Below are 122,243 nucleotides of genomic sequence, written 5' to 3'. Positions count from 1 at the left end.
CAGATACATACACCAAGCGTCTTATTTTCCGGCCTGAACGACATTGAAGGTGGCAGTGGGTGAGTGGGCCGACCCCCCCCGGCCCATACAATGTAAAGCGCATTGAGCTGTGTGAATCATTAATCATTACATACTGTGTCCCAAATGGCATCCTATTCCGTATGTAGTGCACTACTTTTGACCGGAGGCCCACGGGCCCTTGTCAAAAGTAGCGCGCTATATCAGAAATAGAGTACCATTTGGGACTCGGGGATAATTTAACGACCCCATTCTGTGCCTACAGGGCAAACTCTCCTCAAGACCGGGTCGCTGGATGGTGTCACCTTCAGATGTGGATAGCCTCTTCAGTGTGTCATCCGCTGTAGATCACACCCACAACATCATGTCACGTTGTGACTGTGTTGACTTTGGGACCCAGGGACAGAAATAGGTCCCCTTGTTCATATAATGTTAGGCATCATGATCTAAAAGGCATCAAATACTCAGAGACTATTTGTGAATACCAACCCTGAATGTTCTCGGCTGTCATTGTGGCTCCGAACCTTGCGCCAGTTAGTTTAATGGTATTCAACAAGGTCTCAGTACATGTCGTGCTGACATGAGTAGGTACACATCGTAATGGGTATGAATATTAACATATACAGTGCATTCGGAAAGTATTCAGACCCCTTGACTTCTTCCTCATTTTGTTACGTTACAGCCTTATTCTAAAATGGATTAAATGTTATATTTTCCTCACCAATCTACACACAATAACTCAAAATGACAAAGCAAAAACTTTTTATTTTATTTTTACAAATTGAAAAAAAATGAAAAAATGAAATATTACATTTACATAAGTATTCAAACACTTTACTCAGTACTTTGTTGAAGCACCTTTGGCAGCAACTACAGCCTCAAGTCTTCTTGGGTATGACACTACAAGCTTGACACACATGTATTTGGGGAGTTTCTCCCATTCTTCTCTGCAGATCCTCTCAACCTCTGTCAGGTTGGATGGGGAGCTTCGCTGCATAGATATTTTCAGGTCACTCCAGAGATGTTCGATCGGGTTTAAGTCCGGGCTCTGGCTGGGCCGCTCAAGGACATTCAGAGACTTGTCCCGAAGCTACTCCTGCGTTGTCTTGGCTGTGTGCTTACGGTCGCTGTCCTGTTGAAAGATAAACCTTCGCCCCAGTCTGAGGTCCTGAGCGCTCTGGAGCAGGTTTTCATCAAGGATCTCTATTTACTTTGCTTTGTTCATCTTTCCCTTGATCCTGATTAGTCTCCCTGTCCCTGCTGCTGAAAAACATCCCCGCAGCATGATCCTGCCACCATCGTGCTCCACCCTAGGGATTGTGCCAGGTTTCCTCTAGACATGACGCTTGGCATTCAGGCCAAAGAGTTCAATCTTGGTTTCATCAGACCTCTTTTATTTTATGACTTGGCTGTCCTCTGTCCCTTCTCCTCCATGACATCTAAAAGACATCCAAAGTACACGTACACGTACACATTCTCTCTACACTCACACACACACACTCCCATGGTCAGAGTTCTTTAGGTGCCTCTTGGCAAACTCTAAGCGGGCTGTCATGTGTCTTTTACTGAGGAATGGCTTCGGTCTGGCCACTACCACAAAGGCCTGATTGGTGGAGTGCTGCAGAGATGGTTGTCCTTCTGGAAGGTTCCCCCATCTCCACAGAGGAACTCTGGAGCTCTGTCAGAGCGACCATTGGGTTCTTCCTGACCAAGGCCCTTCTCACCCGATTGCTCAGTTTGGCCGGGCGGCCAGTTCTAGTAAGAGTCTTAGTGGTTCCAAACTTCTTCCACTTAAGAATGATGGAGGCCACTGTGTTCTTGGGGACCTTCAATGCTACAGACATGTTTTGGTACCCTTCCCCAGATCTGTGCCTCGACACAATCCCTGTCTCGGAGCTTTACGGATAATTCCTTCGAGCTCATGGTTTGGATTTTGCTTTGACATGCACTGTCAACTGTGGAACCTTATATAGACAGGTGTGTGTCTTTCCAAATCATGTCCAATCAATTGAATTTACCACAGGTGAACTCCAATCAAGTTCTGGAAACATCTCAAGGATGACCAATGGAAACAGGATGCACCTAAGCTCAATTTCGAGTCTCATAGCAAAGGGTCTGAAAACTTACAGTACCAGTCAAAAGTTTGGACACACCTACTCATTCCAGGGTTTTTCTTTATTTTTACTATTTTCTACATTGTAGAATAATAAAATAATGAAATAACACATATGGAATCATGTAGTAAGCAAACAAGTGTTAAACAAATCCAAATATATTTTATATTTGAGATTCTTCAAAGTAGCCACCCTTTGCCTTGATGACAGCTTTGCAAACTCTTGGCATTCTCTCAACCAGCTTCACCTGGAATGCTTTTCCAACAGTCTTGAAGGAGTTCCCACATATGCTGAGCACTGCTTTCCCTTCACTCGGTGGTCCAACTCATCCCAAACCATCTCAATTGGGTTGAGGCCAGGTCATCTGATGCAGCACTCCATCACTCTCCTTCTTGGTCAAATAGCCCTTACATAGCCTGGAGCTGTGTTTGGGTCATTGTCCTGTTGAAAAACAAATGATGGTCCCACTAAGCACAGACCAGATGGGATGGCGTATTGCTGCAGAGTGCTGTGGTAGCCATGCTGGTTAAGTGTGCCTTGAATTAGAAATAAATCACAGACAGTGTCACCAGCAAAGCACCCCACACCTCCTCCTCCATGCTTCACGGTGGGAACCACACATGCAGAGATCATCCATTCACCTACTCTGCATCTCACAAAGACACGGTGGTTGGAGCCAAAAATCTCAAATTTGGACTCATCACACCAAAGGACAGATTTCCACCGGTCTAATGTCCATTGCTCGTTTCTTGGCCCAAGCCAATCTCTTCTTCTTATTGGTGTACTTTAGTAGTGGTTTCATTGCAGAACTTCGACCATAAAGGCCTGATTCACTCAGTCTCCTCTGAAAGGTTGATGTTGAGTTGTCTGTTACTTTAACTCTGTGAAGCATTTACTTGGGCTGCAATTTCTGAGGCTGGTAACTCTGATTATCTTATCCTCTACAGCAGAGGTAACTCTGGTTCTTCCTTTGAGACCAGTTTCATCATAGCACTTGATGGTTTTTGAGACTGCACTTGAAGATACTTTCAAAGTTCTTAAAATGTTCCGGATTGACTGACCTTCATGTCTTAAAGTAATGTACCTGATTGGCTCAAACGCATTAAGAAGGAAAGAAGTTCCACAAATTAACTTTTAACAAGGCACACCTGTTAATTGAAATGCATTCCATGTAAATACCTCATGGAGCTGGTTGAGAGAATGCCAAGAGTGTGCAAAGCTGTCATCAAGGCAAAGGCTGGCTACTTTGAAGAATCTCAAATATAAAATCTATTATGATTTGTTTAACACTTTTTTGGTTACTAAATGATTCCATATGTGTTATTTCATAGTTGATGTCAATGTAGAAAATAGTAAAATAAAAACTTGAATGAGTAGGTGTGTCCAAAGTTTTGACTGGTACTGTATGTAGATAAGATATTTCTGTTTTTCATTTTTCATAAATTAAATTAAATACATTTAAACAACTGTTTTCGCTTTGTCATTATGGGGTATTGTGTGTAGATAGATCTGGATTTTTTGTGTTTAATCAATTTTAAAATAAGGCTGTAACGTAACAAAATGTGGAAAAAGTCATGGGGTCTGAATACTTTCCGAAGGCACTGTATGAAAACAATATAAGTAAGGTCACTGATTGAATATGACCATTTTCTTTCATGTCTCCCCGCCCACCGTCATGAACATGTACCTTCCATCCTCTACCGGTAAGACTGTATCAAAGTCTGACCTTGTCTTTACCTCTTAGTTAATGGGTTTAATGGCTAAAGGCTATGAGCTTCCAGTTTAAAGTGGGCATGAACCGGCTACACACACGTGCACACGTGCACACCACACACACATACACACAAACACACCGAACACACGGCTCTCTAAAATCAGGTCCCGGGGCTATTATTCACTTAGATCTGTGTATCCTCCTCACTGACTGTGTCTACTGCTGCAGTACGTCTCCATCTCTCTATCCCCTTCATCCCTCTCTTCTCTACCTCCCATGCTCTCTCCTTCCTGCCACTGCCTCCATCTGTTTGCGCTCCTCCGTTTCTCTTTCCTCTTCCATCCGAGTGTCTTTCCTGTCTCTATTTAAGTCCTCCCTTTTCCTCCCTCCTCCTCTCCGCTCCCTCCTCCTCTCCGCTCCCTCCTCTCCGCTCCCTCCTCCTCTCCGCTCCCTCCTCCTCTCCGCTCCCTCCTCCTCTCCGCTCCCTCCTCCTCTCCTCTCTTGAGCTCTTTCTCAAGGGCCCTGTTCTAATTCGGTCCTCTTCCTCCAACCTAGTTTTCTATTTTCTAATCCCGTTTTACACTTTAACTGCTTGTAGGACATAAGATAGCAGGGACCCTCTCCCCTCCTCTGCCTAACCGGTTCAAAGGCATTACTGGCTGGAGGGCGGTAAAAGGCTTTTGCCAAAACTTTTATAAAAGCAACACATTTTCAGAGAGGAATTATAGAGACAGACGTTTATCCCTCCACCCCCGACACCTTCCAGTCCCTTCCTTCTGCGTCTGCTGGCAAACAACCCCACTCAGTCTGTCTGCCTGTCTGTCAGTGCCCACTCTGACACAGAGACAGGGCTCCATCTCTCTCGGACACACACTCAGACAAACACACTCAGACATGCTCAAACACTAACACATTCAGACACACACACACACACACAGTCAGACACACACACACTCGAACCACTTAAACACTCAGTCATGTGTCTGATGGCCTGGCAGGTTCTGTCACTCTTCCTCGACAGCCCCCCGTCCCCTGACGGTGCCAACCAGCCATGGAGTGTGTGTGAGAGGCAGTTCAGGCATGCATTGTATCCAGCTGAACACGCACGCACACACACACACACACACACACACACACACACACACACACACACACACACACACACACACACACACACACACACACACACACACACACACACACACACACACACACACACACACACACACACACACACACACACACACACACACACACACACACACACACACACACACACAGCTATGCGAACAAACATAGCCCACAGAAAATAAATAGGCACATCATGTACCCAGCTACCTGCAACTACAGGCACTGACTGAAAAACAGACACGCACGCACACACGCACGCACACACACACACACACACACACACACACACACACACACACACACACACACACACACACACACTCTTTGTGCCAGGGACGCAGGTGGCCTGACCCTTTGGGTCTCACACACACAGCTTAAATACAGTCTTCCATGGAAACAGCACACTGATCTACAGCGCAATCACAAACCAATATAATGTTCTGAGAATAGCCACATCCTACATGCTACATTGGGTAGTGAGCCATGCATAGGATAGTATTCTAGTCAGACAGAGCAGACTCACTAAGTGTTGTCAGTAGAGATAGTCACTGTTTCACTCATGCTCAATAATGTTCTATGAAGAGCCACTATATGCTACAGTAGTGTAGCTGGTTTGCAAACCAGCAATGACATTCTTGACAGAGCCGTATTATTAAGTGTTGTCAGTAGTAATACATCCTGTTTCACTCCTGCTCAATTGTCACTGCTCTATCTTTGCATAGCAATGCCCTGTGGCTCTATCATGTACCCCCATCCCAACATCCCAACATCCCAACAGGTCGTTGTTAAGTAGAATGTGACATGATGTCCTCCGTCTCATCTCCCCATGTCTGACTGATCTGAGACAGAACCATACGCAACCTGGCCCCAGCAGAGCGCAGCTTAAGAGCCAGCCTGCCAGGTCCGGTGTGGTTTTAAAGCAGCAAGCTGGAGAGGAGAGGAGAGGATCCAGTGATTAAAGAAGTGCCATTGTAATGAGAAGGTTGCCCTTCCAAATCCCTATGGTTGTGGTGGTGGAGGGAAGCCATAATGTGAATGGCCTCAGTGATTACCCAGCCTGCCTCAGCCTGTCAGACAAATGGATGGAGAGCAGAGCTATATAACATAACTTGGCTGCCAGAATACATTCTTTTTTTAAAAGAAGTTACAGAGGATACAGCCAAGGATATCTGCAAGGCGATATTGTTAGAAGTAACTTGTATTCATTAATTTCTCTGTCTTCATTTGATTTGCCGCAGGCTAGGCTAGACTAGGCTAGCCTGGTCCCAGATCCGACTGTGTTGTTTTACCAACTCCTATGGTCATTGTTACAGCGTCACAAACAGATCTGAACACTAAAGGAATGCTCCAGACGGTGACATGGGGATGTGGGAGGGGAATATGCTGCTGGACAGCAGCCTGTCCAGATCCAGATCAGACCAGAAGAGAACAGAGTCCCATTCAAGCCTCTTAATCACACTAGGAAAGACAACAGCATGGACACAGGAAGTCATTCGAATTTGCATCGAGATTGGTTAGACCTCTCCTGCACTCCCCTCCTCTGCTCTGTCTGTCTGTCCAACTGGGCGGGCGCTGGACATTGTGAGTGGACACAGCAGATGTTTCTGGAGGCGGAGTTAGGAGAGGGGGGAAGAAGGGGAGAGGATAAGAGGGTTTTAGCATTTAGTATCCCACAGGGGGCATAGAAGACAGCTGTGCATTGTCTATCCACGCCAACCATTGTCTGGGTTAAAACACAGAGGGAGCGGGATGGAGAGAGGCTGAGAGAGAGAGAAAGAGAGAGAGAGGGAGAGAAATGGAGCGGAGAAAGACAAGGACAGATGGGGCTAGACAGCTCAGAAAAGAGGGCAACTCCGGGATGATATGAGGGATGAGGAGTGGTGGCTGGCGGGATTGTGTCGGTGAGGACAATGGTGCAACTGGTGCTGGGTTTCACCCTCTGGAAACCCCCTCTTCTACCCTGTAGTCCCCCTCCCCCCAGACTCCCCCCTCCCCCCCGGAGCCCTCCGTGGCAAGTGTAAAAACAGGAGAACGGCTGGTCATATCGATGCAGTAGAAGTCAAGTTCAGTGGATCACCAGAGCGCATATGAAAACCCATACAGCATGTACTACACACACACCCAAATGTACAGTGAGAAAGATTCACTTTGCATGCTCCTCTCCCCTATCATGTCTTCCTGTGTCTGTCTGCCGGGCGGTGTCAAGCGCCAAGTCACTTTGTGTCTGAACTCTAAACCCACTGTCACATCCTGACCATAGAGAGCCTTTATTTTCTATGGTGGAGTAGGTCAGGGCGTGACTGAGGGTTAGTCTAGTTTATATTTTCTATGTGGGGTTCTAGGTTGTTTTTTCTATGTTGGGGTTTTTGTAGGATTCACAATTAGAGGCAGCTGGCTATCGTTGTCTCTAATTGGGGATCATACTTAAGTAGCATTTTTTTCACCTGTGGGTTATGGGATATTGTTTTGTTTTGAGTTAGTGTTGACGTCACGGTTCGTTGTTTGTTAGTTTATTGTTTATTGTTTTGTCTTTGGCTAAAGTTTCACTTCTTTATTAAACATGTGGAACTCTACGCACGCTGCGCCTCTACGAACGATCGTGACACCCACTTTTTATCCCACATCTACAGTGTCATTGAGAGAGGGAACTCAAGCGGGTAATTCACCGACTATACATAAAAAGAGAGGTCATTATTTTGAAGCAGTCACTTGAAATTAAACGGTTGTGAAACATGTGTCAGTGTGTCCACTATTAGTTCCTACCACCACTCCACTACAGTGAGGTAGAGGTTATCGTTTGCTCCAATCAAAATGTGTTGCTGCTGCATGTTGCTTCAGACTGAGTTGGTTGGAGTAGTTAGATAGGCACACGTACACACATGCAGGCAACACGCATACGGACACACACAGCACACGCATATCCACACACACCAACACACATGCAGGCAACACGCATACGGACACACACAGCACACGCATATCCACACACACCAACACACATGCAGGAAAACACAGACACACACACGAACACGAATACACGCACACTCTCTCTCTCTCTCTTGCTCTCTGTCTCTCTTTATATATCTCTCTCTCAAGGTAGATACTGTACATGTGGGGAAATAAGCCTCTGGCTATTATCATAGTCAATGGCTAACATCCTCTCTCCACTCTCGTGTATCCTCAGGTGCAGAGCCTGTGGAGGACAAGAAGGTAGCTCTCCCTGTCTGCCATATATATTATCCACACACACGTACGCGCACGCACGTACGCGCACGCACGCACACGCACGCACGCACGCACGCACGCACGCACGCACGCACGCACGCACGCACACACACACACACACACACACACACACACACACACACACACAGATCCTCTTTGAGAAATACATGTCCTCTCATGTCACTCTATATGACATACAGTGTCTTCTGAAAGTAATCATACCCCTTGACTTATTCCACATTTTGTTGATTTACAGCCTGAACTCAAAATTGTATTGCAATTATATTTTTCTCACCCATCTACACACATTACACCGTAATGACAAAGTGAAAAACGTATTTTTTTTTGGGGGGGGGGGGCAAATTTATTGAAATCTAAATACAGAAATATCTCATTCATATACACTACAGTTCAAATGTTTTGAGTCACTTAGAAATGTCCTTGTTTTTTGTCCATTAAATTAACATCAAATTGATCAGAAATACAGTGTAGACATTGTTAATGTTGTAAATGACTATTGTAGCTGAAAACGGCTGATTTTTTATGGAATATCTATAGAGGCAGAGTTGCAAAGAAAAATCCATATCTCAGACTGGCTAATAAAAATAAAAGATTAAGATGGGCAAAAGAACACAGACACTGGACAGAGAAACTCTGCCTAGAAGGCCAGCATCCCGGAGTCGCCTCTTCACTGTTGATGTTGAGACTGGTGTTTTGCATCTACTATTTAATGAAGCTGCCAGTTGAGGACTTGTGAGGCGTCTGTTTCTCAAACTAGACACTCTAATGTACTTGTCTTCTTGCTCATTTGTGCACCGGGGCATCCCACTCCTCGTTCTATTCTGAAGGAAGTAGTACACAGCGTTGTACGAGATCTTCAGTTTCTTGGCAATTTCTCGCATGGAATAGCCTTCATTTCTCAGAACCAGAATAGACTGACGAGTTTCAGAAGAAAGTGCTTTGTTTCTGGGCATTTTGAACCTGTAATCGAATCCACAAATGCTGATGCTCCAGATACTCAACTAGTCTAAAGAAGGCCAGTTTTATTGCTTCTTTAATCAGGACAACAGTTTTCAGCTGTGCTAACATAATTGCCAAAGGGTTTTCTAATGATCAATTAGCCTTTTAAAATGATAAACTTGGATTAGCTAACACAGCGTACCATTGGAACACAGGAGTGATGGTTGCTGATAATGGGCCTCTGGACACCTGTAGATCTCCCATTAAAAATCATCAGTTACCAGCTACAATAGTAATTTACAACATTTGATGTTATTTTAACGGACCAAAAATTTGCCTTTCTTTCAAAAATAAGGACATTTCTAAGTGACCCCAAACTTTTGAACGGTAGTGTTAATATTCACACCTCAATACTTTGTAGAAGCACCTTTGGCAGCGATTGCAGCTGTGAGTTTTTCTCGGTAAGTCTCTAAGAGCTTTCCACACCTGGATTGTGCAAAATGTACCCATTATTCTTTTCAAAATTCTTCAAGCTTTGTCAAATTGGTTGTTAATCATTGCTAGACAACCCTTTTAGGTTTCAAGTAGATTTAAGTCAAAATTGTAATTCGGCCACTCAGGAACATTCACTGTCTTCTTGGTAAGCAACTCCAGCATAGATTTGGCCTTGTGTTTTAGGTTATTGTCCTGCTGAAAGGTGAATTCATCTCTCAGTGTTTATCAGGGATCAAGATAAGACCCAGATGGAGACTGTCGAAGTAACAATGTTTATTGTAGCAACCGGGCAAGCAAAGACAGTACCCCCCCCCCATCCCCCCCTCTCTAGGGACGCCACTTGGCGTTCCACCTGGGCGGATACCTGGTTGACTGGGGTGCCAGTCCTAGATATCTTTAGCGGGAACCTAGTCAACCAGGTACTGGAAACCCCTGCCCTGTGGTCGAACCCTCAGAAGGCGTCTCAACGTGTACGCTGGCTGGCCATCGATGACACAGGGGGAGGGATGGGCCTAGAAACAGAAGACAAGGGACAGTCAGACATGGTTTTGACTCTAGACACAGAAAAGATAGGAAAAATACAGAGGGTACAGAGCAACAGAGGACGAACAGCAGAGGGGCTAATGATCTTGGAGCGGGGGGGACAGGTCTCGGCTTCTGGGGGTGTAGCCGCAGCCCTATAGCAACGTGTCAGTGCCTCAGACTTGACCTTCTTGGATACCGGTCGGTGCTGCAGAAGCGAAGTGGTCCGGGCCTTACTGCACCCCTCCCTGAGGTCCTGGTACTCTGCGGAGCTGGCGGAGTGGTCCGGGGCAATTTCCAAGCCCCTAGGAAGACGTCCCGGGGCTGGCAGAGCTGACTTCAGGCAATGAGTGTGGCAGGACGGGCTCCAGCCCACGATTGCACCAGTAGCCCAGTCAATGGAGGGATTGTGTCGCTGGAGCCAAGATAATCCCAATACCATGGGAACCTGCGGAGACTCAACCAGCAGCAATTGGATCATCTCCCTGTGGTTCCCCGACACTCGTAGGTTGACGGGGGTGGTCTGGTGGGTGACACAGCCTATAGAGCGCCCGTCCAGCCCTCTAACACCCATGCGAATGGAGAGGGGTTGAGTGGGGATGCCCAGCTTGGACGCCAGGGTAACGTCCATGAGACTCACATCAGCCCCCGAGTGGAGAGACTTGGACTGGTCGCCCCACAGCAGGGTGGCATGGAGAGAGGGGCTGAGGGAACTGAGACTGAGGGAATCAGGCCTTCATGGTCTAATTGCTGCAAAGAAACCACTACTAAAGGACACCAATATGAATAAGAGACTTGCTTGGGCCAAGAAACTCGAGCGATGGACATTAGACCGGTGGGAATCTGTCCTTTGGTCTGATGAGTCCAAATTTGAGATTTTTGGTTGCAACCGCCGTGTCTTTGTGAAACGCAGAGTTGGTGAACGGATAATCTCTGCATGTGTGGTTCCTACCGTGAAGCATGGAGGAGGAGGTGTGAATGTGTGGGGGGGCTCTGCTGGTGACACTGTCTGTGATTTATTTTTAATTCAAGGCACGCTTAACCAGCATGGCTACCACAGCATTAGGCAGCGATACGCCATCCGATCTGGTTTGCGCTTAGTGGGACCATCATTTGTTTTTCAACAGGACAATGACTCAAAACTCACCTCCAGGCTGTGTAAGGTCTATTTGACCAATAAGGAGAACGATTGAGTGCTGCATCAGATGACCTGGCCTCCACAATCATCTGACCTCAACCCAATTGAGATGGTTTGGGATGAGTTGGACCGCAGAGTGAAGGGAAAGCAGTGCTCAGCATATGTGGGAACTCCTTCAAGACTGTTGGAAAAGCATTCCTTATGAAGCTGGTTGAGAGAATGCCAAGAGTGTACAAAGCTGTCATCAAGTCAAAGGGTGGCTAATTTGAAGAACATAAAATATAATATATCTTTTGATTTAACTTTTTTTGTTACTACACGATTCATAGTTTTCATGTCTTCACTATTATTCTACAATGTAGAAAATAGTACAAATAAAGAAAAACTCTGGAATGAGCAGGTGTGTCCAAATGTTTGACTGGTACTCTATGTACATATTTTTTTACCCATCTACCAATAGGTGCCATTCTTTATGAGGCATTGGAAAACATCCCTCTTTGCTGTGGTTGAATCTGTGCTTGAAATTCACTGCTCGACTGAGAGACCTTACAGATAATTGTATGTGTGGGGTATAGAGATGTGGTAGTCATTCAAAAATCCTGTTAAACACTATTATGGCACACAGAGTGAGTCCCTGCAACGTATTATGTGATTTGTTAAGCACATTTTTACTCCTGAACTTATTAAGGCTTGCCATAACAAAAGGGTTGAATGCTTACTGACTCAAGACATTTCAGATTTACATTTTTTATTCATTTGTAAAAAAAAAAATTAAAAAAAAAGATTTCCACTTTGACATGAGCTATTGTATGTTGGCCATTGACAGAAAATCTCAATTGAATCCATTTTAAATTCAGGCTGTAACACAACAAAATGTGGAAATAGTCAAGGGGTGGGAATACTTTCTGAAGGTACTGTAACTATACTGTACAGTGTAATATATCAGAGATGGGACCAAGTTACGATTATTAGAGTCACAAGCAAGTCTCAAGTCACAAGGTTCAAGTCTCAAGTCGAGTTCCAAGTCGAACGGGTCGAGTCTCGAGTCAAGACCAAGTCACGCATTCTAAGAGCAAGTCACGTCGAGTCACAAGTTTTTCCAAGACAAGTCTCAAGTCAAGTAAAAAAAAAAAAATATTCATGCAAATCTTAAGGTAAATGATGTCACATCGTTGTTCAGTGACGACGGTAATTTGTCTAATGATCATAATACATTTCTTAATTTTGGTAAAATAGTGTTATTTTATCCTTTATGTATTCATATAGCTGGTATTCTTAAAAACTGAACATGTCTAATTCACAAGTGTCAGATAGACTGGTCCCAGATTGACATTCAGAGCCGTAAGGTTCTATCTAAAACAATATATATATATATAAATGTGTCAGCATTTTGATACTCTGTACTTAAGGTACCTTTTAAGGTGAGGACCTTAATGGATTATGACAAAATAATTCACTACAAAACAATTCTGAGATCTGGGATGTGAAAACTGATGCTCAATATCGCAGAACTATGCTTATTGCAGATAGAACCTTATAGTCCTAATGTCACAAAATCTGTGTCTATTTATTGAGGCTACCAGACAGCCCTTTCCATTATGTTATCAACAACCCATTTTGATTATGTAAAGCTTCATAACTCAAATATACATTTCAAGCAATTTTGACATACCAAAAGACCAGTAGGCCTATCCTAGTAATTGTTGCTTGACACCCCATTGCTGGTGAGCCTGCAAAATAAACAGTTCATATTCTTGATCACCCACATTTTTTGGGAGCTGGATATTGATACAAAAATGAACTGCATTTTATTCCTTTTCAGCTGAAAGTCATTAATGTTCAAAGTCAATATCAACCACGAATATCATGTCACATTTGAACTTCTCTGGAGTTCAGAGCAAGGAGGGTCACACAGCCTACCTGTACGCAGCGGAAGATGCAGGATCGGATAGAAAGCATGATCTGTCTGTAACCTTTTTCTTCCTCACAAATATCGTAATTAATTCGCCGGAATATGTTACATCGTCATCCCATAAGTATAGAAGGTAGTGAGATGTCACAGCTATCTTTGGACGTGTAGCCAGTACCACCACTGAGCACAGGAGGTTGGTGGCACCTTAATTGGGGAGGACAGGCTCGTGGTAATGACTGGAGCGGAATCAGAGGAAGGGTATCAAATACATAAAACACAAGGTTTCCTCTCCTCCATTTGCTCCATTCCAGACATTTTTAGAAGCCGTCCTCCCCTCAGCAGCCTCCACTGCCACTGAGGTATATAATTATGACCCACCCAAACTAGGCCTATCCTAGTTTGGGTGGGAAACAGTAAAATGATCAATGAAATCACCAGCTTATTGTTCTGGCAAAGATGAGTCCGTAGCCAATTGCTGAACTGAATTTTAATTTGATAATATACGCTACTCTGTTTTTGCCAGGGAAAACCGGAGAAATTAAACAATTGCTTTCTGGTCACTAATCTGGATATGTGTGCCTGCCTTTGCGAGTCAATGCTGATGACTGGTTATTGGTCAACAGTCACGAAGCGCAACTTTTTGGTTCTGAAGCACAGATTACAAGAATTTGGTGCAATGCCGTAGGCCTATGTTAGTAACCAAATGGAATAAACAAAGGTATAAATATAAAATACAAATGGTAGGCTATATTTGACAGTTTGCTGGTCCAATCAGAGGGCGCAGTGTACGTTTCATTAGACAATTTGCCCTTTTTTTTGCAAGTGTGATGCTGTCTCTGGCTGCGTGGAAAATAGCCTAATCCACGGAGACTCTGTGCCACAAAACGAGTGACGAAACGTTACAAAATCTGGCCAGATACTTTCAAGTCGTCAGTCTCAAGTCTAAATTGAGTCCCGAGCCTTGAGTCCTCATGTCGAAGTCAGGTCTCAAGTTGTTTTATTTTCTATCCAGTCAAGTCTCAAGTCATCACCTCCGTAATGTATGGTTTTGATGCCAGGGGGAAATCATTAGAACTGTTGCTACAATGCAATAGCTTTTCTGTTCACATCATTAAAGCAGCAATTTCAACCGATTTTTCTCAATTACCCTCTTCGCCATCATAATTGATAAATGTATAGTACATCGCTCTTTTTCGCTCTCTCTCTCTCCCTCTGTTTTACACACACACACACACACACACACACACACACACACACACACACACACACACACACACACACACACACACACACACACACACACACACACACACACACACACACACACACACACACACACACACGCACACACACGTACGTTCCCTCTCTCGCATTGTTGAGTACGGTTGGAGTCAGATAGTTGAATATATTAGTGCCTCCCTATATTCTTAGAATTAGTGGTGACTCGAGGAACCCTGAAGATTCTCAAGGAATCCCTGGAGTTCCTCAAGGAGCTATTTGTAGCTTTAGTTAGTTGAGGGGTTCTTTGAGGAACCTTTAATGTTTCAATGTAGCAAAGGGTTCCCGGAGAAACTCTGGACTGGAGGCGTGGCTTTCAGATAGATATTTTTAGGCCTCCCAGGGGTGTAAATGTCATTCCTGTTCATCTGTTCTGTTGTGTTGTCATCCCATGTTAAGGTTGAAAACTGACAGTTTGTAGCTTTAATGAGGCTTACAGAGGTGAATGAGTTCCTCTACAGCACAGCCTACGCAAATCCCAAAGTTGGAATTGTTACCGCTTTATTACCATATGTAATCAGCAATATTAATGCTATTCATATTAGATGATGTAATATGCATTTAAAAAATTATGTACTTGCTGTGTATAAACAGGAATTACATTTACTCTAACGGGTGGCCAAAAGGAACTAGCTGAAAGCCACACCTCCATTAAGCCACGCCTCCAATCTTCTGATAGGCTGCCACCTCTACAATATATTATTAAAAAGGTTCACAAAAAGGTTATAGTTTGAACCTTTGCACAAGGGTTTCTCAAAGAACGTTTTCAAAGGGGTTCCTCGAAGGTACCCTTTTGAACTGGCAATTTTTTGAATTCCAAAATGTTCTTCCAGGCTCCTTTACTTCTAAGAGTGTAGGCAATTCAATACCTAGCAGATGAGTGGAATTCTAGTAGCTGGCATGCATTACACAGATATATGCAGCAGAGAAGGCCTCAGTGGACCAGTGGTCCTTATATTCCACACCAGGGAAGCAGGCAAGGATGTGCTCAAACTACTTAAACAGAACAGGCCTGGCTCCATGCACCACGTTACTGTTACAAGTCACGCTGTTACTCACCACGTTACCATTACAAGTCACATTGCAGCGTATCACCTCTCACTAGTCAGCAGTGAGTACACATGATCCTCGGTCCTCAGCTCAACAAAACAACTCTATGGAGAAGAGGAGAGAGAGGTTGCATCCCAAATAGCATCCTATACCCTATATAGTTCACTACTTTTTACCAGGGCCCTATATATGGGATAGGGTGCCATTTAGGAGGCAACCAGAGAGAAGTCAGGACACTTCTAAGAACATAACATCCGAAATAGGCTGACAAACAACAGGGCCTGGTGTTCTCTGTGTGTTCTTGGTTTATTCAGTAGAAAGCAGCAGCACACAGGGGTGGTGATTCAGAAAGGCCTCATGTTTCAAAGGGAACGTTTTCTCCGAATGGGAGCGGTATAAATAAAAACCCAGGAGTGCCTCTGGTGAGGAGTTAGTTTGGGACTCTGCGTGAGCTTTGGTTCACAATGGGCCGTGTGTGTGTGTGTGAGTGGCTACACAGAGTGTACAAAACATTAGGAACACCTTCCTAATATTGAGTTGCACCCCTTTTTGCCCTCAGAACAGCCTCAATTCATCAAGCAATGGACACAACAAGGTGTGAAAAGCGTTCCACAGGGGTGCGTTCCACCTGCGTTCCACTGGCCCAACTGTTTCCACAGTTGTGTCAAGTTAGCTGGATGTCCTTTGGGTGGTGGACCATTTTTGATACACAAGGGAAACTGTTGAGCATGAAAAACCAGCAGCTTTGCAGTTCTTTACACGCTCAAACCGGTGCGCCTGGCACCTAGTACCATACCCCGTTCAAAGGCACTTAAATCTTCTGTCTTGCCCATTCACCCTTTGAATGGCACACACACACAATCCGTGTCGAAATTGTCTCAAGGCTTAAATCCACTTCATTCGGAAGGACTTTTAACAGGTGACATCAGTAAGGGATCATAGCTTTCAACTGCGTTCACCTAGTCAGTCTGTCATGGAAAGAGCAGGTGTTCCTAATGTTTTGTTCACTCAGAGTATATGTATGTGTGTGTGTCTGTATGTGTGAGAGAGTGAAATAGTCACATGGGCCTGTTATGTTACACGTCCACACACATGATCCATCCCATATGTGCTGCGTTGAGCCATGTTCACTCTGCTCTGTACTCCGTGGGGACCAGGACCAGGGCCAGGGCTAACTCAAGCATTTCACTTTTAAAAGCACAATGCATGTGTCACGTGGGACCCTCTGCATGGGTCGTCACTAGTTACCACAGCCACAAAGTCATAATTATGGCTAAACGCTGCCTATTTCTAAAATGTATCTTCTTAAAATCTGATTTAAACGTACATTTTAACCAACATTAACCGCACTGCTAACCTTATGCCTAACCCAAACCTTAAATGAAAACCAAAAAGCGAATTTCTGTTTTCATAAATTTTTATGTTCTAGCAAATTTTTACTTTGTGGCTGTGGTAACTAGTGACAACCCTCTGCCTGGGCCAGAGTGGGAGATACTCCCCCTGGGAGTGGGGGTGTATAGAATAAATCAAATAGGAAGTGGTTCATTTACAGAGTAGGCTAAAAAGTATCCTTCTCAACCCCTCCCTTTAAGGTAATATGCTAGCTTAATAACATCTGTGTGAGCCTGAATCTGAACCTGCATCTCTCTAGCGCAGCACAGCTGGAGAGACTAAAGCCTAGCCGCCTGCCTGGCCACCGTGCCTCAGCCTGCTTCCCAAATGGCAACCTCTTCCTTATGTGCCATAGGGCTTTGGTCACAAGTAGTGTGCTATGTATTGGATAGGGTGCTATTTGGTATGCAGCCCAGCTTCCAGCTCCTATCCCCTAGCTCCCCTGCCCACCCCATCCCGGCCTGTTAATGGTACAGGTCGGGCTTAGTGAGGGTAATTACTACAGTGGTACTGTGCTCTGAGCCTGAATCTGAACCTGCATCTCTCTAGCGCAGCACAGCTGGAGAGACTAAAGCCTAGCCGCCTGCCTGGCCACCGTGCCTCAGCCTGCTTCCCAAATGGCAACCTCTTCCTTATGTGCCATAGGGCTTTGGTCACAAGTAGTGTGCTATGTATTGGATAGGGTGCTATTTGGTATGCAGCCCAGCTTCCAGCTCCTATCCCCTAGCTCCCCTGCCCACCCCATCCCGGCCTGTTAATGGTACAGGTCGGGCTTAGTGAGGGTAATTACTACAGTGGTACTGTGCTCTGCCTGGACCCCCCCCCCCCCATGGCCATACTGAGACTGTTTGAGCAGTTGTGTTTTCTTTGTGCGGCCAGGCCTGCTATCACATTACTGCACACATGCTGATGCAGCATCAACCCACCAAACCCCCTCCCCTACCCACCTACCCAGCCCCAGCGCCAGCACCAACCCCTCCCCCGGTTCTGATCTGCTCCCTCAGGACCCCTACTTTTCACCAGGCAAGGAACCAGGCCCTCCCCACATCTACATCTTTATCCACCTCAGTGCCGGCCCTCTCTCTCTTTCTGCCTCTCTCTCTCTCTCTCTCTCTCTCTCTCTCTCTCTCTCTCTCTCTCTCTCTCTCTCTCTCTCTCTCTCTCTCTCTCTCTCTCTCTCTCTCTCTCTCTCTCTCATCTCTGCTGATCTACAGTTGAGGATTATTCACAGAGCTATCGCTACGAACAGATATGTGTCACACCTTGATCCATCAGTGGGGAGTGGTGTCTTTTCTGTGGGGAGGAGGAGACTAGTTTTTTCAGCTAAAACTGGAGCATGTTTATCGGGGGATGGTGAACCGTCTGTGGGACTTTGTAGTGGTGTGGGGCGTCAGGGGGGTTCTATGTGCGGTGGACAGTGTGTGGACGGGGGTTTGGATTTAACTTTCTAGTCTGTTAAAATGAAGTAAAGTTAGTTTGGGCCAAATATTTTTTATTATTCGCTCTCTTTCTCTTTTTGCCTCTCCCTTTCTCTCTTTCTCTCCTTTTCTCTGTCTGTTCTCCATCTGCTCTCCCTGGCTGAATTGGCGTGGTTACAAACCTCAGCTGCCAGCATGGCTAAAATCACATCAGCTTGAGTTTGTGATGGTGGCTCCAAACGTCCAGGACCTGGGATGTACAGTATATTGCACTAGGCAGGAAAGGTCTGGGAAGAAATACACCTGAAGATGACCTCCACATGAACAAGGAAAGACTCACACAACACAAAGAAAAGAGTCTCAGTGGAGGTAGTATAGTGGGGGGCATGGCTAGCTAGCTGACTCGAGACTGTTGCAGAGAAAAAGGGATTGGTCAGTGTGTTTATTTTTCCCTGCCTGCAGAAAGGGGTTAATTGATGGTTTTGGATATGCTTACCTAGAAGGAGGAATAGGGGTTTTCTCTCTCTCTCTCTCTCTCTCTCTCTCTCTCTCTCTCTCTCTCTCTCTCTCTCTCTCTCTCTCTCTCTCTCTCTCTCTCTCTCTCTCTCTCTCTCTCTCTCTCTCTCTCTCTCTCTCTCTCTCTCTCTCTCTCTCTCTCTCTCTCTCTCTCTCTCTCTCTCTCTGAGCTCCAGTGAGCTTGTAAAGTCAGCAGCCATACATTATGGTATAATAATAATCCTGGTTTTATTGGGATTGCAGAGGGGGGAGGGGGGGGGGGTTAAGTGGTTATGAAGCACAATTCATGCTCTGCACAAAAGAGGACTGTACTGCTATATACATATACTGTACCGGCTGTTCCTCCACATACTCACAGACAGAGACCTTATTGGAAGTGTGGTTTTCATTGGTACGTAGATAGAGCACAATGCTCCGTGTGTTTGTGAGTGTGTGTGTGTATGTGTATGTGTGTGACCACTATGTGTGAATCAGTGTTGGTGGTATTAACGACATGCTGGTATTTAAACAACTCCTATAACAATGGGGCTTAAGTCTATCATTGTGCCCACACTCTGCGTGTTACAGAGCCAATGGTACCCGTCTGCTTAATTAACCAGCATGATGCAGTCACTCCATTGACATGACAAGTGTACAGGAAATACGTCATTACCACATACGGCCTTATATCAATACATTTCCCCATCAACATTCCTACGACAGTTCAAAAGCGTCCGATAGAGATTTCTTACCACAAGATTAAATTAAATATTGGCAGGTCAAAAGTGTCCAATATTAGATTTCTAGAACATGACCAGGCCTTTGCATAAGGAGCTAGATGTGTCAGGATAAGCTCTGAAAACCGTTCCGTCTAGGTGGGTTTAGGTAAAGGTCAGTGAATAAATGTCGGAGGGAGTTCAAACATCATCCAAGGCTCCTGCCAGAGATCGAACTTCAGCAAGCAGCTCCTCAAAGAGACCTGAAGCACTCTAAAGGGCTTTAAAGGACAGAAAATGTACAAATTACTTGGCCTGGCCTTCTATATAATATATCTTGCTTTTCCCTATATATCACAAAGCCCTCTACGCTGGTGTTTGTAACCAGGTAGAAGCATGAAGGATTGCTGGTTGTGATGATGGGCATTTATAGGAAGTGGTGTTTAGTATTTACTGTGTTTTTCACAGATGACTGATTTGCCCTTTAGGAGTCTGAAGATGGCTGTGTTCTGCTGTAACATTCTTATGGCCAAACTGTGGGGAATGTTGACACTGTGCCAGCCTGGAAGCCAGCCTTCATGGCCTTGGCACAGAGAGAGAGAAGACCTACTGTCTCCCTCAATACATAGAGGGGCTGGGGGGACCGGGGGTCATGCCAGCGGAAAATGCCCCTGGTAGGATGGGCACGGGGTGTGGAGCAACGGCTGTCTCCCGAAAACAACTCCTGGCAGGCCTTGATATCTCCTTTATTGAGACCTAACAAGATGGACTGGTAAAATTAGCCCTCTTAAATTGGACACTTGTTACATGGAGTGAGGGAGTGTTGTGTCTCGGGTAAATGGCTTGAATTGAATCACAGAGAATGCATCTCAGTAACTCCTAACAACCGGAATTAGATTACTTATAATGTAGTGTTCATGGTGGAGTCAGGGGTGATGGGTAAAATCAGACGAGGGCAGATGTGGGCAGAATATGTTGATGTGAGATGGCACACATGTTCAAAACGTGTGTGTGTGGTAGTTGCACGCTCACACCCCTGGCACAAGGTTGGTTGACGAGTGCATTACCTCCCCACCCTAGCCAATAGAAATGCATCACAATCTGCACCATGTTCAACAACATTCCGTTTTTATGCTCACATTATATGTCTGTTCCCCGTCAACTGGTTCAGCTGGTTGAGGCTTTCAACGTGAAATTCAACAGCCAGTCACAAAAACAACATTCCTCTCTAGGCAGAGGCAGAGGGTGAGTCCCAAACGGCAACGTATTCCCTATATAGTCCACTACTTTTGACCAGGGCCCCAGGTCAAACGTAGTGCACTATATGGGGAATAGGGTGCCATTTGGGACGCATGAAGCCCTTGTACACAAGATCAGCTGGTGGAGGCAAGGAGCCGTGCTCAGGATTCTTGGCAGCTCCTTCAGTGGACAGGACCGTTTACTGGGTTGCTATATCACCACATAGCCTCCGGCAGAAGACGGCTTTTACAGTGAAGTTAATATGGCTACGTCAAACCAAAACATTTCACTTGAAACTTTTAGTCTTATCTGAGAAAGACAGGTCTTCTTGGAAAATCTAGTTACTGTACTAAATGAATGGCAACACATGAACATAACTCATTATACAACCCTCCCATCTTCCCTCATGTACAGTAGCTCTCTGTTTCAACCAAACAATTATATATGGTCTCTCATCTACTTGCACATCATCATCTGCTCATCTATCATTCCAGTGTTAATTTGCTGAATTGTAACTACTCCCCTACTATGGCCTATTTAATGCCTTACCTCCTCACGCCACTTTCTTTTTCTCTATTGTGTTATTGACTGTACGCTTGTTTATTCCATGTGTAACTCTGTGTTGTGGTTTGTGTCGCACTGCTTTGCTTTATATTCGCCAGGTCGCAGTTGTAAATGAGAACTTGTTCTCAACTAGCCTACCTGGTTAAATAAAGGTGAAATAAAAATTAATTAATTAATAAAAATCTAGTCGTATACTGTACCCGTAGGCTATATACAGTGGGGAGAACAAGTATTTGATACACTGCCGATTTTGCAGGTTTTCCTACTTACAAAGCATGTAGAGGTCTGTAATTTTTATCATAGGTACACTTCAACTGTGAGAGACGGAATCTAAAACAAAAATACAGAAAATCACATTGTATGATTTTTAAGTAATTAATTTGCATTTTATTGCATGACATAAGTATTTGATACATCAGAAAAGCAGAACTTAATATTTGGTACAGAAACCTTTGTTTGCACTTACAGAGATCATACGTTTCCTGTAGTTCTTGACCAGGTTTGCACACACTGCAGCAGGAATTTTGGCCCACTCCTCCATACAGACCTTCTCCAGATCCTTCAGGTTTCGGGGCTGTCGCTGGGCAATACGGACTTTCAGCTCCCTCCAAAGATTTTCTATTGGGTTCAGGTCTGGAGACTGGCTAGGCCACTCCAGGACCTTGAGATGCTTCTTACGGAGCCACTCCTTAGTTGCCCTGGCTGTGTGTTTCGGGTCGTTGTCATGCTGGAAGACCCAGCCACGACCCATCTTCAATGCTCTTACTGAGGGAAGGAGGTTGTTGGCCAAGATCTCGCGATCCATGGCCCCATCCATCCTCCCCTCAATACGGTGCAGTCGTTCTGTCCCCTTTGCAGAAAAGCATCCCCAAAGAATGATGTTTCCACCTCCATGCTTCACGGTTGGGATGGTGTTCTTGGGGTTGTACTCATCCTTCTTCTTCCTCCAAACACGGCGAGTGGAGTTTAGACCAAAAAGCTCTATTTTTGTCTCATCAGACCACATGACCTTCTCCCATTCCTCCTCTGGATCATCCAAATGGTCATTGGCAAACTTCAGACGGGCCTGGACATGCGCTGGCTTGAGCAGGGGGACCTTGCGTGTGCTGCAGGATTTTAATCCATGACGGCGTAGTGTGGTACTAATGGTTTTCTTTGAGACTGTGGTCCCAGCTCTCTTCAGGTCATTGACCAGGTCCTGCCGTGTAGTTCTGGGCTGATCCCTCACCTTCCCCATGATCATTGATGCCCCACGAGGTGAGATCTTGCATGGAGCCCCAGACCGAGGGTGATTGACCGTCATCTTCAACTTCTTCCATTTTCTAATAATTGCGCCAACAGTTGTTGCCTTCTCACCAAGCTGCTTGCCTATTGTCCTGTAGCCCATCCCAGCCTTGTTCAGGTCTACAATTTTATCCCTGATGTCCTTACACAGCTCTCTGGTCTTGGCCATTGTGGAGAGGTTGGAGTCTGTTTGATTGAGTGTGTGGACAGGTGTCTTTTATACAGGTAACGAGTTCAAACAGGTGCAGTTAATACAGGTAATGAGTGGAGAACAGGAGGGCTTCTTAAAGAAAAACTAACAGGTCTGTGAGAGCCGGAATTCTTACTGGTTGGTAGGTGATCAAATACTTATGTCATGCAATAAAATGCAAATTAATTACTTAAAAATCATACAATGTGATTTTCTGGATTTTTGTTTTAGATTCCGTCTCTCACAGTTGAAGTGTACCTATGATAAAAAGTACAGACCTCTACATGCTTTGTAAGTAGGAAAACCTGCAAAATCGGCAGTGTATCAAATACTTGTTCTCCCCACTGTATAAATTCCCATGTATGTGCTGTTCGCTTATGTATTATAAAGTGAGGTCTCAAGCAAGCAGGCAGTAAGGCAGGCAGTGTAGCATGCATACCATAGGGAGAAGAGGGTAGAGGGAGGAGAGGGAGCTGTGGGTTGGGAGGCTGGTGGTGCTGCTCATTATGGTGACTCAATGGCCAGGGGGGGGACAGAGTGACTGAGAGGTGTGGGGTCCCCTGGGTCCCAGCTCTGCCTTCCTCAGCAACTTTACCCCAGCTCACAGACTGACTGAACACGCACAGGAACAACGCAGCCAGACGCCTGGGGACCCAAGCCGCAGCAGCCGCGGAGCCCAGATTCACTTTTAACAGTTTCCAACAGAATTAAACAGACCCCAAACTTTTCTCTTTACATAAGACAAGAACATTTGCATATTGTTATATGCCATAAGAGACATAAGAGACAAAGCCTGGCAAAGCGGGGTATTGTGTGCCAGACTTTAAAAAGCACTTAAGCAGATTTATAGAAGTAGGAACTTACTGAAATTAAGTGGAGGAGAGTTTGTGCTTAGAGAATGTTTATTTCTCAATCTCTGATAGCTAATTTTCTTAAAAGTAAAAAAAAAACTAAGGGAGTATTTAAAGAGTGAGACGGCGGGGATGTTCGTTACAGATGGATCTGTTCGGCTTTGATGAAGAAATTGTTCCATTTGAGACTTCTAATAACTCAATGTGTTTCGAGGTGATTCTAAAAAGCATATTTCTCTTCGTAGGTTAGATGAAAAAGATCTATGATTCTTGTGAGTTACGTTAATGAAGGGCATTCGTAAAATGTTCATTTTCAGTCTAGGAAGTGCTAGGATTAAAAAACGCTTGTGTCAAATCCGATCGTCCTTTAATGAATATGCTACTCAAATAAAATCATGTGGTGCTGTGCTGTAATTTCCTGGCTCAGCCAGAATAGAGCGGTGCAACTTATCATATCGGACATGTTTTAACTCTCATCTCAATATAAATTATTTTCTGCAGTAGATGCCACAGCAGTGAAATATTGGAGAGAAGAAAAATCAAAATGAAATGTTGCCATTTCTCTGTTTCTCTCCTCAAATGTTTACTCGTGAAATTGCAATGTAATGAAATGAAATGTGACAGGTCAGCATTTGAGGAGAATGGTGGCTGTCAAAAAGCTAATGTTGCAAAAAGGCCTATGAAGCGATGTATGACAGATCCCTTAATCAGTGTTCAGAATCAAAACGTCAATACTGTATGTTACTTTCTTGCTTTCCTATTTGTCTTGATTAAACAATCTGCCTTATTAGCTAGTCATTACGAATCACGATGAAGTAAGCATAAATAATAATGATGCATTCAGTTACAGTAGCTTGTGTTCTACAGGTTGGTTTTAGGCCACAATTACCTGGTAGAATACAACAAATACATAATACTGCAAATATGTATTACGTAAGCTTTGTCCGGTTTTAGCTGTGGCCTCTGGTGCGCATTTCAATACTTGCAATGAACCAGTACAGTAGCTAAAAGGCCTAACATGCTAAGAAATAGGGTACTGTGTTAAATAAAGCAGAATAGTTACCTTATTATTTTAAACGCCATAAACCTTCCCTCATAAACCGTAGCCTCTATAAACCAGAGCCTAGCTTGTCGTAATGGAAATTTCAAGTGGAGCAAAAACCAGGTAGTGAGGATGCGTCTCAAATGGCACCTTTTCCACTTTTTAGTGCACTACTTTTGACCAGAGCCCTATTGGCCCTGGTCAAAATGGTCAAAAGTAGTGCACCACTTAGGAAATACGGTGTCATTTGAGACACAGCCTGAGTGATTGCAGCCACCACAGCAAAGGCTCATGGGAGTTGACCCCTGACCTTTGTCATAATGAACCTGTACCCCACTTCTCATGCTGTTCTGGCCTGTTTTCTACAGCTGTTTTTCTCACCATGTGCTCAATACTGTTCTAATACTGTTTCTACTGCAGCTCATGATTCATTCAAACTGGGTTGTATTCACAGCCTTGTCACACGTGATACAAGTCAGTAGTCCACGTCCGTCCCTGTCTGAGGACGTGGGGAGATGAGGTTGAAACCGGCAACAGTGAGCACTGTTAACTTCAAGTAGGTTTTGGTTTTGCTGGGGCGATGATGGTGGGGATGGCAGAAGGGTGAAAGCATCTGCCTTTAGTGCCGAAGGTTGCATGTTTGAATCCAGCGATAGTTGTTTTGGAGATTTTTGTTTTAAGCCTATCCCAGAACATACCCCTTACCTTAATCATTTAGAGTTAATGACTAACCTTAAGATTTCAGAGTTAATGCATAAACTTAACGCTAACCTTAAACATTTGGAGTTCATGCCTAAACGTAACCTTAAACACTTTGAAATTTGACTTTTGGAGCAACTTTGAGATTTGACGTTTGAGGAACATGAATGAATGGCTAATTCTGATGTGAGACTGTGAGAGCTTGTTGCAGCATTCAACCTTGGTAAGACAAGCTTGCTCTACTCTGGGACCAAAATAAGCAGAATTGAACAAAACAATGATTTAGCATTTCAAGTGTGGTGCTATCTCGCTTATAATACGTCTGGGGATATTTTCTCCCCTTGAAGCTGGAGCTCCACAGGGTTTAACTCCCATCAATATAACAGCCCAAGTCTCTCTCTTGTTACCGGGAGGATTGACCTGATTTGTGAATCCCCCCTTTGGTAATCTCTGCTACGTTTATAATGTGCAACCCAAGCCCTACATTACCTTCACAGAGCAGGCCTCGCGCGGATCATCCTTCAATCTTTTCACATTGGATTTATTTAGCGACAGTTAGAGGTTTCATGTGTCTGTTTATTATTTGATTGACTGCATGGCACAATGTTTTTACATGTTTTTTTAACACACTGCCACATTACGGATTCAGCTCAGATCAGCTTGCATCATATGTGTTTGAGACCAATTCACCACCACATGAAATCTCTCTCTCTCTCTCTCTCACTCTCGTTTATCTATGGTATCTCAGGCCTTGAATCTCTTTCCAGCAGACAACATAACCCTGCTAGCTTATAGATTCCCATTCATTACATTTAATTTACAGCATGATCATGCCAAGGCATTTAGGTCTATGATGGCTTATCAAACCAGTGATTACAACAACAACAAAAAAAGACATTGTAAGTCAGAGGATCTATCCAAGCAAATCTGCATATTTTATCCCTTTAAATTAACTTTTGGAATGAACAAAACTGTCTGTAGCCTACTTTCTGTAAGTATTTAACTTGACTTGTTCTTGTTTTTCCTGACTGTTCCATCACTCTAACAACATATTGGGTAAGTGTTACACAACATGCTGAGTGGTGTATTTGGGCTATCTACAGAGCATTGGGAAACTATTCAGATCCCTTGACTTTATCCACATTTTGTTACGTTACAGACTTATTATAAAATATATTAATTTGTTTTCCCCCCTTATCAATCTACACACAATATCCCATAATGACAAAGCAAAAACAGGTTGTTAGACATTTTTGCAAAAAGAACAAAAAAACGGTAATAATACTTTTACATAAGTATTCAGACCCTTTACTCAGTATTTTGTTGAAGCACCTTTGGCAGCGATTACAGCCTCGAGTCTTCTTGGGTATGACTCTACAAGCTTGGCACACATGTATTTGGTTGTATCAGGATAAAGGTAAGACCCAGATGCAGATCGTGTCGAAGTAACAATGTTTACTACAGCAACAGGGGCGTGCGTTCCACCCACACAAGCTGCTGGCTCCAGGTGGTGGGGTTGGTGGAGACCAGGCAGCGCAGAGTTGTCTCAAGGTCCTGGTTGGCTCGCTCCGACTGGCCATTGGACTGGAACCCAGAGGACAGCCTGGCCGACAACCCAATGAGGGTGAAGACCGCCTTCCAGAACTGGGACGAGAACTGAGGACCCCAGTCGGAGACCATGTCCACGGGCAGTCCATGGATCCGGAAGACGTGCTGCACCATGAGCTGGGCCGTCTCCTTGGCCGAGGGTAGTTTGGGGAGAGGAATGAAGTTGGCGGCCTTGGAAAACCGGTCGACCACAGTCAGGATGGCAGTGTTGCCCTCAGACGGGGGGAGACTCGTGACGAAATCCAAGGATATGTGGGACCGGGGATGGCGAGGGACAGGTAGAGGTTGCAGAAGGCCAGCCGGAGCTTGCCGAGGAGTCTAGGTCTGAGCACACACTGTGCAAGTGGTGACGAACGCGGAGACGTCAGGGACCAAAAGCTTCGTTGCACAAATGCCAAGGTCCAGCAGGAACCCGGGTGGCAGGCCAGTCTGGAGGAGTGGGCCCACTCCAGGACCGCAGAGCGGACAGCGTCAGGCGCAAACATCCGCCCCCCCCCTGGGGGAACGCTGTGCCTCCCGGACCTGTTTCCCTATACCCCAACTGAGTGCTCTGGGGTAATAGCCATGGGGCTATAATGGCGAGACAGTGCCTCCGGCTTGACATTCTTGGATCCCGGCCGATATGAGAGGGAGAAGTTGAACCATATGAACAACAGGGCCCATCTAGCTTGCCTAGAGTTGAGGCGTTTGGCGGTGCGGAGATACCGCCGGTTTTTGTGGTCGGTGCAATGGTTTGAACGGATGATCATCCCCTTCCAGCCTGTGCCTCCATTCCTCCAATGCCATATTCACTGCGAGAAGCTCACGATTTCCCACATCGTAGTTTTTCTCTGTGGCGTTGAGGCGATGGGAGAAGAAGGCGGATGGTGGAGCGATGGAACTCGCACTTCTCTGCCTTGACAAACAGCTGGTTCTCCAGGAGGCGTTGAAGAACCTGTCGGATGTGTAGCACATGTTCCTGGGGGGAGTGGGAGAAGATGAGAATGTCATCAATGTAGACAAAGATGAACCGGTTCAACATGTCACGGAGAACATCATTTGCCAGAGCCTGGAACACGGCAAGGTTGTTGGTGAGGCCAAATGGCATGACCAGATACTCGTAGTGGCCGCTGGCCGTGTTGAAGGCGGTCTTCCACTCCACCCCTCCCGTATCCGCACCAGGTGGTAGGCGTTCCGTATATCCAGCTGAGAAAACACGGTGACCCCCTGGAGCAGCTTGAAGGGCGAGGAGATGAGTGGTAGCGGGTAGCGTTTCTTCACAGTTATGTCATTGAGTCCCCGGTAGTCGATTCCAGGGCACAGGGTCTTGTCCTTCTCCACAAAGAAGAACCCTGCGCCGGCGGGAGAGGACGAAGGATGTATAAATCCTGCAGCTAGGAAGTCCCCAATGTAGGTGAGAATGGCGGAGAGGTCCCGGGCACCATCCGAGCAAGCAGAAAGATGTCCCGGGGCAGGTTGTGCTGACTTCAGATACTGAGCGTGGCAGAATGGACTCCAGCCCATGATGGCACCAGTAGACCAGTTGATGAGGGGATTGTGTTGCTGGAGCCAGGAGAATCCCAATACCATGGGAATCTGAGGAGACTTGATGAGTAGGAATTGAATAGTCTCACTGTGATTCCCTGACACCTGTAGGTTGATGGGAGTGGTAATATGAGTGACACAGGCCTGTAGAGCACCCTACCATCCATGGAAGTGGAGGGGGGCTGAGTGGGGATGTTCAGCTCGGAAGACAGGGTAGCATCCAAAAAAACTCTCATCGGCCCCAGAGTCAATGAGGACCTGGAGAGATTTAGACTGGCTTCCCCACAGCAGAATGGCATGAACAGGAGTGCGAGCAAGGGAAGCAGGAAAGTTCTCCATATGACCCGGCAGAGAACTCGCTCCAGTGAGCCTGATCTCTTTAGAGGACAAGAGGATTCAAAATAACCAAGAGTCCCACAATACAGACAACTCTTCGTGTTGATCCTGTATTGCCGTTCCGCTGGCGTTAGCCCAGCTCTAGATAGTTGCATATACTCGTGAAGCGGTTACTCAGCAGTCTCCGGCGACTCTCGTGAAAGGTCGGGAGGCCTCGGGTTCTCTCTGCAACGGGATTATCGGGGACTTCCATGATGACTCGGGGGCAAGCTGGAATCCCTGGACGTGCGAGCGAAGTCGAATTTCCTCTCCCTCTGTCGTTCCCGTAGTCACCCATCGATTCGGATGGTCAAAGCTATGAGGGAATCGAGATCCGTAGGTAACTCCCGAGCAGCAAGCTTGTCCTTGACCTCCTCCGGGACGCCGTGCAGGAACATATTGAACAGTGCTTCCTGGTTCCAAGCACTCTCCACTGCCAACGTGCCGGAATTCCACTGCATAGTCAGCCACACTGCAGGAGTCCTGCCGAAGCTGGATTATCTCCCGGGCAGCTTCTCTCCCGGAGAATGGGGCGTAAAAAACCTTCTTCACCTCTCCCACGAACCCCTCCAGACTAACGCATATGGCTGGCTGTTCCCATACAGCAGTAGCCCAGGTGAGAGCCCTCCCGGACATCAGCGTGATGAGGTAGGCCATCTTGGAGCGATCCGAGGGGAAGGAGGAGGGCTGAAGCTCAAAAATGAGGGCACACTGAGCTAGAAACCACCGACATGTGCTTGACTCTCCATTGAAGCGTTCCGGGGGGGGTGGTAAGCCAGAGACGGGGCAAAGGTACAGGACAGCAGGCAGGCTCAGGGTCAGGGGCAGGAAGAGTGGCCAGGCGGACAGGCAAGGGTCAAAACCAGGAGGACGAGAAAAGAGAGACTGGAGAAAAGCAGGAGCTGATACAAAAAAACGCAGGTTGACTTGACAAACAAGAAGAACTGGCAACAGACAAACAGAGAACTCCATTAAAAATACACAGGGGATAATGGAGAAAATGGGCAACACCTGGAGGGTCCTGAGCACACGGAGCAGGTTTTCATCAAGGATCTCTCTGTACTTTGCTCCGTACATCTTTCCCTCGATCCTGACTAGTCCCCCAGTCCCTCCAGACGTGACGCTTGGCATTCAGGCCAAAGAGTTCAATCTTGGTTTCATCAGACCAGAGAATCTTGAGTCATTTAGGTGCCTTTTGGCAAACTCCAAGTGGGCTGTCATGTGCCTTTTACTGAGGGTTTTCCGTCTGGCCACTCTACCATAAAGACCTAATTGGTGGAGTGCTGCAGAGATGGTTGTCCCTGGAAGGGTCTCCCATCTCCACAGAGGAACTCTGGAGCTTTGTCAGAGTGACCATCAGGTTCTTGTTCACCTCCTTGACCAAGGCCCTTCTCCCCCGATTGCTCAGTTTGGCCGGGCGGCCAGCTCTAGGAAGAGTTGGTGGTTCCAAACTTCTTCCGTTTATGAATGATGGAGGCCACTGTGTTCTTGGGGACCTTCAATAATGCAGACATTTTTTGGTACCCTTCCCCAGATCTGTGCCTCGATACAATCCTGTCTCCGAGCTGTACAGACAATTCCTTCGACCTCATGGCTTGGTTTTTTGCTCTGACATTCACTGTCAACTGTGGGACCTTATATAGGCAGGTGTGTGCCTTTCCAAATCATGTCCAATCAATTGAATTTACCACAGGTGGACTCCATTCAATTTATAGAAACATCTCAAGGATGGTCAATAGAAACAGAATGCACCTGAGCTCAATTTACAGTCTCATAGCAAAGGGCCTGAATACTTATGTACATTTCTATAAGAAAAAATCGCTTTGTCATTATGGGGTATTGTGTGTAGATTGATTAAGGAAAAACATTTATTTCATCAATTTTAGAATAAGGGTGTAACGTAACAAAACGTGGAAAAGAGGAAGGGGTCTGAATACTATCCGAATGCACTGTGTCTTGCCCTCTTTGTCAGCAGCTCTAATTTATGCTTTTAGGGTTGTTTCAAGGCTTCATGTGCAAACTGCAAAGGCCTCTACATTAAATCTGACAGGAATGAATGATGCCACTTGAACTAAAACAAATGTAGCTCCCCCCTCTAGCTCACAGATGTCTATTTCAGCAAAAACACGCAATGGATTGGAGTGCTTATACCCACCTGTTTACCGTTCCTATTGGTAGGCATAGTACATCAACATTACACAAGTAAAGTAACAGAAGTAACACAATTGACTTAGGGATTGAAGTTGAATGGGCCTCTTCATTATTTCACCTTTTACATACCTTCTATCTATGCCATAAACACTTGGAGCCACACATCTCCACTGTCTGGAGATTTATGTCTGAGACTTAGTCAATTCACTTTGATATTTCTGTAACTGCTATGGGCCAATTTTCAAACACGAGCCAACTATTTCCTCTGAGTCTGTCAGAAACGCAACACATTATTACAATATCTAACCCACTGTGATAGCATAGGCTACTGGATTTATAGTCTTAATGCAAATGACTTCTTCAGAGTTTATTAGAATAACAACCCATAATATTGACATATTATAATGCCTATAGCTTACTGTGGTAACAGTTTACTGTTGTCACGCCCTGGCCTTAGTTATCTTTGTTTTCTTTCTTATTTTGGTTAGGTCAGGGTGTGACATGGGGGATTTATGTGTTTTCTCTAGTCTAGGGGTTTTGTATGTTTATGGGGTGTTTCTAGTCTATGTGTTTGTATGTCTATGGTTGCCTAGATTGGTTCTCAATTAGAGGCAGCTGTTTATCATTGTCTCTGATTGGGAACCATATTTAGGCAGCCATATTCTTTAGGGATTTCGTGGGTTATTGTCTATATGTAAGTTGCCTGTGTCTGCACTTGTTTATTATATAGCTTCACGTTCGTTTGTTGTTTTGCATAGTTTGTTTAAGTGTTCTTCGTTTCGTTAAATAAATAGAAGAATGTATTCTTATCACGCTGCGCCTTGGTCCTCCTCTCTTCATCCAAACGACGAACGTGACAACTGTACATATAATACACATGCATTCACACAGGACTATTAATCATACATTCCCATACCAAGAGACAAAGAAGAAACTTTTGTATAAATCTATTAGTATGAAATCTCTTGGGTATTTGAGATGATCAGATTCTTTACTATACTATACCTCCTAATCCCACCACCTAATCTGCCAATCATAATCCCATGTTTTGTATGTTTCCTCTTTCAGATCTGTTGTTTTCTTCCCCTCCATAATACAGTTGTAGGATCTTAATTTAATCACCCTGTTGCAGGGAATTTCCTGCACAGCAGGAAATGCTAACCTGTGGTGTATTCGAGGTTTAAAAATAATTCAAAAGTTTGTAATTTAAAAAATATCCGTCTTGATTGCCCCTAACTAAATATGTATCAACCCCTACAAAAATGTCCATTCATTATAATCCACGCAATAATTCACATTTCCTGTTGCTGCAGGATTATTTTCCTGCTTTGAGAAACTGGTCAAATTAAGACCCGACACCTGTACAATATAATCATACAATATTTTACTTTCTCGTCGTCACTAGACAGACAGATAGACATATATTTTATTCCTCACAAAAGTCCACTTCCTAAAACAAAACACAAAAATGGTCTAGAAATCTACTCTTCGTGTTCCTAATCAAACTCATATTCATATCTATATATATAGTGTGTTATATATGCCTAAATTACCATAACTCATCAAAAGGGCTATTCCTCTGTAACCTGACTTTTGGGACTATCAAGTAGCACAGTCCTAGGAATTGCACAGGGGGAATGGGCGGGGACCTGTTTGTGCCTTTGTGTCATCTTTGGTCCCCACTGTGATACGTAATGCAGAAGTATGGCACACGCTGCAGCGTAACGGGGTATAGGCACACTTTACCGGTATTCCACTGGAATATCTGCTCCTTAACGCAACGACCAACCGATGTCCCTCTCTATCTATCTACTGACTGTTTTTCATTTCTGCAGAAACTTCTTCATATCGAGAGTTGTGCAGTTCTCCGCCGGAGAGCGCCGAGGAGAGGTTTTATATGCTTTGGAAGTGGATCTTATTTGCGTATTGTTTCTTTCTTGGTTTCCTATTACAGACCCTGGCGATTGAGGGAGTGAGCGGAGCAGAGAGCGAGTTCCGCTATGTAAACTGACAGCATCATATGTCTTGAATTCCAGATGCTTCGCAAGAAATCTAAAGGAAAAAACGCTAACAAATACAAGTGACATTTGTTGGGATGTGGAATAATTTATAACTAACTGAATCGTCCAAAAACAAAGCCGAGATAACGGAAAGGAAAAGGATACGGAATCTGTCGTCAGTTTACGCGACTGCGGAGAGAACTGGCAGAGAGAGTAGGCCTATTGCATTATTATCATCACAACTGCTGAACAGAGAAGCTTACAGAAGAGAACGAATACTACGGTAAGTTTTTTTGCAATCATTGCAACATTATTCAAATCGTTTGAGCGTTATCCTGTCGGTTGGATACACCGTGAGACTGCCTACGGTTGAATATTTAAAGTAGCCAAATATAAGAGGGGAAAAAATGAGAAAAGCATTTGATCCGTTCGTTGGCTTAGTCAGCAGGGCTCCAACTGTTGCCACAAGCTTTAAAAGTGGGCGACACTGTTTTTACCGGGTTTTAATGTACACTGGACAGTATTTTTTACCTAACGTAATTGTATTCTTGCTGCAACTTTATCTCTACTAGTCCACTGTAAACAGCGCACTGCGGTTGGGAAGCAGTTGGAAGCGAATCAAATGTTTTCTTTTGTTAGCCTACAAAACCACATTTAAATCCTGATTCAGACCATGTTTATTCGATGCTGTTCGAAGTCATCTGGGTAGACAGTCTCCTTATTTTCTCGACATACATGTTCTATGTGTGTGTGCCACGTTTGTAGCGAGTGAAATCGAGTATGTATGCGATCTAAAATCGGGCACAGAGTAGCTTAACTGTTAAAGCCATTTGGATACATTGGATTGCGAAGCAGCCACTGTAATTAGATCAGGTTCGAAAGAAAATCACGCGTCTGATATGTCTACGTTGTTATCACACTATAGATCTTTTGGAGAGGACTATTTTACCGTTATTAAACATTATTACAATTATCCAGTTCGCAGTGGCTTAACGCATTAATTCGGCTTGTTTTTTTCTGTTGCTTTCTTTTTAACGGTAATGAAGTAAACGTTGGCTTCAGCTGACTGATTATAGTAATTGGCTAGAGCGTGTGAGCAGATGAACTGCTTTGCTGGGTGACTGACTGACTGGACAACAGGGTTTGCGCACGTTGGATTGTGTGGTGCTGACTTTATTCCTAAGGACTGGTCCACGATCAGTTTTTAAAGTCTCTGTGTGTGTGTGTATGCGCCACCACCACAACGAATAATAATGCCACGGTGAAATTACAATGCCAATGGTGTCGGTGGTGTGTTGACATTTCCAGGGTGTGTAGGGATATTTACCACACTTCTCCAGGGCCTGTGTGTGTCCATTTGGCAGGCAGGGGAAATGGCGGTGGAAGCATGCCCACTCAGCGCCCTCCCTCCCCCCAGATGTTAAAGCGTCTATTGAGAGTCCGATTTGGCTCCTGCCGGGTTGATCTCTTCATTGTTGCCACACAATGGGCCCCACATCCTGCTGCCTGCCCCTCCTCCTAGTCCCCAGAATCCCCACTGCTCCTCAGCCCCCTCGCAGGCAGCCTCATGGTTGGCCTATAAAGAGCTTTTAATACTGTGATGCCTGTCGTTCTTTAGGTTAAGTGGCGAAAGATGGATTTGTAACCACTTGGCTCTCTTTATCTCCATTATCCTCTGCTAGCGTGTGTGTGTGTGTGTGTGTGTGTGTGTGTGTGTGTGTGTGTGTGTGTGAAGCTGAAGCTAGCTGTCCTGGGGGCAGTGTGGTGGTTGCATCATGCCTGGGACATGGAGCGCCAACACATGTCCCGTGTCTGGCTGCTACAGTGCATTCAGTCATCCCTGTGCCTCTTGTGAAATGTAAACGCAGCAGATAGTGGAGTGAGTGACCACGCGTGGCAAACAGCCTTCCAAACATGTGAATTACATGGTTACATCAATCTCTTTTCTCTCTGCTGGTGATGCCGTAACGCCTGCATATATATTCACAACTGATTTCAACCTGTTTTGTTCGCAAGCATTAATCTGTTTGAATGCATGCGGTTGACTGCACAGCTCAGTGAGCAACAGTTTGATTTTACCCTTGTGTTGCTGCAGCAATCTGGGGATGAGATTAAAAAAGAGCCCCTCTTTTCACGATTCATTGCTCTCCTTTGGAATTTGGATCCTTCTCCATCTTCAAATGTTAATTCCTCTCCGATCCTTCTCTCTCCCAGCCTCCATTTCTCCTCAATTTGGCCCTGTCTCTCTCCTCCACCCTCCTTTCATCATCTCTCTATCCTCTCACTATTCTCCCACCCTCTCTCTATTCTCCCACCCTCTCTCTATTCTCCCACCCTCTCTCTATTCTCCCACCCTCTCTCTATTCTCCCACCCTCTCTCTATTCTCCCATCCTCTCTCTATTCTCCCATCCTCTCTCTATTCTCCCACCCTCTCTCTATTCTCCCACCCTCTCTCTATTCTCCCACCCTCTCTCTATTCTCCCACCCTCTCTCTATTCTCCCATCCTCTCTCTATTCTCCCACACTCTCTATATTCTCCCATCCTCTCTCTATTCTCCCACCCTCTCTCTGTTCTCTATCCTGGTGTGTAATGAGGGTGATAGTCTTGTATCAGTACTATAGCAGGCCTGTCGGTCGGCAGCAATGGAGAGTAAAGGAGTGCAGAGTCCGTGCCAGTGGCTGGGGTTGTGATGGTGTGATGCAGGCAGGCCAGCTGAGAGGGCTTCGGAACAGGAGCAGATGGGTCATCTGGCTTTGTGTATGTCTGTCTGTCTGTCTGTGTGTGTGTGCGTGTGCGTGTGTTAGGCCTGGAGGGAAACGGTGGGGGGTTGGGCTGGGGCTGGACACAGCATGATGTTTAGAGAAGCAGGGTGCAGGGGGGTATAGTGTTTTAAGGGCATCATGGGGAGGGTGAGGGGATCAGGGTTAGGGGTGGGGGTAGTTGGGGTTGTTATAGGCCTGTGTTTTGATGGTGCTCCCAAAGCCCTCAGTGTGCTGGAGAGAGGCTGCTGTGTGTGCAGCTGTGGGCCAGAGAGAGAAACACTCATCGACGCAGGACTGTGAAGTGTAGCTGCCTGCGTTCCCTCTGCAGCACACACACTGCAGCACACACACACACACACACGAACACACACTGTTACTTTTTAAAACACACCATTCTGTATGCAGTCGAAAACACACTCACACACACAGTTTTGTTTTGCTATCCTTGTGGGGACCAAATAATTGATTCCCATCCAAAATCCTATTTTCCCTAACCCTAAATCTAACCCAACCTTAACCTAACCATAACTCTAACCTTAACCCCAAACCTTTAACCCTAACCCTAAAACTATACCTAACCAAAACTCCTAACCTGAATTGTCCTTGTTTGACTTCTCCTTGTGAGGATGGTTAAACAAACTCACACACACACACACACATCGGAGCGGTCCTGTGAATAGATCACACTGGCCCCGGTTCTGGTTCTACAGTAACATTCTAGCTCGACATAAGATGAGACACTTCGGCCTGTCTTCTGGGTCAAAATCCCCAGAGGACGTGCACTGTAGTTTGAGATGTTGAGCTTCAGAGAAACCTCTCCTTCTCTCTCTGCACGGTTCATAACAAGTCCAGTGTTCCGGACCGAAGCGTTGCGTTATGTATGAGAGAGAGAGAGCGGAGCTGGAGAGAGCAATGACCTGCTTGTTTTTTACCAGCTGACCAGTATTGACCACTGATCTGCTATTTCACTGTCCTCCCTCAAGGCTCCCATGCCGATTTTCAAAACTCGCTCTGTTGGGGGGGGGGGGGGGGGTGATGGCATCTACTTGCATATGTTTCTGTCATTTTATGTGTGTGTTGCCTGGCATAATGACATTTGTTCAACGTAGATTCTGTGTTATTCCATCTCATAACAGCTTCTTAGAACAGCCTGAAATGGGGTCATTTTTTCTTCCATTTGTCTCATCTCAGCATTTGGTTGTGGGCTCCCCTGAAGCAGGTGGAAGCTGGATTGTATTAGAGACAGTTGGACAGTGATTTCCTTTGTGCCAAAGGCTTGCCAACAAGCTCGGGCTGTATAAGGCCTACGTACTGTATGAGCCCGTCCCAAATGACACCCAACACCCTATATAGTGCACTACTTTCTAACCAGGGACCTATGGGCCTTGGTCAAAAAGTAGCGCACTTGTATTAATAGAATAGGGCGCCATTTGGGACGGCGCCCACAACATGTTATTTACGGAAACGTCGCTCAGAGAGGAGAATGATGTGTGTTAGTTGGTTGGAAGTTGGAGCTCGTGTTGTTTTCGCTCTCCTTGAACAGATGTTTTCAGCAGCCTTGCTCTTTCTACTGTCCATTCTGTTTCCTTAGCACCAATGTCACTGTTATCCTTTGTGCTCTAGTTAATGAGCCAGGGCTGTTTGGGTCCATTGTGTCTGTAGTTGTCTGTTTGGTGTGTATTATGCAGTGTGTGCGTGCTTGTGTGTAATAAACATGGTGGTCCATGGGGTAGGAGTGTGTGTATTGTGTGTAGTAGCAGAATGAGAATAAAGCTTTTCCCGGTGTTGCCTAGCCTTCCCTGACTGTGGGCCTGTGGGCACTGCATTGTGTTTGCAGACTGTGGTCCATCCATGCAGATGAACAGCAGGAGACGAGCCTATTTCCCCCGGTTGAGCGTTGCAGTTTGTTTTTATTAGAGCCTTTTTTAGGCATTGTTCTGTTCCGATACAGCTCGCCTTCCCGTGTGACTGTGCCACCGAACCGTTAGCGGCAGGAAGTGCCCGGAGCGCAGGCCTGTTACACACACGCACGCACACTAAAACACACACACACACACGCACGCACACTAAAACACACACACACACACACACACACACACACACACACACACACACACACACACAAGCACACACACACACACACACACACACAAGCACATAAACTGTGGCTGGACAAAAATAACAATAAAAAGTAGCCCTGAAGCTGGTATGGAGCAGGAGCTTAGCCAGGAAGGAGTGAGGCTGAGCTGAGTTGATGGCCTTTTTCGACAGGAGAGAGCAGGAGCAGAAGAGGAGGAGGAGGCTGGGCAGAGGCACAGAGCCACGGCTTATCACTGGGTCTCGCCCTTTAGAGACCCAGCCAAGCTCCCGCCAAACCCCAGCTGAGCTCAGCCCCCGTGGTTGGACTGAGACAGCTTTTCTCCCAGGGTGTGGTGAGTTGGCGAGTGGGGTTAGCCTGGCCTAGCGCCTCCTGTTGGCAGCTCAATGCCAGTCCAGTCCAATGTCAATGCCTCCTTTCCCAGCTGCGTAAACTGCAGACAGAGCCAGAGCTAGGTCCAATAATGGGGCTGTTGTTAGGGGTGTTGGGGCGGCTTGTGGCTGTGGCGAGGGGGCCCCACAGGGGTGTGGTGTGTGGTGTGTGCATGTGAGGGGTGTCTGTGTTTCCCCCCTTGTCCTCCCAGCCTGCAGTAGTCAGACCTCTGACCCTGAGCTTGCTGCACTTTGCAGACCCCCTGCTGATCTCTTCCAGCCCGCTGCACCCTATCTGACTCACTGAGATGGAGGGAGGGAGGGGCGAAGGTGGTGAAATATAGAAAAAGGAAAGAGAGAGATATGGTGAGAAGGAGGGAAAGCAAGAGAGATAGGGATAGAGAGAGGAAGAGAAGTAGGGAGGGGGAAGATGGACTCAGAGACCCCGAAGAGGGTGAGGCGGCAACACAAGGAAGTAGGAAGAGAGAATGGGAGAGAGAAATTACGAAGAGGAGTTTGAGGATTTGAGAGAGATAGAAAAGAGAGGAGAGGGTGACCCAGACCTGGAGAAGAGAGGAGAGGGTGACCCAGACCTGGAGAAGAGAGGAGAGGGTGATGCAGACCTAGAGAGGAGAGGGTGACCCAGACCTGGAGAAGAGAGGAGAGGGTGACCCAGACCTGGAGAAGAGAGGAGAGGGTGACCCAGACCTGGAGAAGAGAGGAGAGGGTGACCCAGACCTAGAGAGGAGAGGGTGAGCCAGACCTGGAGAAGAGAGGAGAGGGTGAGCCAGACCTGGAGAAGAGAGGAGAGGGTGACCCAGACCTGGAGAAGAGAGGGTGACCCAGGCCTGGAGAAGAGAGGAGAGGGTGACCCAGACCTGGAGAAGAGAGGGTGACCCAGATCTGGAGAAGAGAGGAGAGGGTGACACAGACCTAGAGAGGAGAGGGTGAGATAAGGCTGGACCAGCAGTCAACAATTATACCATCAATCTCAGACCTAGCTCTCTCCTTCTGCTTTCCTCTCTTGTTTCTCTCTCTCTCCCACAATCCCCTAGCTGTGTGCCCTGTGTATTTGTAATAGATGGTCTCCACGTGCTGCTTTCTTTTTCTCTCGCTCTCTCTTCCCCCCCTCACCTCTCTCTTCCCCCCTCTCTCCCTCACCTCTCTCTTCCCCCGCCACTCCCCCCCCTCTCTCCCTCACCTCTCTCTTCCCCCCCTCACCTCTCTCTTCCCCCGCCACCCCCCCCCTCTCTCCCTCATCTCTCTCTTCCCCCCCCCCCCTCTCCCTCATCTCTCTCTTCCCCCCCTCTCTCCCTCACCTCTCTCTTCCCCCCTCTCTCCCTCACCTCTCTCTTCCCCCGCCACCCCCCCCCCCCCTCTCTCCCTCACCTCTCTCTCTAACACACTGACTCGTGGCATATGGAACAGTTTATCAAGGAGCTGATTTTTTTCGCCTATTAAGCAACGTTTATTTTTCCCGAAAAAGGGGAGAGCAAACTGTGTTTTAATCTGATATTTAACCAGTGTTGAGCCCAGCCCCATAGTGGCAGGAGACATAGCCCAGTGGTAGCTGGGAGGAGCGAGTTATTTTGTGCACGCCCTCTCCTGCTAAGCTCTTAAACTCGCTGCTTCTACGCATCAAAAAATCTATAAAGCGTCTCTTTAAAAGCGGCCTGAGAAATAATGGAATGAGACGCGCTGGAGAGAGGCAGAGATGCAGATGGATACCTCCAATCGGTTACCTTTCAACCTCTGTTTTACTACCGCTTTTTATCTTTCCCTCTCTTTCCTCCTCCGCCTCTCCTCCTTCCTCCTCTACCGCTCCTCCTTCCTTCTCTACTTCTCCCTCTGTAACGGCAGCCTTCCTCCTCTTCACGAGAAGAGGAGGTGTAGCAGGGATCGGACCAACACGCAGCGTAGCCAGTGCTCAACATGTTTAATAGACGAAACCGTGAACACTTACAAAAATACAAAATAACAAACGTGGCAAAACGAAACAGTCCTATCTGGTGCAGAGAAACACAAAGACAGGAAACAACCACCCACAAATCCCAACACAAAACAGGCTACCTTAATATGGTTCCCAATCAGAGACAATGACAAACACCTGCCTCTGATTGAGAAACACATCAGGCCAATAGACAATCCCCACATAGAAACACAAAACATAGAATGCCCACCCAGCTCACGTCCTGACCAACACTACAACAAGGAAAACACACAAGAACTATGGTCAGAACGTGACAGTACCCCCCCCCCCCAAGGTGCGGACTCCGACCGCACAACCTAAACCTATAGGGGAGGGTCTGGGTGGGCATCTCTCCAAGGTGGCGGCTCTGGTGCTGGACGAGGACCCCACTCCACCATTGTCTTTGTCCACCTCCCTAGCGTCCTTTGAGTGGCGACCCTCGCCGCCGACCTTGGCCTAGGAACCCTAACAACGGGCCCCACTAGACTGAGGAAACTCCTCCGGACTGAGGGACAGCTCCGGACCGAGAGGCAGCTCATGACTGAGGGGTAGCTCATGACAGAGAGGTAGCTTATGACAGAGAGGTAGCTCAGGACAGAGGGGCAGCTCCGGACTGAAGGGCAGCTCCGGACTGAAGGGCAGCTCCGGACTGAATGGCAGCTCCGGACTGAATGGCAGCTCCGGACTGAATGGCAGCTCTGGACTGGAGGGCAGCTCATGACTGGAAGGCAGCTCATGACTGGAGGGCAGCTCATGACTGGAGGGCAGCTCATGACTGGCGGGCAGCTCATGACTGGCGGGCAGCTCATGACTGGAGGGCAGCTCATGACTGGAGGGTAGCTCATGACTGGAGGGCAGCTCATGACTGGCGGGCAGCTCATGACTGGCGGGCGGCTTTGGCAGCTCCTGACTGGCGGGCGGCTTTGGCAGCTCCTGACTGGCGGGCGGCTCTGGCAGCTCCTGACTGGTGGGCGGCTCTGGCGGCTCCTGACTGGCGGGCGGCTCCTGACTGGCGGACGGCTCTGGTGGCTCCTGACTGACGGATGGCTCTAGTGGCTCAGGACAGACGGGCGGCTCAGATGGTGCTGGACAGACGGGCGGCTCAGATGGCGCTGGGCAGACGGACAGCTCAGATGGCGCTGGGCAGACGGACAGCTCAGATGGCGCTGGGCAGACAGGCAGCTCAGATGGCGCTGGGCAGACGGGCAGCTCAGACGGCGCTGGGCAGACGGGCAGCGCAGGCGGCGCTGGGCAGACGGCCGACTCTGACCTGCTGAGGCGCACAGTAGGCCTGGTGCGTGGTGCCGGAACTGGTGGTACCGGACTGTAGCCACGCACCTCAAGGCTAGTGCGGGGAGAAACAACAGTGCGTACAGGGCTCTGGATACGCACAGTAGGCCTGGTGCGTGGTGCCGGAACTGGTGGTACCGGGCTGGGAACAGGGCGTACTGGACTCTGGAGACGCACAGGAAGCCTGGTGCGTGGTGTTGGCACTGGTGGTACTGGGCTGGTCCGAGGAGGTGGCACCGGATAGACCGGACCGTGAAGGCGTACTGGAGCTCTTGAGCACCGAGCCTGCCCAACCTTACCTGGTTGAATGCTCCCCGTAGCCAAGCCAGTGCGGGGAGGTGGAATAACCCGCACTGGGCTGTGCTGGTGAACCGGGGACACCATGCGTAAGGCTGGTGCCATGTACACCGGCCCGAGGAGACGCACTGGAGACCAGATGCGTTGAGCTGGCTTCATGGCACCTGGCTCGATGCCCACTCTAGCCCGGCCGATACGTGGAGCTGGGATGTACCGCACCGGGCTATACACACGTACAGGAGACACCGTGCGCTCTTCCGCATAACACGGTGTCTGCCCGTACTCTCGCTCTCCACGGTAAGCACGGGTAGTTGGCGCAGGTTTTCTACCTGACTTCGCCACACTACCCTTTATCCCCCCCCCAATACATTTTTGGGGTTTCTTCTCGGGCTTCCTACCGCGCCGTCGTGCTAACCTCATTCGCCGGTATCCCTCCTCGCATTGCTCCATCGAATCCCAGGCGGGCTCCGGCACTCTCCCCGGGTCGACCGACCACCTGTCTATTTCCTCCCAAGTGGTATAACCCAGATCCTGCTCACGCTGCCGAGCTAGCTCCTCAAAACGGCGCCTCTCCACTTACTATGGTCAGAACGTGACACCCTCTCTATTTCCTCCTCTACCTCTCCCTCCCTCCTCGTCTTCCCCCTCCTTTCCTCCCTCTGTCTCTCTCTGGCTGATAAGGGAGCCAACCTGTAAAGTAAATTAATTCCATTTTTTCCCCCTCTTAAAATGCACAGTGTTCCGGCCTCCCCTGTGCTGAGGCCTATCGACTGATGTACCGTGAATTGTGTGCCAGGATTAAATTCCTTAAATTTGTCTTTCGCTCCCTGTGGGAGAGGGACACCTTTTAAAATAAATGTTGCAGTGTGTGTGTGTGGCAGTTGCCCACACAGCGGGGCACCACGGGTGCGGCCTGTGTGTGTGAGATGCTGTGCAGACGTTTACTTTGTTCTGCTGTGTGTGTGTGGGGGGGGGCTGGTTGACTGCTGCTCCTTCCGGGTTTAACACTACTATTGTCTGACACACAAAGTAGCAAGTCATCAGGCAGAGAGAGAGAGCTGCGTACAGCCATGCCGTATGACCGTGCCGTATGACCGTGCCGTATGACCGCGCCGTATGACCGCGCCGTATGACCGCGCCGTATGACCGTGCCGCACATAGTGTCTGTTGCCCATCACTCTCTGGCTTGGTGCTCCGTCAGCTGATGGGGAACCGCTGCATGTCATCAGAAACCAGTCCGCTCCTATGGTGTTGCGTACTGAGTGTGTGACTCTCTGTGGTTCTTCTACGTTGAGATTTCTTTGTGTGTATGTGACACGCGGGAGCAACCAATGTCTTAGACCATCAGACCAAGAGGAAATTCCCTTTTGGGCTGTGGGCAGACACTGATTTGGAAGTTCGCAGCCGGGGCTACCTCACCACGTGACCATGCCCGACTCATGTCCGCTACGTGTGTGTGCGTGTGCGTGCATGTGTGTGTTTGTGCGTATCGTGACTGCAGCGGGGAGTCCACAGTGCCTTACTAACAGGTTTATGAGTCTGTGTCTGTGTGCTTTTTTCAGGAGGCGAATTAAGATGCAGAGTCACTGACTGACTGAGTCATGGCGACAGCAGCAGGGCGGGAGGGTGCCGACCGACCGTACACTCACACACCCCTATCTATCTAACTCTCGTTACATCGTCGCCTTCGCTAATGCTCTCGCCTTCTCTAATTCTTTCTCCCTAATTCTCTATTTTTCTCTCTCCTATCTCGCTCTCTGTGAGTCGCGTACACACACACACACACACACAGACACACACACACACTTACACCACATTTGCATGCTGTCCTCTAGGTCACCTGACCCATGCACAGTGAGACCATGATCAGAGGAGAGGGTTCGTGGTGATGGTGAGATTCAGTGTATTGGTCCAGCCAGTAACAGCAGCTGTATATAGTAGCAGCAGTAACAGCAGCTGTATATAGTAGCAGCAGTAACAGCAGCTGTATATAGTAGCAGCAGTAACAGCAGCTGTATATAGTAGCAGCAGTAACAGCAGCTGTATATAGTAGCAGCAGTAACAGCAGCAGTAGCAGATGCAGTAATTGGAAGTGGTCTATTGATTTATTGGCAAGCAGGAGAATGTGGCGTTAGGGCTCTCTCTCATCGCTCATTCAATCAATGGACCGCACAGGTGGACAGCACTTAGCCTCCTACAGGACGCTGGCTCTAAACTCTCTCTCAATCTCCCCCCGCTCTCTCTCTCTCTCTCTCTCCTTCCATCTACCTCTTCATCTCTGTCGCTATCTCATTCTCCCCACCATTGCCACTACAGGTACATTACTAGTGCCTATGGGTTTTGTGTCTGAACTCCTGGCGCTGCCTATAACTGACTGCAGGCCGGATTAGGACTTTTTTTTCTCCATTGTCTGTCTGTTTATTCGATTTCTTTATATCGCTGTCTGTTTCATTTCCCCCCTGTTTGCCTCTAGTAAGCCACCCTACAGTTTTTGTTTTTCCGTTGCGGCAATAACAAAATGTCCTCCGTTTTTTTTTCACTTAAAGGGCCAGCCAATGTTTTCTTTCTTCTCGTTTGATCCATGCCACAAAGTCCTTCTCCTCCTGTCTCCTATATCCTAGGCTGCAGACTTTTGAAAGAGGAGATCATTGTCCTACCATTATTGAGGGTATTACATGGCATCTTTCGATCTATTCGCAACTTAAACACCATTTAATAGCTGCCGTTATACCTTAACATAATTTCATAATGGTGCATTATCAGAGAGAGAGAGAGAGAGAGAGAGAGAGAGAGAGAGAGAGAGAGAGAGAGAGAGAGAGAGAGAGAGAGAGAGAGAGAGAGAGAGAGAGAGAGAGAGAGAGAGAGAGAGAGAGAGAGAGAGAGAGAGAGAGAGAGAGAGAGAGAGAGAGAGAGAGAGAGAGAGAGAGAGAGAGAGAGAGAGAGAGAGAGAGAGAGAGAGAGAGAGAGAGAGAGAGAGAGAGAGAGAGAGAGAGAGAGAGAGAGAGAGAGAGAGAGAGAGAGAGAGAGAGAGAGAGAGAGAGAGAGAGAGAGAGAGAGAGAGAGAGAGATCCATTTTCAGAAATGTTGATGCATTCACTTTAATTGAAAACACATTGTATCCAAAGGGTGAAAGTGCATACAATTTATTTTCGGTCATTTAAGCAACTTTTGGAATAATTGTATTATTATTTTAAAAAATTGTTAGGATAAATCAAGGGAATCTTTTTTTTGTTTGATTATATAAACTTTAGGGAAGGATTTAAGTAATAATAAGGACACTGTCGCAATTAATTTGCCGGTCAAGGATGGATTGATTCTTATTGTGGAAGTGCTGTTTTCAGCCTCATTATTTTTGCAGCTAGTAGTTTATTATTGTTCCCTGTCGCTGGATCTTGGCTCTCTACTTTTCATGAGCTTGTTCAGAAAGTTTCCTCTTTTGGCCAACAGGAACAGATATCACAGGCTTCAAACAGTCAAAGGGATCCATAACCAAAAGCTCCATAACACTCAAAAGCTCAAATCGTAACGCTAGTTAGCCAGCGTGTGAACAGCTGAGGGAGACAGATGCCTATCGCTGTATCTGCCTGAGCCAGGGGGTAGCCTAAATTAATAAGATAAGGTTCTGATTACGTTCATAAGTGTGGAGAAAAAATATTTAGAAAAATCTAACTTACGACTGAAGAGACAAATATAATGGAAATTATTCGCTAAATGACTCCCTTTTGGGCCAGCTGCAAAAACCTTCTGGAACGTTCCAGCCACCTGGACTACGCATAATAGCGCATCTTGGAAAACAACAAGTGTGTTGGATATCTCGTTTAAAAAATGTTTTAAAGCACGCCTAAAGTAAATGTTTCAAAAGGGAATAACAGTCATGCACATTGAAAGAAACCTATGAGCATTCATTTCAGACGAAAAATTGGAAATTAACTCTTGAGAATAGTGGTGCCATTTGGGACGCGGCTATTGAGAGAGTTTGTGAGAGCCACTCACGATGTAGGTGCACTTGGGCTGGAAGGCGTAGGTTCCACAGGTGTAGAGGTGGGTGTGGTTGTAGCTCTGCAGGAAGCGGATGTAGTTGCAGCACTCCGTCCAGGGGAGAAGAGGAGAATGAAGCCAGCCGAAGACAAGGGAATAGGGTGCCATTCGGGACACGACCCTGGACTATTAGGTTTGATCCGTGATATAAATCAAGGCCTCAAAGTGCACAGTGTTACTGATTTTTCTCGTTCCCCTGATTAATGAATTAATTTAATGACTCTAATTGAATTGATTGATTCGTTTCATTGATTGGCCAGAGAACCCGCTCTGTTGCCCCAGGTCTGAATCAATCCCTGATTAGAAGGGCATGGATGAAAAACATCATCGCTGCCGACCTCTAGGCCCTTATTGTAAATTGCACCAGACAGTTTTGAGGCCCCTGTTTAGATGGACGTTTGTCCCAAATGGCACCCTATAAAAGGAATGTGGTGCCATATGGACATGTTAGATGGTGGCTGCCTGTTTCTATTGACTGGGGGCCCATAAGAGAGAGAGTGAGACAGAGAGCGCCAGAGGCCTGGTTGTTAGGCTTTATCATGCTGTGTTCTAGGCTGTTTGTCAGACTCTTAACTGTTCATCATCAGGCAGGAGATGTGACCTAGACGTGCATGGAGGAGAACAACACACACACTATACACACACACACACACACACCACTACCTGTTCGCCTCCTCCCTGCAGCGAGGCTAGAAGGGAACCATCCTTCTCCTCTCCTGTCAGAAGGAACAAATCTGTCCGTGTGTCTGCAGCCCCCGCCTTGTCTGTCCTCATGCTCTACCACCATACCCCCCACCGCTCCGCACCGTTACCCTCTGACAGATCACCTCCACACAGCTCCCGGCTGGGCTGGCTGCTCGCTCTGCAGCACTCTCTGCCTGTGTTTGTGTGTGTGTGTGTGTGTGTGTGTGTGCGTGCGTGTGCGTGCGTGCGTGTGTGTGTGTGTGTGTGTGTGTGTGTGTGTGTGTGTGTGTGTGTGTGTGTGTGTGTGTGTGTGTGTGTGTGTGTGTGTGTGTGTGTGTGTGTGTGTGTGTGTGTGTGTGTTTGCCCGCAGCCCTGTACTCAACCAGGCCTCCCATTGCGTCAGAGAAGGCCTCGCCATCTCTCAAGGAGCTCAAGGAGCAGCCGGAGAGGGGAGGAGGAGGGAGGGAGGGAGAGTTGGGATGTTTGTTGTTATTGGGGATATTAATAAAGATGACCTCATCCAGGGCCCTTTGAGTGTGTGCAGCCCTCCATCTCCCGTCCCTTCTCCTCTCCTCCGTTCTCTCGCTCCTTTCATTTCCCTGTGTGCCTTTCTCCTTTGTTCCCCTCTTGCTTTTTTTTCTCTCAAGTGTGCCCTCCTCTCAGCCTCTCCCTGCCTGGCAAACTCTCTCAGCTTCTGTCATATTCTATCCCCTTTTTAGTCATATATGTGTACTCGAGGAGGTGTGAGATTGTGTGTGCGTGCATACGTGCATACACGCGTGCGCAGCAATGCCTAGATGATGGCTCTGTGTGTGTTGTCATCCCCTCACTACTTCCCCCATCAATGCGATAAAGTGATAGTACAGCTGAGGAGAGCCGAGACCGAGACATAGGTAAGACTGGCCCTGTAGTCGTGTGAGCAGTATTCAGTCATTAGCCTGCTGTGCTGCTGCAGGCTGTTATCCCCAACTCTCTATAGTATTCTCTGTCACTTTACCAGCTGTCCAGGGGGACGCACTGGGAGGCAGAAAACACATGACATCAACACAACACCCTGCCCTGCCCCGGAGTCCCCCCTGCTGAGGTGTGCATACACACACAAGCACACACACACACACACACACACACACACACACACACACACACACACACACACACACACACACACACACACACACAATATGCCTGTTTGTTAGATCCAATGTCTCACAAAACAATTCAAGTCTATGTGCAGTGTGCGCTAGAGCTGACTGTAGTCTTTGTCTCCTCTGTATTTGGTCATTTTGGACTGACGCAGGAGAGAGGAGAGAGGGGAGAGGGACTCAAAGGAAACAGGATCTCCCTGTATCTCTGTCTCTCTGTGTGAGGCAGGAAGGAACACGAGCTATCTCTGACCTTCGAGGAGTCCTGATTACTGCGCCCTAGACACAGCAGCACGGCTGTGTCCCTGGTCAAAAGTAGTGCGCTATTAAGGAACACGGTTCCTTTTGGACCGCAGGTATCCTCTCCAGTACAAAACCTCTACTCAGACACCTGTTTCCTGTGGATAAAGTCTGGAGGGAGACGTGTTGTGTTGCGTTTCTCATTCATTGTTCATAGCCTTGTAGCGTGTACCATCCTAAACCTCCATCGTCTGTATTTCACTGTTCTCTCCCTTATTATTTAGTCATGTATCCTTTTTGTTGTTGTTGATCTCAGCAGGTTATTCCTCTACATATAAAAGGGTGAGGAGAGGGGCTGCGGAGGGAGATGGAGAGCGAGAGCAATAGAAAGCCAGGGACACAGAAATGGAGAGGGCAAGGAGAGCTTAGAGGTAGTGAGAGGGAGGCAGAACGACGGAACGAGAGATGGGGGAAACAAATAGGGACGGAGAGAGTCATAAAGAGATGCAAGGGAGGGACTGATAGACGGAGAGTGAGAGAGAAAGGCAGAGGGATGGAGAGAGTGTATGACCTGAGTTGACTGGGTCCAGTGTAGTGTTCAGTAACTAAACCAGGAGAAAGGAGCTGTTTATCAGTGGGCGTCTCTCCACCAGGGATTTGTTAAGCTCGACTTTTTTTTTTAATGCGGGAAATATTCAGATAAATCTCCCACAGCCTTGGGCTTGTTGTGAGTAGACTAGCTCCCAAGCCAAGGCATTAGCATGAGATCCTCCCACTTATGTCAACATTCTCTCTCACACACACATGTCTCTGATACACACACACACACACTCACGCACACTTGAGTGCATATACTTAGAAACATAGATATCACATATGCAGCGATTAACCCATTCACACATAGGCACTGCCCCAGATGTGCATGAGGTATGGTTTACTTACATACACATTGATTCTCTCTTTCCCGTTCTCAAATCCATCACACACACACCCCCCCACCCACACACACACATACACACACACACACACACACTCTCTCAGACCTGCTCAGTGCCGAGTGTGTGTGTGCGTGCGTTGATATGTGTGGGAGTGTCTGTCCTAGACTGGCCCATTTGCTACTTGCTGAGCCCGTGCCAACACTGACACCAGGTGCTGGTTATTTCATGCCTATGTCTTCTGAGCACGTTGGCATAGTTAGAGGAGTAATGAGCAGCGCCGCTAGCGAGCCGCGTCACCCCGCGCACCTCGCTTCACTAGCCAAGCTAATATCAATTCATGAAACGCTGTCGCTAACTACGCCGCCAGTGCAGCCGACTTCCCAAATGAATGGATGCTAGTTGCAATGAAAGGAGCCACTTGTCCGCAAACTGCACATTCGTAGAAGAAGCCGTGTAATCACTAAGGCTCTTTCCCCTTGATCTTTTATCTGAGCCAGAGCAGCCAGAGGGTCAGCGATGGTCATTTCTGGGGCAGAGAGGCAGAGGCTGCGTCGCAAATGGCACCCTATTCCCCGAGGGCCCTGGTTAAAAGTAGTGCACTAGATAGGGAATAGGGTGCCATTTGAGACGCAGTCCCAGAGTGCTAATCTTAGCACATAAATCACGACCCTGTGAATAATCGAGGCACTCGGAGAGGTGAGAGGTCAGAGCTGAAGGATACTTTAGTACAAAGGAGGTACACATCGTTGTCTTCCGGGCTCGTTTAACAGCTCCATCTCTCCTTTTCTGGGCCCATTTATAGTCTAGCGGTTTTGACCTTGTCCAGATGGGCCCAGTTCGGCCCCCTTCGGTTGTCACTGACCCTTTTAGGAGGAGATGAGGAGAACGCTGAACGACTGGCTGGAAGACATCTTGGATGGTTTATTGCCACATGTCGCTTTCAATACAGGCCCTCACACTCACAACCACAGCACTGATTACAGCTCTCATTACTGTTACATTACACCCACACATATTGAGACAGACACACACACACACACACACACACACACACACACACACACACACACACACACACACACACACACACACACACACACACACACACACACACACACACACGTCCATAGTGCTTGCATCTGATTTGCATCTGATTTCTTCATACTCCGGACTCTTTCTCCAGTGATAAAAGAAACACAGCCGTTCTGCATTATACGCTTGTCTACGTTCATTTGGGGATGTGACGGATGTCATTATTTCACTATTCACCCAGCCTGTCTGTATGGCCTCGGCAGGTGAGGGAGGGTGTCAAATTGGTGCAAATTGATTCGCGGCCCGGTCCCTCACATTGGGCTTGATAGAAAAATGCCTTTATCACAGTGCCATAGGCAATTTCCTATAAAACTACAGGCATTGTGTGTGTGTGTGTGTGTGTGTGTGTGTGTGTGTGTGTGTGTGTGTGTGTGTGTGTGTGTGTGTGTGTGTGTGTGTGTGTGTGTGTGTGTGTGTGTGTGTGTGTGTGTGTGTGTGTGTGTGTGTGTGTGTGTGCTCATGCATGCGTGTCTGTGTGTATTACACATAGCTAATTCTTGCGAGTCTGGCTCAGTTTCATGTTGCTGCTCAGTCAGCCTGTCAGAATAAGCAGGGCAACAGCTGGAGGCAGAGAGAGTAGGGTTTTGTGTGCAGGTGTTTTATAAATTCTCCTCTTAAACTACCCCCTCCCTCACTCTCTCGTACTTAATCCTCCTGAAACCCCTCTCTCGCTCTCGCCTACTTAAATCGAAAGAGGTGTGTGCGTGTGTGCGTGTGTGCGTGCGTGCGTGCGTGCGTGCGTGCGTGCGTGCGTGTGCGTGTGTGTGGGCACGTTTTACTACACTTGTGAGTACCAAAAGTTCTCACAATAATAGTAAATCAACAAAAATCTGAGTTTGCCAGTCCTCACTTGCACAATGCTATTTTAGGCTTAGGGGTTAGGGTTAGGGTTAGGGGTTAGTGGTTAGGTTTAGGCTTAGGAGTAAGGGTTAGGATTAGGTTTAGGGTTAAGATTAAGATTAGGGTTAACGTTAAGGGTAAGGGTTAGATTTCGTGTTAGAGGTTAGGGAAAATAGGATTTTGAATGGTCCTCACAAGTATAGTAAGACATAGCTGTGTGTGTGTGTGTGTGTGTGTGTGTGTGTGTGTGTGTGTGTGTGTGTGCGTGTGTGCGTGTGTGCGTGTGTGCGTGTGTGTGTAATTATGCAGTGTGCAGTGCAGCATAGTTGGAGTTGGCTCTCCTTACTGCTAAACAGAGAGGTAATGGAATGGTTTGGATGACCTGCTTATTTAGGAAAATCCACTAGCTTTAGCCAATGCACTGTGTGTGTGTGTGTGTGTGTTTGTGTGTGTGTGTGTGTGTGTGTGTGTGTGTGTGTGTGTGTGTGTGTGTGTGTGTGCCTCCCCCTATCTGGGTTTTGTAAATGCTCCAGTAGGTAGGACAGTCAGTAGCTCTACACCTTCTCACCGTGAGAAAACGTCTATTTGTTCACGTACGCAGCAGAGATTCTCCAAGCAGATCGTAAAGCCATTGCACTGGTTTGAGTTAGCAGCAGCGCCCCAGGCTCGAAAGGGTTAACCGCTTTAGCAGAAACACCATGCGTACGGTTCCCAGAAGGAGAACAGCACAGATTCAGTCATTGAATTGAGTTTACAGGTCATTGGATTAAAGTAACTCGATCAGCAACGGCCTACTTTTCCCATAACGTCTATTCGTGGGTGTATTTTTCGTGCGTTTGCCTGTTTTTGTGATGTAGAATCGAGATTGATATTTTTCCAGTGGCTCCCTGGGCTCCCATTAGCCCTTGTTCTGCAGTTATTGAGGATTGCCGTGTCAAGGGTTTAGTACTCTTTTTGTAGCACACTTCACTGTAATCGCAGACGGACTGTGCAATATTGAACCGTCACCCAGCCGTATAGAGTTCTCAATATGATTATGAAGCCATTGATGTTGACATGTGAATCCTGCCTGTAGCACTAGGCTCAGTGGCGGTTGGGAGCGACATGACATGCGGTGTGAGTCTGAGCTAAGCTCTTGAAGCCGGAGCCACGAGAGAGCATCTCAAATGAATTCGGACCTAGCAGCTCTCCGCTTTCATCCGGAATCCCTTTGTGTGTGTGTGTGGTGTCTACGGGGGGTAGAAAGGTGGGTGAGCGTGTCTGTGCGCCTACGTGTGAGCGATTCTTACCATGTGGAAATGTTGAGCGCTTCGAGTGTGTTTGGTGCGTGTGTGTGTGTGTGTGCCTATGCATATGTGCATGTGTACGTGTGTGTGCACGCGTGAGTGTGTTTGTGTCTGCTGCTCTCTGCTCTGGCTCCTCTGAGAGGGACATTAACCTGATTGAAAGCAGAACCCCCCCCACCCACCCCACCCCTCTGCCAGCCCAAAGTGACCTTCAGTGAGCAGGGCTGGCTCTAACTGACACTCCCACAGGAAGTCTTAAAGCACAGAGAAGAAGAAAAATAGTGAGCCTGCGTCTTTTACAGCCATGGCCACTGCTGGTCTGCTGCCTTCTCTACAGAAACGGACCTTTACAGACACACGTCCGAGATGGAGAATCAGATGGAGAGGGAGAATCAGATGGAGAGGGAGAATCAGATGGAGAATCAGATGGAGAGGTAGAATCAGATGGAGAGGGAGAATCAGATGGAGAATCAGATGGAGAGGTAGAATCAGATGGAGAGGGAGAATCAGATGGAGAGGGAGAATCAGATGGAGAGGGAGAATCAGATGGAGAGGGAGAATCAGATGGAGAGGGAGAATCAGATGGAGAGGGAGAATCAGATGGAGAGGGAGAATCAGATGGAGAGGGAGAATCAGATGGAGAGGGAGAATCAGATGGAGAGGGAGAATCCGAGATGGAGAGGGAGAATGAAAGGAGGAGAACAGAATGGTGAGCAGACAGAACGAGAGAAACAGAGAGGCAGACAAAAAAGAGGAAAACAGAGATGGAAGCAGACAGAGAGGGAGAATCAGAGAGGAAGATTCAGAGAGGAAGTATCAGAGAGGAAGATTAGAGAGGGAGAATCAGAGAGGAAGCTTCAGAGAGGGAGAATCAGAGAGGAAGATTCAGAGAGGAAGATTCAGAGAGGGAGAATCAGAGAGGAAGATTCAGAGAGGGAGAATCAGAGAGGGAGAATCAGAGCGGGAGAATCAGAGCGGGAGAATCAGAGCGGGAGAATCAGAGCGGGAGATTCAGAGGGGGAGATTCAGAGGGGGAGATTCAGAGAGGGAGAATCAGAGAGGGAGAATCAGAGAGGGAGAATCAGAGCGGGAGAATCAGAGAGGGAGAATCAGAGAGGGAGAATCAGAGAGGGAGATTCAGAGAGGGAGAATCAGAGAGGGAGAATCAGAGCGGGAGAATCAGAGCGGGAGAATCAGGGAGGAAGATTCAGAGGGAGAATCAGAGAGGGAGAATCAGAGAGGGAGAGGGAGATTCAGAGAGGGAGCATCAGAGTGGGAGAGGGAGAATCAGAGAGGAAGAGGGAGAATCAGAGAGGAAGAATCAGAGAGGAAGAGGGAGAATCAGAGAGGAAGAGGGAGAATCAGAGAGGGAGAATCAGAGAGGAAGAGGGAGAATCAGAGAGGGAGAATCAGAGAGGAAGAGGGAGATTTAGAGAGGGAGAATCAGAGAGGGAGAATCAGAGAGGAAGAGGGAGAATCAGAGAGGAAGAGGGAGAATCAGAGAGGGAGAATCAGAGAGGGAGCAGGGGAAGAAAGATAAGAAGAACAGAAGCAGGGAGCGGGCATGGAAAATAAGAGAAATTAAAAGAAAGAAAGGGGAGAGGAGAAGGGAAATAAAATAGAGTGGGAGAGGGGGGTTGTCAAAATTGGACATGGAAATTACATTTTAGGAACTGCTGGAAAGAAATGATCTTTCAACAAGATAGCCTTCAGTAGGGAGAGGGGGGGGAAGAAAGAAATTGAGAGCGAGAGGGAGAGCCTGGGGAGAACATTCGTGTGTTTGATGAGAGACCGCTGTGTGGAGCTACGTGTTTGGAGTTCGGGTCTGAGTGTGAGACAGTGTGGATGGAAGCCCACTCAATTACTTCCTTGTGCAGCGTCTCATTGTCGCTTTGAAAGAACACACAAGTGCTCGGATAGATTCTACAGCCCAGGCTTTTGCAAATTGCTGGGGATAAGAGTGTCAGGCAAACAAGCCAAGTCATTTGTATCCAGCACCACCTACGGAATACAGAGACACCAAAGAAGAAGTGGCAGCGCTCATACTCATACACAACATAAGCTGGGGGAAAATAGCCTTGGGCAACGTCTCTCTCTTTTATTCTCTTTCTCTCTCTCTCTCTCTCAGTTGGGGGATATTGGTTGCTGATCATAAATAGCTATCCGCTGACAGGAGGCCTTTCGCATGCCGAGAGGGCCGGGGGAGGGAAGGAAGAGGGGGAGATGACAGGAGAGAGGTAAAGCACAGAGATAAGGAGGAGACGCATAGGGGTAGGAGGAGAGGAGCAGGAAAGAGGAGGGGTGTATGGATGCATAGGGGTTTTGAGAGAGAGAGAGAGGGGAATACATTAGGGAGAGAGGCAGCAGCCTTTGATGACTGACAGATAGGAACACACACACACACACACAAACACACACACACACACTCTCAGCCCATCATCCTGGTAATAAGAGTAACCCGGAACTGTATTCCTCCCTACTCCATGGTGGGTCTGAGCCAGCAGCAGATACCCTTATCGATCACTCTTATCTTCCCGTAAGGCCGCCTCACCTCCCCCTGTCTCCTCATCACCCCTCCTCCCCCTCTCAGCTCATTGATCGGGGGAACGTGTTAGACAGAGCAGGCCAGGCTCACTTAATGTAAAGCAAAGTAATGGGAGAGTGAAACAGAGCACTGATGCAACCTCACAGCCCAGAGCACCATTTCCCCTTAATAGATCCAATAAGGAGCTACAATAGAAGGATAGCATCACTCAGTCTCCACACTCTCTACCTTCTCTGTTCTCTTTATTTCATGTTTTCATTTTTCACTCTCTCCTTTTCCATTATCACTCCCTCTCTCTTGTATAATTTTCTCTTCTCTCACACTCTCTCCTCATCCTCCTCTTACCCTTACATCCTTGCCCTCCTCTTCTCTCTCTCTCTCTCTCTCTATATATATATATATATATCTTAGTGTAAAAAAAAAAAAAGAATGAAAGAGCTGAAGTCCAGCTAGGCTTAACCTTTTTCCCTGAGACCCCAGGGCCCTGGCTGTGAAAGAGAGGGCTCTGCTCAGGGCTCAGTACAAGCTGCCCTGGGCCTAGCAGTCAGGAGGAGGGAAGGATACGAAGAGAGGGAAGGATACGAAGAGAGGGAAGGATATGAAGAGAGGGGAGGATATGAAGAGAGGGAAGGATATGAAGGGAGGGAAGGATATGAAGGCAGGGAAGGATATGAAGGGAGGGAAGGATATGAAGGCAGGGAAGGATATGAAGGGAGGGAAGGATATGAAGAGAGGGAAGGATATGAAGGGAGGGAATGATATGAAGGGAGGGAATGATATGAAGGGAGGGAAGGATACGAAGGGAGGGAAGGATACGAAGGGAGGGAAGGATACGAAGAGAGGGAAGGATATGAAGAAAGGGAAGGATACGAAGGGAGGGAAGGATACGAAGGGAGGGAAGGATATGAAGAGAGGGAAGGATATGAAGGGAGGGAAGGATATGAAGGGAGGGAAGGATATGAAGAAAGGGAAGGATACGAAGGGAGGGAAGGATACGAAGGGAGGGAAGGATACGAAGGGAGGGAAGGATACGAAGAAAGGGAAGGATACGAAGGGAGGGAAGGATACGAAGGGAGGGAAGGATACGAAGGGAGGGAAGGATATGAAGGGAGGGAAGGATATGAAGGGAGGGAAGGATATGAAGGGAGGGAAGGATACGAAGGGAGGGAAGGATACGAAGGGAGGGAAGGATATGAAGGGAGGGAAGGATATGAAGGGAGGGAAGGAGGGAGGATGAGTAGGGGACTAAAGGACAATTAGCCCCATAGAAGCTAGGTAGGCAGTCTGTCTCCTATTGAGCCAAAGAACAGAGCAGAGCACATCAACAGTTTTATCTAGTCTCCACTCCCTCCACTCTCTCCATTAAATTACGCAATGTTCAAATGCCTCCTGGCGTGGATACAGTCATTTATATTAGGTAGGACATGTGTATTCTGTTTTGGTGCGGCCCTGAAATGCAAAATGGGAAAACAACTTTTAATGAACTGAAAAGACTGGGTGGAAAGAATTGTGTAGCTTTGATTGTAATTTGGTTTAAAGATGTTTTTATGTCTCTGCTATAAAAAAAAAATGGACTCGTTTTCTCCGCGTCCTACGAGTCAGATGTGGGTGTGTACATATACTGTATTGGTTTGTCTCACAATGAGGGGCTGGTGATTGTGAGGGTTGCTAACACGTGAGAGATTCAGACAGTATTGTGTGCGTGTGTATGTGTAGCTTAGTCTCACACGTGGCTGTACTGGCTGGTGTTAATGATGCCTGCAGCAAAGACGATCGAGCGGCAAAATCACACATGAACACACACACACACACACACACACACAGAGCGCATCAACGACAGGTCAGGGAGCTATCCCAGCAGCCCCTGGGCTAAGGCACGGGGCAGGGCAGGGTGCAAAGTGAACATTGAGCCTCCGCAGGTTTCTCCACGCTCGTGCGTGCTCATCACCAACAACATGTGTCAGGAAAGGGCTGAGAGCACAAGGTCAGAGAGAAAGGGGGAGAGAGAGAGAGAGAGAGAGAGATGAGGAGAGAGAGTTAAACCTGTACTGTACATATACCCCAGAGGCAGCCAGCATACAGATGTAGGATCTTAATTGGATCATTCTTTCTGAGAATTTTCCTGCACGGCAGGAAATGCAAACTTATAGTGTATTTGAGTTTTCTAAAGTTGGTAATTTCCCACTTTCAGACTTGATTTGCCCCATCGTAAAACGTATCAACCTCTACAAAATGTATTATATGTAAATGTATTATAATCCACATAATAATTCACATTTGCTGTTGCTGCAGGATTATTTTTGTGCTGCAGCAGCCTGGATTAAATGAAGATCCTACATCTGTAGGTGGAGAGAAACAGAGACTGACGGAGTCCTACAGAGACAGTGTGTGTGCGTGGGAGAAGCCAAATACAGCCATAGAAACAGTGTATGAGGGATGGAAAGATGTCCTGACACAGACTCACATAGGGTCAAAACGTTTAGAGCATTTACCAGAGTGGAACCTTGTTTTGCTCTCTGTGAGGGACGGAAAGAGCCCGAGTGTGGAAGACAGGCAGAGGCATAATGTGTGTGTGAAAGACAGGCAAAGGCAGAGGGATAATGTGTGTGAAAGACAGGCGGAGGCAGAGGGATAATGTGTGTGAAAGACAGGCAAAGGCAGAGGGATAATGTGTGTGAAAGACAGGCAGAGGCATAATGTGTGTGTGAAAGACAGGCAAAGGCAGAGGGATAATGTGTGTGAAAGACAGGCAGAGGCATAATGTGTGTGTGAAAGACAGGCAAAGGCAGAGGGATAGTGTGTGTGAAAGACAGGCGGAGGCAGAGGGATAATGTGTGTGAAAGACAGGCAGAGGCAGAGGGATAATGTGTGTGAAAGACAGACAAATGCAGAGGGATAATGTGTGTGAAAGACAGGCAAAGGCAGAGGGATAATGTGTGTGAAAGACAGGCAGAGGCATAATGTGTGTGTGAAAGACAGGCAAAGGCAGAGGGATAATGTGTGTGAAAGACAGGCAGAGGCATAATGTGTGTGTGAAAGACAGGCAAAGGCAGAGGGATAATGTGTGTGAAAGACAGGCAGAGGCATAATGTGTGTGTGAAAGACAGGCAAAGGCAGAGGGATAGTGTGTGTGAAAGACAGGCAGAGGCATAATGTGTGTGTGTGAAAGACAGGCAAAGGCAGAGGGATAATGTGTGTGAAAGACAGGCAGAGGCATAATGTGTGTGTGAAAGACAGGCAAAGGCAGAGGGATAATGTGTGTGAAAGACAGGCAGAGGCATAATGTGTGTGTGAAAGACAGGCAAAGGCAGAGGGATAATGTGTGTGAAAGACAGGCAGAGGCATAATGTGTGTGTGAAAGACAGGCTAAGGCAGAGGGATAATGTGTGTGAAAGACAGGCAGAGGTATAATGTGTGTGTGAAAGACAGGCAAAGGCAGAGGGATAATGTGTGTGAAAGACAGGCAGAGGCATAATGTGTGTGTGAAAGACAGGCAAAGGCAGATGGATAATGTGTGTGAAAGACAGGCAAAGGCAGAGGGATAATGTGTGTGAAAGACCGGCAGAGGCATAAGGATAATGTGTGTGAAAGACAGGCAGGGGGGTAATGTGTGTGTGAAAGACCGGCAGAGGCAGAGGGATAATGTGTGTGAAAGACAGGCAGAGGCGGAGGGATAATGTGTGTGAAAGACAGGCAGAGGCGGAGGGATAATGTGTGTGAAAGACAGGCAGAGGCAGAGGGATAATGTGTGTGAAAGCCAGGCAGAGGCAGAGGGATAATGTGTGTGAAAGACAGGCAGAGGCAGAGGGATAATGTGTGTGAAAGACAGGCAGGGGCAGAGGGATAATGTGTGTGTGAAAGACAGGCAGAGGCAGAGGGATAATGTGTGTGTGAAAGACAGGCAGAGGCAGAGGGATAATGTGTGTGAAAGACAGGCAGAGGCAGAGGGATAATGTGTGTGAAAGACAGGCAGAGGCGGAGGGATAATGTGTGTGAAAGACAGGCAGAGGCAGCCAGAGAAATGGTGCGTGAGCGAGACAGACAAAGACAGAGACTGTGTGTGTGTTTGTGTATCAGAGAGCGAGTGACTCTGAGCCAGATGGATTTCCAGTAGTCTGGTTAACTCCTGTGTGATTGAAATGAGTTGAGCTCTGCTGTGCTGTGGTGTGGTCACAGGGCAGTTTGATCAATTTCAGCTCTAACTACAGCCAGCCGCTGGCCTGATGAAACTGATAAGGCCTTGATGAAGGCAGTATTATCATGGCTGAGTACTGAGGCGTGGAGGGGCCTGGAGGCCTGGGTAATGGTGGTTCTCTCAGGGGACTGTCTGCTGCAGTAAAGGACCCCCCCCCCCATCCCCAGGGGAGGGAGATGATGAGGGGAGAGGATTCAAAGGATGAGGGCCTGGGGACACTGATCTGAAATACAGTGGCTAGGCTTTCTATCTGTAGTGAGGTACTTTCTGTCTGGCTGGAGACAGGGTTGTGCTTTCATATATGGTTTTCTCACATTGTTGACTGGTCGGTAGGGTTGGGTTCCTTTCAAGTCAGTCAATTCTAAAAGTAAATTAAAATGTATTTAATGAATAAAAACATTTGCATTGATAATAATAGGGAAATATTCTGGGCAATGTTCAGGTAATAGATTGCATTTCAATTCATCCCCTGAACTGACTGTCTGAATAAGAAATAGTCTTGGCCCCAGCCCTGGTCAGTTAACTATATACTATACATGATGTAGTACAGGTACTATAGAGAGATAGAATGAGATCGCTTGTTGGCAGGCCAGTGGATTGGCAGGAAGTGCGTGTGTATCTGTCGCTGGTAGGGATGGTTGGGGGGTTGTGAGAAGGGCAGGGAGGAAAGGAGCGAGAGGAAGGAAGAGCCTTGTATAAATGTAAAATGTATTTGTTTTGGGGTAGGAGGGAGGAGGGAGGAGGGAGGAGAGGTAGTTGTGGTGTGGTTCTTTGTACATACTGTATGTCCAGCTTGTGTTAATGGCCTCCTCCACTCTAGTGTCATGGTACGACACTGTCAGTGAACTCTCTCTGCCTGGACACCTGTGACCTCTGGAAAGGTCACGGGTTCAAAGGTCACAAGGGCTCGTTATCAGTTGATGGGAAGGGAGGAAAGAGGAAGCGATGGACAGGAAGCGAGGGAAGGAAACAGGAGGGCATGAGGAGGGCAGAGGTTGAACAGAGAGACGGACAACACTCGAGAACGGATATTCCACTCAACTCACTTCCTATCCTAGGCCCCCCTCTTTCCTAATCCTAACCTCCTTTCCCGACATCCATCCCCATCGGAAGAAACATCAGTGTGTTTTCTCCCCTGGGGGACTGAGCTGAATCCAAACACACAAGCGGAGCAGCATAATCGGAACACGTGCTTTATTTCTCTCTCAACGTCAGGCTAATTAGCTTGCGTTTGTCGGGAACACTGACTGGTATTATTAGTCCGCCGTGTCGTTTCTAATTTGTTGAACGTCATTAGCCGGCCCAGTGAAAACAAGTCCCCTCCACCAATCATTATAAGGTGATTCAATACAGCCGGGAGGGATACGTGATTAGCTTTCTGCCTGCCTAACCGCCTGTTAGACCCGCTGAATCTGACCCCCCCCCCCCGCCTCCTCCTCCTCTCTTCACCTCACCTTCCCCTGCTACAGTATGTTTACACAGGCTAGTCCTCTTAATCCTACCTCCAGGATGCTTACTCACTCCATTTCTTAACTCTTGGCAGAAAGAGAAAAAGAAGATAGAATGCCATTATTGAGGACTGGGGGACTCTCAGCAGCTTGGAAGATAACGTGAAGCCTACTGGTTTCAGACGCCCTCCATGTTTCTAAACACACCTTTCTGTCCATGTCTCTCCTTCACCCCCCCCCCCCCCCTCTCTCTCCACTCAAGGTGATAGCCAAAGGCCTCTTCATTGATCTAATAAAACCTGGAGTCAGAGCTGTGAGCTGTGAGGCATCAAATATTCTTATCCCGGCCCTCCATTTAAGCCTACTCATTTAGAGCACATTTCGATGATCTTGGACTTTTTCTGTCAGTGCGGCTGCTCTTACTTTCTAAAAAGAAAAATCAATAGGAGTCAGATTGGGTTCAGAACGTGCAGTACAGGCTCCGCATCTCAATTCACACCCCCGTCTCCTAAATGCCAAACAGGACAGAAGGTCTGCCTGTTGAAACGGACATTTAAAATTCACATGACATTGCGCAATAATAATGCAACAGCACAGATGGATATTTTCCATTTAATCTCCAAGAGGAAACACAATTTGACATTTAATGCATGTTTAGAAGTCAACAGCTTTCTTCTCAAATGGGTAAACAGCATCAAAGTGTTGATTTGGCTCTCCGATATACGCCAGCAGGTGTGGATTGATGATTCCACAGGCGGGAAAGCAGAATATCTTTGATAGTCTATTCCTGAGGCATTTATTTGTGTATTTTTAAGCCGTGATGTTTGTATCATTTACCTCCATTAGTTGAACAGGCTACCGGTAGCTTCACCTGTCAAAGACAAAACAAGTCTGACGTTTGACATACTCACTTAGGAGAATTATCATGAACTAGATTGTGTGTTGAATTGTCCTTGCTTCGACATTAATTCCCAGAGTCTGGTTGATGTGCTGCCAACACACATTAACTTCGATAATGCTGCATTTCACTTGGATTGCTGTCATTGAATTGGCTTGACAGAGCTCCGATAAGTTGTTTGCGGATGTTGCACGGCTGTTACGCTAACGAGGTATCCCGGTAGTCGGTTCTGACGCTTTAACTGATTCTGCTTTTATCTTTCTTTGTCAGGCTTGCCAGAGGCTGTGCCCACCCGGTCTATCTCTCCCCTGTCACTCATCCGTCCACCAGCGAATCAACGGCCTTGCTGAGACTGGGCGGGTCCTATCGGAGCCATGGGTGAGGCTAAGGTCCTGCTGTTGGTTCTTCTGATTGGTTGGGAGAAGTCGTTGTGTCTCAACTGGAACCCAGTCCCACGCAAGACGGTCAGATACCGCGGTGAGTAGATACAGGCCATACCATGTCTGTGCCTGAAACGGCCAATAGGGACTAGGGTGCTATTTCAGATGTAGCCTATATTAACTGTTCACAGTCACTCCGTTTCCTGTTCTTCTGTTGTCGACTGTCTGTTTTAAGTCCAGCGGTCAAAGAAAAACCAGTATATCATTTCAAAAGAGGAAGTAACGTACTTCTGCCTCTTTGTCACTCATATACCACATAACCACCTCACACCTTCATTCTGTCCTTTCTTTCCCTCCACTTCCTTCTCTTCCTTCTCCTTTTTATCCCACACCTCCCTCCTCTCTTTGCTTTCAGCCCTGCTAAGAACCAAACAGCCTGTACTATTCTCACAAAGAGATCAAATTTCAGCTACACCTAGCAAGACTGCTATTACGTAAAAGCAAGTCCCTTTTCTGCCTTCTTTTCTGATTCCCATCTCGCCCCACACTCCTTTTCCTGTCCCCGACTCACACTCAACCGTCATTGTTGGTGGTGAGGGTTGTGGATGGGGGATACAATGAAAAAAACAATGGACAAGCAGTCAATAGCAGCTTGAGAGACACGGCTAGCGGTGACACACAACTCCTGCTCACTCAACTCTAGTCAATCCACAGGCTCATCCCAGACCAATAAACAGACTCGGTAAACATTCAACAGGCAATGCAAACAGCCATGCAGCTCGCTCACACAATCACTATCTCAACTAGACAGAGACAGAGAGACAGAGAGACAGAGACAGAGACAGAGACAGAGACAGAGAGACAGAGAGAATCAGAGAAAGTTAAATAGAAGAGAGTGCGAGACAAATAGAGTTGAAGAAAGAGAGACAGAGCAGAGAGAGAGAACGAGAGAGCAGAAGGAGAGGAGCAGGGAGCAGACTGCCTTAAAAGGACAGGAAATAGTTTCACAGTAGCGAGAGGAGCAACGGAGTGAGAAAGAGACGGAAAAGACAAATACACACACAGCGCGGAACGTCTACAAAGTGTTTTATGTCGCGTGGAGCTGTCTCTCTGCACACGCAGATCTCATAAACATGAACTCTGTGTGTGGTGTGTGTGTGTGTGTTGGTTTTACTATCCTAAAAACGATTTTTTTTATTTTAGGGTTTAGGGTTAAGGTTAAGTTTAGGGTTAGGGGTTATGGAAAATAGGATTTTGAATGGGAATCAAGTGTTTGGTCCCCACAAGGATAGTTAAACAAATGTGTGCGTGTATTTGTATGCAGTTTGGTGTCAGCAAACGTGAGACAATAAAAAGAGAGAGGGAGAGAGAGAGAGAGAGAGAGAGGGGCCCAGAGTGTGTGTATGAATAACGCTTAGCCTGGCTGTCTGAGGGATTTAGTACTCCCAGGCAGTTTGGGGTGGGTGGTGAAGGTGGGTGGGGTGGGGGGGGGGGGGATCGGAGCAGAGATAATGTTTACTCCCTCTCTCTGCCCACCCAGGCCCCGCCTCTATAATTATGTGTGGCTTAAAGTCATTTAGGTTACGAAGGGGAAAAAACACAAACACTTTGAACTGCTTCTTCTCTCTCTCCATCTTTCCATCTCTCTCCATCTTTCAACCATCTTTCCATCTCTCTTCTTCTCTGTCATTCGCTCTCTCTTTCCACTCTCCTCTCTTTCTCATTTCTCACACACCCTCGTTGCGCCCTGATTTGGGCACGCCTGATTGGAGTATCCATTGGCTGGTTATTTTCAAAAACTTAGCGGACACAGACACAGCCCCGCTACTCACCCGGCCTCGCCTGTGGCCCAGTCGGGAGCAGATAAAATGCAGTTTGGGGGGTGGTTGTCCCCCCTCACCCCGGCACACCCCTCTCCCCTTTCCCAGCCCAACCCCAATGACAGAGCCCTGTAAACCATCTCCACACAAAGCACAGCAGCTGTGGCCAGAGAGAGCAAGAGGGACGGGGGACGGGCAGTTTGTTTGAAATGCCAGCAGGATGCTTTGATGCAGAGAATGAGACTAAAACTTAAAAGGAAAAACCAAAGCAAATGAGTGGTGCTGATTGAACGAGAGAGATAGAATGAGGATATGAAGTGAGATCCACCCAGAACAGGGATGGGGGATGGACTTTTTCATTTTCTCTCTCTCTCTCTCTCTCTCTCTCTCTCTGCCCACCAATTACAGTAATGAGTGGTTGGGAGGGATTGAGGGATTGAGGGATAGATGGATAGATGGATAAAGTTGTGGTGGGTGTGTTTGTGTGATTGGGGGAGGACAGACAGAGAGAGATAAATCATCCATCCATCCATCCACACGCTATCTGACATGTGTCACTCACCCCCCAGCTTCCATCTCTCCATCCCTCCATCTTCCACTATGTCTCTGATTGAATGGGATTAATAGTATGGTGCAGATGTGACCTAGAGTGGAGTAGAGGGGCTTTAAGTCATATTGTTCAGTTAACAGCTGGGGGTCTATGATTTTCATAAATCCATCCACGCGCCATTCTCTCTCTCTAGCCAGGTTGAAGTCGGGCAGTCTTAACTGTGGCACTCTTCTTCAGAAAGGTCATTTGTGGAGTAAATCAACAACTCCTCCACTTGTCCTGTTGTTGTGTTAATCCACTTTTAACATTTCCTTTCCGTGTTTGCCCTCCCACTCCTCCTCCCCCGTCTCTCCCAGTTCCCTTCATTCCTCTCACACCACTCCCTTTGCTAATCTACAGCAATTACACAGTGCTTCCCATCTCTCTCTCTCTCTGCTCTCATTCTGTCTCATGCCTTGACATTCAATACAATCCACTCTGAAGTTTCCCTAGTCTCCTGATACAACAACTGGCTTTGTGTGTGTGTGTGTCCGTGATGCTAATGTTTGTGGGTACCTGACTTGAGGGATTGAGAGAGTGTGTGTGTGTGTGTGTGTGTGTGTGTGTGTGTGTGTGTGTGTGTGTGTGTGTGTGTGTGTGTGTGTGTGTGTGTGTGTGTGTGTGTGTGTGTGTGTGTGTGTGTGCGTCTTTTGTAGTGGGCGGTGGGCTACACAGTGTGTATGTCTCCTTGTTTCTTAGTCTGTGTTGCTGCTTCAAAGGTCCTAAAATAGCCCTTTAATTATAGTGCAGTGTGTGAGCTCCTCCATGGTTAGCAGCGTAACGCAGACCGTGGCAGTATTTATAGTTAAGCACTCAACGAAAAGAAGGAGCGTTAGCTTGCTGGAGAAGAGAGGAGAGGCTGGAGCAGGAGCGTACACGGAGGCACATCAGAGGGGATCTAAACTAGCCTTGAGTCAGTCTTGACTGAGCCCTGCTCCCTGGACCGCCTCGCCTGGCCAGCCGCTCTGGCCTCCCTCCCTCCTTCCACCAGACTGACCCTGAGCTCTCCCAAAACGGCGCACACACCGAAACACACACACACACACACACAGACACACACACACAGCTAGAGTGTGGCATCACAGAGATGGGAGTATAGAACTCCTTCAGTGTGTAGTGGCTAGCTTAACATCACAGAGATGGGAGTATAGAACTCCTTCGGTGTAGTGGCTAGCTTAACATCACAGAGATGGGAGTATAGAACTCCTTCGGTGTAGTGGCTAGCTTAACATCACAGAGATGGGAGTATAGACCTCCTTCGGTGTAGTGGCTAGCTTAACATCACAGAGATGGGAGTATAGAACTCCTTCGGTGTAGTGGCTAGCTTAACATCACAGAGATGGGAGTATAGAACTCCTTCGGTGTAGTGGCTAGCTTAACATCACAGAGATGGGAGTATAGAACTCCTTCAGTGTAGTGGCTAGCTTAACATCACAGAGATGGGAGTATAGAACTCCTTCAGTGTAGTGGCTAGCTTAACATCACAGGGCGACAGAGCGCTGGTGCTCTTGTTACCATAGAACCCATCAAACTGACCTCGGCACATCTCAAGAGTTCAGCTGTGGAGAGACACAGACCTCTGCTGCCTCACCCACAAGCAACATTTTATGGGCTTGCAGTTTTCCCTTTGGTCTGTGTGTGTGTGTGTGTGTGTGTGTGTGTGTGTGTGTGTGTGTGGGTGTGGGTGTGGGTGTGGGTGGGTGGGTGGGTGGGTGGGTGGGTGGGTGGGTGGGTGGGTGGGTGCGTGGGGGGGTGGGTGGGCGTGTGTGTGTGTGTGTGTCTCATCTGTTGGAATCATTAGATCTTCTCTTTGCTCTCATTTCTGTGGCATGTTCCTCCTTCCCCTTTCATTATATTTTCCCTTACTAGTACAGTCTGTCCTCTTATGTTGTTACTTTAATGTCTGGTGTCTGTTCATAACAACTGCTAAATCAGACAAAGACCCCTCCGTCCACTGTATTAAAACCAAAAGATTTTTGAGTGGATTTTTCCTTTAAGGCCCCCTGCCGCGCAGACAGGTCTCAGGGCTGCCACTGTGTGGTGACAGGTGGGAAGTGCAGCCTTCCAGAACAACTAGCAATGACACTGCCACTAGTAATTGTAAACAACCCCCTTCAAGCTCTGCAAAACTTTCTGTGAATGTGGACAAAGGAGGGTTGTTTGCCAGTATGTGTGGCGGGAGGAAGGTTTGCGTGTGTGTATGCAAGCGATTGTGTTGGAGTGCACAGCCGTTTGTGTCAGCACACGTGTCTATGTGTGTTTACATGTGTGCAAGTGTGTGTGTTTATGTATGTGTGCTCTAGTGTGTGCGTGTGTGTGTACGTGTCAACGCCAGACATTTTCTGGCTGTGTAGAACCTAGCAGATGTGCTCTGGGCTCCCTTGAGGATGTCTCGTCTCCTCTCTCCTCTTCTCATCTCATCTTTCCTCATCCAGCACACGCGCCAATACCCTCCAATGTTTATACGCTGCTGCTCTCTAGATAATAACTCTAGTTCCACGTGTATTACCTTCTCCCACCGCCTGTCCCCTCGAGTTTCCTCTCCTCCTTATACTGTCTCTCTATACCTCCATGCTCTCTCTCTCTCTCTCTCTCTCTCACCCCTCCCTCTCTCTCTGACTTGCTGTCCTGCACCCCGCCACCTCTATAGTTCTGGTTCGTTGCTATACCCTTAAACTAGGCCAGGAAGGAAGTCACATGGCGTGCCCACCATAAATCAGAAGTGAAGTCTCTTCCCCCTGCTGTAGGATCTCAGCTTTTATTTGTAGAGGAACAGGAACATTATTATTCAATTCATGACATCACTTTACTGAGGCTTGCCTGACGTTTCGCTATATGACCTCCCTTTGCTAAGAGCGAGACGCAGAGACACGACAGGAAACACAGGCGTGGATAATGGAAACTAAACTGCATTTGTGCTCTGTCAGTTTCTCCCTGTGTGTTTGTCTTATACTGCATTGTGTGTGTGGCTGGGTGTGTGTGTGTCTGTGTTGGGTAGGGTGTGTGTGTGGCTGGGTGTGTGTATGTGTGGCTGGGTGTGTGTGTGTGTGGCTGGGTGTGTGTGGCTGGGTGTGTGTGTGGCTGGGTGTATGTGTTGGGTGGGGTGTGTGGGTGTGGCTGGGTGTGTGTGTGTGGCTGGGTGTGTGTGTTGGGTGGTGTGTGTGTGTGGCTGGGGGTGTGTGTGTGGCTGGGTGTGTGTGTTGGGTGGGGTGTGTGGCTAGGTGTGTGTGTGGCTGGGTGTGTGTGTGGCTGGGTGTGTGTTGGGTGGTTTGTGTGTGTGGCTGTGTGTGTGTGTTGGGTGGGGTGGGGTGGGGCGAATGTGTAGCTGTGTGTGTGTGTTGGGTGGGGTGGGGTGTATGTGTGGCTGTGTGTGTGTGTTGGGTGGGGTGGGGTGTATGTGTGGCTGTGTGTGTGTTGGTTAGGGTGTATGTGTGGCTGTGTGTGTGTGTGTGTGTGTTGGGTGGGGTGTATGTGTGGCTGTGTGTGTGTGTTGGTTAGGGTGTATGTGTGGCTGTGTGTGTGTGTTGGTTAGGGTGTATGTGTGGCTGTGTGTGTGTGTGTTGGTTAGGGTGTATGTGTGGCTGTGTGTGTGTGTTGGTTAGGGTGTATGTGTGGCTGTGTGTGTGTGTGTGTTGGTTAGGGTGTATGTGTGGCTGTGTGTGTGTGTTGGTTAGGGTGTATGTGTGGCTGGGTGTGTGTTGGTTAGGGTGTGTGTGTTGGGTGGGGTGTATGCGTGGCTGGGTGTGTGTGTTGGGTGGGGTGTATGCGTGGCTGGGTGTGTGTGTTGGGTGGGGTGTATGCGTGGCTGGGTGTGTGTGTGTTGGGTGGGGTGTATGTGTGGCTGCGTGTGTGTGTTGGTTAGGGTGTATGTGTGGCTGGCTGGGTGTGTGTTGGTTAGGGTGTATGTGTGGCTGGGTGTGTGTTGGTTAGGGTGTGTGTGTGGCTGTGTGTGTGTGTGTGTTGGTTAGGGTGTATGTGTGGCTGTGTGTGCGTGTTGGTTAGGGTGTATGTGTGGCTGTGTGTGTGTGTGTTGGTTAGGGTGTATGTGTGGCTGTGTGTGTGTGTTGGTTAGGGTGTATGTGTGGCTGTGTGTGTGTGTTGGTTAGGGTGTATGTGTGGCTGTGTGTGTGTGTTGGTTAGGGTGTATGTGTGGCTGTGTGTGTGTGTTGGTTAGGGTGTGTGTGTGGCTGTGTGTGTGTGTGTTGGTTAGGGTGTATGTGTGGCTGTGTGTGTGTGTTGGTTAGGGTGTATGTGTGGCTGTGTGTGTGTGTTGGTTTGGGTGTATGTGTGGCTGTGTGTGTGTGTGTGTGTGTTGGTTAGGGTGTATGTGTGGCTGTGTGTGTGTGTTGGTTAGGGTGTATGTGTGGCTGTGTGTGTGTGTTGGTAAGGGTGTATGTGTGGCTGTGTGTGTGTGTTGGTTAGGGTGTATGTGTGGCTGTGTGTGTGTGTTGGTTAGGGTGTGTGTGTGTGTTGGTTAGGGTGTGTGTGTGCTTGGGCCTTTTCCTGTGTCTCTCTGTGTGCCACTTTGACGAAACAGAAAGTCGTCACCTTCACACCGGTGCTGAGCTCCCATGTAGTTCCAAAGGCGCTTGATTTGTGGCATAAAGATGGGCAACACTTCAATCTGCATTGCCATCAGGTCAAGTGAGACACGTGTGTTTCTAACAGTATTGTCTATGTATGCGTGTTCCTCTACAGAGGTGCTGGACAGCATGGTCAGGTTCCGGGCTCTAGGTGTGTGGAACTACACCATGGCGACTCTAGCAGAACACGAGAGGGTTCTGTATGTAGGAGCTAGAGAGGCCCTGTTCGCCCTGGACCCTAACGACATCAGCAGACAGCTACGACCTCAGGTAACTACACACACACACCTCAGCGCAGCAGACACCAACGACAGCTGGGACCTTAACCCCACAGACAGCTTCTTGTGCAACGTTCCTTGTTGCATGGCAGTAAAGTTTCCTGATTCCGATGCCTTCTGTTCAGGGGTGGAGGGGGAACAAGGCTATTACATGATTATGGGAATGTTAATCAGTGTAATTAGCCTCGTACAATAAAGGCTTGATACAATGTCTTAAGATGCCTCTGTCCCCTCTCATCTCATATCCCACTCAGACATATACCAGCACTATGGGGATTGTTATCTGATTAAACTTTCTAATTAGCATGAATTGGACTGTTGTGTGACTGATGATGAACACGCAACAGTTCTGTGTTGTGAGCAGCCCAGTAATAAGCAGCCCACCTGTTCGCTGCTGCTCTGTCTACCAAGTGTAGAGGGATGATCGGGCCACTGGATGCCACCTGCCCCACTGTCTTCACTCTGCACCTATCTCAACATCTGCCTTCTCATTCTGTTATCCATCTCTCTCTCTGCTCCCGCTGTCTCTAAATCCCATCTCTCTCTATCGGTCTCTCTCTCTCCTCCCGCTGTCGCTAAATCCATCTCCCTCTATCTGTCTCTCTTTCTCTCTCATCCAACTCTCTTTCTATCTGTTACTGTTGCCGTCTCTCTCGTCCACTCATCTCTCTCTCACACACACATTCCTCCCTCTAATTCTCTCTCTCTCTCCCTTTGTCCCTCTCTCTATATATATATTTATCTTTCTTTCTTTCTTTCTTTCTTTCTCTCTCTCTCTCGCTCTCTATTTCTCTCCCTTTCTCTCGCTCTCTATTTCTCTCGCTCTCTCAGATTGAGTGGCCAGCACCACAGGAGAAGAAGAGAGAGTGTGCCACCAAGGGCAAGAACAACCAGGTACATATCCTAAAAGTTTCTGTTTACATTTGAGTACCATCATAGACTGAGTACCCCTTTAGACTGAGTACCCCTTTAGACTGAGTACCCCTTTAGACTGAGTACCACCTTAGACTGAGTACCACCTTAGACTGAGTACCACCTTAGACTGAGTACCACCTTAGACTGAGTACCCCTTTAGACTGAGTACCACCTTAGACTGAGTACCACCTTAGACTGAGTACCACCTTAGACTGAGTACCACCTTAGACTGAGTACCCCTTTAGACTGAGTACCACCTTAGACTGAGTACCACCTTAGACTGAGTACCACCTTAGACTGAGTACCCCTTTAGACTGAGTACCCCTTTAGACTGAGTACCACCTTAGACTGAGTACCACCTTAGACTGAGTACCACCTTAGACTGAGTACCACCTTAGACTGAGTACCACCTTAGACTGAGTACCACCTTAGACTGAGTACCCCTTTAGACTGAGTACCACCTTAGACTGAGTACCACCTTAGACTGAGTACCCCTTTAGACTGAGTACCCCTTTAGACTGAGTACCCCTTTAGACTGAGTACCCCTTTAGACTGAGTACCCCTTTAGACTGAGTACCCCTTTAGACTGAGTACCACCTTAGACTGAGTACCACCTTAGACTGAGTACCACCTTAGACTGAGTACCACCTTAGACTGAGTACCACCTTAGACTGAGTACCCCTTTAGACTGAGTACCCCTTTAGACTGAGTACCACCTTAGACTGAGTACCACCTTAGACTGAGTACCACCTTAGACTGAGTACCACCTTAGACTGAGTACCACCTTAGACTGAGTACCACCTTAGACTGAGTACCCCTTTAGACTGAGTACCCCTTTAGACTGAGTACCCCTTTAGACTGAGTACCCCTTTAGACTGAGTACCCCTTTAGACTGAGTACCCCTTTAGACTGAGTACCACCTTAGACTGAGTACCCCTTTAGACTGAGTACCCCTTTAGACTGAGTACCCCTTTAGACTGAGTACCCCTTTAGACTGAGTACCCCTTTAGACTGAGTACCCCTTTAGACTGAGTACCACCTTAGACTGAGTACCACCTTAGACTGAGTACCACCTTAGACTGAGTACCACCTTAGACTGAGTACCACCTTAGACTGAGTACCACCTTAGACTGAGTACCACCTTAGACTGAGTACCACCTTAGACTGAGTACCACCTTAGACTGGGTACCACCTTAGACTGAGTACCACCTTAGACTGAGTACCACCTTAGACTGAGTACCACCTTAGACTGAGTACCACCTTAGACTGAGTACCCCTTTAGACTGAGTACCCCTTTAGACTGAGTACCCCTTTAGACTGAGTACCCCTTTAGACTGAGTACCCCTTTAGACTGAGTACCACCTTAGACTGAGTACCACCTTAGACTGAGTACCCCTTTAGACTGAGTACCACTTTAGACTGAGTACCACCTTAGCCTGAGTACCACCTTAAACTGAGTACCACCTTAGACTGAGTACCACCTTAGACTGTGTGAGCCAGTGGTTATTGCTATAAATGGTTGAATATTATGCTTCAGTCTCAGCCCCATCTTTCCCCCTCCCACAGACGGAGTGCTTCAACTACATCCGCTTCCTGCAGAGCTACAACCACACCCACCTCTACACCTGTGGAACCTACGCCTTCCAGCCCAAGTGCACCTACATCGTGAGTGGCTTTCAATGGCCCAAATGACAGCCTGTTCCCTACTCAGTGGTCTACTTTTGACATGGGCCCTGGTCAAAAGTAGTTTACTATAGGGGGAAAAGGGTGCCATTTGGGACAAAAAGGGTGTGTGTGTCAACACCCCTCCCTCTGTCAGGGTGTTGTATTAGGGTTGTATTAGAGTTGTATTAGGGTTGTATTAGAGTTGTATTAGAGTTGTATTAGGGTTGTATTAGGGTTGTATTATGGTTGTATTAGAATTGTATTAGGGTTGTATTAGAGTTGTATTAGAGTTGTATTAGGGTTGTATTAGAGTTGTATTAGGGTTGTATTAGAGTTGTATTAGGGTTGTATTAGAATTGTATTAGGGTTGTATTAGAGTTGTATTAGAGTTGTAAAAGGGTTGTATTAGAGTTGTATTAGGGTTGTATTATAATTGTATTAGGGTTGTATTAGGGTTGTATTAGACTTGTATTAGAGTTGTATTAGAGTTGTATTAGGGTTGTATTAGGGTTGTATTAGGGTTGTATTATAGTTGTATTAGAGTTGTATTATAGTTGTATTAGAGTTGTATAAGGATTGTATTAGAGTTGTATTAGGGTTGTATTAGAGTTGTATTAGAGCTGTATTAGAGTTGTATTAGAGTTGTATTAGAATTGTATTAGAGTTGTATAAGGATTGTATTAGAGCTGTATTAGAGTTGTATTAGGTTTGTATTAGAGTTGTATTAGAGTTGTATTAGAGTTGTATTAGGGTTGTATTAGAGCTGTATTAGAGTTGCATTAGAGTTGCATTAGGGTTGTATTAGAGTTGTATTAGAATTGTATTAGAGTTGTATTAGGGTTGTATTATAGTTGTATAAGGATTGTATTAGAGCTTTATTAGAGTTGTATTAGGATTGTATTAGAGTTGTATTAGAGTTGTATTAGAGTTGTATTAGAGTTGTATTAGGGTTGTATTAGAGTTGTATTAGAGTTGTATTAGGGTTGTATTAGACTTGTATTAGAGTTGTATTAGGGTTGTATTAGGGTTGTATTAGAGTTGTATTCGGGTTGTATTAGGGTTCTATTAGGGTTCTATTAGAGTTGTATTAGAGTTGTATTAGGGTTGTATTATAGTTGTATTAGGGTTGTATTAGGGTTGTATTAGAGTTGTATTAGAGTTGTATTAGAGGTGTATTAGAGTTGTATTAGAGTTGTATTAGGGTTGTATTAGAGCTGTATTAGAGTTGTATTAGGGTTGTATTACAGTTGTATTAGAATTGTATTAGAGTTGTATTAGGGTTGTATTATAGTTGTATTAGGGTTGTATTAGGGTTGTATTAGAGTTCTATTAGGATTGTATTAGAGGTGTATTAGAGTTGTATTAGAGTTGTATTAGGGTTGTATTAGAGCTGTATTAGAGTTGTATTAGGGTTGTATTAGGGTTGTATTAGAGTTGTATTAGAGTTGCATTAGAGTTGTATTAGGGTTGTATTACAGTTGTATTAGAATTGTATTAGAGTTGTATTAGGGTTGTATTATAGTTGTATTAGGGTTGTATTAGGGTTGTATTAGAGTTCTATTAGGATTGTATTAGAGGTGTATTAGAGTTGTATTAGAGTTGTATTAGGGTTGTATTAGAGTTGTATTAGGATTGCATTAGAGTTGTATTAGAGTTGAGCTGTCCTTGTGGTGGCTTCACAGCTAGCAGCACCACTGACATGGTGTCATGTCTCATATCTTCTATCTCCACGCCTCCACACCACATCCTCCCTAAGGCTGAATCCTCTGTGTCAAAGGAAAGAGTATTCAATGCCAACGAGGCCGTGGTATCTGGCTCTACATGTGTTTGTAACGGTGATATGATAAGACAGTGTGGTGGATGCAGGGAGCGAGGACTGTGGCTCCTGTTACAAATGTTGTCACGGACAGACAGAGCCCGGAGCTGTGTTAGTCGACACAGACCACTGACCACCTCTGTCTCTCCACAGAATGCAGACCACTTTAGTCTCAACCCTGGCTCCCTTGAGGATGGGAAGGGCAAGTGTCCCTACGACCCAGCCAAGGGCCACACAGGCCTTATAGTGGGTAGGTCATCTATTCTGTTTTATTCTATTCTGTTTTATTCTATTTATTCTGTTCTATTATGTTCTATGTGTAACTGTTCTCTAATTGTGCCTATCCTGCCTGTCTCTGTGTCTCTCAGACAAGGAGCTGTATTCAGCCACACTGAACAACTTCCTGGGTACTGAGCCTGTGATACTGAGAAACCTGGGACAGCAACACTACAGCATGAAGAGTGAATACCTGCCGGCCTGGCTCAACGGTGAGAGAGAGAGAGAGAGAGAGAGAGAGAGAGAGAGAGAGGGAGAGCGAGAGAGAGAGAGAGTTTCCCGTGCCAATAATGCAATTGAATTGAGAGAGAGAGAAGGGATGGAGAGAGGGGGGAGATGGAGGAAGAGTAGGGAGAGGAAAAGTGGAGAGGAAGAGGGGTTAGATGGAAAAAGCAAGGGATAAAGGATAGTCTATGTATGGGGAAAGAGTTGAAGAGGGAGACGAGACACGGGAGATAAGAAAAGGACTGGGTTAGAGGCTAGCTAATAGGAGCAGAGAAGCAGTGAGATGGAAAAAGCAGGCGAGAGTGTGAAAGAGTCTGGTGGAGGGGTGAGAGGTGGAGAGATGAGGTTAGAAAAGTGGACAGGAGGGATACGTGAGGGAAGAGGGGTGAGAGAGATGAGGGATAGTGAGAGGGTATAAAATTGAGACGAGGTTAGAGGGTTAAATTGCAGCGCATGTGAGAGGGTGGGAGATTAGGGGGAGTGGAGGTGGCAGTGTGTGTGACTGTGCAGTCATACGTGCGTGTTCATATATCGTGTGTGTGTGTGTTGTCCCATCAGAACCTGACTTTGTGGGCTCGGCCCTGGTGAGGGAGAGCAGTGGAAGCAAGGAGGGGGACGATGACAAGATCTACTTCTTCTTTAGTGAGAGAGCTGTAGAGCTGGACTGTGACACGGAGCTCACTGTGGCCAGGGTGGCCCGCGTCTGCAAGGTAGGCTACACACACACACACACACACACACACACACACACACACACACACACACACACACACACACACACACACACACACACACACACACTGCCAACGGAACACACACACAAGCAAACCACTCAATCCTACTCTGCTCACGGCCTTTTTACAGTGAGACTCAAACACTTCCAACCCTCTTTTCACTCTTTCTTTCCAGTCACTCTTCTCACCCAGTCCTACCCTCATTAGGTGTCAATAGTTATCAGGAGAAGTTGTGAGTTATGAGCTCAGAGTTTGCCATCCACTATCATTACATCATACAACCTGTTGTTTTTCCTGGTGAGGTCAAAGGATAAACCCTTGCCCCTAGACTACCTCTCCTAACTTTTCCTCTGTCCCCTCCCAAGTCTATCAGACCACTCTTCTCACCCAATTCAATCCTAAAATGGTATCAAAATCCATCAGCAAATTATAATGCAAGTGAACTGATTTTCCCCTCCACACTGGCAATATGCCACCTCTCCTGACTCCTGTCCCCTGACTGACTCGTGTGAGTCTCTCCCCTCAGGGTGATCTGGGGGGCACCAGGACCCTGCAGAAGAAGTGGACCACCTTCCAGAAGGCCAGGCTGGTGTGTTCTCTCCCCGAGCGCCACGTCACCTTCAACAACCTGCGGGCAGTCTTCACCCTGCCAGGCACCGACTGGCACACCACCACCTTCTATGGCATCTTCCACGCCCAGTGGTGAGTCACAATAACACTACCGCCAGGGGGTCCGGGGTGCCAAAGAGAATAGGCTCTCTCTCGCCAACTTAACTTAGCACTTTTGTAACACTGGGTTGGTGTGACTTCTTAGTATACACTATCTAAACTTTTCAAATTCTTTTGAAAATATTGTCTTATGCCCAAAATGACAGTTTTAACGGCCTTTAGTCAGCTAACGTGTCTTCTCTGTGTATGGACCTTTTGAATTCTGTTATTATCTCCTAGTAGAGCACAACCATCATTCTGTTTCTCATACAAACAGACAATGTCAAAAATGACTACAGAAACAACCCGTCTCGCTAATAACCTGAAGCCCGTCGTTTGGTTGTTCTCTCCTGTCCCAGGGGCGATGTGGATGTGTCAGCAGTGTGTCAGTACCAGATAGGGGAGGTGAAGAAGGTGTTTGATGGCCCTTATAAGGAGTACAGAGACGCGTCGCAGAGATGGGGGCGATACACTGGCACTGTCCCCAGCCCACGGCCCGGAGCGGTGAGTGATGGAGGGAGGGTGGAGGTAGGGAGGGAGGGAGAGGCGGCGGAATAGAGTGACTTGGACAGGGAGAGTCTGGAGAGTGATCAGAGCCAACAAGCAATGCCAGCCTGTCCCGCAACTAACAATGTTCCTTGTTTCTCCCTCTCTCTCTCTCTCTCTCTCTCTCACGTCTCTCTGTTCTCTCCTCTCTGTCTCTTCTCTCCTTTCTTCTTCACGGCGCAGTGTATTACGAGCTGGCATAGGGAGAACGGCTACAACAGCTCTCTTCAGCTGCCAGACGCCACCCTCAACTTTGCCAAGAAGCACCCTCTGATGGAGGAGAAGGCTCAGGCTCGCCCCCTACTGCTCACCAAGGGCATCAACTTCACCCGCCTGGCAGTGGACCGGGTCAGCGCCCTGGACACGCGGGCATATAACATGCTCTTCTTAGGCACAGGTAGCTACTGACAGGGCGTACAGCGTGGGCTAAGAATCTACCCACTGAAGATGGTCGAGTTTGAAGTTGCCGCAAGATTCCGAATATTTTTGACCTGACCACCGTTCCTAAGCTTAACCACAATGGAGGAAACACAAAACTGACTGAGATCAGTGTACTGTGTAAGAACTTCCCATACGCAACATAACAGTATAGGACCAAGACAGGTCCCAGATTAACCCATATGCCCACCAAAGATGCCCTTAACCACAGCTGTAGGATCAGTTTACTTTAACCCCCAACCCTCCTGAGAAAACCCTCAAGACCCACAGTTTGCCTGAGATCAGTGTTCAGGTGGATTCAGGACAACTTCATCCTACTTCCGTAAGATTGTCTCACGTCAGATAGCACGACGACTCCAGCTACGTGGCCGGTTGAAGACGGTTGAAGACGGTTGAAGACCACATGTGGCCTAGGAAGAACACTGCCTGTCGGGAGACGATGCCTTTCATCAATAACATACAGTACATCCAACTGCAGTAGCTACTTCCCATTAAGTAGCCTACTACTTAGAATTCCACTCACTGCAGTGCAGTGTAGAGTGAATCCCTGACTGTGCCTGCGGTGTGTTGGAGGCCCATGACTGTCAGACTGACGATGGGCTCAGTAGCTTGGCAGGCCCCCTGCTGCCTTGCTTCACAGCACAAACTCAACGGGGCCCTTGGCACACGTACACACTGCCAATTGGGCTGCGGGCTTGATTAGCTATTAACTGCAGCAGGGTGACAGCTGATGCGGAGAGAACAAGTCTGGCGAGGATGGTTAGGAACGGAGGATGGGAGTAGGGGATTAGCCGAAATGCTCTCGACACAGCGAGAGAGGAGCATGATACGTCATGCATGATACAGCATTTACGTGTTTGTGTGTGCGCGTGTGTGTGTTGCTGCTCTGCTCTGTGCCAGGCTCCCGTAGGGTCCAGGGTCAGTCCCTCACATTATCCATGACAGTCCCACTGTGGTGAGGGCAGGAGGCAGGGCAGGTTCAGCACACACAGCAGATCTCTGCTCATAAAAGTGCCATACACCCAGACAGACACACAAGGTCACACCGCCGGCAGCAGCAGCTCAATTGCCTTTCAATGCAGGGGATGTAACCTTGCTCCCAATATTACCCAAAGAGTAAACTACAGTACAACATTCTGAAATGATGTACCTCTCTTCTCATCCGACCTACTTTTTTCTGCTTTCCTCTTTATCCCCTCTTCTCTTTTCCCTCCTCATCTCTCCTACTCTCTTTTCCTCCTCTCCTACTCTCTCCCCCCCCCTCTTTTCTCTCCTCTCCTCCTCTAGCGGACGGCTGGTTACAGAGGGTAGTGATCCTCGGCTCGGAGGCCCATGTGATTGAAGAGATACAGCTGTTTGATTCTCCCCAGCCAGTGGACAGCCTAACCATCTCTCACACCAAGGTAACACTCAACACTAAGGCCAGGGGATTTCCCCATCCGTACATATAGTCCATATAACTAGGCCCAGGAGTTCTCCCTGGCCCTACACCATCATGGACCATCACTAGGGTCAGGAGTTTTCCCCAGCTCTACACATAGACCATCAAGTTGTACTTGTACATCAAGCTGCCTCACACTACAGAAACAGGAGGTTGGGTCCTGCCCTATGGGCCGTTCTGAGTTTACTTACACATAGACCATCACTGGACCAAGAGTATTCCCTGATCATGTGACGCAACAAGGAAAGACTTCGGGCCCTACTCATCACCATTATGCCCTCACATGTCTGAGTGTCACCACTCTGTTTCACTGGCATTACACTCACATGCTGATCCTTATCTAATTAAACCAGGCTTTTCCTGGCCAGCTATTTCATAACAAGCTTTGCTCTCTAGCCAAACAGAGAAAGAAGAGGGGAGGGAAAACAAAATGTTATTGTAATTGAGAGCGATTATCCCATTATCTCCGCTGCCCTCTGTCTGACTTGTTCTTTTTCTGTTTCTCCCATCCTCCTCAACTATCTCTATCTCCTCCCTCTCTCTTTTTCCCCTCTTGTCTCTCTCTCAACCCCCCTCCCTCCCTCTGTCTCTGTCTGCCTATGTCTGCAGAAGTACTTGTACATTGGCTCACGTTCAGAAGTGCTCCAGCTTCCCTTGGCTAACTGCAGCCGCTATCAGTCGCAGCCAGACTGCCTTCTGTCCCGAGACCCCTACTGTGCCTGGGACAGTGAGGGTCGCGCCTGTGTCCGCATCGACCTCCACCGCGGGTGAGCATGCCTGCCTCTCCCCTCCACTCCCCCTCTGCCCCTGCTCAGTGGTTCTGCCTCCCCCTCTTCTACTTGGTCCCTCCTCTGCTCTGCCCCTGCTCAGTGGGCTGGGTCCACCTGTGCTAGCAGCAGCTCAGTGGAGGCCAGTAGCAGAAAGTGGAGGCCATTAGCAGAAAGTGGAGGCCATTAGCAGAAAGTGGAGGCCATTAGCAGAAAGTGGAGGCCATTAGCAGAAAGTGGAGGCCATTAGCAGAAAGTGGAGGCCATTAGCAGAAAGTGGAGGCCAGTAGCAGAAAGTGGAGGCCATTAGCAGAAAAACATGTTATTAATGTCTGTTCTCTGTGCTCTCTGTTCCACAGGTCTACCTCCTCCCTGTCCCAGGATCTGATGCTGGAGAGATTCAGCAGGGGCAAAGCCAAGTTTGACAAGCCTGTGGCCATCCCCAGCCCTGGTGAGGAGAGAAACTGGACTGGTGGCCCCTTGTGGCAATAACTGGTCACTACAGTTGTAGTTTTTTGATAGTCATTGAATGGATTTGAGCTTAGAATTTAGTAATTGAATCAAGTTTAATTCAGTTGAGTTGAACTAAGAGTTCAGGAATTAAACATCTTGGCTAACACATACCCTCTCTCTCTCCCAGACAACTCTCGACTGAGGAATGTGACAGTAGTGGTAGAATCAGACATGGTGCTGCCCTGCCAGCTGGTGTCCAACCTGGCCCAGCCCTCCTGGCTCCTCAATGACCGGGAGCTGCAGCTAGGAGACGAGGAGGCCGGGGGGCCACGCTTCGACCGGGCCCTGAAGGCTCTGGTGGTCCCCAACGTGATGCCTGTGCACGCAGGACGCTACGTGTGCTACTCCGAGGAGCAGGGGGTCAAGTTTCAGACGGAGCGCTACCAGGTGTCGGTGGTGGCCAGTTCTCCTGTGGTCATGGCAGCCCGGGCCCCTGACGGCAGCATGGGTCTGTTCTGGGTGCTGGTTATCACCCTGGGGGCCGCTTGTCTACTACTACTGGTGGCAGCTCTGTATCTGAGGAGGCGTCTGAAGCTGGCCATAGGTAAAGGAACGGAGATGAAGCCCCTGGAAAGCACCTTGGTCTACCCCATCACCCTGCCCAAGGAGCCACCTACCTTCGTGCCCAGCAAGATGCCCAGCGACGAGGACCGCTTCTGGGAGACGGGCGCCAACTACTACTACTCAGACGGCTCGCTGAAGATCGTTCCCGGCCACGCCCTGTGCCCCAGCAGCCAGTCCCACCACCACGCCCCCACGGCGTCTCCCAGCGCCATCCCCGGTCAGCCCATCCACTCCCCCAGCCGGCTCAGCCTCACCAACATCAGGGGCTCCGGCAGCAATGGCTACATCCGCCTCAACCTGAGCTCGGCCGGGGAGGAGAGGGTTAGCGGGGGTGGTTCTGGTGGAGGAGGGCTGGGGCTAAGCGGGGGCGGGAACGACTACTCCAGCCCCTTCAAGGAGGAGCTGCGTCGGACCCTACAGCAGAGGAGCGTGCTGCCTGACGCCAACCCTGAAGAGTCGTCTGTGTAGCAGCAGTCGTCTTTCTCCATGCCCGTTGTAATGAAGAAAAAAATGAAAAGATAGACAACGAACGGCAACTAACCTACCTCCCTCCTTTAGAGGACGCCTCTCTCTCTCTCGACACCACTCTCGCTCCATGCTCTCTCTCTCTTTTTTTCTGCCAGTGCTCGTTTGGCTGACTGTGACTGGTGGTAGATGTTTCTTTTGCACACAGCATGTGATGTGACACACACCAACCCGTTCCTCAGCATCCTCTCCTGGTATTACATACGCCACACTGACTGTCACACTTTACCTTCTTCACCAGTTTCACTTGCTTTCACTGTGCAAATCCCAAGCTGTGTAAATTCGGTATTTAAAGACAATTGAACTCAGAGAGCCTACACCTCAAACAAATGGAGAGATTTCCTGAGAGAACTCCTTCAGGATAAGAGACGACCAACAACTCATGACAAGGTTGTAGCTTCAGGACTAAACCAATAAAGCAAGCAGCACGAGTTGACTGACTGAAAGATGGAGGAGCTGGCTGGCTTTTTTTCCTGTTCTGTTGAGGACTTTTTCGCTTGCTGCACTTAACACGGGAGTAAGTAAGTCAATTTTGTATTTGTGAGCAAAGAGAGTGAGAGAGTCACATAAAAGACAAATGAATCCCAAAAACATGACGACAATCACGTTCCCCTCTCAGGGGGTAAAACCTGGGAAGGAACGAGTGGGACAAAGAGAGAGAAAATGAAGTGAGTTTTGTTTGAAAGACATGGGGGGTTTACATGAAGGACAAACTCTTAATTAGACTTTCTCGGCTCAATTTGTACTTTTTTCACGTTGCCAGTCTATCCTCTGAGAAAGTCTTCAACCCCTGCCACATTGATATATTGTGACAATTTAAATTAAGACATTTCTATGTTCTTTTTCTATGTCTTGCGGACTACGGAAGCGACAAATAGAGACCAATGGCTTTAAAGCGCCTCTCTGTGAATGAGAATGTGATGGAAGCGTGTACAAACGTCTCATATCCCTGCACAAAGTAGATATCTCCCCAAATAACCTCCACACTAGTAAATACATTTTCGCACTACTTTTACAATAACTACACTACACATTTACACAAGTGGTTGATGGGAATTTAAACCCCTTCTGATGCTTACACACTTCCTTGGGATATGGTTATGGACACGTCTGTTTGACATAATCCCACAACAGAACCTACAATAGCACACTCGCTTATTATTCTGAATTTCAGATGAGACAAAGGCATTGTTTTCAGTAAAGTAGCAGGGATGGCACGGGGGAATGTAGGTCAACTCTCACTAAACTGTTGCGACTGCAGTGGATGTCTCAACAATTGCTTTACATAGTATGTTTGTGTCTGGGCGGGGTTGGTGGTGAGTTGAATTGCCAAAAGGACCTCCCTCCCTGCACCGCCCTGAATGCCAAACGTGGTGGATGTACTAGTGTGTCCTGGAGGGGACGGAGCAGCACTGTACCTGGACACGCCCTTTAACCACTTATTTCCCTAAACCCCACCCACCTACCTAATGACGTCCAGAGAATGACCTGGCACCACTGTGGAAAGCCTGAACACAGAGAGAAGGATGGACACTCAACTGTAAACACACACTGCCCTGTGCTGTTGGAGGGACAAGCAGAGAACAGATGGAAGATAGATGAATGGCCTGTGACAAACCAACAGCTCCAGAGAGCAATCAGAGGCACATCAATCAGAGGTATGGCTCGCTCTCTCTCTCTCTCTCTCTAAAAGCCTACAGGCACACAAAGATTCTAGTCAGGCCCAAGATCTGTTTGTGCTGTCATGCCGACTCCTATGTCACTGTTATGGCTTGGCGTGAACAATTCTGGACCTATCCTAAGAGGCACCCAAAGACCGAGCCAGAAAAATGAGTGTCACAATCAAGAGTTTTACAGCCTTTGAGATTAAACATAGTTGTTTTATTATGCTGCGTCATCTCTACTCTCGTGGAAGTGGCCTTTCATATACAATTATCACTATGTGTGCCCACTCTAACATGTTAGTTTTCCCCTTCCTGTGCTTTGTCTTCCAGGGGTGGCTGTGTGACACATCAGCAGGGACCAGAGAACAACACAAGACAAAGAAAGAAACAAGAGGGTGACAACGTTTCTTTCTTTCTCTCCACAATGTAGACTAGAGACAGCTGAAGGCGATGTAGAATATTGCAACGATCCCTGAGTTGAAGAGGTACTTACTTACTTGGCCATCAGTGGTTAGTTCATCCGAGTGTTGCATGACCTTCTCTGCAAATGTACTGTACACATCTCCGATAACATGCTCATAATTGTAAAAGAAGTTTATCATGTTTCAAACTTTTGCCTACACTGATGTTCTCTAGGGAAAAAAGAATATATGGTTAGAGTTGTTAAGGACTTCATCATGAATACATCTTAATATGTTTTCTTTTGCCGTGCCTCTTCACCTTCGGATGAGCCAAAGTAGACTGCAGTTGCTTTTCTTTTCTTTTCTCTTCAACATTATTATTTAATATTATTTTATTATTCCACTTTGATATTTAAGTTTCAACAGTCCGTCCAACTTCACTTCAAAGAACTCTCATGTCTAGAACTTTCCTGCATATTTTATTTAGAGCTTAATTTCTTTCAGAAGGCAAAATGTTCGTGGCTGGTCAACATCCTGTTTACATGTCAGTAGTAATCTACTGAAGCGAATCCCTGATTCCCTAGCTCATGAAAAGGTAAACAAAAAACTTTAACCGTCATAGAACCAACCAAGCACAGCAACCTCATTAAAACCAAATGATAACTCATAATTTGATGATCTAAGGTTTGATACTAAATCTTAAATATTTATAGATGCCTTTAATTTGAAAATATGTACGTTTTAATATGTTACCAAGCACTGGTTCAGACACTTAACCATCTATTATGCATCAACAGCTACAGGAGCTGTTAAGATTGGTATAGATATTTATCTGATTTGTCTACCAATGGACATTATGTCTGATAAGTCATGAAACTGTCTTAAAAGAAAGTTCTCCATCAAACTCACAAAAGGGATGTTAGGCTAGGGGATGTTGGGGAGGCAGGTAGCCTAATGGTTAGAGCGTTGGACTAGTAATCAAAAGGTTGTAAGATCGAATCCCCGAGCCGACAAGGTAAAAATCTGTCGTTCTGCCCCTGAACAAGGCAGTTAACCCACTGTTCCTGGGTTGTCATTGAAAATAAGAATTTGTTCTTAACTGACTTGCCTAGTTAAATAAAATGCTAAAGCTACCAAAATAAATATTTGCCCGTGTGTAACAATTCTGGATATAGTTAGTTATTACAATATACCTGTCAAAAACAATGCCTTCCACAGTCTTCTCAAGGCTTTCGATTCTGCTGTTATTCAATATTATTATTGTTATATTATCATTATTATTCATTTCTTCCTTTTTGGCTTTAAGTTGCAAAGGTTCCTCTGCCTGTTCGTTCACAATCTTTTGTTTGTTTTTTAAAGGATGTTAAGTAACTTATTTCGCTTGTACAAACATGTCGATATTTATTATCATTGTACATATGTCCTTATTTTTTATATGTGTATATATACATGAATAAAAGTAGAGATCGACCCAAATTGTGTGTGTGTGTGTGTGCTGGTGGTTCATGGATATAATCAAACCAAGAGTATGGGTGTAAGCATAAACATCTCTGTTATCCAACATTCAAGGGTACAACATTATACATGCTGCAAATGAAAATCGCAGTGTGCTTCAGCTCATTAGTGCAATAGCAGCCTGAGCATTCAGTGCATTAGAGGCAGAATGTGCAAAGGATGTAGTCGTATACTCTCACTAATTGAAACAAGTAGCTATGGGAAGAGCTTTACCAGCGGTAAAATATAATTAACAGGAAACAAACATCACAAACATGTTATGTAAGAACTCAAGTAAGATACCTCATTAAAGATTCTTTATCTCACAGGGGAATTATAATGATGATATAAGGTCTTCATAAAGAAGGAGAGACAATTTGTAACATCTCAAAGAAGGATGACTGGCCCTGTCCTTTTGGAATCCTTTAAAAAAAAAGAAGATTATATTAGGCGCCAAGCTTATTATTATAATATTTTACTAAGCCTCTGTCACAGACTTGAACCTCACCTTGAGCGAAGCCTGGGAGCCAAGGCTATATTCTATTAGGCCTGATTCTATTTTATTAGGCCCGACATATGGCCTATTAATCTATTGTATTAGGCCTATTCTTTCTCCTGTTTCAAGGCCTGCATTACCATGTCTAGCGCTCATTCAGTCTCCTCTTCCCTGTTCACGTTGTGCCTGCTGCTTTGCCTGTATGCCTGGTGCTAGCGAGGCCACATGCTCTCAGTGTGCCAGACAGACGGACCCAGCTGTGGGGAGGGGTGGGAGTGTGACGTCACGGTGTACACAGCTGGGTCACAGAGAACTGCTTTAATCCCCTCTTTATAGGTCACCAACCATGGCTATGTCATCTCATCATACTCAAATGCACACACGGACACGCACACGCACACACACACACACACACACAGGCAACAGAGAGAGAGAGAGAGAGAGAGAAGAAGGTGGACCGTGGGTATACTGTATAGGGAGCGTCAGAGGGACAGAAAGTGGTGTAAAGTACCTAACTAAAAATACTTTAAAGTACTACTTAAGTAGTTTTTGGGGTATCTGTACTTTACTTTACTATTCATATTTTTGATTCATTTTACTTCACTACGTTCCTTGTGAAAATATTGTACTTTTTACTCCATACATTTTCCTTGACACCCAAAAAGACTTGTTACATTTTGAATGCTTAGCAGGACAGGAAAATAATCAAATTCACACAGCAACCGAACATCCGTGGTCAACCCTACTGCTTCTGATCTGGAGTCACTAAACACGTGATTTGTTTGTAAAGGATATCTGAATGTTGGAGTGTGCCCCTGGCTTTCCGTAAATTTTAAAAACAAGAAAATGGTGCTGTCTGGTTTGCTTAATATAAGGAATTTGAAATAATTTATACTTTTACCTTTGATACTTAAGTATATTTTAGCAATTACATTTAGTTTTGATACTGAAGTAAATTTTAAACCAAATACTTTTAGACTTTTACTCAAGTAGAATTTTACTGGGTGACTTTTACTTTTACTTGAGTCATGTTCTATTAGGTATCTTTACTTTTACTCAAGTATGACAGTTGGGTACTTTTTCCACCACTGGGGACAGATAGTAATTTACATTTACATTTAAGTGAGAGGAAGGACACAGAGGAAGGACACAGTAGGCCTACATTGTTTTGTCTGAAGAGGTTTTCTTCAACCCTGCATCAACATCCTTGGTCTTGCATTCAGACTAATACTACAAAGCTACACCATGGGGACAACCAAAGAACAATTTTAGGTTCTAGATAGCACCTGTTTTTCTAAGAGAGTAGACACACAAACTCTCCCCTCCCTGTTTGGAGGTAAATAAAGATGCTTGTGAGGTGACTGCAACCTGTCTGTCTGACAGATTGGATGTTGGCAATTATCAGGTGAATTGTCAACGAGGGGGAAAAACTGTATTTGTATGAGTAGCAGCAGCAGAGACCGAGTAGGTGCCTACCAGAATATCCCAAAGGCCGTCTGGCGGACTACTACCAGAGGGTCCAATTAATCTTACCAAATGTATAGGCAATGTGAGACAAAGTTTTAACACAAAGCAGAGCTTTGATTTGTTTTTGGGAAGCGGTTTGGAAACTTGGGAATGGATGAGCTGTTCCTACACCAGATCGCAAGGAACAATATTATCTACAAAGATCATTTAAATGGAAAATAATGTTCTACTCGCCTCTTCCTCTTTACTAGCGTAGGAACTAATTTTGGAGCACTAAAACAGATGTGATTCATTGGATATTCTAGAGACACGTGACATATGCTTTTACATTTATTGGCCAGTTCGTATGAAACTAGATCGTTTTGTAGACATGCGAAATAGTGCCCAAATGTCCATAACTATTGATTTATATCCGTATTTTGACAAGTTTTAACGAAAATGTTTTTGAATTTGGGTTTGAGTTTGTTTAACATACATATCATGATTTCGTTGGACATTTTAACGTTAACCAACATTTGTTTAGGTCGCGGAAGGATCTTCGTGCCACAGCTACTGTGAGTGGTGCGAAATTTGAAAATTACACTAGTATGGACTAGCTAGCAAGCATGTTAGCTAGCTGGAAAACGTTTTTTTCTTGTAGTCATTTAGCTGGTATGTTTAGCTAAGTCTAGTTGGATTCATAAGGGTGGATATTGTAGCGTTTCTAAAAAACATTCTTATTAAGGTAAGATGCTGTCGATTGAGTGTTAACTCTAGCTAGTGTTAGCTAACGACGTTAACTGGCCAACAAGCTAACGTTAGCCAGTTTAACGTAGCAAACAGTTAAATGTGAACTTGTAGCTAACTTCAGAGTTTGTTTATATAAGTTGTAAGTGGCTTTGTAAGATGTTTTTAATGTGTTTGTTTGATGCATAGTGTCAATAACGTGCAAGCCACAAATGCCTGTCGCATAATAAACCACATGTTTTAGTGTGTGATCATCGGTCGTTGCTTGTTTTGTCAGCCTTGCCTTCCTTGAATGCGTTATTGATCGACTGTTAACAGCAGTTGGGTGATCTCTAATTCAGGTGAAAGACCCCACTGAAGTCGCTTGGAATCCTTTCTGTTGTCGCTAGGTAAGTTAGATCATGGCCAGTTCAGAGCTGAAAATGGACAACTTTGAGGGAACTGAAACCTTGAATGAACTGGAGGCCTCTTGTCCTCCTCTGAGCAACATCACAACACCTTTGGAATTATCCCAGCTCACATCCTCCCAACTGGATATATCCCGTCAGAGCTTCACGCCATCTTCTAACATCAAAGGTAATTCAGACATTGAAGAAGTTAGCTGCTTATCATTCCACTGGGTCCACTGCTCTCTCTGACGTTACGCTGTATCTAATCAACTCATTATTGTAAACGGAAACACACATTTCCATGGCAATGTGACGTTATGTTACAGGTCTACACAGTGCTTTGTCAAGAGATGCAATGAAATCTTAGTTTTTCTGAACTAAGAATGTCCCAATAAATGGTGCATCTATTGTCTTTCTGCAGAAAAATCTCGCCTGGCTCAGCTGAAGGTTAAGCGGCGGTCCAATGTTGGTGTACGGGGTTCACCAGAGACCAACTCCCTTATCCGCTACATAGCCCAACAGAGGATGAAAACTCCCCCCACAACCACACAGGTGAGATGTTTGCTCATGCATGATCATACTCAAAGATTGTGCAATAAAAATACTGTAGGTAGTGCACTGCAGATACAAGTTGCTCTGGGACTGCTTGTGTTAATCTGAGTTGGAGCTAGCAATGCTCCTAGCCAGAGTCAATTCAATTTCTGAAATAGGCCTATAAGCTGTCTCTCTTGCTACAATGTCTCTGTAATTTGTCAAACAGCTTGGTTTGAAACCAAGAATTAGAAACAATGAATTGGAAACGGTGTGTTTACCATGTCTTTCTCTTCATAGCCTACCCAAGCCAGATCCTTCTCTCCCAGATTCCCCTCTACTCTAAAGCAGAAGATGGCTGTTTTCCAGAACATAATGGCTGTGGAGGAGAATGAGAATGAAACGGTGCCACAACAGGGCAATCACACCGGGGGATGCATCAAGACAAGAGATTTTCTGTCTGGTGGTTAGTCTGATTCAGTGACAAAGGCTAAATCATTTATTAATCAGTTATTATTACATGAACTGAAATTGGTGCTTTGTCTGAGTATGCTATTTCAGTGTCAACTAGTTAGAATTTGAAAGAAATGTTGAAGTTTTGATATATTTTGTATACTACTTTGAGGGAATGGAGAAACATCCAGATAATACAGATTGCCCTTTTTAGTGTCTTCTATAAGGGTTTTCTATTCTGGGCTGTGGTTGTTTATGGGTGTTGTCTTAACTCTCAGATGGGTGGAGCTGTGATGATGGCAGTGGTGGGAAGGAGAACAAGACCCCAGTGAGCCAGTCTCCCTTTCTAACTCCACCACCCAGTAAGAGGCGCTGCACAGCAGTCCCCCAGGGGAACTGTGTGGAGGAAATTGGCGAGGCCAACACTCCTGTCCTCAAATGCACCGGCACCATACTGAAGCAGCAACAAAACAATGAGGTAACCTCACCACACACTCACCAAGCACTTCTGTCTGTTGAATGACAAATATAACTTGGCCAACCATTCAGCATCTGTTGGTGTGTTGATGTTTTTTGCGACTTTGGCTTGTACACGTTGATCAACTGGTAAGAAATATTGAAAAGTGCTTATTTAAACTAAAATGTATTTTACTATTAACTATTCTACTGTGGCCACAATGTTCTGATGTCCACTAAACCCACCATGACCCCCTACCCCAGGTTGCTGTTGTCCAGAACAAGGACCATCATCCAGCTCTCACTGTAACACCTGGCGCACAGCCCCAGAATGACACTGAGCTCTCTGGTGAGCTAGAACGTGCTAGTGTGTCCCTGCCACCAGCCCTGCATACTAATGCTGTGTCCCAGGTCACACGGGGTGAGCCCCAGTCCTCTCCTCTAAAGCAGATTTGTACTCCCACCAAGGAGGAGCAGGACCAGGTAAGATGCCACCAGGCTTTATCTACACACACCAAAGATGTGTCCCAACTGGCACCTTATTCCCTATATAGTGCACTACTTTTGACCAGGGCTCGGTCCCTGGTCAAAAGTAGTGAACTATATAGAGTGTTGTTTGGGACACAACCCAACACCCCAGCCTCCTCTCTTCTGTCTGTGAAGTCCTCACAGCTCTGCAGAGCACACGACTGCTATTCTCACCCCATGTTCCTGCCTGGCTCTCAAAAATTCAGTTTGGTTCCCTCTCACTCAACAGGAGTGCTCCTTTGAAGTCCACAGCCCCAGCCAACCTCTGGTTGTGCATTCAGGACCAGACAGGACAACTCTGTCCCCGCTGTTTGCCATTCCATCTCTTCTGGAGATGAACCCCACAGGTAAATACACTATATGCTGCTCACCTCTCTGTGCTTTGAAGCCCAGTGCAAGCTTAGCATAGTACAGATAGGCCTGGCATGGCAATTATATAATCGTATAACCTAGTGATGGGGGTGCTCGATCCGGTTGCATTTCGGTATATTATTTTTGACGATATATCGTTTTGGCTACTGCTGTGTGTGTATATATAATTTGCGCTCGTTGGCTGTACCTGCACCAAAACTCCAGTATTTTTCCTTCATAGCTTGTTCTCCATCTTTTTAAATCGAGAGCTAATTAGTTTTTCAGCACTTTTATTTCCATGACTGATCTAAACTAGTTTTCTCGCGTTCTCTTGTCCCTTTGCAGCAGACATATGGTAAGCAATATGTTTGGAATATGGCATCGCAATAAAATCCCAGTATCAAATCACAATACTTTGGAATTGTGATATTCTCAATTCATATCTTAACGGCACCCACGTATCATGGTGATAATATAAGTAACCGACGATTTATGGATGAATACAGTCGTGAAAATAAAATAACCGTTATACAGTACCAGTCAAATGTTTGGACATTCATTCATTCAAGGGTTTTTATTTATCTTTACTATTTTCTACATTGTAGAATAATAGTGAAGACAAACTATGAAATAACACATGGAATCATGTATTAACCCCAAAAAAATTCAGCAAATCAAAATATATTTTATATTTGAGTTTCTTCAAAGTAGCCACCCTTTGCCTTGATGACAGCTTTGCACACTTGGCATTCTCTCAACCAGCTTCATGAGGTAATCACCTGGCGTGCATTTAAATTAACAGGTGTGTCTTAGTTAATTTGTGGAACTTCTTTGCTTATTAATGCGTTTGGGCCAATCAGTTGTGTTGTGACAAGGTAGGGGTGATAGCCCTATTTGGTAAAAGACAAAGTCCATATTATGCAAGAACAACTCAAATAAACATTTCCTTATGTGTTATTTCATAGTTTTGATGTCTTCACTATTCTACAATGTAGAAAATAGTACAAATAAACTCTTGAATAAGTAGGTGAGTCCAAACTGTTGACTGGTATTTATTTTTTATTTAACTAGGCAAGTCGGCTAAGAACAAATTCTTATTTACAAATGACGGCCAAACCCGGACGACGCTGGGCCAATTGTGCGCCGCCCTATGGGACTCCCAATCACGGCCGGTTGTGATACAGACTGGTACTGTGTGTGTATATACATACATGCATACATACATAAACGCAACATGTAAAGTGTTGGTTTCATGAGCTGAAATAAAAGATCCCAGAAATATTGTGCACAAATTTGTTTACATTCATCTTAATGAGCATTTCTCTTTCGCCAAGATAATTCATCCACCTGACAGGTGTGGTATATCAAGAAGCTGATTAAACAGCATGATCATTACACAGGCACCTTGTACTGGGGACAAAAAAAGGCCACTCAAATGTGCAGTTTTGTCACAACACAATGCCACAGATGTTCCAGGTTTTCAAGGAGACGACTGCAGGAATGTCCATCAGAGCTGTTGCCCAAGAATTTAATGTTAATTTTTCCACCATAAGCTGCCTCAACTGTCGTTTTTAGAGAATTTTGCGGTATGTTCAACCAGCCTCACAACCACGTGTAACCATGCCAGCCCAGGACCTCCACATCCGGCTTCTTCACCTGCGGGATCGTCTGAGACCAGTCACCCGGACAGCTGATGAAACTGGGTTTGCACAACCAAATAAACCGTCTCAGGGAAGCTCATCTACGTGCTCGTCATCCTGACTGCAGTTTGGCGTCGTACCCGACATCATCAATGGGCAAATGCTCTCCTTCGTTGGCCACTAGCACGATGGCGATGTGTCCTCTTCAGGGATGAATCCCGGTTTCAATTTTACCAGGCAGATGGCAGACCGTGTCGTGTGGGCGAGTGGTTTGGTGACGTCAACATTCTGAACCGTGCCCTACGGTGGGGTTATGATATGGGGATACATAAGCTTCGAACAATGAACACAATTGCATTTTATCAATGACAATTTGAATGCACAGAGGTACCGTGATGAGATCCGCAGCTTCCACTACATGTCACCCATTGAGCATGTTTGGGATGCTCTGGATCGTCGTGTACGACAACGTGTTCCTGTTCCCGCCAATATCCAGCAACTTCGCACAGCCATTGACAAGTGGGACAACATTCCACAGGCCACAATCAACAGCCTCATTAACTCAATGTGAAGGAGATGTCACTGCATGAGGCAAATGGTGATCTCACCAGATGCTGACTGGTTTTCTGATCCACGCCCCTACTTTTTTTATGCATATCTGTGACCAATCGATGCATATCAGTATTCCCAGTCATATGAAATCCATAGATTAGGGCCTAATGAATTTATTGCAATTGACTGATTTCCTTTTATATGAACTGAAATTATTTTGAAATTGTTGCATTTATTTTTGTTTAGACTATAGACCGTGCCTTCAAAGTATTCACACCCCTTGACTTTCATTGGTCTACACACAATACCCCATAATGTCAAAGTGGCATTATGTTTTCCAAAATTTGTACAAATTAATTACAAATGAGAAGCTGAAATGTCTTGAGTAAATAAGTACTCAACCCCTTTTTGTTATGGCAAGCCTAAATAAATTCAGGAACAACTCCCATAATAAGTTGCATGGACTGTCTGCAATAATAGTGTTTTGAATGATTGACCAACACAAATATCTGTACGGTCTCTCAGTTGAGCAGTGAAATTCAACCACACAGATCAGGGAGGTTTTCCAATGCCTTGCAAAGAATGGCGCCTATTGGTAGATGGGTAAAAATAAATAAAGCAGCAGACATTGAATGTGCCTTTGAGCATGGTGAAGTTATTACGCTTTGGATGCTGTATCAATACTCCCAGTCACTACAAAGATACAGGCGTCCTTCCTAACTCGGTTGCCAGAGAGGAAGGAAACCGCTCAGGGATTTCACCATGAGGCCTATGGTGACTTTAAAACAGTCGCACAATTTAATGGCTGTGATAGGAGACAACTGAGGATGGCTCAACAACATTGTAGTTACGCCACAATACTAACATAACTGACAGAGTGAAAAGGAAGCCTGTAAAGAATACAAATATTCCAAAACACGCATGCTGTTTGCAACAAGGCACTAAAGTAAAACTGCCCCAAAAAAATGGCAAAATAATTACCTTTTTGTCATGATTACAAAGTGTTATGTTCAGGGCAAATCCAATACAACAGATTACTGAGTACACTGCAGTTTCTTACCAAGAAGACAGTGAATGTTCCTGAGTGGCAAAGTACATTTTTACTGTAATATGCTTGGAAATCTATGTCAAGACTTGAAAATGGTTTTTGAGAAATTATCAACTAATTTGCCTGAATATATATTGTATAGTCCACGTGTGCAAAACTCTTAAACTTACCCAGAACGCTGTAATCATTGCCAAATGTGATTCTAACATGTATTGACTCAGCGGTGTGTATATGTATGTAAATGAGACATTTCTGTATTTCATTTTCAATGAATAAATCACTTTGTCATTATGGGGTATTTGTGTGTAGATGGGTGAGAATGATACATTTGAATCCATCTTGAAATCTGTCCAACAGCGTGTAATAAGTCTAGGGGTATAAATACTTTCTGAAGACACTGTCAAATGTTTTGGGGCAGTGGCTCTAAGTGACTGCTTATGCTTGGAGCTGGCCCTGCTTGAGCGTGTTTCCACCCCGGGCAAACAGGACTATCTTTAATTTTCATTGTAAAACCATATGCCCTGGACTAGAGTATGGGTGGTGGTTCAAAACCAAAGTGGTAGGCTTTTAGCAAACACAAATAAGAAGCATTCCACATTTCTTCCCATAAAGGAAGCATGATCCTATTTGGCTCAGTTGGTAGAACATGGAGCTTGTAATGCCAGGATAGTGGCTTCAATTCCCGGGACCACCCATACGTAAAATGTATGCACTCATGACTAAGTTTCTTTGGATAAAAGTGTCTGCTAAATGGCATATAAGACTTGGAGCTACACAAGCAGAGCAGAAAGTAGTTACCTTTTAGCAAACACCAAGACTCAACTAGCAACGTCTAGGGGGATGAGTACTTTCTCCACAGATAGACACCTAAGTTGGAGCCGAATCCACTAGTCTTTGTGCTTGGAAATTGTTTCACAAATTCTCCTTCAGTCGAGCTGAATTGAGGAAGTGAATCCGAGCCCGGGTGTTAAAGCCAGGAAGGCGGCGCTTCCGAGGGTGGGCTCTGCATTTCATTGGCGTATTTTTAGTTCAGGTGAATGTCATACCGAACGACCGACTGAAATGGAACCACATTTTTCTGTATCAGAAGCAGTTGTTTGAATAGAGCTGTTTTGAGTAGGGTCAAGTGATGATAAATATGTATTTTTCCTTTTAGATGAAGCTGATTCCTCTGGTGGTAACGTTACCTCAACTGTGAAGAGGAAGAAGCAGGTGCGTTTCGGGATCCTGCTGCCCCCCGAGCTCTTTGACAAGAAGCTGCCCCCCAGCACCCCTCTACGGAAGGGGGGCACCCCGGGCAGGGTCCCAACATCTGCCGGGGTGTCCCAGCTGAGGTCACTGCTGAAGACTCCCCAGAGGACCCCTTTAAACCTGGCCCAGCCAGACTTCAGCAGCCCCTCTCTGACTGGAGCATCCCCACCCCTCACTAGTGGGCCCTGCTGTGGGGAACAGAAGAGCGCTGACACTCAGGGAAAGGTACAAGTCACTCACTAACACATTGATTGATTGACCTGTCGCAAAAATTATGAAGTAAGGGTTGTATTCATTAGGCACCAAACAGAAGAAAATGTACTGAAACAGGAAGGGACTACCTGATCGTCCAATAAGGAACTCTTGTTTTACGTTGCCAAAACATTTAGCTACAGTGTTCCCTAATGGGAACGGACAATTATTGAATTGTTGTTCTTGGTAATCCAGCATGTGGGTTAGTTGTTTTTCACCATGGAAATAATGCAGTAATTCTCTGTCCTCAGATCACTTTCCCTTCAATGGAAGATGATGTTGACAGTTCCTTGAACAATGCAGGTTGGTTGTTGAACAGTGATCATGGCTGAGAGGATGTTATATTTCTAGTCAAGCACTGTGTAAAACGTAACATTGTTACTTGCTGTACATATTTACAGAGCTGGAAACTCAACCTCTGGATTTGAACTCCGCTTTCCAAAAGGAGGACTCCGTTTGTGAGGCACTGCCAGGTGAGAGAGAGTCACTTCAGTTGACTCCCACTTCAGACGGCTTATATTCCATCCGCCCCCACCCTCTCTCCACACCCTCTCTCTCTCCTTAAGTAACAGCACCTCTCCTCCTCAGCCTCAAGTCATTGATTTACAGTGGTGCCAGTGAGTGTCAAATGAGAGTCTAAAACTGAGGTGTTTGCTGTAGATGCTGCCCCGGTGCCTGACGCTGCCCCGGTGCCTGACGCTGCCCTGGACCGTGAACCAGAACCAGACGCCCCTGCCACAGCCCGCTCTCGCAGCAGAAATAGAAAGGTCATTTAACACACCACTCATTCACAGAACAGGATATCCTCATTCCCTCCACTTACACACCAATGAGAAGATTATCTCTGGATTAATGTTACCATAGTTTTAATATTATCTTCATCTGATGATTTAGGGTTAATCTCAATGGAAGATCTTGTGGGTATAATGAAATAGATCCTATCCTAATGCCACCTGTCTCTCACTACCTATTTCTCCCTCTCTACCTCTATTTCTCTCTCTCTCTCTCTCTCTATATCACTCAATTTTCTCTGCTCTTTCAGCAACCAGAGGAGGAAAGTAAGCCTGTGAAGAAGAGGTCGACGCGTACGGCTGCCAAGTCTGCCTGTGGGAGGATGAAGGTCCGTCTGGGCTCTGCTCATCACTTTACTTTCTCTAGCGACTTATGATATTACGCGCTGAGGCTGTGGATAGTACAGTGAGCTAAGCCTCGGGGAGGTATTACATACACCGAGCTACTTTCCTCGTTCTAACTTCCTTTTCTTTAGCCACAGTCAATCTGCCTTCCTCGCGCTCAAGGGATTTAGGTGATTCAAATTTTGAGCAAGAACCAAACTATATTTAGAAGGTGGTGTTTTGAGTACTTGTGGGATTTACTTTAGTTCTGAACATGAAAGGAATGAGCGTTTTCAAGGGACCAAAGAAGGAAGTCTACTGTGATTGATGTAATAACTGTATCCCTCAGAGGTGACAGTAAAACAACATCAAAACATAAACGAGAAGAGGTGCACGGTTGTAAGGCTGGGGCAAACCAGCTTGGGTGTTCAGTTTGTTTGTGTTTCTCCAGAACCTAGCAAAGCGTGGCTTTGGGAAGAAGGCGGTAAATCACTCTCTGTACGGGAAGAGAGCCTACGCATCCAAAAACCCCAACCTCAGCCCAATCACGGAGAACCTGTCCTCCCTCAGCTGCTCCCCCACCCCTCAACACCCCCACACCTGCAGACACACAGGTAAGCACGCCGCTGTTAGGCTCTGTTTTGATTACCCAGGAAGAAACATTCCTTCCTTGAACTAATCATTGATCAAATATGATTGGATTGGTGAGAGCAAGGTTTCCACTCTGCTGATTTCACTGTATACCTACTAGAGGTCGACCGATTGTGATTTTTTTATTTATATATGTATCTATATTTTTTGTAATAATGACAATTACAACAATACTGAATGAAGACTTTTATTTGATTTATAAAAATCAATTTAGTCTCAAATAATGAAACATGTTCAATTTGGTTTAAATAATGCAAAAACAAAGTGTTGGAGAAGAAAGTAAAAGTGCAATATGTGCCATGATAAAAACCTTGCTCAGAACATGAGAACATATGAAAGCTGCTGGTTCATTTTAACATGAGTCTTCAATATTCCCAGTTAAGAAGTTTTAGGTTGTAGTTATTATAGGACCATTTCTCTCTAAACCATTTGTATTTCATATACCTTTGCCTATTGGATGTTCTTATAGACACTATAGGTATTGCCAGCCTAAGTTGTTGATAGGCTTGAAGTCATAAACAGCGCAGGGCTTGAAGCACAGTGAAGAGCTGCTGGATAACGCAGGAAAGAGCTGTTTGAATGAATGCTTACGAGCCTGCTGCTGCCTACCACCGCTCAGTCAGACTGCTCTATCAAATCATAGACTTAATTATAATATAGTAAACACACAGAAATACGAGCCTTAGTTTCCGGATTTGATTTGATATTAATGAACTATCATTTCAAAATCCAAACATTTATTCTTTCAGTGAAATACGGAACCGTTCCGTATTTTATTAAACGGGTGGCATCCATTAGTCTAAATATTGCTGTTACATTGCACAACCTTCCATGTTATGTCATAATTATGTAAAATTCTGGCAAATTGATTACGGTCTTAGTTAGGAAGAAATGGTCTTCACACAGTTCGCAACGAGCCAGGCGACCCAAACTGCTGCATATACCCTGACTCTGCTTGCAGTGAACGCAAGAGAAGTGACACACAATAATATTGCCTGCTAACATTAATTTCTTTTAACTAAATATGCAGGTTTTAAAAAAATGTATACTCGTGTGTTGATTTTAAGAAAGGCATTGATATGGTTAGGTTAGATACGTTGGTGCAACGACGGTGCTTTTTTCGCGAAGGCTCTTGTTAAATCATCACCTGTTTGGCGAAGTGGGCTGTGATTCGATGATAAATTACCAGGCACCGCATTGATTATTTGCCACGCAGGACAAGCTAGTTGAACTAGTAATATCATCAACCATGTGTAGTTAACTAGATTGATTGTTTTTATAAGATGAGTTTAATGCTAGCTAGCAACTTGGCTCCTTTCTGCACTCGCCTAACAGGTGGTCAGCCTGCCACGCAGTCTCCTCGTGGAGTGCAATATAATCGGCGTCCAAAAATGCCGATTACCGATTGTTATGAGGACTTGAAACCGGCCCTAATTTAATCGCCCATGCCAATTAATCAGTCGACCTCTAATACCTATACCCACACTCACTCACGAAGACACTGACGATACACCGCTCAAGGCACTCTCCACTCTCACTGACTGACAGTTGAAATACAGTACTAAGTACAGTCAGTAATAGAATGCTGCTACTGTGTATTGTGTAAACGTTCTCACGTAGGCCATTCAATCTGACTCGGAGCATGTCCAAGTACAGCCATTCAACTGTCTGTTGTAGTAGTACCTGTAGTCTAGACAGTGTTATAAACTGGGTGGTTCAAGCCCTAAATGCTGATTGACTGAAAGCTGTGGTATACCGTATACCATGGTTATGACAAAACATTTATTTATTTTTACTGCTCTAATTATGTTGGTAACCAGTTAATAATAGCAATAAGGCACCTCGGGGGTTTGTGATATATGGCCAATATACCACGACTAAGGGCTGTATCCAGGCACTCCACTTTGCGTCGTGCCGAAGAACAGCTCTTTGCCGTGGTATATTGGCCATATACCACACCCTCGGGCCTTATTGCTTAAGTAATCCATGCTGTGTGTCCTCCCTCCACAGCCAAAGGAGACTCCGGCCTATTGGAAGATGTCATTAACAGCGACCCAATCACTGGAGTGGTCATGGCTGCAGCCCTGTGGCAAAGCCGCCTGTGCCCCGCGGCCGGTGGTGTCTCACCAGAAGACACCATCCCAGCTGCAGAGCTCTCTGTTGGGCCTTCAGAAGCCCCTGTAGGCTTTACCACAGGCCACTCTGGGACTGGGAGAGCAGCACGGGCCGGGAGACGACGGTCAGGTCCAACAAATACCTTCAGAACCAAAGAGCAGAAAGAACCGAGTGTTATTAGAGGAGGTAGAGGAAAAGGCAGGAAGGTGAGTGTTCCTATTGATGACTGTCTCAGTGAAGAGCAGGTAGAGAACACTGATGCTGAGCAAGACCCAACAGAAACAAGCCAGGCAGAGGTTTCAGAGTCCAGCCCAGCCAAGCACACTGTACCTGGTGACCGAGAGGGTGAACCTAATGCTCAGTGTGCCTCAGACCCTGTAGATACAGATCAATGCGCTTGCACACTACCAGATGCAGGTAGGAGTGGGGAAAGTACAGTTAGGGCAGACACTACACCCTGCCCTCCTACATATGAGGTTAGTGCCACAGTGGCTTCATTAGAGCAGGAGGCAGTGAGCCATGTAGAACAGAGACCAGACAAAGGCAAGCAGAGAGGAGAAGCTCGGGGCCCAGGCCGCTCCAGGGGTAGAAGGAGCTTTATATACGCCAGATCAGTCGTAGAGGAGAGGGAGGAGGCGCAGGCACCCCAGTCAAGCGGTCCAGAGGCAGTGGAGGAGAGCGGCCAGGATGTGGAGAATGACAGCCACAGGTCAGAGATGGAGCAGGGTAGCATTACAGAACAGGCCTCCTTCCGAGACTCCCTCCTTCCCCCCTGGGCAAAGGAAGAGTTCAGCATCGATGATGTGCTGCGGGCTCTTCCCAGCAGGGGGCATCGGTCTGTCCGCCGCAGCCTGAGGAACCAGAGCCAGAGCAGCACCCTTAAGGCCAGCGGCTCAGGCCTGGCCTGGCTGCCTCAAACCTCCCCAGAATCCATCAGGGCTATCCGCAGGAAGACCAGGGGCCGCCACAGCTCAATCCAGGCTCTACTGCCCCCTCCCCTGGAGTAAGTGGACCACATGGACCGTTGAGCTGCTCACGCTGTCGGCTACTGGACACTGGCTGTGTCTGAAATGGTGCCCTATTCACTATGTAGTACATATTATATTGAATAGGGTAGCATTTGATACACACCTGCCTTTTTGATACTTTTAGAGAAGCTAAATGGGATGTGGTTCTCTGAGTTAATTGTTTGTTGGTAGTTTTATAAATCTTTTTGTTTTTAGTCGGTAACAAGTTGTGTAAATAGAATAAGGTCTTCCTTTAATGTGATTGAGCTGTCTGGCAGTTATTTAGTCATTTTTTTATGTTTACCTCCTGTATCCATTAAATAAAATGGTTATCTTCCAAACCATTCATCGTCTTAACATTGTACAGGCCTCTTGAAATACACATTGATAAAAACATGCCTAAAGTTTAAAATATACACTATTTCATAGGAAGTTGGTGGCAACTTAATTGGGGAGGACGGGCTCGTGGTAATGGCTGGAGGTAAATGGTGGAATGGTATCAAACATGGTTTTCATGAGTTTGATGCCATTCCATTTGCTCCGTTACAGACATTTATGAGCTTTCCTCGCCTCAGCAGCCTCCTGTGATGACTATGTTCTATTAAAAACAATGATGGTTATTTCGTACAATAGATCAGACTACTGATCTGTAGCTGGTTTCATGAACCAAGCTTGTCAATATACACTGCTCAAAAAAATAAAGGGAACACTTAAACAACACAATGTAACTCCAAGTCAATCACACTTCTGTGAAATCAAACTGTCCACTTAGGAAGCAACACTGATTGACAATAAATTTCACATGCTGTTGTGCAAATGGAATAGACAACAGGTGGAAATTATAGGCAATTAGCAAGACACCCCCAATAAAGGAGTGGTTCTGCAGGTGGTGACCACAGACCACTTCTCAGTTCCTATGCTTCCTGGCTGATGTTTTGGTCACTTTTGAATGCTGGCGGTGCTTTCACTCTAGTGGTAGCATGAGACGGAGTCTACAACCCACACAAGTGGCTCAGGTAGTGCAGCTCATCCAGGATAGCACATCAATGCGAGCTGTGGCAAGAAGGTTTGCTGTGTCTGTCAGCGTAGTGTCCAGAGCATGGAGGCGCTACCAGGAGACAGGCCAGTACATCAGGAGACGTGGAGGAGGCCGTAGGAGGGCAACAACCCAGCAGCAGGTCCGCTAACTCCGCCTTTGTGCAAGGAGGAGCACTGCCAGAGCCCTGCAAAATTACCTCCAGCAGGCCACAAATGTGCATGTGTCTGCTCAAACGGTCAGAAACAGACTCCATGAGGGTGGTATGAGGGCCCGACGTCCACAGGTGGGGGTTGTGCTTACAGCCCAACACCGTGCAGGACGTTTGGCATTTGCCAGAGAACACCAAGATTGGCAAATTCGCCACTGGCGCCCTGTGCTCTTCACAGATGAAAGCAGGTTCACACTGAGCACATGTGACAGACGTGACAGAGTCTGGAGACGCCGTGGAGAACGTTCTGCTGCCTGCAACATCCTCCTGCATGACCGGTTTGACGGTGGGTCAGTCATGGTGTGGGGTGGCATTTCTTTGGGGGGCCACACAGCCCTCCATGTGCTCGCCAGAGGTAGCCTGACTGCCATTAGGTACCGAGATGAGATCCTCAGACCCCTTGTGAGACCATATGCTGGTGCGGTTGGCCCTGGGTTCCTCCTAATGCAAGACAATGCTAGACCTCATGTGGCTGGAGTGTGTCAGCAGTTCGTGCAAGAGGAAGGCATTGATGCTATGGACTGGCCCGCACGTTCCCCAGACCTGAATCCAATTGAGCACATCTGGGACATCATGTCTCGCTCCATTCACCAACGCCACATTGCACCACAGACTGTCCAGGAGTTGGCGGATGCTTTAGTCCAGGTCTGGGAGATCCCTCAGGAGACCATCCGCCACCTCATCAGGAGCATGCCCAGGCGTTGTAGGGAGGTCATACAGGCACGTGGAGGCCACACACACTACTGAGCCTCATTTTGACTTGTTTTAAGGACATTACATCAAAGTTGGATCAGCCTGTAGTGTGGTTTTCCACTTTAATTTTGAGTGTGACTCCAAATCCAGACCTCCATGGGTTGATAAATTTGATTTCCATTGATCATTTTTGTGTGATTTTGTTGTCAGCACATTCAACTATGTAAAGAAAAAAGTATTTAATAAGAATATTTCATTCAGATCTAGGATGTGTTATTTTAGTGTTCCCTTTATTTTTTTGAGCAGTGTATATACTCAGAGAGGAGCACAGTTATCTACTGGTAGTCAGAGTGCATATATGTCACCATTGTAGTAAAATCATACTGTTCTACATTTCCTGTTCGAGCAGGAAGTTTCTCCTTGGCTCTTTTGACCATTACAGCCTGAGCTGAACCATGCTTCCTCCCTATTTTATAGACATGAAGTGGATGTTTTAGCTAAATGAAAGGAAAACAACGTGCTCTGCATATGGATACACGCTCTGGTAAATGCAGAAATAAATAAAAATAGCAGGGGACTAATGTATGCAATAAAAACAATCTGCAAGGATCATGTACTTTGATATGCCATTTCATTCTGGGTGCTGGTAGTTGACCAGTAGAGGTCACTCTCCCCTCTGAACTAAGGCCCAAAGACCGTACAGCAGCACAAAAAGACACAACCAAGACCTAGACCAATATAATATCAAACCTTTGGAGAAATCTATTTCACAATATGGTAAGAGAATACAATTTAGTGGGATGGAACTGACTACCTAACGCATCCAATACAGGACTGTGTAAACTAAGGGTAAAGCTGTGACTTGTCTTATTTCATTTCAAGATCCCTCTTGTTTTTCTCTGTAGAAGATGGATGGTTGAGCTGATAAGTACTGGCCAGGTGGGGACATGTTGCCATATCGGGAAGGCAATAGGACAATACGCATATCAAACAATTTATCAGGCCTAATCAACCACTTGATATTCAATCCCATCATTGGATATTGTGCCCTTGTACTATTATGTGGAATAGTCTCTTTTTTTAAAGACTTCAAGAAATACTACAACATACATTCTGTTCAGGTTTCTTGTAAGTTTTTCTTTCTTACATGAACTCGTTAATAGAATCTGATTCATTTACCAATTTGTCTTTGTTCCGTCCTTGTAGTTGGACTAATGTATATGCCTTCATTCCTCCTCGCTGTCTATAAAGGTGATTTGTGTTGTAATTGCAGTGTTTGTCTGAACGTGCCGCCTCCTACTACTTAATGGCTTCATTGGGCCAGTGTGTGTCGGGGTGTGAAGCCCCTGTCCCTGAGCCTGGCAGACAGGCATAGAGAAGACGGCTTAACACAAGAACAATGGAGTCCTTTGACCAAAACGACGCCCCCAAGACGTGGCCTCCTGTCACCGTGGCAACCCCCCCCCCCCCATGGGATAGCGAACGGGCTGACAGCTGGAGAGGGAGAGTTACAAAAATGTAATCTTGAACCTTTCCTCCATCATTTCCTCTCTCAATCATCACTCTGTGTGCAGGAGGTCTATATGTTACACTGCACTTCCCAGCTGTTGCAATGAACATGCATGTGGCTCCACTTTGTGACCTATCTCCGGTTTTGATATACTGTGTAGGCCTGGCTGCCCTACCTATAAATAAAGTGAGTGTGACACCAAGTGATAAATCACACAAATGTTACTTCCTGTTCATGGAATAATGACATTTATTTACCAATGGGTTCATTGATACTTTGGGTGATTTACAGGATCCTACAGTAAATCAGTTTTTACACGTAATGCAAAAAGCTATTCCAACAAAAGAAAACCGTTCCTTAATAACGACGTCACACTTGATTTATATAACGTTACATACATTATACACATCCCTTCTCCTTGAAAGTCAACGGGGATGACAGTTTTGTTCCTATATGCTCCTCAGGACCTTAGTGTTGTAGGATGAGGATCTGAGCTCTCTATTATTCATGCTCTGTGGTGTCACTCCCTCAGCTCTGCATGGGTTTCCTATAGAGCTAAGGACAGCAGGAGGATGAGAGCAACAAAGAGTGGAATGGACTGCTGCAGCACCAAGGGCTCCTAGGGCCCCAGCCTCTAATCTATTAGTGTTTTTCTCCTGATCTGTCCAGCTGCTATGTCTGTAGCGGTGATAGCTGGTTGCTACCTCTTTTTCTTTGACAGGTGACTTTTCTCAGGGCTCTAATATGAGTAGATAAATACAAGTCTAATTTGAATAGAAGGTTAAGTGGGATAGAGCTGTTCTGGTCACCTGATTGACAAGTGACTTGAGGTATGATAACAAGCCAACCAGAACGCAGGGACAAACATCAAACTGAAGAACAGTATTGCCAGTAGCAGTAACACTCCTACAGTTGAAGTCGGAAATTTACTTACGCTTTAGTCAAATACATTTAAACTCCATTTTTCACAATTCCTGACATTTAATCCTAGTAAAAATTCCCTGTTTTAGGTCAGTTAGGATCACCACTTTATTTTAAGAATGTGAAATGTCAGAATAATAGTAGAGAGAATGATTAATTTCAGCTTTTATTTCTTTCATCACATTCCCGGTGGGTCAGAAGTTTACATACACTCAATTAGTATTTGGTAGCATTGCTTTAAATTGTTTAATTGGGTCAAATGTTTCGGGTAGCTTTCCACATGCTTCCCACAATAAGTTGGGTGAATTTTGGCCCATTCTTCCTGACAGAGCTGGTGTAACTGAGTCAGGTTTGTAGGCCTCCTTGCTCGCACACGCTTTCTCAGTTCTGCCCACACATTTTCAAAAGGATTGAGGTCAGGGCTTTGTGACGGTCACTCCAATACCTTGACTTTGTTGTCCTTAAGCCATTTTGCCACAACTTTGGAAGTATGCTTGTGGTCATTGTCCATTTGGAAGACCCATTTGCGACCAAGCTTTAACTTCCTGATTGATGTCTTGAGATGTTGCTTTAATTTATCCACATAATTTTCCTCCTTCATGATGCCATCTATTTTGTAAAGTGCACCAGTCCCTCCTGCAGCAAAGCACCCCCACAACATGATGCTGCCACCCCCGTGCTTCACGGTTGGGATGGTGTTCTTTGACTTGCTGAGCGGCCTTTCAGGTTATTTCGATATAGGACTTGTTTTACTGTGGATATAAATAATTTTGTACCTGTTTCCTCCAGCATCTTCACAAGGTCCGTTGCTGTTGTTCTGGGATTGATTTGCACTTTTCACACCAAAGTACGTTCATCTCTAGGAGACAGAACACATCTCCTTCCTGAGCGGTATGATGGCTGGGTGGTCCCATGGTGTTTATACTTGCGTAGTATTGTTTGCACAGATGAACGTGGTACCTTCAGGCGTTTGTAAATCGCTCCCAAGGATGAACCAGACTTGTGGAGGTTTCCAATTTTTTTTTCTGAGGTCTTGGCTGATTTCGTTTGATTTTCCCATGATGTTAAGCAAAAAGGCACTGAGTTTGAAGGTAGGCCTTGAAATACATCCATGGGTACTCCTCCAATTGACTCAAATGATGTCAATTAGCCTGTCAGAAGCTTCTAAACCATGACATAATTTTCTGGAATTTTCCAAGCTGTTTAAAGGCACAGTCAACTTAGTGTATGTAAACTTCTGACCCACTGGAATTGTGATACAGTGAATTATAAGTGAAATAATCTGTCTGTAAACAAAATTACTTGTCATACACAAGTAGATGTCCTAACCGACTTGCCAGAACTATAGTTTATTAACAATACATTTGTGGAGTGGTTGAAAAACGAGTTTTAATGACTTCAACCTAAGTGTATGTAAACTTCTGACTTCAACTGTATAAGGAAAGATAATTTCTTCCTGTGCATGTTTGGACTAGATGAGACACAATCTGACAAGGTGTGTCTTTGGGATATGCTGAGGAACATAGTACCCCTGTGTGTGTCTGTGTTTCTGAGGGAAGCTCATTCCAGTCACCCTGAGAGAGACAATCTGCCCAGTGGAGCCATTAAAGCAGGGATTGGCATCTAGATTCAGCTGTGGGACAATTTGTGTTTGAATGTATTGTCTGGGGGCCGGAACATAATTATAATAATTTGTAAAATGCAAATTGACCACAACTAAGGCCAAAAAGAGATATCATTTGAAAATAACAATACTTTCATATGATTTCCTATATAATATTTTTTTTTTACTGAATTCCTGGTGATTTGACAGTTTAAAACCATTTTTTAATGTGATTTATTTATCTTATTAAAAACTTTTGGTGCCCCTAAAAAATATCACTTGCGGTCTGGTTTTGTCCTGCGGGCACCTGTTGCCAACCCCTGCTTAAAATGATGTAGTTTTAGATGTGGAGAAACAAGAAGTGAACATAATCATGGTTCAAAACCATATGACACTGGACAAGGCTCCATATCAGAGATGACTAGCCCATCACAGGGATGATACTAACTAGGCACTGTGATCTTGAAGAGATAATAGTAGAAGTAGGCATATTAGGTTCATTTTAGGGTTAAGGGTTTGTTAGGGTAAGAGTCCGTTTTAGATCTTGTTTTTTTATAGGTCAGGAGTGGTCTTACAGCAGAGCCAGCGTTATGGGTGGGCCTTAAGGGGCCTGGCCAGCCCTCGTAGCCCATCCAAATAAAATATTGAATTTCAGTGGTTTCTAGCCTGGGGTACTTGGCCTATCCACAGGTGGTACTTGAGAAGACTCATGAGACCATAGACTTACTGGTGAAATGCACACGAGGTGGTACTTCAGCGGTACTCCAATGGTGGTTCACTAACCTGAAAAGGTTGGGAACCACTTATTTATTTATCTGAGACTCGCGCCGACAGAAAGACGCATCAATCTCAGTTAAAGCATATAGCCGAGTGAAACAGCGCCCCCTGTTTTAGTAAGTGTAGTAGACCATGTACCTGAGGCTGTCTGGACCAAATGAGTATGGAATGTCATACTATGTATGTCCAGACATCATCAGATACATGGGCTACATATAGAGGGGCTATGTTTCGCTCGCACGGATGCTTTCTCCGGTTTTATAGTTTCAACAGAAAGGAAGAGGCGAGGCAAGAGGGCTAACTCTCGCCAAAATCTGTCCAGTATAAACCCAATGCGGTTCTATTGGAAGAATATGCAGACCTAAGCTTGTCGCTTGCCTTCCCGCCTTTGGGACAAAGACTCCCATTGTTAGGCCGGAGACATGAGCATCTCGTCATTATATTCAGATCTCTGGTTTCAGCCTCGCGAATTGGAAAGGAAAGTTGGCGAGTGCAGTTAGGATGCAGGATTGATGTTTCGCCAAAATTATAAATGTCTAAATAAAACTATTTAAAATACTTCACCAGGGAGCATGACTTAGCCACATTTTATTTTTGCTGTGGATTGTTTTAAATCACAAGTGTGTTTGGGAAGCTCGCCATTTTGGTAGTGCGGGTGACAATAGGTCTAACTAATTGAGTTGCGGCTGTCAGTGAAAAGCGTCTAAAATATTTGTGAATATAATATGTATTATTGAGTATAATTTCAAATATTGCAACAAGAAGAAAAGGTGATGATTTGATCAAATGTTGAACTTCACTAGCAATAGTTCATGTCAAGACAGATAGAAAGGGAGGCAGACAGGTGGAGAAGAGAGGTGAATGTGATTGAAAGTACAGAAAGTATCGGAATTTATCAGGATATTTTCTACTGTTTTTAGTTGTCGGCTTTAGGCCTATGTATTTTACTTAGTTGATGATGGACGTTATAAGCGTACTGCTGCATTGGCTATCTCTGAGTTGTGCTATCTCTGAGTTGTACTCTCATTTCTTTAGCCGCCAATGGATCACAGTGTATCAATGTGTCCATATGACAGCGGCTAGCGCTCTTGCCATAGTTGAATTTAAACTTTTAGATTTTTATCATTTTACTGTAGATTGATATGATTAACAACGTGACAATAATTTTGAGAAACGAAAACTTTATTATTGAAATGAAACTGTTCCATGAAAATGTGCATATATAAATATTCATAAATGGCATGCAGATCGGTAGAAATGGTAGGATAAATTGTAATCTTCCCCAAACTTGAAACTCATGAGCTGCCTATGGCCTTTACTATTAAACCCATCTTTTTTAAACGCGTGCAAGCACGTGCACACATAGGAGGTCCCGTAAAAAAAAAAACCCGGCGCCTATGGAAATCAAATGCCCTCCAACTGATTCCTTCTGGCGCCGGGTCTGCCTCATAGCCTCTCCCCACTGGTCTTCTATGGCCGTCTGGCAGTGGACAGAGGGCCTGTAGATTAGCTGTGACATGCCAATTTCATGTTTTATTTGTACAATTATACTATCTATGACATGATTGTAGTAGCATTATGGAAGAGGTTAATGCATTTAATGGGAATGGTACGCTATATACATCACAGGAGGTTGGTGGCACCTTAAATGGGGAGAACAGCTAGTGGTAATGTCTGGAGCGGTTATATGGAATGGTATCAAATACATCAAACATGGTTTCCATGTGTTTGATACCATTCCGTTTGCTCTGTTCCAGCCATTATTATGAGCCGTCCTCCCCTCAGCAGTCTCCACTGCAAACACACTATATTTCTCCCACATCTTTCTAGTTTCCCCTGGTTGGCACAGGGGGGAGACAAACATACACATCTTTACAAAAACCTGATCTTAGTTATGTGCTATCTTGAATGGACGACTGGATGACTGAATAATGAGGATCATACAATACAAACCAAGGACTTACATTAGGTGTTTAATGCAATTTACGACATAAGGAAGGGCATAAAACTTAAAAGGAACCCAGTAGACTGACTTGTCAAAATTTCATATGGGTCTTGAATATGTATCAATGATATATTAACAGGGAATATTCAAGGACAAAGGCATATCCACAGAACACTTAAGATATTAAAGAACTCTCCACTACCTATATGTTAGTTCATAGACAAACCCACATGCCCCAGTAGTCATGAATCCTGACTCATAATGAAGCTACTAAAGCAGAAGCAGTACTACTAGTTAATGAGAAGGAGATTATTGAGAAAGTAAATGTAGCGGGAATGAGAAAATGGGGGTATACTATGGGAGTCTGCAGAGACAGCGGGGGGGGGGGGGGGGGGGGGGGGCAGTGCAGACAATGAGTGTTGAGCTCCAGAGGTTAAGTCCCCAGCCCGCCAATAGGGCCCACAGGAATGTGAAAGGCTCTTGGAGGGGGCATTGTTGTCTGAGGTGCATCCTGCTCTGTAAATATTAGACTACACATTACAACTCAAGGTCTATGGACTGACTAGTCTATGGAAATACTCACACTTCTTTTTTTAGGCCTACGGTAGAAGACATAAATCACATGGTATCTTCACAATCTTTCAACTTCTATGTGTTTAATGTGTGGTTTGTCTTCTGAAATAATCTATATGGATATGTAAATGAGCACAGAAGCACTGATCATCCAGGATATTGAAGCATTCTTCGCTGTATGCAGAACCTTCCGGATAAAGACAACTTGGGGCATTGATATCCCTTGACTGAGCCCTCTCAGGCAGAGGGGCTTGTGATACCACTGTGTATCAGTGACTATAGCCCCAGGGGAGGGTCCTAGCCCTAACCAAGCTTGTGTCTGGGATAGACAAAGGGGGTCCAACAACACACTGAATAGACTGGGGGCTGTTGACCCACCTAGGAAGATGCCTATGGCAGAAATGGATCTAAGCCAGAGTTAAACCATCAATTGAGTTTTAACACCTATAATGTTCCTCTCTTAACACATAAAATAGGAGGCACTACATTATGACATGCATCCTGCTGTAAGACTGGTCTGAGAATCGTGGTTTTGGAGGAATGGCAAACTGGCATTGGTTTGGAATGGTGCCTTGGCCAATGGATTCTCTGCAACAGGGTTTAGCTATGTTATCAGAAGGACCCAAATTGCCGTATAGCAATTAGCAAATGGTATCTCAAAGTAATGCCTCGTATTATGACAGATTATAATTCACGTTTTGAACCAACAGGTTCCTTCATGGACCTACGGATTTGTTACAGTATGTCAGTAGCTCCATTGCAGAGGAGGTACCTTTCTGTCATCTTTACTATATACAGAACTCCTCCACTTAGGATTAATTATATTAGAGTCAGAATTAGTTGTTCATGTTAATTACCTTGTCAGCGACACAGCTGTAAATGTACTCACGCTGAAAGGATTGCAAAGTACAGTCAGCAAGACAATTGATTTGTCAAACAGAGTTGCCCACACAACCTCCTCCTTTGTCTTTCAATTGGGCACCGTCTTTGACAGAGAAGTGTACTTCAAGGCACTTTAAAGGTACTTTAAGGTACTAGTGGAGGAGTTTGTGTTTTCAGGGGATTTCTGAAAAAGGAACGCGTGGAAAGAGTTCTCCACCACTTTGTGAGCGTGTGAGAGGTGTCTGGCCAAGTTTAAGTTCCATCCTCAATTCCATCCTCAATTCCTGGAGTGTGTGTCCAGTCAGGGAGGGCCCTGCTCTGGGTTTCCAACACGATGCACTTCACCTTCCAGCTGCTCTCTGTCCCCTTTGGATTGAGGGAGGGGAGGGAATAGGGGCCATGTGGGTGGGGATGCAGTGGGGGCATGTTTTTGGGCGGACAGGCCTGGAAATTTCCGTTGTATGTTTCAGCAGCCCATTCCAGGATGGGAGGGGTGTGAGCAGTGGGGTTGGGGTTTTGGAACTTGGCTAGGAGCCAGCCACAGCAGGAAGCTTTCTAGTTCACACAGACAAAAGCAGTCCTGGCCGCTGCCTAGCTATCTTTGCAGGACTCAACAGCCCTCACAAAACAGGAACTCTGCACAGTTATGAGTCTGGCTACACCACTGCAAAGATTGACTGCAGTCACTCACTCACAGCTACACTGACTCTTCAACACTCTAGTATATATGTAATATCAGCAGTGTTTGTCTTCATTGTGGAAATGTTCATTTCAAGTTCCATTATGTTCCATTTATGTTTTCATTTGTTATCTTTCTCTACTGCTCAAAATCCAGTTGTCTGTATTTTAAAGGCCCAGTGCAGTCAAAAACGTGATTTAACTGTGTTTTATATATATATTTCCCTACTATAAGGTTGGAATAATACTGTGAAAATTATGATAATGCCTCTCCTTCTGTCTGCACTCTGCCTGGTGGTAAAATTGCCTATCAGGACCCCTCAATGGGCCTGTGTGTAAACAGCAGCAAGGACAAAAACAAAAAAGTAATCTGCTCCCACTGTTGATCAGTCTGGATAGAAAACCATACATCTGCTTTACCAATATCCAGGGTGATATACAGTGCATCAATCAGACCCATTCCCCTTTTTGACATTTTGTTACATTACAGCCGTATTCTACACACAATAATGTGCAGAACAATGACAAAGCGATAACAGGTTTTTAGATTTTCTTTGCAAATGTATAAAAAAAAAAAAAAAACGAAATACCTTATTTCAGACCCTTTGCTATGAGACTCACATTTGAGCTCAGGTGCATCCTGTTTCCATTGATCATCCTTGAGATGTTTCTACAACTTTATTGGGGTCCACCCTGTGGTAAATTCAATTGATTGGACATGATTTGGCACACACCTGTCTATTTAAGGTCTCACAGATGACAGTGCATGTCAGAGCAAAAACCAAGCCATGAGGTCGAAGGAAATGTCTGTAGAGCTGAGAGACAGGATTGTGTCGAGGCACAGATCTGGGGAAGGGTACCAAAACATTTCTGCAGCATTGAAGTTCCCCAAGAACACAGTGGCTTCTAGCATTCTTAAATGGAAGAAGATTGGAACCACTAAGACTTTTCCTAGAACTGGCCTCCTGGTCAAACTGAGCAATCGGGGGAGAAGTGCCTTGGTCAGGGAGGTGACCAAGAACCCGATGGTCACTCTGACAGAGCTCCAGAGTTCCTCTGTGGAGATGGGAGAACCTTCCAGAAGGACAACCATCTCTGCAGCACTCCACCAATCAGGCCTTTAAGGTAGAGTGGCCAGACGTAAGCCACTCATCAGCAAAAGGTACATGACAGCCCGCTTGGAGTTTGCCAAAAGGCACCTAAAGGACTCTCAGACCATGAGAAATAAGATTCTCTCGTCTGATGAAACCAAGAAGTCTTTGGCCTGAATGCTAAGCATCACATCTGGAGGTAACCTGGCACCATCCCTATGGTGAAGCATGGTGGTGGCAGCATCATGCTGTAGGGATGTTTTTCAGTGGCAGTGACTGGGAGACTAATCAGGATCAAGGGAAAGATGAACAGAGCAAAGTACAGAGAGATCCTTGATGAAAACCTGCTCCAGAGCGCTCAGGACCTCAGACTGGGGCGAAGGTTCACCTTTCAACAAGACAACGACCCTAAGTACACAGCCAAGACAACGCAGGAGTGGCTTCGGGACAAGTCTCTGAATGTCCTTGAGTGGCCCAGTCAGAGCCCGGACTTGAACCCGATCGAACATCTCTGGAGAGACCTGAAAATAGCTGTGCAGCGATGCTCCCCATCCAACCCGACAGCACTTGAGAGGATCTGCAGAGAAGAATGGGAGAAACTTCCCAAATACAGGTGTGACTAGCTTGTAGCGTCATACCCAAGAAGACTTGAGGCTGTAATCGTTGCCAAGGGGGCTTCAACAAAGTACTGAGTAAAGGGTCTGAATACTTATGTAAATGTGATATCAGTTTTTATTTTATACATTTGCATATTCTGGGGTATTGTGTGTAGATTGATGAATGGAAAAAATACAATTTAATACATTTTAGAATAAGGCTGTAACGTTACAAAATGTTGAAAAAGTCAAGGTGTCTGAATACTTTCCGAATGTACCGTATATTCAGTGAGTACTCCCATACCCAGGAGGGTGATCCCACTCTTTTTGTTAAACCAGACTTCTGCATCAATTTATATGATCTCTGTAATAGATAGTACATGACATTATTAATTGATGTTGATTGCGATGGTAGATCTGAGTCAAGGGGGGATGCCATGAGCATTCCCCATCTTCTATCTGTGCTTTCTATTTCTTGTTCAGTTTAAACTTATGATCACTATAGTACTGAAATATTTGAAAGATGCCATTTTTTTATATTTTGAGACGTATGCTTGTGATGATGGTTTCATGTATGCTTAGAATATTTTTTGCACACATATTTGATATTTCTCTTCTGTCAAAATCTACTACAGGTAACACAGCCTGCATGTCTACCTACCTACCTACCTTGCCTACAGGTAGCTACTTCAATGTGCATATGTGATGTATATGTTTTGTCTCATATGTTTTTTTCTAAACAGGGAAAACCTCTTCTGATCTAATTGCTCCCTTTATAACTTGATAATCCCACTCCGAGGACTGCAGGGGGCTAATCATTTTAAACAAAGCTTCAGATAATTACATTTTGCATCCATGAATAGGGAGTTCTAATAAGGAGGGCTGGTCTTTGCCCGGTTGATAGACAGGCAGGTGTTGTTCTCTATTCAGCAAAGAGGAAACTAAAGAATTAAGGACATTTTAAAATCCATGTGGTTGACAGATTTAAATGCATTATAGGCTACATTGTCGATAGTGTAATTTCTAACAGCCCAATTCTAATATTTTCCCCAGTTGTTAGCAAAAGATATGATCTGATCAGTCAAAAGATCAATTATTGGCAAAAGATCAGAATTGGGCTGCCTGTGTAAATGTAGCCATAGGGTCATTCACTAATGTGACACTAAACTGATCCAACTTCAATAGGGTAGGTACTCCCCAAGGATTCCGGATAGCATGGACACATGATGTAGCCTTGCTCTGGAGAACCCAAGGCATTGACAAGGCATTCTACCTTATCCCAAGGGTTTTCAGCTATAAGCACCGCTTACAGGTGGGACCATGTGAACTACAATCCCGATGCTCTGTTTTCACTTTTAGAAACGTAAATAATCATTGCTTGCCATACGGTTGTCGAAACATGGAATTATCTTTCATAACAGCGAAATATAATCTTTAAAATAGAAGAGATACAGGTGTCACGACTTCCGCCGAAGTCGGCTCCTCTCCTTGTTCGGGCGGCGTTCGGCGATCGACGTCACCGGCTTTCTAGCCTAGGCCTCTCCAATTTTTCATATATCCATTTGTCTTGTCTTGTTTTCATACACACCTGGTTTTCATTTCCCCAATCAATCTACTTGTATTTAACCCTCTGTTTCCCATCATGTTTTGTGTGTAATTATTTTAATGTTATGTTGTGGTTGTTGAGCGCTTTACTTTATTGTTCCGTTTTTTTGAGCGCGTTTGTTTTTGTTGTGCTCCCGCTTTGGAACTATAATAAGGTGCGCTTTATTTAATCATACTCTGCTCTCCTGCACCTGACTTCGCCTTCATACACAGCCTGACAACAGGGCCATATTTCCACATTACAGTGATCTGTCTTCCATAAACAAGTGCTGTAACATAGAGATATGACCATGTGGGAACACTAACCCGAACCCTATAAAGGTGTGTAATAATTGAACCTTCATTTGTTTTTATTTCTAGCTGATATGTTCCTTATGTTTCCAAAACCGTACCGCAAGTGATGCATGTTAACATTCAGAAAGAGCGCTGGGGCTCTTATCTCCCCCAGTCTGAAGATAACTTCATGAATAGACGCTAAAGGTAGTTAGCGTCAATGAATGGGCTAGATGTAGCCCGAAGAGACAATGAATGGGCTAGATGTAGCCTTTAGGGGCAATGCACTTACGCACAGTGGCGATTTTATCACGTTAATCTAGGTGGAGCAACCAAAAAATGTTTTAGATGCATGCCAGCAAAGCCACTACACAACACTAAACAATACATTAATTGCACTATAAAACGGTGACAAACGGTGCCCACAACCTGTTGATCACATCGACAGTGTTTTTGTGCAAAATAGTACACAGCATCATCTGAATATGTCTGGAACCAAAGTTCAAAATTCACCTTCTGCTACCATTTCTGTCAAGCAGTCTAGCATACAGTTTGACGCATACGTTCGATAAATCCAACGTATGTACCACACAGAATGCACTGCCTCTGCAATGCAATGCTGCAAGGCAAACACAGTTTTCCATTGGAAATTAATGTACTTCTGGTGTACCAAAATGCAATGACCCTGTCGGTGTGATCGAGGTGTTAGGGCCTACACAAAGCTGTGCCAACAGCAGAGTTTTCTTTTCAGCACCATGGAGTGAATCCTTACCACTGCTACACCTGGCTATCAGCGGAGCCTTGTCTGGCAGCGAAACAGTTAATTCAGCCTCATTTAGTGCCATTTAAAAAAAACATAGCTGATATGGCTGACTTGCTTAAACAAACGCGGTTTCTACTGACAATTGAGATGTCAAACTATAGCATAAGGGAACTATGAGCGCATAAGAGGATATCTGTAATTTTGATTAAGACATTAATGAGCTAGGACGGACGTAATCAATATAACTATTTGTTCAGCACTTTTGAAATGTACAGTGACAGAATTCAGAACATGGATCGTTCTTACAGTATTCTCCCTGTACACCAAGTCAGAACCGTAGGATAAATAAAAAGGGCATTTAAGCAGACAATCAAAGGTCTTACAATGTTCAATGATACAATTTCTATAAAACAGGCTACAGGCTACATGTGCACCACCAAGTCAGAACAGTAGGCTAAGTTAAGAGGGGGAAAGGGACCAAAATTATTATGGTGAGGCACATGGGCTACTAACAGCTTACATCACAACATAAACTTAGTATTATTTTCTAAGAAAAAGTAAAAGTCTGAAAAGCTGTCATCAAGGCAAAGGGTGGCTACTTTGAAGAATCTCAAATATAAAATAGATTTGTTCAACACTTTTTTGCTTATTACATGATTCCATATGTGTTATTTCATCAATTTAATGTCTTCACTATTATTCTACAATGTAGAATAATAGTAAAAATAAAGAAAAACCCTAGAATGTGTAGGTGTGTCCAAACGTTTGACTGGTACTGTATATATACAGTATATACAGCGGCAGGAAGCCTAGTGGTTAGAGCATTGGGACAATAACCAGAAGGTTGCTGGACCGAATCACCGAGCTGACAAGGTAAAAATCTGTTGTTCTGCCCCTGAGCAAGGCAGATAACGCACTGTTCCCCGGGCGCCAAAGACGTGGATGTCGATTAAGGCAGCTCCCTGCACCTCTCTGATTCAGAGGGGTTGGGTTAAATGCGGAAGACACATTTCAGTTGAATACATTCAGTTGGACAACTGACTAGGAATCCCCCATTCCCCTATATATACAGTTGAAGTCGGAAGTTTACATACACTTAGGTTGGAGTCATTAAAACTAGTTTTTCAATCACTCCACAAATTTCTTGTTAACAAACTATAGTTTTGGCAAGTCAGTTAGGACATCTACTTTGTGCATGACACAAGTCATTTTTCCAACAATTTCACTTATAATTCACTGTATCAAAATTCCAGTGGGTCAGAAGTTAACATACACTAAGTTGACTGTGTCTTTAAACAGCTTGGAAAATTCCGGAAAATGATGTCATGGCTTTTGAAGCTTCTGACATCATTTGAGTCAATTGGAGGTGTACCTGTGGATGTATGTCAAGGTCTACCTTCAAACTCAGTGCCTCTTTGCTTGACATCATTGGAAAATCAAAATAAATCAGCCAAGACCTCAGAAAAAAAATTGTAGAACTCCAAAAGTCTGGTTCATCATTGGGAGCAATTTACAAAACACCTGAACATACCACGTGCATCTGTGCAAATAATAGTACGCAAGTATAAACACCATGGGGCCACGCAGCAGTCATACCGCTCAGGAAGGAGACGCGTTCTGTCTCCTAGAGATGAACGTACTTTGGTGTGAAAAGTGCATATCAATCCAAGAACAACAGTAAAGGACCTTGTGAAGATGCTGGAGGAAACAGGTACAAAAGTATCTATTTCCACAGTAAAACGAGTCCTATATCGTCATAAGCTGAAATACCGCTCAGCAAGGAAGAAGCCACTGCTTCAAAACCGCCATAAAAAAGCCAGACTACGGTTTGCAACTGCAGATCGAGACAAAGATCGTACTTTTTGGAGAAATGTCCTCTGGTCTGATGAAACAAAAATAGAACTGTTTGGCCATAATGACCATCGTTATGTTTGGAGGAAAAAGGGGGAGACTTGCAAGCAAAAGAACACCATCCCAACTGTGAAGCACGGGGGTGGCAGCATCATGTTGTGGGGGTGCTTTGTTGCAGGAGGGACTGGTGCACTTCACAAAATTGATGGCATCATGAGGAGGAAAATTATGTGGATATATTTAAGCAACATCTCAAGACAACAGTCAGGAAGTTAAACCTTGGTCACAAATGGGTATTCGAAATGGACAATGACCCCAAGCATACCTCCAAAGTTGTGGCAAAATGGCTTAATGACAACAAAGTCAAGGTATTGGAGTGGCCATCACAACGCCCTGACCTCAATCCCATAGAAAATGTGTGGGCAGAACTGAAAAGGCGTGTGCGAGCAAGGAGGCCTACAAACCTGACTCAGTTAAACCAGCTCTGTCAGGAGGAATGGGCCAAAATTCACCCAACTTATTGTAGGAAGCTTGTGGAAGGCTACCCGAAACGTTTGACCCAAGTTAAACAATTCAAAGGCAATGCTACCAAATACTAATTGAGTGTATGTACATTTCTGACGCACTGGGAATGTGATGAAAGAAATAAAAGCTGAAATAAATCACTCTCTACTATTATTCTGACATTTCACATTCTTAAAATAAAGTGGTGATCCTAACTGACCTAAGACAGGGAATTGTTATGAGGATTAAACGTCAGGAATTGTGAAAAACTGAGTTTAAATGTATTTGGCTAAGGTGTATGTAAACTTCCGACTTCAACTGTATACAGTGGGGCAAAAAAGTATTTAGTCAGCCACCAATTGTGCAAGTTCTCCCCCTTAAAAAGATGAGAGAGGCCTGTAATTTTCATCATAGGTACACTTCAACTATGACAGACAAAATGAGAAGAAAAAAATCCAGAAAATCACATTGTAGGATTTTTTATGAATTTATTTGCAAATTATGGTGGAAAATAAGTATTTAGTCACCTACAAACAAGCAAGATTTCTGGCTCTCACAGACCTGTAACTTCTTCTTTAAGAGGCACCTCTGTCCTCCACTCGTTACCTGTATTAATGGCACCTGTTTGAACTTGTTATCAGTATAAAAGACACCTGTCCACAACCTCAAACAGTCACACTCCAAACTCCACTATGGCCAAGACCAAAGAGCTGTCAAAGGACACCAGAAACAAAATTGTAGACCTGCACCAGGCTGGGAAGACTGAATCTGCAATAGGCAAGCAGCTTGGTTTGAAGAAATCAACTGTGGGAGCAATTATTAGGAAATGGAAGACATAGAAGACCACTGATAATCTCCCTCGATCTGGGGCTCCACGCAAGATCTCACCCCGTGTGGTCAAAATGATCACAAGAACGGTGAGCAAAAATCCCAGAACCACACGGGGGGGCCTAGTGAATGACCTGCAGAGAGCTGGGACCAAAGTAACAAAGCCTACCATCAGTAACACACTACGCCGCCAGGGACTCAAATCCTGCAGTGCCAGACGTGTCCCCCTGCTTAAGCTAGTACATGTCCAGGCCCGTCTGAAGTTTGCTAGAGAGCATTTGGATGATCCAGAAGAAGATTGGGAGAATGTCATATGGTCAGATGAAACCAAAATATAACTTTTGGTAAAAACTTAACTCGTCGTGTTTGGAGGACAAAGAATGCTGAGTTGCATCCAAAGAACACCATACCTATTGTGACGCATGGGGGTGGAAACATCATGCTTTGGGGCTGTTTTTCTGCAAAGGGACCAGGACGACTGATCCGTGTAAAGGAAAGAATGAATGGGGCCATGTATCGTGAGATTTTGAGTGAAAACCTCCTTCCATCAGCAAGGGCATTGAAGATGAAACGTGGCTGGGTCTTTCAGCATGACAATGATCCCAAACACACCGCCCGGGCAACGAAGGAGTGGCTTCGTAAGAAGCATTTCAAGGTCCTGGAGTGCCCTAGCCAGTCTCCAGATCTCAACCCCATAGAAAATCTTTGGAGGGAGTTGAAAGTCCGTGTTGCCCAGCAACAGCCCCAAAACATCACTGCTCTAGAGGAGATCTGCATGGAGGAATGGGCCAAAATACCAGCAACAGTGTGTGAAAACCTTGTGAAGACTTACAGAAAACGTTTGACCTCTGTCATTGCCAACAAAGGGTATATAACAAAGTATTGAGATAAACTTTTGTTATTGACCAAATACTGATGGAAGGAGGTTTTCACTCAAAATCTCACGATACATGGCCCCATTCATTCTTTCCTTTACACGGATCAGTCGTCCTGGTCCCTTTGCAGAAAAACAGCCCCAAAGCATGATGTTTCCACCCCCATGCGTCACAATAGGTATGGTGTTCTTTGGATGCAACTCAGCATTCTTTGTCCTCCAAACACGACGAGTTAAGTTTTTACCAAAAGTTATATTTTGGTTTCATCTGACCATATGACATTCTCCCAATCTTCTTCTGGATCATCCAAATGCTCTCTAGCAAACTTCAGACGGGCCTGGACATGTACTGGCTTAAGCAGGGGGACACGTCTGGCACTGCAGGATTTGAGTCCCTGGCGGCGTAGTGTGTTACTGATGGTAGGCTTTGTTACTTTGGTCCCAGCTCTCTGCAGGTCATTCACTAGGCCCCCCCGTGTGGTTCTGGGATTTTTGCTCACCGTTCTTGTGATCATTTTGACCCCACGGGGTGAGATCTTGCGTGGAGCCCCAGATCGAGGGAGATTATCAGTGGTCTTCTATGTCTTCCATTTCCTAATAATTGCTCCCACAGTTGATTTCTTCAAACCAAGCTGCTTGCCTATTGCAGATTCAGTCTTCCCAGCCTGGTGCAGGTCTACAATTTTGTTTCTGGTGTCCTTTGACAGCTCTTTGGTCTTGGCCATAGTGGAGTTTGGAGTGTGACTGTTTGAGGTTGTGGACAGGTGTCTTTTATACTGATAACAAGTTCAAACAGGTGCCATTAATACAGGTAACGAGTGGAGGACAGAGGTGCCTCTTAAAGAAGAAGTTACAGGTCTGTGAGAGCCAAAAATCTTGCTTGTTTGTAGGTGACCAAATACTTATTTTCCACCATAATTTGCAAATAAATTCATAAAAAATCCTACAATGTGATTTTCTGGATTTTTTTCTCATTTTGTCTGTCATAGTTGAAGTGTACCTATGATGAAAATTACAGGCCTCTCTCATCTTTTTAAGGGGGAGAACTTGCACAATTGGTGGCTGACTAAATACTTTTTTGCCCCACTGTATATATAAACTCAGCAAAAAAAGAAACGTCCCTTTTTCAGGACCCTGTCTTTCAAAGATAATTTGTAAAAATCCCAAAAACTTCACAGATCTTCATTGTAAAGAGATAAACACTGTTTCCCATTAAACAATTAATGAACATGCACCTCTGGAACGGTCGTTAAGACACGAACAGCTTACAGACGGTAGGCAATTAAGGTCACAGTTATGAAAACTTAGGACACTAAAGAGGCCTGTCTACTGACTCTCAAAAACACTGAAAGAAATATGCCCAGGGTCCCTGCTCATCTGCGTGAACGTGCCTTAGGCATGCTGCAAGGAGGCATGAGGACTGCAGATGTCGCCAGGGCAATAAATTGCAATGTCTGTACTGTGAGACGCCTAAGACAGTGCTACAGGGAGACAGGACGGACAGCTTGCAGTGGCAGACTGTGTGTAACAACACCTCCACAGGGTCGGCACATCCGAACATCACACCTGCGGGACAGGTAAAGAATGGCAACAACAACTGCCCGAGTTACACCAGGAACGCACAATCCCTCCATCAGCGCTCAGACTGTCTGCAATAGGCTGAGAGAGGCTGGACTGAGGGCTTGTAGGCCTGTTGTAAGGCAGGTCCTCACCAGACATCACAGGCAACAACGTCGCCGATGGAAACAACCCTACCATCGCTGAACAAGACAGGACTGGCAAAAAGTGCTCTTCACTGATGAGTCGCGGTTTTGTCTCACCAGGGGTGATGGTCGGATTCGCGTTTATCATCGAAGGAATGAGCGTTACACCGAGGACTGTACTCTGGAGCGGGATCGATTTGGAGGTGGAGGGTCCGTCATGGCCTGGGGTGATGTGTCACAGCATCATTGGACTGAGCTTGTTGTCATTGCAGGCAATCTCAACGCTGTGCGTTACAGGGAAGACATCCTACTCCCTCATGTGGTACCCTTCCTGCAGGCTCATCCTGACATGACCCTCCAGCATGACAATGCCACCAGCCATACTGCTCATTCTGTGCATGATATCCTGCAAGACAAGAATGTCAGTGTTCTGCCAAGAGCCCGGATCTCAATCCCACTAAGCACGTCCATCGCCTTGGTGGAAGAGTGGGGTAACATCTCACAGAAAGAACCGGCAAATCTGGTGCATTAAATAGTACCCGCAAAGCACCAGTCTCAACGTCAACAGTGAAGAGGCGACTCCGGGATGCTGGCCTTCTAGGCAGAGTTCCTCAGTCCAGTGTCTGTGTTCTTTTGCCAATCTTAATCTTTTATTTTTATTGGCCAGTCTGAGATATGGATTTTTCTTTGCAACTCTGCCTAGAAGGCCAGCATCTGGGAGTCGCCTCTTCACTGTTGACATTGAGACTGGTGTTTTGCGGGTACTATTTAATGAAGCTGCCAGTTGAGGACTTGTGAAGCATCTCTTTCTCAAACTAGACACTCTAATGTACTTGTCTTCTTGCTCAGTTATGCACCGGGGCCTCCCACTCCTCTTTCTATTCTGGTTAGGGACAATTTGCGCTGTTCTGTGAAGGGAGTAGTACACAGCGTTGTACGAGATGTCACATGGAATAGCCTTCATTTCTCAGAACCAGAATAGACTGACGAGTTTCAGAAGAAAGTTCTTTGGTTCTGGCCATTTTGAGCCTGTATTCGAACCCACAAATGCTGATGCTCCAGATACTCAACTAGTCTAAAGAATTACATTTTTATTGCTTCTTTAATCAGCTCAACAGTTTTCAGCTGTGCTAACATAATTGCAAAAGGGTTTTCTCAATTAGCCTTGTAAAATTATAAACTTGCATTAGCTAACACAACGTGCCATTGGAACACAGGAGTGATGGTTGCTGATAATGGGCCTCTGTACGCCTATGTAGATGTTTCCAGCTAAAATAGTAATTTACAACATCAACAATGTCTACACTGTAGACTGATCAATTTGATGTTATTTTAATGGACAATCTTTTTTTTTTTTTTCAAAAAATAAGGACATTTCTAAGTGACCCCAAACTTTTGAACGGTAGTGTATGTGTTTTTGTGTGTTTTTTTTTGCAAAACAGGTGGGGCTCTACCCCACATGCCCTGAATAACGGTTCGCTACTGCTTATGCACATACACTTAGCAAAAATAAAAACACAACATGCAACAATTTCTAAGATTTTATTGAGGTCCAGTCCATATAAGGAAATCAGTCAATTGAAATAAATAAATTAGGCCCTAATCTATGGATTTCACATGATTGGGAATGCAGATATGCATCTGTTGGTCACAGATACCTTCGCATAGAGTTTGATTAGGCTGTTGATTGTGGCCTGTAGAATGTTGTCCCACTCCTCGTCAATAGCTGTGTGAATTTGCTGGATATTGGCGGGAACTTGAACATGCAGTCGTACACGTCGATCCATGCTCAATGGGTGAAATGCCTGGTGACTATGCAGGCCATGGAAAAACTGGAATATTTTCAGCTTCCAGGAATTGTGTACAGATCCTTGCGACATGGGGCAGTGCTTTATCATGCTGAAACATGAGGTGACGGCAGCAAGCTCCCTAGTGGCACAGCGGTCTAAGACAATGCATCTCAGTGCTAGAGGCGTCACTACAGACCCTGGTTCGATTCCAGGCTGTATCACATCCGGCCGTGATTGGGAGTCCCATAGGGCGGCGCACAATTGGCCCAGCATCGACAGGGTTAGGGTTTGGCCGGGGTGGGTAGTCATTGTAAATAAGAATTTGTTCTTAACTGACTTGCCTAGTTAAATTTAAAAATTAAATCAAATGTTATTTGTCACATGCGCCGAATACGTAGACCTTATAGTGAAATGCTTACTTATAAACCCTTAACCAACAATGCAGTTAAGAAATTATTTTTTAAAAGGTAAGAAATAAAAGTAACAAATAATTAAATAGCAGAAGTAAAATAACAATAGCGAGGCTATATACAGGAAGTACCGGTACAATGAGTCAATGTGCGGGGGCACCAGTTAGTCGAGGTAATTGAGGTAATATGTACATGTAGGTAGAGTTATTAAAATGACTATGCATAGATAATAACAGAGAGTTGCACGACTGTCTTGGTGTGCTTGGACCATGTTAGTTTATTGGTGATGTGGACACCAAGGAACTTGAAGCTCTCAACCTGCTCCACATCAGCCCCATCGATGAGAATGGGGGTGTGCTCGGTCCTCCTTTTCCTGTAGTCCACAATCATCAAATTGTTATTGACAAAATGCAGATGTGTTCGTTGTCTGTAGCTTATGCCTGCCCATATCATAACCCCACTGCCACCATGGGGCAGTCTGTTCACAACGTTGGCATTAGCAAACCACTCACCCAC

At 45.8% G+C, this 122,243-nt stretch overlaps 2 protein-coding genes and 1 long non-coding RNA gene across 5 annotated transcripts; all 3 read left to right on the top strand.

The window, feature by feature from the left end:
• The first annotated feature begins 32,831 nt into the window (after positions 1-32,831).
• Positions 32,832-80,102, top strand: LOC139576565 (semaphorin-4C-like). Its single transcript, XM_071402795.1, has 15 exons — positions 32,832-33,388; positions 61,511-61,717; positions 68,728-68,882; positions 69,722-69,784; positions 71,372-71,470; positions 73,440-73,536; positions 73,655-73,774; positions 74,346-74,497; positions 75,048-75,223; positions 75,589-75,733; positions 75,959-76,172; positions 77,501-77,616; positions 78,264-78,421; positions 78,781-78,872; positions 79,062-80,102. The coding sequence occupies exons 2-15, from the start codon at positions 61,615-61,617 to the stop codon at positions 79,964-79,966; spliced, it is 2,595 nt and encodes an 864-aa protein (XP_071258896.1). The 5' UTR covers positions 32,832-33,388; positions 61,511-61,614; the 3' UTR covers positions 79,967-80,102.
• Positions 80,103-81,503: 1,401 nt separating this feature from the next.
• Positions 81,504-83,564, top strand: LOC139576566 (uncharacterized). Its single transcript, XR_011675147.1, has 2 exons — positions 81,504-81,681; positions 82,018-83,564. It is a non-coding gene; the product is annotated as an uncharacterized lncRNA (long non-coding RNA).
• Positions 83,565-85,965: 2,401 nt separating this feature from the next.
• LOC139576564 (cell division cycle-associated protein 2-like) lies at positions 85,966-98,963 on the top strand. 3 transcript variants are annotated; one of them, XM_071402793.1, is made up of 14 exons: positions 85,966-86,099; positions 86,613-86,847; positions 87,082-87,212; positions 87,492-87,657; positions 87,923-88,122; positions 88,365-88,583; positions 88,858-88,975; positions 93,376-93,695; positions 93,974-94,025; positions 94,124-94,195; positions 94,383-94,489; positions 94,765-94,842; positions 95,289-95,451; positions 97,499-98,963. In XM_071402793.1, exons 2-14 carry the CDS (start codon positions 86,673-86,675, stop codon positions 98,608-98,610), a joined length of 2,913 nt encoding a protein of 970 aa, XP_071258894.1. In that variant the 5' UTR covers positions 85,966-86,099; positions 86,613-86,672; the 3' UTR covers positions 98,611-98,963. The 3 variants fall into 3 exon arrangements, with proteins under 3 accessions (XP_071258894.1, XP_071258893.1, XP_071258895.1); XM_071402792.1 differs by lacking the exon at positions 85,966-86,099 and adding an exon at positions 86,130-86,269; XM_071402794.1 differs by lacking the exon at positions 85,966-86,099 and adding an exon at positions 86,135-86,269 and having other exon boundaries at positions 86,661-86,847.
• Positions 98,964-122,243: the final 23,280 nt, after the last annotated feature.

The sequence above is a fragment of the Salvelinus alpinus genome, chromosome 5 (genome assembly GCF_045679555.1).
Source record: "Salvelinus alpinus chromosome 5, SLU_Salpinus.1, whole genome shotgun sequence".
NCBI classification, from domain to species: Eukaryota; Metazoa; Chordata; class Actinopteri; order Salmoniformes; family Salmonidae; genus Salvelinus; species Salvelinus alpinus.
Note: the sequence above shows the minus strand (reverse complement) of the source record. Positions and strands in the feature narration are given on the sequence as shown.

Excerpts from the sequence above, each read along its gene's own strand:
- LOC139576565 (XM_071402795.1), top strand. The coding sequence starts at position 61,615 with ATGGGTGAGGCTAAGGTCCTGCTGTTGGTTCTTCTGATTGGTTGGGAG. Across the intron at positions 68,883-69,721 it reads GCAGACAGCTACGACCTCAG|ATTGAGTGGCCAGCACCACA; the intron begins GTAACTACACAC and ends TCGCTCTCTCAG. Across the intron at positions 77,617-78,263 it reads TAACCATCTCTCACACCAAG|AAGTACTTGTACATTGGCTC; the intron begins GTAACACTCAAC and ends CTATGTCTGCAG.
- LOC139576564 (XM_071402793.1), top strand. The coding sequence starts at position 86,673 with ATGGCCAGTTCAGAGCTGAAAATGGACAACTTTGAGGGAACTGAAACC. Across the intron at positions 88,123-88,364 it reads AGCAGCAACAAAACAATGAG|GTTGCTGTTGTCCAGAACAA; the intron begins GTAACCTCACCA and ends CCCCTACCCCAG. Across the intron at positions 88,584-88,857 it reads CCAAGGAGGAGCAGGACCAG|GAGTGCTCCTTTGAAGTCCA; the intron begins GTAAGATGCCAC and ends CTCACTCAACAG.